This window comes from Jaculus jaculus, chromosome 12 (genome assembly GCF_020740685.1).
Source record: "Jaculus jaculus isolate mJacJac1 chromosome 12, mJacJac1.mat.Y.cur, whole genome shotgun sequence".
Classification (NCBI taxonomy): domain Eukaryota; kingdom Metazoa; phylum Chordata; class Mammalia; order Rodentia; family Dipodidae; genus Jaculus; species Jaculus jaculus.
This window is the reverse complement of record NC_059113.1, coordinates 25135947-25280125: the sequence shown is the minus strand read 5'-3', so window position 1 is coordinate 25280125 and position 144179 is coordinate 25135947. Positions and strand designations below refer to the sequence as shown.

At 44.8% G+C, this 144179-nt stretch overlaps 1 long non-coding RNA gene and 1 pseudogene across 2 annotated transcripts; both read right to left on the bottom strand.

The window, feature by feature from the left end:
* Positions 1-51798: 51798 nt before the first annotated feature.
* Positions 51799-120789, bottom strand: LOC123453763. Of its 2 annotated transcripts, none has more exons than XR_006632961.1 (5): positions 120739-120789; positions 120492-120620; positions 84358-84649; positions 68384-68467; positions 51799-51906 (listed from the first exon to the last, which is right to left on the bottom strand). It is a non-coding gene; the product is annotated as an uncharacterized LOC123453763 (long non-coding RNA). The 2 variants fall into 2 exon arrangements; XR_006632960.1 differs by lacking the exon at positions 51799-51906 and adding an exon at positions 65333-65367.
* Positions 120790-127737: 6948 nt separating this feature from the next.
* LOC101610507 lies at positions 127738-128359 on the bottom strand (annotated as a pseudogene).
* Between the last annotated feature and the right edge of the window lie 15820 nt (positions 128360-144179).

Genomic DNA, 144179 nt, shown 5'->3' with positions numbered 1-144179 from the left:
CATTCATAGAGTAAATTCTTAATGAAATAAAATATCTTCCATACTTATACATGGTTAGAATTATCTGGAAGATGTATCTCTTTAAACTCTTGAAAATATTAAGTTTTTGTGTTCTTTTTTTTTAATTTAGGGGATCATACTTAACCATCATGGGAAAATTTCTACAGGGAAAATACACTGCATAATTTTAGGTATATGGTAGACACAATACATTATTGCTCCATATGTACATTTAATTTAAACAAAATCATTTCAAAGGGAAGATAAATCTGACACACTATGGTACTGATTACATACCAGGACAAAGTATATAGATATGCAGTTCATTTTAGTTAAGAACAAAAACATCACTAACTAGTTAATAGCTATTGTGGAAGTCAGTATATTGGCATATGGGTATTATCACAGTAAGACACTGTGTCAAACATATGTTAATTATTCCATATTACAAAGCCTGTGTTATTTTAAACATCATTTATGCTGAACATTATTACATTTGAAACCAAAAGCACAGCACCAACCAATCTGTGACTCAGATCTGGGTCATTGCTTCTAGGCCTTTAGTTCCAACCTTTAGAGGAATGTGGCATTCATCTCTGGTTTTGTGCAACTGTGCTTTATACTTTTCATGTTAAGTTTTCAGAAAGCTCCGAGGTGTCATATGTCTATTCTCTGATTATTTCCTACTCTTATTCCACTCTGTACATCTTGGTTACGTGGGACCTGGAGAATCAAACCTAGATCCTTAAGCTTCACAGTCAAGTGCCTTAACTGCTAAGCCATCTCTCCAACCCAAGCTTACTGTTTTTTTAATGGCTATATATAAGTCCACGTTATACTAGTTTCCTTGTTACCTGCAAATGAGAATTAATCAGTGTTTCCATGTTTCTGTTACAATTATGCTTCAAGGCACATGAGGCATATGTTGTTTTCTTTGCTTTCCTTTTTCGATGTAGGGTCTCACTCTAGCCCGGGCTGACTTCGAATTCACTGTGTAGTCTCAGAGTTTCCTTGAACTCATGGGAATCCACCTACCTCTGCTTTCCAAGTGCTGGGATTAAAGGCTTGTGCCACCACACCTGACTATCATAAATTGTTGTCTATATTTAAAACTGTACAGTAGGGCTGGAGAAATGGCTTAGCGGTTAAGTCACCTGCCTGCTAAGCCAAAGGACTCGGGTTCAGTTCCCCAAAGCCCACATAAATCCAGCTGCACAAGGTGGTATGTGCGTCTGGAGTTCCTTTTCAGTAGCTAGAGGTCCCTTGCATGCCCATTCTCTTTCAAATAAGTTAAAAAAATATTAGCTGAATATTAGTATTTTATATTAATATTAGCTGAGGACATAGGACCTTTACAAGGCACCTTTAGTTGATATATACTGATTACTTTTAAGTTAGTTTATAGTAATTTGTTGGATCTAACACATTGTGATGGGATATTTAGAAGAGGGGAGAGAGAGAGGAAAGAGTGACTAAGAAGGGGAGGGGCTTTCATGTGACAGAGAGGGTAGGAAAGAAAATACAGGACGCATGCACCTGCGTTTATCCTTATTCAGATTATGCTACAGGAATATGAGAAGGACCCACACAATGTTTTTTCAAATATGAACAATGGTAGTCCTTAATTACTTAATTTTACCTTCACACCTGGTGTTACGTGAGTACTGGGAAAGCAAACTCAGTCCTTTAACCATGCAGCCTTCTCTCCAGTCCACTTATTTTCAATGCCAGAATCAACCAACAGTCTCATGCTACACAGGCATAGTACTGCTAAGTAAGGCCCTCATCTGTACATTAGTTCTTGACATGCATGAAACCTAAGGGAACTGACAACAAATTAATTAGTCAAATCATTTGATTTTTATAATAAAAACATACCTACTCAGAATATTCCTATTGTTGGCATGTGTATATTTTATTAGTAAGGTTTTACCTCAAAGGCATGCTCTACTTGTGTCTCTCCCAGTACAAAGCTCATGTTTTGTTTTGTTTTTTGTATTGTTTTGTTTTGTTTATCCAAAATAGGTTTTTGTTTTGGCCCAGGCTGACAGGCTAGCCTGGAATGCACCACGTGTTCTAAGGGTGGCCTCAAACTCAGGGCAGTCCTCCTACCTTTGCCTCCCAAGTGCTGGGATTAAAGGCATGTGTCACTACGCTCGACTCCATGCTATTTTTAACATCATTTATATTAAACATTGTTACATTCGAAAACAAAACCAAAAATACAGCACGAATCTCTGACTCTGTAGTCTCAGGGTGGCCTCGAACTCATGGCAATGCCCCTACCTCTACCTCCCAAGTGCTGGGATTAAAGGCGTTTGCCACTATGGCCGGCTCCTATAGTTTTTGTTTGTTTTGTTTTCTGTTTTTCTGAGGTAGGATCTCACTGTAACTCAGGCTGACCTGGAATTCACTGTGTAGTCTCAGGGTGGCCTCAAAACGGCAGTCCTCCTACCTGTACCTCCCAGTTGCTGGGAGTAAAGGCGTGCACCCCCATGCCCAGCTGGGGTTTTTTTGTTTGTTTGTTTGTTTTTTGTTTTGAGAGAGAGAAGGGGGAAAGAGTTGGCATGCCAGGACCTCAGCCACAGCAATCAAACTCCAGACACGTGTGCCACCTAGTGAGCTTGTGCGACTTTGCGCATCTGGCTGGCTGGCAGCTGTAACACGGGATCAGGCATGACATTGAAGTTTGGATGAGAAGGAAGACGTGAGGATGGGATCGTGCAGCTGGGCTTGTGTCACCAGTCAGCATCTTTGGGGTGGCATCCTTACCATGGGTGCCGCGGACTGACTCTCGGGGAGATCAGGACCGAGGGAGAACAAGGGCGAAGGCTCAAGGAGAACTCGGGATTCGGCGAGGAAATGACAGACAGACACACTCAAGTTGAATATGCTGCTGCAATTTACTGAAGGTTTCATGAAGATTTTATACAGATTACACAGGGAAACTTAGCAAGCCAACAAGTGATCTCAGAAATCATTAATCTAAACAATCTTAAGTATTGTTCTATTGTAAGCATACATGTAATGTTGATCAGGCAGGAACTGTACCCATTTTTTAAGAAGGGCGCCTTGTATCATTGACCACAACATTATACAAACAGAAACTAGGTGTAAGGTGAATAACAGGTTACTTATTTCTTATACCCCAAGGACTGTATAAACACCAAGGCTTACGCTTCCTTGTTAAGCGTTCCCATAAATGGAAGAGAATGCCATAGCCTCCTTTTTACTTCATAATTCACCCATCTATTACTGAATTCATCATATCCTCCCTCATAGGGGAATGGAACTAAGTAGATTCCAGCTCTAGGAGTCCACCATCTGCCCTTGATCAAGTACTGAACATATCCCCCAGGAAGTTTCCTGGTGGGAATGCCTAAGTTTTGTAACTCCTTTTCTGCAGAACTGTCATGTTTCTTATGAACACTACCGATCAACATTTCTACTTTCATATTCTCAGGCTCAGTATCGTTCTCAAACATCATAAGCTGTTTTTACTTTACACCATCTAAAAACTGTTCTAGAGTTAATTTTTTATTCCTAGTAGAGTTATACATTCTCTCCATTGCCCTAATCATAGGAGGGGCACATTCAATGCTTAGATTGTTTCTTGTACTCTGATTGCGTGCATGATTACTAATAAGTGTTGAATTAGCTGTTCTTAGACAAACAGCTAGAAGAAAGCAGGAAAGAAACAGCATTGGCGCCAGCAATTAGGTCGTCGTGACTTCATGGGCAGCAGGAACCTTTACAGTAACTGACTGCCAAGGGGTCACCGGGGGCATCCCTCCGAGGAGTGCTGGCCCTCTGTCCTCAGCTCTCTTCCAGTGCAGAAGCATTTCTGCTTGCTACACAGGCGAGGTCGCCGTGGACGTAGCACATGGGGGGTGCCCTCTCTACATATATATGTCCCCAAAGGCACAGGTGTGCATTGTACCAGTCCTATTTTATTATTTATTTCTTAACTTATTTGAGGAAGTGTTTTCTCTCCCTCCCTCTCTCTCTCTCTCTCTCTCACTCACTCTCTGTCACACACAGGTGTAATGAACATCAGATCCTACAACTTCCTCACTCAAAAGCATCCTGACTCAACTGAACCTGATTTTCTTTGCTTAAGAAATAGAACCAAATCTGAGATGGTTCTGGGCAAGAGTTCTCAGAATGCAGTGTGGAAGTTTTTCGTCTTTTCTCTTTATTTGTAACCCTTTTCTTTGCCATATGGGGAAAAAAAAAAAAAAAAAAACATGGGCTGGAGAGATTGGTTAAGGTGCTTGGCTGCAAGACCTTAGGACCCAGGTTCTAGTCCCCAGTACCCACAACCAAGCCAGATAGATGCACAAGGTGGCACAATGCATCTGGAGTTCCTTTGCAGTGCCTAGAGGCCTTACTATGCCCTTTCTGTCTGTGTGTCTCTAATAAATATGTTTTTAAATAGCAGAAGGACAGGTACAGTGGACAGTGGTGCCTTCTGATGCCCTATTAGAAAAACTGGGCCTTTTGCTTCATCTCTTTTTCTTTGTGTCTGTCTACAGTGGTTTGTAGGTAGTTTCTCTGGGCCATTTGAAATCACTGCAAAAACCCTAACATTTCTCTTGAAGTTTAGGCCACATGAAGACAATGGCATTCTCCTGTATGGCCACAATAATTATTTTCACATTTAAAAAAAAAAAAACCTTAGGATTGATAAACCCTTAGCAAATCTGACCAAAAGAAAGAGAGAAGAGACACAAATTAATAAAATCAGAGATGAACAAGGCAACATCACAACAGATTCCAGAGAAATTCAAAAAATCATAGGGACATACTACAAAAGCATATACTCCACAAAGTATGAAAATCTGAAAGAAATGGATGATTTCCTTGATCTATATGACCTACCTAAATTAAATCAAAATGAGATTAATCACTTAAATAGACCTATAACAAACATGGAGATCCGAACAGTTATCAATAATCTCCCAACTAAAAAAAGCCCAGGCCCGGATGGATTCACTGCTGAATTTTACCAGACTTTTAAGGAAGAGCTAACACCATTGCTTCTTAAGCTTTTCCAGGAAATAGAAAAAGAAGGAATTCTACCAAACTCCTTCTATGAGGCCAGCATCACCCTGATACCAAAACCAGGCAAAGATAGAACAAAAAAAGAAAATTACAGACCAATCTCCCTCATGAACATAGATGCAAAAATTCTCAACAAAATATTGGCAAACAGAATACAAGAGTATATCAAAAAGATCATTCACCCTGACCAAGTAGGCTTTATCCCAGAGATGCAGGGATGGTTCAACATACGCAAATCTATAAATGTAATACATTACATAAACGGGTTGAAGGACAAAAATCACATGATCATCTCATTAGATGCAGAGAAAGCATTTGACAAAATCCAACATCCCTTCATGATAAAAGTCCTACAGAGACTGGGAATAGAAGGAACATATCTCAATATAATAAAGGCTATTTATGACAAGCCTACAGCCAACATACTACTAAATGGGGAAAAACTGGAAGCTTTTCCACTAAAATCAGGAACAAGACAAGGGTGTCCACTGTCCCCACTTTTATTTAATATAGTTTTGGAAGTCTTAGCCATAGCAATAAGGCAAGAGACACACATAAAAGGGATACAAGTTGGAAAGGAAGAAATCAAGTTATCATTATTTGCAGATGACATGATTCTATACATAAAGGACCCTAGAGACTCTACTAGCAAGCTGTTAGAGCTGATCAAAACCTACAGCAATGTAGCAGGATACAAAATAAATACACAGAAATCAGTAGTCTTCATATATGCTAACAACAAACACACAGAGGATGAAATCAGAGAATCACTCCCATTCAAAATTGCATCAAAAAAAATAAAATACCTTGGAATAAACCTAACCAAGGAAGTAAAGAATCTATACAATGAGAACTTTAAAACACTCAAGCGAGAAATTGCAGAAGACACTAGAAAGTGGAGAAACATCCCTTGTTCCTGGATTGGAAGAATCAATATTGTGAAAATGGCAATCTTACCTAAAGCAATCTACACATTTAATGCAATCCCTATCAAAATTCCAAAGGCTTTCTTCATGGAAATAGAAAAAACAATCCAAAAATTCATTTGGAATCACAAAAAACCTCGAATATCTAAAATAATACTGAGCAACAAAAAAGAGGCTGGTGGTATCACCATACCTGATTTTAACCTATACTACAGAGCCATAGTAACAAAAACAGCATGGTACTGGCACAAAAACAGACATGTAGATCAGTGGAACAGAATAGAGGACCCAGATGTAAGCCCAAGTAGCTATAGCCACCTGATATTCGATAAAAATGCCAAAAATTCTCATTGGAGAAGAGACAGCCTCTTCAGCAAATGGTGTTTTGAAAACTGGATAAATATCTGCAGAAGGATGAAAATAGATTCTTCTCTCTCGCCATGCACAAGAATTAAGTCCAAATGGATTAAAGACCTTAACATCAGACCGGAAACTTTGAAACTGCTAGAGGAAAAAGAAGGGGAAACCCTTCAACATATTGGTCTTGGCAAAGACTTTCTGAATACAACCCCAATTGCTCAGGCAATAAAACCACAGATTAACCACTGGGACCTAATGAAATTACAAAGATTTTGCACCGCAAAGGACACAGTGAAAAAAGCAAAGAGGCAACCTACAGAATGGGAAAAAATCTTCGCCAGCTATATATCTGATAGAGGATTAATATCTAGGATATACAAAGAACTCAAAAAGTTAAATAATAAGGAATCAAACAAGCCAATCAAAAAATGGGCTATGGAGCTAAATAGAGAGTTCTCAAAGGAAGAAATACGAATGGCATATAAGCATCTAAAAAAATGTTCTACGTCACTAGTCATCAGGGAAATGCAGATTAAAACTACATTGAGATTCCATCTCACTCCTGTCAGATTGGCCACCATCATGAAAACAAATGATCATAAATGTTGGCGGGGATGTGGAAAAAAAGGAACCCTTCTTCACTGCTGGTGGGAATGCAATGTGGTCCAGCCATTGTGGAAAACAGTGTGGAGGTTCCTAAAACAGCTAGAGATTGATTTACCATATGACCCAGCTATAGCGCTCCTAGGCATATATCCAAAGGACTCATCTCATTTCCTTAGAAGTACATGCTCAACCATGTTTATTGCTGCTCAATTTATAATAGCTGGGAAATGGAACCAGCCTAGATGTCCCTCAACAGATGAGTGGATAATGAAGATGTGGTACATTTATACAATGGAGTTCTACTCAGCAGTAAGGAAAAATGAAGTTATGAAATTTGCAGAAAAATGGATGGACCTGGAAAGTATTATACTAAGTCAGGTAACCCAGGCCCAGAAAGCCAAGCGCCACATGTTCTCTCTCATATGTGGATCCTAGCTACAGATGACTGGGCTTCTGCGTGAGAATGAAAATACTTAGTAGCAGAGGCCAGTAAGTTGAAGAGGAGACATAAAGGGTGGAGAAAGGAAGGGAGGAGGATACTTAATAGGTTGATATTGTATATATGTAATTACAATGATTGTAATGGGGAGGTAATATGATGGAGAATGGAATTTCAAACGGGAAAGTGTGGGGGTGGGGAGGGAGGGAATTACCATGGGATATATTTTATAATCATGAAAAATGTTAATAAAAATTAAAAAAAAAAAACTTAGCCCAGGCGTGGTGGCACATGCCTTTAATCCCAGCACTCAGGAGGCAGAGGTAGAAGGATCGCCATAAGTTTGAGGCCACCCTAAGACTACATAGTGAATTCCAGGTCAGCCTGGGCTAGAGTGAAACCCTACCACGAAAAACAAAAATAAAACCTTAAAGATATTCAGTATCCAAGACACAGCTGGACAACAACCTGAAACCTGAGCCCATGCCCAGTTTTAGAACAGATTAGCAGCCTGTGACCAGAAGGGCAAGGCAGGCACACCCACTGCCTAATGTTCCTGAGTGTGCCAAGGAGCTAAACCATATTTCAGCATGCAGTCTCCTCACCATTGTTTCTCAGCTATGCCTTAAACAACTTGCAATTCATATTTTCAATCACTCAACCCGTTTCAAATTATGTTCATATCCCTCCCTTCTTAAGGAGAAGCAGGGACTCAGGTACCATAGCGGGAAGACGGGCTCGCACTCCTGACTCCCTGCCTCCACCTCCACAGTTCTTGACTGCACTGTCAAGGCCCCTGCCAGGTTCTTCAGTGCGGAGAATCGAGCCCAGGGCTTCGTGTGTGGACAGCCAAGCACTCTACCACCTGAGCTGCATCCAACCACAATAGCCTCCGTCTGCCAATGAATCATCTACTGAGTTTTTAGGCCGAGTTTCATGTTGTCCAAGTTGTCTTCAAACTTGCTATGCATGGCTGGAGCGACGGCTCAGTGGTAAAGGCCATTTCATGCAAAGCCTGATTGATGGTCTGAGCTTGGTTCCCCAGTACCCACATAAAGTCAGATACACAAAGTGGTGCATACACCTGTAGTTCATTTGCAGAGACAGAAGGCCCTGGCACATACCTCCGCCCCCCCCATTTCAAATTTCATTAAAAAATGTTTTATCACTCATAAGCAGAGAGATTGAGGGAGAGAATTGGCGCACCAAAGCCTTAGATACTGCAGAGGTGTGCCGCCTTGTGTGCATGCACAACCTGGGCATCTAGCTTATGTGTGTTCTGGGGAGTCAAACCTGGGTCCTTAGGCTTCACAGGCAAATGCCTTAACTGCCAAGCCATCTCTCCCGCCTGAACAACATCAGGTTTTCTTTTTGTTTGTGTGTTTTGGTTTTTCGAGGTAGGGTCTCACTCTAGCTCAGGCTGACCTGGAATTCACTGTGCAGTCTCAGGGTGGCCTCGAACTCATAACAATCCTCCTACCTCTGCCTCCCAAGTGCTGGGATTAAAGGTGTGTGCCACCATGCCCAGCTTAGAATATCAGTTTTTATGCTACAAATGAACCAGATTGCTAAGAGACTTAAACTCACCCATGGTTTTTGCAAGGTAAACATGAACCTAAAAGTAATTTTTAAAAAATAAGACATGGGATGTGAAGGCAGGTACTGCATTGCTGTCATGACAGAATGTGTACATCCTACTAGGCAGGTGACACACAGAGGAAGGTCACTTCCTATCATGGGGGTGGTATGGCCCAGGGACTTCCAGGAGACAGGAACCCTCTTTTCTCTTGGAAGTAGGAAAGAAGTGGTGTTTATGGGACATCTATATAACCCCCTCCAAGGCCCAGGGAACATCACGCAATAGAGGCAGAAAGAATGTTTAAAAATACAGAGGTGGAACTGGCCGTGGTGGCACATTGCCTTTAATCCCAGCACTAGGGAGGCAAAGGTAGGATTGCCGTGAGTTCAAGGCCACCCTGAAACTCCATAGTGAATTCTAGGTCAGCCTGGGCTAGAGTGAGACCCTATCATGAAAAACAAACAAACAAACAAAAATACAGAGGCTGGCTAGAGATAGCTTAGTGGTTAAGCGCTTGCTTGTGAAGCCTAAGAACTCTGGTTCGAGGCTCCATTTCCCAGAACCCACATTAGACAGATGCACAAGGAGGCACACGTGTCTGGAGTTCGTTTGCAGTAGCTGGAGGCCCTGGCTCACCCATTCTCTCCCTCTCCCTCTCTCTCTTTCTCTGTCTGTCACTCTCAAATAAATAAATAAATGAAATACAGAGGCTTATGGCCACTTGTATGCATCACATATGCACGCACTACCAGGATAGTATTCTCTTCAGTTTGAGCATACCTAGCCATAAACAGTAACTGCATTTTAACTAGGTTTTGTTTTACTTCAGCTCTTTGTTTAAGGATCATCTTTAACTGTCCTTTATATGCTATGGTAGAAACGACATGGTGCAGTGAAGATCGGACTCAGGTTCCTGAAGGTCTGAGAGCTGCCACTAAGCTTCACTCGGACCTTTATCCTGACTTGACACCATCAGGGTTGATCTGCTTTCCCTGCCCACTTTAGCTTGGAAGTGACAGATTCCAAGAAAGTGAAGGCAGATTTTGACAGAAAACAGTACTCACCCAGGGATGCATGCCCATGGGGCATGGGGGGGTGCACACTCAGTCCCAAGCTGTGCCCCCTCACCACCGCCACTGAGCTGCGCGCAGAGCGAGGAATGCTACTGTTGGGGTTGGGTTCATATCCAGAGAAACAGAAATCAGTCTCTTGAATCAGTGTATTGAAGAGGTATCTGTACCTCCATGTTCATGGAAGAACTATTCACAGTCACCAAAGTATAGAATGAATGAGCCAAGCAGAGGAAGACAGCTACTGAAAACTGTGTCACATACATGTGGAAGACAGTAAATTTGAACTAAAAAGAAAGGAATAGCCTCACGGTTATCAGAGGGTGGGGAGGGGAGAAACGGGGAGTTGATGAAAAGGTTCAGAGAGAAGAGAGGAATCGTTCTGAGAGCAGTTGCACAGCAGGGTGACTAAAGCAGTAACCATGTATATTTCAAAACAGTGGATTTCTAATGGCTGATCATAAGAGATGAGAACTAATTATTCCTCATTGCATATATGCATTTAAATATCACATTGTGAGGCTGGAGAGTTTGTTCAGCCTTTAAAGGTACTTGCTTACTTTAAAAAAAATATTTTATTTATTTGCAAGCAGAGAGAGACAGGGAGAGAATGGGCATGCTAGAACCTCTTGCCACTACAGACAAACTCGATGCATGTGCCACTTTGTGCATCTGGCTTGATGTGGGTGCTGGGGAATCTAACCCAAGTCATTAGGCAGTGCAAGCAATAAAGGCACTTGCTTACAAAGCTTGATAACCTGGATTTGATTTTCCAGTACTCATGTAAAGCCAGATGCACAAAGTGGTGCATGTGTCCTTAGTTTGCTTGCAGTGGCAAGAGACTCTAGTGTACCCATTCTCTCTCTCTCTCTCCCTCTTTCTTTTTGCAAATAAATATATTAAAATATTTTTTTAAAAAATCACATTAGTGGGCTGGAGAGATGGTTAGTGGTTAAGGTGCTTGCCTGCAAAACCTAAGGACCCAGGTTTAATTCCCCAGTACCCACGTGAAGACAGATACACATGCATCTGGAGTTCACTTGCAGTGGCTAAAGGCCCTGGTATACCCATTCCCTCTTCTCAATCTCTCTCTCCCCCTTCCCTCTTTCTCTCACTCTATCTATCAAATAAATAAAATAGTTTTTAAAAATCCCATTAGAGGGCTGGAGGGATGGCTTAGTGATTAAGGCATTTGCCTGCAAAGCCAAAGGGTCCAGGTTCCATTCCCCAGGACCCATGTTATCCAGATGCACAAGGGGGTGCACCCAACTGGAGTTCAATTGCAATGGCTGGAGACCCTGGCACACCCATTCTCTCTCTCCTTTTCTCTGACTCACTGTCTCTAATAAATAAAATAAAAATAAAAGGTTTTTTTAATCACATTAGCTGGGCATGGTGGCACATGCCTTTAATCCCAGCACTCGGGAGGCAGAGGTAGGAGGATCACCATAAGTTTGAGGCCACCCTGTGAATAGTGAATTCCAGGTTAGCCTGGGCTAGAGTGAAACCCTACCTCAAAAAAACAAAAACTAAATTAAAAACCACATTAGGGGCTCTGGGCTGTAGCACAGTTGCTAGGCTTCTTGTCTAGCATGCAAGAAGGCCTGGATTCAGTCCCCAGCTCTGCATATACTGGGTGTAGTGGAGCATGCCTATAATCTCAGCACTAGGGAGGTAGAGGCTGGACGATGTAGCAAAGCAAGTTCAAGGCCATCTGAGTCTCAAAAAGTCTCCCAAGATGACCATCTCCTATTATATGTAGATATGTGCAACTATGATTCACCAAAAGTTGTTTTGTTTGTGTGTGTGCTGGGAACAAACCCAGAGCCCCTGATAATGCTAGAGAAACACTCTTATCACTGAATTATACTCTCGCTTTTTGGGTTTTTGAGTCAAGATCTCATTGTGAAGCTTAGACTAGCCTTGAACTTGAGATCCCTTGCTTTGTTCTTCCCCCAGCTTCTGAGCTGGAGTTTCAGGCTGTGGTTATGGAGATGGGCCATCACTCCTGGCAATCAAGTACTTAGAAAAGCAAAATCCCTAGAGAAACAAAACATACCTATCTAGTTCCCTGTGAAGCTCAAACATGACTTTGCATATATATATATTAACTGATCTACTCAGTGGAACGAATCCCAAAGCTGGGCTGGGAATCAAGTCAGAACCATATCCAAAATGAGCCTGCTGTCCATTACCAAGCTCACACCAATTGCAGGCTACAGGGGGGCCTACACCTATTAAATTCTCTCTAAAATACAAAGGTTATCCCATTTATCTGGCACTAACTTCACTCTCTGTTGGAGAATTTACTTCTCTTTTTCAGGGATGCAGATTCCATGGAGAGAATCAGCCCATCAAACCTCAAAAGAGCCCGAGCTGAAAAGGAATATTTTTATTTATTTATTTATGTGGAGGGAGAGAGATTGAGAATAGACGTGCCAGGCAAAATCTAGACATATGCACCACTTTGTGTATCTGGCTTTATGTGGGTGCTGGGGAATCAGACTTTGTCCAGCAGGCATTGCGGGCAAGCGCCTTTAACTACTAAACTCAGCCCCTATTTTCTTTCCTTGTCCTCTCTTCTTCCATCCCATTTTCTTCCTTCCATCCTTCCTTCTTTTCTCCCCTTCCCCCTCCTTGTCTCTTTCCCTTCCTTCTTTCCTTTTAGATAAGGTCTCACTGGGTTACTCAGGCTGCTCTCAAACTTAATGAACCTCATTGTCTCTGCTTCCCAAGTACTGAGATTACAGGCCTATGCCATTACACTTGACCTGATTTCATTTCTACCTTGGCAAATGGCCTAATTTAAAATACATTGCAGAGGGCTGGAGAGATAGCTTAGTGGTTATGGTGCTTGACAGGAAAGCCAAACGATCCAGGTTTGATTCCCCAGTACCCACAGAAAGTCAGGTGCACAAGGGGCTGCATATCTGGAGTTCCTTTGAAGTGCCTGGAGGCCCTGGCATGTCCATTTTCTCTCTATCTGCCCCCCAAAACAATATTTGAGGAAATTATCTTTCAGTCCTTCTAGAAAAAGAAATTCGTTTCTTTTTTTTTTTAAATATTTTTTGTTTATTTTTATTTATTTATTTGAGAGTGACAGAGAAAGAGGGAGAGAGAGAGAAAGAGGAGGGGGGGAATGGGTACGCCAGGGCTTCCAGCCACTGCAAACGAACTCCAGACACGTGTGCCCCCTGCGCATCTGGCTAACGTGGGTCCTGGGGAATCAAGCCTTGAACCGGGGTCCTTAGACTTTACAGGCAAGCGCTTAACTGCTAAGCCATCTCTCCAGCCCGTTTGTTTCTTCTTTGACTGATGGCTATTATGGTTCAAGTAGGGCTGGTTCTTAGCTGTATTTTTGGTGAGTATCGTGACCATCAGAATGCAGCTAGAGTGATCTCAAGGAGCTCCATTAGATTGTTGAAATAAAATTACTTCTTCTAATAACTTAAGAAAGAATCCAAAAGGAACACATGATTTCCAGTAACAATATCTAACATACCCTCTTTAGTAAGGAATAGTTCCTGATTGGAAAGGCAGGTGAACAGATTAAAAAACAACCTTCAAAAGTAGAGAAGGTTTTCTCTCTTGAAGCAGAAATGAAAGCAGAGTTGTTTATAGTGGATATTGAAAGCTATTTAGATAAATTCTATTTCCCCATGAGGGTAAGGCCATACAATACTATAAAAATAGTAACTTCTGGGCTGGAGAGATGGCTTAAGGGTTAAGGCATTGGCCTGTAAAGCAAAGAACCCAGGTTCAATTCCCCAGAACCCATGTAAGCCAGATGCACAAGGTGGCACATGCATCTGGAGTTCAAGTTCTGTTACAGTGGCTGAAGGCCCTAGCACACCCATTCCCTCTCTTGCCTATCTCTCTTTCTCTCTACCTCTTCCTCTGTCTCTCTCTCTAATAAATAAATAAAATATTTAAAAAATATTAGCTTCTAGGGCAAAAGATTGTCAGATTTATCTTCTGTCTGTTTATTTGGAAGAGAAAGAGATTAAGAGTAAGGAAGACTTAGTCTGGAGGGCTGGAGAGATGACTCAGCAGTTAAGGTGCTTGCTTGCAAAGCCAAAGGAGCCAGGTTCAATGCTCCAGACCCACGTAAGCACTTACACAAAGTGACACATGCGTCTAGAATTTATTTGCAGCAGCTGAAGGCCCTAACGTCCCCGTTCTATCTCTTCTCTTTCTTCATATGCCTCTCTCTCTCATTCTCATAAAAATCTTAAAAAAAGAAAGTGAGTCTGGTGTACTAGAGCCACCCGTCTCTGCAAGTGACTTTAGACACATGTACTACTTTGTATGTCTGACTTTATGTGGGTAATGGGGAATTGAACCCAGGCTGTCAGGCTTTGCAAACAAGTGCCTTTAACCACTGAGCCATCTCCCCAGCCCTGATTTATCTTTTGTACTTAAGAATTAAAAGTGATCTTCACCATCATGGGCTTTTCTCATTTATGCAAGTCTCCATCTGATTCTACTCATATTTACAAGAAATGCATATACTGTTTAGGTACTGGCTACATGTAGTAGTGGTATGCTGAGTTGAATTTGGTGGTGGAAGGGTTGCAGAATTTCTTTTTTAATATGTATTTATTTGAGAGAGAGAGAAAGAGGCAGATAGAGAAAGAGAGAATGGATGTGCCAGGGCCTCTGGCCACTGGAAACAAACTCCAGACAAATGTATCACCCTGGACATTTGGCTTAGGTGGGTAGTGGGGAATCAAACTTCATTCCTTATGTTTTGCAGGCAAGAGCCTTAACCACTAAGCCATCTCTCCAGCCCAGAATTTCTTTAGTATATGTTAGCTTTGAAACTTTGTTACTTGTGGCTTTGTCTAAAGACCAGAACAATCAAGATATTCAACAGTGGGCAGAGAGCATAGTTTAATAGTAGGGTGCTTGCCTAGCTGGAGTGTAGGGAGTTTGATCCCCAGTACTGCAAAGTAAAATAATAAAATAAAAATAAAGGGCTAGGGAGATGGCTCGGAGGTTAAAGGTGCTTGCTTGCAAGGCCTGTCAACCAGAGTTGGATTCCCCAGTAGCCACAGAAAGCCGGATGCAAAAGGCAGCGCATGCATGTGGTGTTGGTTCTCACAGCAAGAGGCCCTGCAGCGCTCATCCACGTGCACTTTCCCTCTCCGCTCACACATCAATGAAAAGAAAAGAGAACAAAGTGATGCCCAGCAGGACCATCAACATGACATGGCTCTTATAGTATTTCCCCTTTATGGTCACATCTATCCCTTTCCCCTACCAAAAGCTCAGTTGTTTGGTTTTATCATTTTGACTCATTTACAAACCTAGTTTGATTAGTTTGTTTCTGAGTTGGAAGGATTGTAAAATAATCTAATAGTAACTGACAAATGGTTAAAAGCTACTTCATGTGGAGTTCATAAAAGCTATGAAGAAAGGCCCAGGGTACCTTGGCCCTATTCCAGATAAATCTGAAAATCCATGTTTACTATAAAAGTTGCAAAAGAATATAGAGTATGGTACCATCATGCAAAAATTACATTGATATAACAATTTCAAATACACATTTGTAACAAAAGTATGTTCACATGGAAAGTATACATAACTACTTTAAGGAACTAGTTAACCTGTGGGAGTAAAGAGAAATAGTATTTTCAACTACACCTGTGACATGGTAGTTTTTAAAAAAAATAAATTGAAATAGGTATGGAAAACTTGAACATTTTACAACTCCATGGTATCTGTGTGTTTGTATTTCCCATACCACTTTGTATACAATATATTTTAAACTATTTTGTTTAGGCACTGGGTAGGTAAGAACTCTTGCTGCATAAGCATGAGGACCTGAGGCTGATCTCCAGGACCCATGTAGGAAGCCGCGTGACCACGCACGCCTGCGCCCTCAGCGCCGAGAGGGATGGAGACAGTGGCACTGGCAGCTCCAGGCTCACTGAGAAAACCTGCCTCAAGGAAGTAAAGCAGAAGAGCACACCAGTCTTTCCCAGCTCGTAATATTAGGACAGAAGGAGCTGTGAACTATGGTCTCTGGGTTTCCTCAAGGTTTCTGTGTTTAAAGTCCTCCTCTTTTTATATTTCAATTGAAAAAGTAAAAATTGTCAGCCTCACTAATGAAGACATAGGGATTCACACTGCCCAGTTTGAGGACTTAGAAAAGAAAGGGAAAAACTATTAAAAAAAAAAAAAAAACAATGGTAGAGGAAGTCTGGAACCCCTTCCCCACCAGTGCTGCACGTAAAGGACAGAAGACGGACAAGAAAAGTGCCCCAGATGTAGGATTGTGAGAGAAGCCAGATGCTCTGTAAATGATCTATAAAGGCTCACCACAGTGGTAGCCAGAGGCCATTAGAGCATCTAACTTTTCATGGGTCTCTGGCTCACTTCTATTCTTAGGAGTGTCTTCTTCTTTTCTTTTACTTTGTAAATGAAAGCAGGCTTTTTGACATCAAGTATTAAATATATAGAAGATACAAACAATTGCCATTTTCTTTTTTCTTCTTTTTCTTTTCTTTCTTCCTTTTTTTTTTTTTTTTTTTTTGTGTTTTTGTATGGCAGGGTCTCACTCCAGCCCAGGCTGACCTGGAATTCACTCTGTAGCTCCAGGCTGGCCTCGAACTCACAGAGCAATCCCTCTACCTCTGCCTCCAGAGTGCTATGATTAAAAGCCATTACCACCACACTGAGCCAACTGACAATTTCTTCCAGTGAGCTAAAATTAAAATCTATAGACAGTCTTAGTATGAATACTATGGGAATACTTGTTAAGTTGGTTGTTTTTTACTCTGTAGTGCAAATGCTTATGTAAAAAAGCTCAGTGATGCGGTGTCTGCACTATATGGCAAGTGGGCCTGCTACATAGTCAACCGCACTGTCGGTATGCACTCAAAGGGGTTTATGAAAAGGAGAAAATCAATTTGGGTGATGAAGATATATCCCAAAAAAGATTAAAGGCTGAGGAGATGGCTCGGTGATTAAGTGTGCTTCCTGTGCAGGCATGAATGTCTGAGGCTCCTACTGCTCAGGCCCGGTCTCCACATTCCATGTAAATCAGCCAGGCATGGCCACACAACCCAGTAACCCCAGTCCCACTGTGGACCAAAGATCCAAGAATCTTCAGGGCTCCACAAGCTCCAGAATTAGTAGATAAAAAGGAGAGCCCTGCTCAAATAAAATTTTAATAGCCTAAAGTTATAAAACAGAAGACTAGTAGTAGTTGAGGATTTGAGGGCAAACAACAGTTTGTCGTAAAGTGACTTCACATGCCTATTTTAAATCAGTGTAAAGAAGCCCATCTGGGTCATTCCTAATACTTAAAATGCAAATCACAATTGCAAACTCTCTTCCCAATCTTTGAGAGTATAGTTTTAGAGCTTAGTGAAGAATGGGAGAGAAGAAACTAAACTGTTTCCATTTTGCAAGCAGGAAGCTCAGTGCTTAGGCCCTGAGGAGAAGACTGGGATCTGGCTTTGCACTCCCTCTCCTGAGCTTGTCCTTGAGTGAGAATAAAGGTTCCCTGCAATCACCTCAGGCCTTTGCGGCTCCTGCAAACGTGGATCTGCTCTTTCCCCCCTCTCTTCAGTGATGGCCAGCAGCTGAGCATGTTTGCACAGGAACATGGCTGCTCCCAGTTCCCTGGATATAGCCTGGTGATGGTGGCTAAGCGCCCCAGCCAGCCTTTGTGAGGTTAAGTTCAGCTTCTCAGTAGAGCTGAGTGGGGCACCGAGTGTCCCACATCCCCAGTGAACGACCCAAAGCCTGGCACTGACAGATAGCTGGCCCTCACCCCAACATCGCCACAGTGCATCCTGCACATGGTGTTGTGTGCAAGGACAACAGCAGATTTTGAGACCATCCAGTGGGTCCAAGGTCAGGGTTTCTAAAATTGTATACTGAGAGGCTACCTATAAGCTAGTCCTGCTGTCCTTTGACCCCAGTGAGCAAAAAGCAATGACAGCTCTGGGCTCAGAATCATCCCATGACTGAGGAGTTCTTCCAGTAAAGGGAAGACAAGTAATAACTGGTCACCAGTGACGATATTGCAACCATATGCAGTAGAGAAAAAGACTATTTTTGGTGTCCTGTGATGGTGCCAAGTTGTGGCTGAAGCAAGAGCACAGAGGAAGGAGGCAGCCCTCACTTCACAGTCTCTGAGTGAGTAGACTGCTGAGCATGGCGGCCAGTTGTGGCCAAGGAGGACATGCAGCCTATGACGGTGTTCATGCCCAGTATTAAATCTCCTATTTGTGCTTGTAATTCTGTCAATGAGGTACTTTTTAAACATTGAAAAAATAGTAACGAAATAAAAGGAACTTTAGCCCAAGATTGGCCCTAAGATTGCAAAACACATACTTCCTTGTCAAGCCTGGTCCCTGAGGGCTACCTACACCCTGCAGGGATGCATGGCCCCTACCTGCACCCCATGGGAGGGATGCCCTAACTTTTATTGGTCACCAGGGACTGTACTTAATGGTACTTCTCTAGATCTCATGACATGAGGAAGTCGCAGCAAGTCCCACTGTCAGACCCTGCTAACATGACAGCTCTCTGTCAAATAAATAAATAAATAAAACCTGGGTCCTTTGGCTTTGCAGGCAAGTGTCTTGAACACTAAGCCATCTCTCCAGTCCTCATTTCTCCATTTTTGCACCCTGGCATTGTTTTCAGAGTCAGAACCTGCTTATAGCTCAAACACCCTGATTGGAAAGTGTCTTCTTGGACTATTAAACATGAGCACTTTTGTAGGCCTCATGTAAGTTTGCTTTGCGCTCTGCCGCAACATCGGCTCCAACCTCACTTACTTGGTCCAGAGGGTGAGAGGGTCAAGAGTTGATCCACCAGGACTTGATTTCCACTCACTAATGCAGCACGTTCTGACTTGGCCATTCCATTGACATAATAGAGCAGATAAGAAACCCAGAAAATTGGCAAGAATCCAGAGGGTCTGGGTTCAAGGAAGTTCTTCAACATCAGGTTTAATTACAATCACTCTGCATGGTCCATTATATTAAAACAGCAGCATGGATTTTTTTAATTTTTATTTTATTTATTTATTAATATATGAATATGAACATTAAGAAGTGTAGTGCTGGGCTGGAGGGATGGCTTAGCAGTTAAGGCATTTTCCTGCAAAGCCAACGGGCTCAGGTTCAATTCCCCAGGACCTATGTAAGCCAGATGCACAAGGGGGTGCACGCATCTGGAGTTCGTTTGCAGTGGCTGGAGGCCCTGGCGTGCCCATTCTCTCTCTCTCTCTCTCTCTCTCTCCCTCTCTGTCAAATAAATAAATAAATAAAAATTTTAAATTAAAAAAATAAAGAAGTGTAGTGCTTTCAGGGCAGTTTGGTGAGAATAATATATGCACTTCGCCAGACAAGAGCAGGCTTTATACCCCTAAGGCTCATGACCTCCCCTGTCATAGGCTCTTGATTAGGTTTTCAGTACCAGGCATGCATTTCCTCCCATAGAGCAGGCCTTATATCCCATTAGAGAGCAGTTGGTTTCCCTCAGAGCAGACATGCCACTATTACACTTGTTCACTCATTTTGCCTGTCTGACCAAACTTGAGGCTTCCAGTGTCCACTGTTTTCACCGTGGATGACTTCTGTCTCCCATAGGGCTGCATGAAGTGCAGCTTTTTCCAGCTTTCAGTTGGCTATCTACAGGGAGAAAGTTTTCAGCTAACCAGCAGCTTGAATTTTCAGTGACTTTACTGCTCAAGCATGTGAAGTCTTCAGCAACAGGGTCTTACCATCTCTCTCTTGTGGGAAACCAAGGGCCTTGGCAATGGCCTGTAATGTTTTGGAGGCAACAGGGACCTCCCTGGCCAACAAATCACTGGAAGGTATCCCATCCCTGGCACTGAAAATTTTCTGGTAACAATCTATGGCTTCTGAATGAGTCATTATTCAAAAAAGTAGGTTTTCATATGTCTTACTCAGAACATCTTGAATTTTGACCGACCCTCCCTCCTCACCTTCTGTTACACAATCTCTTTCCTTGTCCTATCTTAGGCCTTTCCCCTCCCTGTAATCTGTTCTACTTACATATATCATTCCCTTATCATGCCCTCATTCCTCCCTTATAGCTTTTTTCTAGCTTACTGGCCTCTGCTACTGATTCTTGGTTCCAAATCACACACAGGTCTATACATTGGTAGCTAGGATCCACATATGAGAGAGAACATGCAACATTTGGCTTTCTGGGCCTGAGTCACCTTACTTAGTAGAATCCTTTCCAAATCCATCCATTTCCCTGAAAATTTCATAATTCCATTTTTCTTTACTGATGAATAGAACTCCATTGTGTAAATGTACCACATCTTTATTATACATTCATCTGTGGAGGGACATCTAGGCTGGTTCCATTTCCTAGCTATTGTGAATGGAGCAGCAATAAACATGGTGGTGCAAGTATCTCGAAGGTAGTAAGTCGAGACATTAGGATATATGCCTAGGAGTGCTATAGCTGGATCATATGGTAAATCTATTTTTAGCTGTCTCAAGAACCTCCACACTGATTTCCACAATGGCTATACCAGACTACATTCCCACCAACAGTGTAGAAGGGTTCCTCCTTTACCACACCCTTGCCAACATTTATTGTCATTTGTTTTCTTGATAGTAGCCATTCTGACGGGAGATGGAATCTCAAGGTAGTTTTAATTTGCATTTTCCTGATGGCAAAGGATGTAGAACACATTTTTAGATGTTTATATGCCATCTGTATTTCTTCTGGTGAGAACTCCCTATTTAGTTCCATAGCCCATTTTTAAATGGGTTGTTTGATTTCTTATTGTTTTGGGTTTTTTTTCAGATCTTTGTATATTCTGGATATTAATCTTCTGTCAGATGTGCATCTGGCAAGGACTTTCTCCCATTCTGTCAGCTGTCTCTTTGCTCTATTCACAGTGTCCATTGCTGTACAAATGCTCTGTAATTTCATGAAGTCCCATTGGTTGATTAGTGGGTTTTTTTCCTGAGCAATTGGGGTATATTCAGAAAGTCATTGCCCATGCCAATATGTTAAGGGGTTTGCCCTGCCTTTTCCTCTAGTAATTTCAGAGTTTCAGGTCTGATATTAAGGTCCCTGATCCACATGGACTGGATTCCTGTGCATGAACAAAGACAAGGATCTATTTTCATCCTTCTACATATAGATATCCAATTTCCCCAGCACCACTTGTTGAAGAGGCTATCTTTTCTCCAATGAATATTTTTGGTATTTTTGTCAAAAATCAGATGGCTGTAGCTGCTTGTATTAACATCTGGGTCCCCTATTCTGTTTCATGGGTCTATGTGTCTGTCTTTGTGCCAGTACCATGCTGTTTTTGTTATTATGACTTTGTAATATAGCTCAAAATTGGGTATGGTGATACCACCAGCCTTATTTTTGTTGCTCAAAATTGTTTTGGCTATTCAATATTTTGGGGGTTTTTTGTGTGTGTGTGCTTCCAAATGAATTTTAGGATTTTTTTTCTGTGAAGAATGCCATTGAAATTTTACTGGGGATTGCATTAAATGTGTAGACTGCTTTTGGTAAGATTGACATTTTCACAATATTGATTCTTCCAATCCAAGAACATGGGATGTCTTTCCATTTCCTTGTGTCTTCTGCAATTTCTTGTTTGAATGTCTTAAATCTCACTGTAGAGATCCTTCACTTCCTTGGTTAAGTTTATTCCAAGATACTTTACTTATTTAATTTTTTTTTTTTGAGGCCATTGTGAGTGGGAGAGATTCCCCAATTTCATCCTCTGCATGTTTGCTGTCTTTTGTAATTCATTGATCCATATTGCTACAGATCCCATAGCCATTTTCTTGAACATTGGAGATCGAAAGATAGTGTAGGCAGCCCCAAGGTTAGGGAGAGCCATAGGCAGATGCCTTTCAAGCATTCTTGTCCTGCCACTATAGGACAGAGCCGGAAGATCAGAAGCTTGAGCATGGCAGTCTGACTGTGAGAAACAGAACATCTGAATCACCTGGACCGACATGGGAGCAAGGACGGCAGCAGACCCAAGAGAGAACCATGCGGCCCTACGTCCCGCTCATGCAGGAAGCCTCTGCTCAAGATCCTCAACTTGGATCATCAAAGATGCTTCTGGCCAATGCATGTATGATGCTAAGGTCTCTTTCCAGTAAAGGGCTTAGCACCCCAGCCTTACAGAAGGAGGTTGACTGAGCACCTCTACCTGTTAGCGCCTTCGGAGTCTGTCTCGGCTTTGGAGCTGAGCTCAGTTGTGGTGGTTAGAGTCAGGTGATCCCCATGAACTTAGGTGTTCTGGATGCTAGGTTCCTCCACTGACAGCTATTGGAAATTAAAACCTCCTGGAGGCAGTATATTGTTGAGGATAGGCTTATGGGTGTTATAGCCAGTTTCCCTATGGCAGTGTTTGGCACACTGTCCTGTTGCTATGGTCCACGTTATGTGGGCCAGGGGGTGATGTTCACCCTCTGCTCATGCCATCATTTTTTCTGCTACTGTGGATCCTCCCCTTGAGCCTGTAAGCCAAAATAAACCTCTTTTTTCCCTCACAAGCTACTCTTGATTGGGTGATTTCTACCAGCAATGCAAACCTGACTGCAACACTGGTCTTCTGGGCAGTCCGTGGTCAATGGCAGAGCAGGCAGGAGTATAAAGACATGGCAATTTCTGCCTGACATTGGGATTCTCTCAGGGAAGGTCTTTACCTTAGAGGTCCTTGGAAGGCTGGAAGAGACCTTGTCAGACCTGCATCATAGCCTGAAGGCTGTCCTAATGATCTTCCTTTCTGTCCTGCTCTGGTTTGGCTCTGAACCATCTCCCCATGAGCTATGTTACTGACAGTGTTATCCTCATCCCATGGCCCCCTTGAAAGGTAATGAGACCTGTAAGAGACAGGGCCCAGTGGAAGGAAGTGAAGTCCTTTGGAAGGGATTTTTGCGATTCAGCCCTGCCTCTGTTTTGGTTTATCTTATAGTTCCCAGGAGCCACATGTGAACAATGTTTTTTGCCATGTGCCCTGTTGCGATTACATGCCTCGCCACCCGCCCAAACAGGGAAAGTGACCATAGACTGAAACCTATGAGACCAGGAACTGAAACAAGCCTTGCCTCCTTTAAGATGGCCCGTCTGAGGTATTTTTGTCAAGGCGTGGAGAGCTGACACATGTCTCCTTTTGTTTTCCTCAGTTTCACTCATCAAAAAGCATTAATAGTAGAATCGCAAGGGAATTTTTGAAGATGCCAGTATTCTGTATGGTAGAATCATGACCCTGTGCATTTGTGAAAACCCATAGAATTTTACTGCAGAAAAAGTGAATCTGAATAGATACAAATTAAAGAAAAATGGTTTAGGAGTTTAGAGGCTCCCAGGATAGGTGCAGAACATGACTAAACAATTTAACTCTATTGCACATAAAGGAAAACCTTCACTGAGAGGGGAGGGGGATGTGGGCCTGAGTAACTCTGGGTATGAGGGGAGCCTATGAAGATTGAAGGCAAAAGAAAACTATGCATATGCACCGTGATGGCCCTGATAACCATGTCGACCAGCCCAATCCCACTGCACAGTTGTAACTGCTACTGAACTACCGTGGAAATGGACAGCAGGGATGGAAACCAGTTTCTGACTCTGGGAATAGAAGATTACAGACAGGTCAGTGGAGCTTTTACTGGAGATTGATACATCAACATGGATATTCTTTTTTTTTATTTATTAATTTTTTTTATTTATGAGAGAGAGAATGGGCACACCAGGGCCTCTAGCCACTGCAAACAAGCTCCAGCTACATGCACCACTTTGTGCAACTCTCTTACGTGGGTTCTGGGGAGTTGAACCTGGGTCCTTAGGCTTTGTAGGCAAGCACCTTAACCATTAAGCCATCTCTCCAGCTCCCCTTCCTCTTCTTTTTAGAAGGTTGTAGGCTCTGAATTTGCCAAATGACCTTAAAGCAAGCACTGCCCAGTGTGGGTGTGTTTATAATAGAATCAAGTTGTTTTACTGGAAACCATATCATAGTGGAATTTAGCAATAAGCAATTTGGGAAGAGTTTTTAAGGATTTGGGAATATAGGTCCTCAGGCCTCCTTTTCCCCTCTAAATCACACGCTATATTTTCCTTTTTTGCTTTTAAAATTTTGTTTGAGGCAGGATCTCTCGAGTTCAGACTAACCTGGAACTTACTATGCATCCCAGGCTGGCCTGGAACGCACAGTGATCTCCCTACCTTGGCCTCTGGAGTGCTGGGATTATAGGTGTGAGCCACTGCTCCCAGCTCCAAATCACATCCTGTTTGCTAGTATTTTGGGGTCCTTCAGTGATAATGGAATGTCTTAATGACTGGATGTAGGTAGGAGGAAGGAAGGAAATTCTCATTTACCCTAGGTCGCCCAAGATACATAGAGGTGGGAACAAATGTTTCTGTATGTCTGCATTTTCAGTCCTAGATGTCCCCAAGAATCCTCTCCTCCTTAGCTGGGCCCTTTAGTCTTAAAAGAAGGCTCCAAGAAACACAGTGACACAGAACAAAAGCCCCGAGGCAGGAAGGGAGGGTTAAGTAAGTTTATTGTTCAACACAGGGCTCCCTTGCATCCTTGGAATTTACCAAGTTTGACTTTCTGGTTAATCATTTCCATTACATGGTTGCTGGCAGCTGAACCTTTGCTAGGCCAGCCACGACTGCCATTCGACTTGCTGGCCAGCTACTGAGCCCCGCCCCAGGATCTTCTTCAGGAACAAGTGGGCATGTCCACTGCTTGCCCACTCAGCTGATGGGTGAGTGGTTGACATTACTGCCTGTTTCCAGGGCTCTTGGCACCCATGAGCTCGCTGCTCCTCTCTGCAGTGGCTCAGTACCCAGCATGCACTGCACATGGTGGCTCAGATACCGAGCTGCACAGGAAGGAGGACAAGCCTGAACGTACTGTAGTACATAAGCAGCTTTCAGGGTCCCAGGCTCTTATCAGCCTAGTCTAGGAAGACATTTAGTCCGCTCCTATGATCACATGCATTAGTGACTCATTTCTAAACCCTTCATTTCTGATGAGGGCTTGGGAGACCACAGGGAGGTGCAGGGCAGAAGGGACGTAAGAGTATAACCCAACGGGAATGTGAGCAGTTTGTCATATGTTCATATATTAAGGTTCTCTACTAAAAAGGGGGGAAGAGGGCCAGGTGTGGTGACGCATGCTTGTCATCCAGCATCAGGGAGGTGGAGAGAAATAACGCTATTGAGATGCGTCCCCCAGACCTGCAGACCTGTAGGCCGCCTCCGTGTCCTTTTGCTGGACCCCTACCTTTGTGAGTTCTAGTCTTGTTTGTTTCTTGAGCATTTTGTTGTTGTTTTGAGGTAGGATCTCCCTCTAGGCCAGGCTGACCTGGAATTCACTATGTGGTCTCAGGGTGGCCTTGAACTCAAGGTGATCCTCCTACCTCTGCCTCCCGAGTGCTGGGATTAAAGGTGTGCACCACCACACCCAGCCTTGAGCATTTTTTTTTTTAACCACAAGATATACTTGGTATTAAAAGATGCTCCAAGCTTATCTTGTTATTTCCTTCCCCTGTCTTAGAATGAGCTATTTCTCTAAATAACCCTGCTTCCTGTATTGGAGAATGATGTTGGAAACTATGACCTTGGTGCCATTTGAGCTTGTAGATAACAGGTCCTCTTATCTGACAGAGCAGGATTTGTGTGTGTGTGTGTTAACCTTTGTATATGTACACATTTACAAATATGTCCATGTGTGACCATGTGTGTCTGTATGTGTGCCTGTGTGTCTATATTATGCCACATATGAATATCCAGGGGCTGGGGTGATGGCTTAGCACTTACGGTGTTGGCCTGTGAAGTCTAAGGACCTAGGTTTGATTCCTCAGTACCCATGTAAGCCAGATGTACAAAGTGGATCTGGAGTTTGTTTGCAGTAGCAAGAGGCCCCGGTGTACCTATTCTCTCTCTTATAAATAAACAAGTAAATAAATAAAAAGAATATCCATGGGCTGGAGAGATAGTTTAGCTGTTAAAGTGCTTGTCTGTGAAGCCTAAGAACCCCTGTTGGAGGCTCAATTCCCCAGGACTCACATAAGCCTGATGCACAAGGTTGCACATGCGTCTGGAGTTCGTTTGCAGTGGCTGGAGGGAGGCCCTGGCTCATGCATTCTATCTGCCGCTTTCTCTCTCTACCATGTCCAGCAATAAAAATTAAAAAAATAAAAGAATATCCATGTTGATGTATCAATCTCCAACAAGATCTCCACGGACCTATCTGTAATCTTCTATTCCCAGAGTCAGGACCTGGTTTCCATCCCTGCTGTCCATTTCCATGGTTGTTCAATGGCAGTTACATCTGTGCAGTGGGATCAGGCTGGTTGACATGGTTTATCAAGGGCATCACTAGGGGAAAAAAAAAAAATGGGAGCAGGGTGCTCTGGACACCAAGAAACTGCATCGTGCACCTTATACTGCAGCTTGGACTGGCCCTGCTGAGCTGGTGCGGCCAGGGTTCTGAAATGGTGAGCAGCATGACCGGGGAGGGACACACTTAACGCCTGCAGTCTGGAGCCTTAGTCTGTCAAGTGGGGACTTGCCTTTCCAGCCACAGAGCAGGCAACAACTGTAGAATGTGGTCAGAGGGTGTAAAAGAAATCTCCTGGTTCTAAATCTCCTCCTGTTCACAGTCAAAGCGCAGCTTAAAATTGTCCCTACTGCCGCACCCTACATGAAAGCACTTATTACAGGAATCCCTCCTTACTCAATGTTTCTCTTTCCATGGCTTGAGTAGCCTATTACCATCAGCTATGATCTGAAAATATTAATTGTATGGGGGCTATGCATGTGGCTCAGTTGGTAGTGTGGGTCTAGGATACACAAGGCCCAGGGTTCCAGCCCAAGAATGCATACCTAGGCAAGGTGGCTCATACCTGTAATCCCAGCGCCTGAGGGGTAGAGGAAGGACAATCAGAAGTTCAAGGTCATCCTTAACTACATAGGGAGTTCAAGGCCAGCCTGGGCTACATGTGATCCTGTCAAAAAAAAAAAGGGGGGGCTGCTGGAGAGATGGCTCAGCAATTAAGGTGCTTGGCTGCAAAACCTAAGGACCTGGGTTTGATTCCCCAGCACCCATGTAAAGCCAGATGTACAAATTGGCTCATACATCTGGAGTTCGTTTGCTGCGACTAGAGGCTCTGGCTTGTCCATTCTCTCTGTGTGTCTCACTATGTCTCTCTGCTTGCAAATGAATAAATAAAAATAGGGATATTTTGGAGAGATAGCTTAGGGGTTAAGGCACTTGCCTATGAAGCCTAAGGACCCAGGTTTGATTCTCCAGGTCCCAAGTAAGCCAGATGCACAAGGTGGCATATGTGTCTGAAATTTGTTTGCAGTGGCTAGAGGCCTTGGTGCACCCATTCTCTCTCTCTCTCTCTTTTCCTCTCTCTCTTTAATAAATAAATAAAATTTTTAAAATAAAAATATTTTTATAAAAAGGAAAGGAGAGCCAGGCTTAGTGGCACACACCTTTAATCCCAGCACTTGAGAGGAAGAGGTAGAAGGATCACTGCAAGTTCAAGGCCACCCTGAGATTACATAAGTGAATTCCAGGTCAGCCTGAGCTAGAGTAAAACTGTGCCTTGAAAAAAAACTTCCAGTGACTTGTTGGCCAGGGAGGTCCCTGTTGCCTCCAAAAACATTACAGGCTATTGTCACGGCCCTTGGTGTTCCATGAGAAACAGATGGTAATACTCTATTACTGAAGACCTGGGCCCCAAGGTCACTGAGAAATCAAGCTGGTACAGAGTTGAAAACCTTCTCCCTGTACACCAGCCAACTGAAAGCTAGAAAAAGCTATACTGTATGCAGCCCTATGGGAGAAAGAAGTCATCAATGGTGAAAACAGCGAACACTAGAAACATCAAGTTTGGCCAGACAGGCCAAATGACTGAACAGGGGCAATAGTGGCATGTCTGTCTATGGGGAAACCAACTGCTCTCTACTTGGACTGGAGGCCCGCTCTATGGGAGGGAATACATGCATGGTACTGAAAACCTAACCAAAAGCCTGTAGCAGGGGAGGTGATAAGCCTTAGGGGTATAAAGCCTGCTCTTGTCTGTCTAAATATACATATATTATTCCCACCAAACTGCCCTGAAAGCACTACACTTAATGTTCATATTCATATATTAATGCTACTCTCACTTCTGGTTAGAGAAGCTTCTCTTTTCAAATGGTGATGACCACTGGGATGACCCAACAGGCAACACTGTGCTGAGAAGAAGGGACAGAGGAGTGTCCAGCACTGAAACATCCCTATCACACCCTCCAAGGCTCAGGATTCATTGTGGAAGAGGTGGCAGAAAGAATGTAAGAGTCAAAGGAAGGGTACCGCTCCTTACAATGCAACTGTCCAGACAAAAATTGTCCTGGATATCCACGACCTCGCAGTGCCTAGCAGTACCTGCACAAGACCCTGATAACAGGAGAAAAAGATGATGACATCAACATGAAAGAGAGACTAATGCAGAGAGGGAGGGAATATGATGGAGAGCAGAGTTGTGAAGGGGAAAGTGGGGGAGGGGGGGAAATATCATGGTTTATTGTCTGTAAGTATAGAAGTTGTCAATAATTATTTTTTTAAAAAAAAAGGGAAGGGAGGGAAAAAGAGAAGGAAAGGAGGGTCAGAGAAGGAGGGAAGAAAATATCTAGTATATATTTTCAGAAATAAGCCATTCAGAAGTTTTAAACTGCACACTCCCCTGTCGGGTGGCGACCTATTTTGCAATCCCATTCTGGCCCATCCAGGATGCGACTCATCCCTTCAGTGAACGTATCCGTGTGTGTGCTGTCAGCGCGATGGCTGCTTTGTGGCAGGCTCCATACCCGACAGACTGTCACAGTATCTCGGTGCTCATGCCCAAGTAACCCTGACTGACCTGTAGTAGACCTACGGTGCGCAATTAAGGAAACGGGCATTCAGATGAGCCAGAGATACCATCAAGCCCTTCCTTGGAGTGAAAAAGGTGAAGGATTTTAACTTAATGAGGAAAGGAAAAATATATATGCTGAGGCTACTAAGATCTGTGATAAGAATGAATCCTTTAACTTCTGAAATTTGGAAAAGCAAAGAGAAATGCGGACTACTTTGCCGTCACACAACGATCTTCAATGTAACAGCCACAGGGCATCATGTCAGTCATGATGAGTTAAAGGGGGGAAAAGTTAAATTCATGTACATATAAACAGCAAAAACAGGATTTTACATTAGTTTTTGGTACTGTTGGAAGCTTCAGGCAAAGGGCAGGGGCTTGTGACATAATTCCCTGTAGATAAGGAGGAAGCTATTATAACCCCTTTCAAGCACTATTTAAAAGGAGGGGTTTTTTTGTTTTGTTTTGTTTTGATTTTCTCAGTACAGAGGGTCAAACCCAGGGCTTGTGGGCAATTGCTCACTGTGGATCCACATCTCTAGTCATAAGGGCAGTGTTAATGGGAAGCAGCACCAGGGATGTGCCTCAGTAATACAGCATTTGCTTAGCATGCACAAGGCCCTGAGTTTTATCTCTAGCACCACAAAAGCAAACAAACAACAACAAAAATGTGTCATGTTCCATGCCAGCACAGGAGGGAGGAAAGGAGAGGAAAGGGGGAATTTTGATGAACCAAAAAAAAAAAGACTAATTTTGGATATTCTGAGGGTTTAAGGTGTGCAGTAGGGCTCAGTGGGAAGCCTCAGCTGAAACCTTTTTGTTTTTTGCTTTTGTTGTTGTTTGTTTGTTTGTTCGTTGTTGTTATTGTTGGTGGTGGTGGGGTGTGTGTGTGTGTGTGTGTGTGTGTGTGTGTGTGATTTTTTGAGGTAGGGTCTCACTGTAGTCCAGGCTGACCTGGAATTCACTATGGAGTCTCAGGGTGTCCTCGAACTCATGGTGATTCTCCTACCTCTGCCTCCCGAGTACTGGGATTAAAGGCGTGCACCACCACACCCAGCTCATCTTCTTCATTTTTAACAACCCTGAAAAAATGGGAGGGAGGGTCCCTGAAGCCTTAGAGGGATTGAGAGTTCATGGAGAAAGGTAAGCAGACAACTGGCCTCAGTGTTACCCACGCTGTCCATCCCTGCCTGGCACAGTATTCTTCTTTAGATGCAGTGACATCATGAGTCTTCTGTCAGGTACCCTTGGCATTTTCTGATGCCTGTTCATCAAAATGCCTGAAATGGCTTCGCTCAGGTCTGGCAGTTTAAGAGAAGTGTTCCCTCCATCAGTTGACATGTTCCCTGGGCCTCACAGATGGAAATGGCTTCACTCGTAGCAGGCTAAATTTAACCAGAATGATGTCTGATTTCAGCACCATGCCCATGTTAGACATTCCTGAGGTAAAAATGCCACCATCATTTGCAAACTGGAGACTTAACACTACTCACCTGATGAGTTAAGGACAGCCTTATACAGGAAATGTTCACCAAGGCACCATGGAATTATTTCTGCCCAATTTGTACTTCTAGTAAAAGTTTGCAGGGCCGGAGAGATGATTTACTGGTTAAGCGCTTGCCTGTGAAGCCTAAGGACCCTGGTTCGAGACTTGATTCCCCAGGATCCACATTAGCCAGATGCACAAGGGGGCACACGCATCTGGAGTTCGTTTGCAGTGGCTGGAGGCCCTGGAGTGCCCATTCTCTGTCTCTCTCTATCTGCCTCTTTCTCTCTCTGTCTGTCACTCTCAAATAAATAAATAAAAGTAAACAAAAATAATAACAAAAAGTTTGCAAACTGGTGCATACTTGTTTCACGATTATTATGAATTTTACCGAGAAGTAGGAGGTGATCACAAATTTACTTTTTGAAAAGACAATCACAAATTCTTTCACAAATCATACTCCTTATCATTTCTTTAAAGTAAGTAGCTACATTGAGTTCTTAAAATTTTGTCAGCTTGAAAGCCTAAAGCTGCCCTTATAAAAATACAAATGATTCGGCCAATGGCAGTTACTGACTAAAAGAACAAACAAGCGGGCATGATTTGTTGTATGTTGTGCCCAAGTTGACCTGGCCAATCATGTGCAAAGCTGAGAGGGGGACAGTCTGGCTGCAAGGTTCAAGTCTCCATCATTAAGTGACACCATCTTGGGCTGGGGGCAGAGCTGAGTGGTTGAACACTTGCTGAGGATATGTAAGATCCTAAGTTCCGTCCTTAACACAAAGTAAGAAGAAAAAGAGAGAGAGAGAAAGAAAGGAAGGAAGGAAGGAAGGAACCCACAAAACCTAAACTCTACAGCATCTTGTAGATAAATGTTGATCAGGGACGCAACATAGATGAAAGCCCTAACTCACCAGGCGTGGTGCTGCACACTTGTAATCTCAGCACCTGGTAGGCTAAGGCAGCAAGATCACAAGTTCAAGGCCAGCCTGGCCTATATAGCGAGACCTTGTCAAAAACAAACACAAAACTTTCTTAAGTCCATTTATTCACAGAGCATTCCTCCTTCCTATGGAAGTCTGTCCCAGCACTGTGACTTCCCAGTCTATTCTCAGAAGCATCACATTAAAACCATGGTGACTATAGTCTCCTTCTTACCTCTGTCAAAGAAGGCTGCAGAAGCTTTAAGACCATGTGCCTGGCTCAGACCCTGTAGAACGGAGCTCCAGTCTCAAAAGCACTGTGTGTGGATCTCAAGCTAATTCATAACAGGGCAACATTTGCCCGAGCTGAGGTGAGGACATAGAAGGCTGCGCACCTTCGGTGGAACATCTTGAAGGCAGGAACTCACAGTTTCTCCAAAGATTTCCTGATGTAACAAACATAAACAGCTCATGATCTGATCTGATGCAAACTGCTGATCTGTCCTATGCTCAGACTCCCTGTAGCTTTGACTGCCTGAAACTGAATAAAAGCTGCGATTGCAGTAAGTTCAGGGAGACTCAAATGCCTTCCCTAACCCTCCTTTAAATCATATGTTGCATGCTGTGTGTTCATGTGGTGTTCATCCAAACACCACGGGATGACGTGTACAACTATGAACTGGCTGGGTGTTCTTTTTTTTTTTTTAATTTTTATTTATTTGAGAGCGACAGACACAGAGAGAAAGACAGATAGAGGGAGAGAGAGAGAATGGGCGCGCCAGGGCTTCCAGCCTCTGCAAACGAACTCCAGACGCGTGCGCCCCCTTGTGCATCTGGCTAACGTGGCACCTAGGGAACCGAGCCTCAAACCAGGGTCCTTAGGCTTCACAGGCAAGCGCTTAACTGCTAAGCCATCTCTCCAGCCCCTGGGTGTTCTTTTTGTTCACACTTTTTCTCAATTTTTATTAACATCTTCTGTGATCATAAAAAAAAATCCCATGGTAAATACCCTCCCCCCGACTTTCCCCTTTGAAATTCCATTCTCCATCATATCCCCTCCCCACCTCAATCAGTCTCTCTTTTATTTTGATGTCATGGTCTTTTCCTCCTCTTATGATGGTCTTGTGTAGGTAGTGTCAGCACTGTGAGGTCATGGATATACAGGCCATTTTATGTCTGGAGGGAGCACCTTCCTTTGGCTCTTACATTCTTTCCGCCACCTCTTCCGCATTAGACCCTGAGCCTTGAAAGGTGTGATTGAGATGTTACTCAGCACTCCAGTTACTTCTTTCCAGCACCATGATACCTTCTGAGTCATCCCAAGGTCACTGCCATCTGAAAAGAGAAGATTCTCTACCCAAAGTGAGAGCAGCATTAATATAAGGGTATAAATATTAAGAGAAGTGCTTACTGGGCAGTTTGATAAGCATAGTATATACATTTATCCAGACATCAGCAGACGTTACACCCCAGGGCTCATGACTACCCCTGTTTTAAGTTTTCAGTAGCAGGGATGTATTCCCTCCCATGGAGTGGGCCTCCAGTCCAATTGGAGGGCAGTTGGTTTCCACCATGACAGACGTGCCACTATTGCACCCATTGGCTCATTTGGCCTGGCTGGCCAATTATAAGGCTTGCAGTGTCCACTGTTGAGTATCTTCACTGGTGGTGTCTCTTTCTCCCATTGAACTGCATGCAGAATGGCTTCTTCCAGCTTCTGGCTGGCTGGGTGCTCTTGAACCCCTCACTTGAGGTCCCATCCTTTCGCTCTCAGCAGCAGAGGCAGCACAAAACTCTCAGCCTTCAGTGAGGACTATATTGAGAACTTGTGGTGTGTTCAGTACAATCTTTGGCTCAGTAAACGAGCAGGTATCATTTTAGAAGGATCAACAATCATCTGTTAAAACCATCGATCACATGGTGCACCACCGGGAGCGTGATGAAAAGGTACCTTCAGAGGCTGGGGAGATGGCTCAGTGGCTAAAGGCACTTGCTTGCGAAGGCTGACAGCCTGGGTTTAATACCCCAGTCCCTACCTAAAGCCAGATGCACCAAGTGCTACATACATCTGGAGTTTATTTTCAGGAGGCCCTGAGACCATTCTCTCTCTGTCACTCTCACAAATAAATATTTTAAAAGATTAAAGGGGGCTGGATGCAGTGGTGCACACAGTTGGAGCGGGACTGCTGTGAGTTTGAGGCCAGCCTGAGACTAGAGAGTGAATTCCAGGTCAGCCTGGGCTAGAGCAAGATTTTATCTCAAAAATAATAATAATAATAATTAAAAGGGGCCAGGTGTGGTGATGCATGCCTTTAATCAGGAAGCAGAGGTAGGGGGAATCACTATGAGTTTGAGGCCAGCCTGAGACTACATATTGAATTCCAGGTCAGCCTGGGCTACAGCAAGACCCTAGCTTGAAAACCCAAAAGAAAAAAATGGAAAAAGGGATCCTTCTCAAAAAAAAGAGGGTACCCTCAGAAAGATTCAGGGAGATCAGATTGATTGTCATACATGCTTTCCGGGGTGATGCCCCTTGCCCTCCCCTGGTAGTGGCAAGACAAGCTGCCTGAGAGAGGCCTTGCCTCCCTAAAGGCAGGGCAGGGCAGTTTCTTCAGTGGGCTCAGGACAAGAGATGGTCATTAGAGAAGGGATGAGAGGACCAAATGGACATTTAAACAAGATGAGCTAGAAACACCTCTGTCAACCATCTCTTCAGGAGCAGTCATTTGCAGTCTAGGTCATGTGCCAGGCAGCAGTAAAGCAAACAGCTCTACAACTGGACACCTTACCTTCAAACCAGGTAAGGATATAGCTAGCTACTTAGCTGGAAGTGAAAAGAGAAGGTATCTGGAGTACCAGCTGCCACCCATCATTTTGAACTTCTTCCAAGAGAACCCACCTCTTGATGATCTCCTTCTGTCACGGTGAATAAGCATTTTCTGAGAGACACAAATGAGTGTATGGTGTGATTCTCTCTGAATCTATTCAGAGCTGAAGGTATCCATGTTAGGCACTCAGAGAAAGAAAGGAAGAAATAAAGAACACGAGAGAAAGAAAGAGAGAGAGAGAGAGAGAAAGAAAGAAAGGGAAAGGAAGGAAGAAAGAAAAAAGAAAGAAAGAAAGAGAGATAAAGAGATAGGAAGGAAGAAAGGAAGGAGAAGAAGGATGAGGGAGGGAGGAAGAGAAAGAAAGGAAAAGAGAAGAGGAGAGGTGAGGAGAGGGGAGGGGAGGGGAGGGAGGGATGGAGGGGAGGGGAGGGAATGGAATGAGGGGATCTATATTCCTGCCATTTGCTTCTCATGGTTCTACCACTAATGCTGCCCTCTGCTAACAGTGGAAGGGAGAGGGAAGGGACCCTCACACGTGCCCATTTCCCTCCACCCATTCTTTGCACACCCCTGAAGCTGAGTTCAATAAAAGTGAACCGACCACGCCCACCTCACCAGCGCTTGGGGATAAGGAAAATGACGTTTTGTAACTTTGGGCTGGAACTTCCAGAAGCCGAAAAGGAACTGTCCACTGGGGCGGGGAGCTCGTTTGAGACATCAAGGGGCTCCTGGGGTGGGGGGGACTTTCCCAGAGCTCCTGACTGCCCTGTCTGGAATTTAAGCCTGTCTCCTGTCTGGCGCTTGCCCCCTCACTGCTTCCTCCAGGCACAAGCAATCTCTCCCTCCCTCCCTCCCCTCTCCCTCTTCTTCTTTCTCCCTCTTTCCCTCTCTGCCCCCTCCTCTTTCTCCCTCCCTCCCTCCCTCCCTCCCTCCCTCCCTCCCTCCCTCCCTCCCTCCCTCCCTTCCTTCCTTCCTCCCTTCTGATAGAAGGAAAAACAACAATGACAGCACAAGATGACAGTGAAGATGTCCTTAACCCGTGGGCACTAAGGCCCCACCCACCCTGAGCCTTCTTTATGCAGCTGTCTCCCCTGCGGCCTGTGTAGGGTTAAGTAAAGGGCATGGTAAGGGTGGTCTTCAGGGACCTCTCCTAGTTCCAGGCTTTTCTCGGATGAACGCGTGCAAATTGGCTGTCTTTCTCAAGTTACACTATCTCCTCGAGCACCCAGGAATGGGGCTGCAGATGCATCGGCCCATCAGAAGATTCAGTTATTAGTAAACACCCAGAGATGACATGTCTGTGAACTATCACATGTCACCAAAAAAACTGGAAACTTTTAGAGTTCTTGACCGCTGCAATAAAAGTCAGCAGTGCTGACTGGGGATTTGTTTGCAAATAGGAAATGAGTATGTCTTTGGTCTGCATATTAAGACAAGGTGAATCATCAGTAGTGTAAGAAAAACTAAGAAAAGTTGTTTTGTTTTGTTTTTTTAACTATTAGGTTTGAACATTTCTTTAGAAAACATTTTATTAAGTTTATTTTTTTCAAGATAGGGTCTCACTCTAGCTAAGGCTGACCTTGCACTTACTCTGTAGTTCCAGGTTGGCCTCAAACACACAGTGATCCACCTGTCTCTGCCTCCCAAGTGCTGGGATTAAAGGTGTGCGTCACCACGCCAGGCTTTATTAAATTTATTTTTAACTGATCCATAAAACCATGAAGACTGTATGTATCAGGAGACTGGGGCTCAGTGAAATAAGCACTTACCACACAGCCTGTGTTCCTGGGTTCGGATCCCAAGGACCCACATAAAGCCAGACGCTGGAGAACCAGTGGTTTTGATCCCAGCGCCTCTTCCACCAGAAGGGAGGTGGAGCCAGGAGGATTCCCTGCGAGTTCATGGGCCAAAATAGTCTGGTGAACTGAGCGATAAACAAGAGACTCTTCCTCAGGTGAGGTGGACAGCAAGGACCAACACCTGAAAGTTAGCCTGTGACCTACTCATGTGCCATGCATGTGCCACACTCACACGACTCACGTACATGAACACGCATGAAAACAACACTTACATACACATCACAAGTGCACACCATGGGGTGCCATGTGACGTTTCAGTGCATGCACACGTTGTGTGATGTTTGAATCCATCTCTTCAAACATTGCTTATTTCTCTTTCACCTTCTGTTCAGTGATATGCATCATCATTGTTATCTGTTCTCACCCCCTGCACAGTAGCACCCACGCTTCTTGTTCCTATCTGCCACCTACTACCGCTGATCACCCCTTCTCCATCCCTCGCTCTCCACTGCTCTCCTGAACCCATGACAATGACTGCTGCCAACTCTGTGAGCCCAACTTTCTAGAGTCCAAGTGTGAATGAGGTTGTGCAGTTGTCGTCTTTCTGGAGGTTAGAATGTTCCAGATGCTCTACAAGTGCCCTTCATTTGCATCACTCACACCTCACGCCTGAGGGACTAGACTCCTACTTCAGGCTGCGGCTGACATGTGGACCACACGTCATCTTCAAGGCTGGCTTATACGACAAAGTTGTGTTGTTCTGGCTTATTGTGGTTTCCTTCTCATGGCTGGGACAAAACACAGGACCATTTTCATACATATATATCATCATACCTTGTTTTTTTTTTTTTTTTTTTTTTTTGCTCCCCCATCATACTTCCATTTCTGGTTCCCTTCTTCCCCTTTCCAAATAGTCCCTTTTTTTGTTTTAATGTCACATTTGTGTGTATATACAGTTGACTCTAGATTTCACATATGAGAAAAAACATGATTTTATAATGAGAAAAAAACATGATTTTTTCCCATTAACTTCTCTTGTTCCCCACTCTTCCCTCCCTTTCTACTTCATAATTCTATTCTTCTACATTCATGCCACATATACATGTGAATTTGAGTGTGTGTGTGTGTGTGTGTGTGTGTGTTCAAATCTAGTTTCTGTATACGAGGGAGGATGTAGTGGTTCAAATGTCGAATGCCCCTCATAATCTTATATGTTTAGGATGAAGCCTCATACTTAGTGCCCCCAGCTGGTGGATCCTTTGGGAGATGGAGCCTTGCCGGAGGACTTGTGTCACTGGAGTGGGCCTTGGGGTGTTAAAGCCCAGCGCTTCTTGCACACTCAGCACAAGCTCTACTTCCTCCCCTGATGTGAAGATGCAACTCCTTGCTGTCTGCTGGTGCCATGCTTTCCCCACCACGACGGGACTGACCCTGGAGACTGTGAACTGGAAATAAACTCTTTTCTGCCATAAACTGCTCCTGGTTGGGTGCTTTGTCCTAGCAACAAGAAAGTAAGGGCTACAGAGGGGAAACACGTGAGAGGTATTTGTATTACTGAATCTGGCCTATTTCAGTTGGCACGAGGGTCCTCACCGCCACTCATTTTCCTGAAAATGATACAATTTCATTTACAGCTGGATAAAACACACACACGTAGCTCACATTTTCTTAAGCCATTCATCTGTTCATGGCCAGCTAAGCTGCTTCTATCTCTTGGCTGTTGTGAATGGAGCAGCAGAAAATATGGATGTGTAACTCTCTGCTGATTGAGGCCCTTTGACCATATGCCCAGGAGTAGCACTGGTACAGCTGCGTCACACACGACGTCTCTTTTTAGATTTTGTTTTGTTTTGTTTTTTGGTTTTCTGAAGTGGGGTTTTGCTCTAGTCCAGACTGACCTAGAATTCACTATGTTGTCTCAGGGTGGCCTTGAATTCCCAGTGATCTTCCTACCTCTGACCACCCCCCTCCTGGAATTAAAGGCATATACCATCATACCCTACTTATCTTTAGTTTTTTGAGGCATCTCTATACTGATTTCCATTGTAGTTGCATCAGTTTACATTACCACTAGCAGAGAATAAAAGACTTCCTTTCCTCACCTCAGCATTCTCACCAGCATTTATTGTTTGTTTTCTTGATGCTAGCCATCTGCCTGGAGGGAGATGGAATTCCAATGCGGTTTTAATCTGCCTTCCTCTGATGGGTAAGAATGTTGAACATTTTCTTCACATTTTTTTCTTCACGTTTTTATTAGCTATTTGAATTTCTTCTTTTGAGAACTGTCTGTTAAGTTTATTGGATATTTGTTATTTAATTTTTAGGTTGCTTTTATTTTTGGAGTTATTTATTGGTACTAGATATTAATCTTGTGTCAGATATATAGTTAAAAAGATTTTCTCCCATTCTGTACTTTGTCTATTCACTCTGCTAAATATTCCTTTTTCAGAAGCTTTTTAAATTCATACAATCCCACTTGTTGATTCTTGTTATTTTCTGTGTTATTGTAGATTGTTTCAGAAAGTCCTTGCCTATGTCTATATCTTGAAGTGTTTAACCTACATTTTCTTCCAGCAATTTTAAAGTTTCAGATCTTACATTAAGGTCTTCAATCTATTTTGTACAGGTTAAGAAATATAGATCTAGTTTCATTGTTCCATATGTGGATATCCAGTTTTCCCAGCACCATTTGTTGAAGGGGCTGTCTTTTCTTTAATGTACCTTTCTTTGTCAGAACTTAGGTGGAGGCTGGGCATGGTGGCATGCCTTTTAATTCTAGCACTCTGGAGGCAGAGGTAGGAAGATCACAGTGAACTTGAGGCTATCCTGAGACTACATAGTGAATTTCAGGTCAGCCTGGGCTAGTAAGACCACCTACATCAAAAAAACAAAAAACAAAAACAAATCCCAAACAAAAACAAGTGGCTGATCAGAGAAAGGACTCAGTTCTGCACCCTTGGGAGATGCGCACCTTCCTGACCAGGTTGTCTCCCTAGTGCTGCTACATCCTTTGAAGAACTCCCTTTGCTACAGAAATGAGATTCCCAAGCTCATTCTGTCCTGTCCTCTGCTAAAACACAGATGGTGCCCAGGTGAGAGGTGCCTGTAATCCCAGCACTGGGGAAACTGAGGCAGGATCAGGTGGCATTCAAGGCCAATCTGGGCTACGGAATAGGTCCCAGGCCAGCTTGAGCTACATGATACCTGGCCTCAAAATGATAGGAAGGTAGGTAAGCAGGTAGGTATATAGATGACAGACAGAACGATACTCAAAGAAAAAGAATTTTAAAAGTATAAGAACAGGGCTGGAGAGATGGCTTAGCGGTTAAGCGCTTGCCTGTGAAGCCTAAGGACCCTGGTTTGAGGCTTGGTTCCCCAGGTCCCACGTTAGCCAGACGCACAAGGGGGCGCACGCGTCTGGAGTTCGTTTGCAGAGGCTGGAAGCCCTGGCGCGCCCATTCTCTCTCTCTCCCTCTATCTGTCTTTCTCCCTATGTCTGTCGCTCTCAAATAAAAAAATAAATAATTTTTTAAAAAGTATAAGAACAATGAGATTTAGAAACGTGGTGATCACTACTTTTTTTTTTTTTTTTTGGTTTTTCGAGGTAGGGTCTCACTCTAGCCCAGGCTGACTTGGAATTCACTATGGAGTCTCAGGGTGGCCTCGAACTCACAGCGATCCTCCTACCTCTGCCTCCTGAGTGCTGGGATTAAAGGCGTGCACCACCACGCCCGGCTACTACATTTGTTTTTCACTAATGAATAAAGTTTTGCTGTTTTACGTAGATTAAATAAATTCACTCTGATTTTTAATTTGTCACTGTGCAAAGTGTGGGAACTGAGTCTGGAAATCAAGCAATGCTGAAAGCGGCTCTGGGTGTGATATGAGGATATGCAGATAAAATAGGGCCTGTGGGCAACGCTGATGTGGAGGAGACCTCTGTGTCCCACAGGGCTGCCGGGTTTGAAGCAGGAGGACATTTTTCAAGACCCGATCTACAGTCGCTTTCCCCGTCTACTTTCTGGCAAGACGTCTTGTTATCCCTGTTGATGTTCTTATTGTTGTGACTGTTAACATTTTCATGTATAGATGACGTAGGAGAGATTTACCATCTGCTCCCTAGACCCTGAGGTATCTTTTGCACAAGCAGGAAGGAAAGAAGTCTCAATCAACCTTTTCTTGGTGGCTAGAAGTCACTGCCAAGACATTCCAGTAGATGGCACTGTTGTTCCAGAAAAAACCTTCGCCGTCCAGTCTTCCTGTTCAGTGCTGCTCAGCTCCATGGGGTGGGCCATGTAACAGGCAGTAGAATCGCCGGGTTTTTTCTGGCAGGGGGAACCTCTGAAACAGTATATCCTAACCTGGTCTTTTATCCTCAGCAGCACGACCATGACTTCTCTAGACTTAATTCATGGGCCCCTCAGTCATTTATCCATAGTTCCAGACCACCCCACTTTGCCAAGTGTGGTGGATCACACTTATAGTACCAGCATTTTATTGTTGCTGTTGTTTTTTTGAGGCAGGATCTCACTTCAGCCAGCCCAGGCTGACCAGGAGACCACTCCGTAGCTCCAGATTGACCTCGAACTCATGGCCATCCTCCTACCTCAGCCTCTGGGGAGCGCTGGCTTTAAAGGTGTGGGCCAACACACCCAGCTTAGTCCCAGCATTTTAGCGGCCCAGACAGGAGCTTAAGGCCAGCCTTGGCTACTTTGCATGTTCAAGACCAGCCTAAGTAACATGTCTCTTTCAAACACACCCATACACGTGTACACACACAGGTACACGCACATGCACTCACACATGCACACGTACATGCACACACACATATATGCACATACACTGGCAGGCTGTGTAAGAAAAGGACCTACGTCTTTCCTCTCAGCAACTTCTGGGTCCTACTTTTCCTCTACCTTGTCCATCTCTGGCCTCCTGCTAGCCTGAAAACTATGAAGCCCCTTAACTTATCCCTTTAAGTGACACAGGTTCAGCCAGGCCCTGTAAGGTGAAGGAAAGGAGAGCTCCAGAAGGCCAGCATCTGAGACCTTCAAGCAAGTCACGGCACATCTTTCAAAATGCCCTTGGCACTGTTTCAGACCCAAAGGCTAAGTGTGCTTTGGGTTCTCATTATAGCCAGCTTCCTCTTGCCAGTGTTCAGCACACTCTCCTGTTGCTGTGTCCACCTGGCGTTGGTAAGGTGGTGATGTCCACCCTCTGCTCATGCCATAATTTTCCCCTGCCGTCATGGAGCTTCCCCTTGAGTCTATAAGCCAAAATAAACCCTTTTTCCCACAAGCTGATCTTGGTCAGGTGTTTTCTGCCAGCAATGGGAACCTGACTGCAATAGTAAAGTTGGTACCAGGGGAATAGGGTTGTTACTGCTAGAAACCTGACTGTGTGGCTTTGGCCTTTTGGAGCTGATTTTCAAGAGGAATGTGGAAGGATTTGAAATCTTAGCCTAGGAGATGTCTTGCAGTGCTATAAGTACAGCTTGATAGACTATTCTGGTCAGAGTTGGAAAACCTGAATGCAGTAAGAACTATGGACTGTGAGGTTTGGCTTGTGAGAGTGAGAAAAAGGAACTGGGATAGAAGCAGTTGTGGGAGAGGCTTGCTGTTATGCCCATGTCCTGAGAACTTGTGAAGGGTTGCAGTATGTAGAAATGGACTGGTGTGAACAGAGGGATATAGCACAGAAAGAAACCTTTGGGGATGAAACTTCTGCCTGTTCAGCTGCAATTATATGAGAGATTACAAACATTGAGATTGGGCCAGCTGATCTGCATTGGGACAACAGAAAGAAAGCAGTCTTTTGAAGGGGCCTGAATGCTGAAGGAGTGTCCTGTTCTTCAAAGTCTACTTTATCCTCCCCCCTACCTGGATTAACAAATTGGCACCCCACCTGGTATTGTGGGGTATAAGAAATGTAGGAAAGAGAGGGTCATTGAATTGGCAACATGGTCTTGTGTTTTGGAAATGGCCATGGGCATTTTGAAGCAGGCTTGTTGGATTACCTGCATGGAGACCCGGTGGAGCCATGAGATCAACCATGGGTTGCTGTGGAGATGCCAGGAATATGGGATGTTTGCCAAGGAGAGCTGCCAGCACCAGATGAAGTTTTCTGGGACCATGAGTAGCCCAGCTGGAGGGATGGAATTGGAACTCCAGAAACTTGTTGCTGGTTAGAACTATTGGACTTGGAGACTTGTAACTGAGTAGAGCTTTTGGACTTGGAGCTAGAGTTTGAAGTTTGCCCTGTCTAAATCTTGTATTGGTTGAATATCTCTTTGTCATGTCCAATGCCATCTTTTGCAGTATGAGTGTTTACTATGTGCTATTATGGGTTTGGGGGGGATTTGTTTTTTAATTTAATTTTTTCCCAATTTTTAAAAAATTTTCCATGATTATAAAAAATATCCCATGGTAATACCCTCCCTCCCCCCCTTTTCCCCTTTGAAATTCCATTCTCCATCGTATCCCCTCTGGTGGGGGGGGGGGGGATTGTTTGGTATTATGGCTTTGTTAAAAGACTTCAGACTATGGAAATGTTTGAACAGCATTAGGCTCGACAAAAACTATGGGGACTTTTTAAGTTGAACTGAAATACATTGCATTGTGTTATGGATTGTTATCAGTTTATGGGGGACAGGGGCAGAATGTGGTGGTTTGATTCAGGTGTCCCCCATAAACTTAGGTGTTCTGAATGCTAGGTTCCCAGTTGATGAAGATTTGGGAATTAATGCCTCCTGGAGGCAGTGTATAGTTGGGGGTGGGCTTATGGGTGTTATAGCCAGTCTCCCCCTTGCCAGTGTCTGGCACACCCTCCTATTTCTGTTGTTCACCTGATGTTAGTCAGGAGATGATGTCTGCCCTCTGCTCATGCCATTATTTCCCCTGCCATTATGGAGCCTCCCCTCGAGTCTATAAGCCAAAATAAACCCTTTTCCCATAAGCCGCTCTTGGTCAGGTGTTTTCTGACAGCAATGCGAACCTGACTGCAACAAGGTGTGACTGCAATGCCCCTCATACCAGCCATCTCCTGACCCTTGGGAACAAGCAGATGGAGCCTGAAGCCTCTGATGTTGCCTTGATGCAACTTCGGTATAAGAAATGTAGTGTGACTGGCCTCACGCACCCCAGCTTCCTGGGTCTCTCTTCCACCCGTGTTCCAGTCACGGGCAAGGTCTTGAAACATTCCAGATGTCCCAGATCCTTTGTTTTTGCATACGCTGTTCCCGAAACTGCCTTGATCTCTGGGTTTCTTTCGTCATGTTTAATTCCAGTTAGTGCTTCTGGTCGGCGCAGGGTTCAACTATTCTGAAGGCCTCCCCTCCCCTTCCTTTCCTGCCAGTGCCGCGTCATCCCACGTGACCCTGTGCACACTTCCATGCCAGTGCCAAACACACAGCAATAGTAGTGCCACCGAGGGACCGAGGAGAGACTTCCATCGGTAAAGCACTTCCCTTAAAAGCACAAGGTGAGTTCAATCCCCAGAATCCACAAAATGAATTGTCACCATCTGTGTCCCAACCCCACTTGAGCACTGGGAATAACTCCAATTATTATCAAGGCAGACTCTCGATACATACTGGTGGATGGAATGAACAGTGATGGAGATCGATATTATTATTCTTATGAAAGATCTTTGAGCCCTTGAGAGGTCAAAAAGATACTACCGAGCCTGCCATGGTTGCAAGAAGAATCTGAAATCTAGTTCACCTTCACCTGACCCAGTGGACTGGGATGGCACCCAGGCGAGTACATTGAACTACTCAGCCTGGGCTCCCATCAGTACCTGTCACTAGCCAGCAGTGTGGTCAGGCAAGGTCACAATTCATTTTAGCCCTCAAATTCCTTAGTAGGGCCGCAAAGCATCAGAGCCATTGAACTCTCAGGTTCCGATCATGCAGGGGGCAGTATTGTCAAGTACATACTCCTGAGCCTCAGGCCCAGCCCTTGAAGTTCCTCCCCTGTCTGGCATTCTGGGCTTTGTTTTAAGCACACATAGAGCTGTGAGTCCACAGGGATACTCCTTCCAAAAGTAGAGCATGCAGAGAAGTGTGCGCCAGAGTTTGCACAAAGATTGTGGATAATGACACAGCAATGCCCGGCAGTGTGAGTGGTGCAGCTGGAAGACAGTGCCAGCTAACACTTCTCCTGACTGTTTCACCAAGAAATCCTACAAGCTCGGAGTTGTGGCGCATACCTTCAGCTCCAGCTCTGAGGAGGCTGAGCTAGGAGGGTCATCTTGAATTTGAGGCCAACCTGGGCTGGAGTGAAACCCTTCCTTGAAAAAATAAATAAATAGGGCTGGAGAGATGGCTTAGCAGTTAAGCGCTTGCCTGTGAAGCCTAAGGACCCCGGTTCAAGGCTCGGTTCCCCAGGTCCCACGTTAGCCAGATGCACAAGGGGGCGCACGCGTCTGGAGTTCGTTTGCAGAGGCTGGAAGCCCTGGCGCGCCCATTCTCTCTCTCTCCGTCTCTCTGTCTTTCTCTCTGTGTCTATCGCTCTCAAATAAATAAATAAAAATTTAAAAATAAATAAATAAATAAGGGGGCTGGAGAGATGGCTTAGTGGTTAAGGCGCATGCCTGTGAAGCGTAAGGACCCAGGTTCGATTTTCCAGGTCCTGTGTAAGCCAGATGTACAAGGCGGCACAGGCATCTGGAGTTCGTTTACAGAGGCTGGGGGCCCTGGCGCACCCATTCTCTCTCTCTCTCTCTCTCTCTCTCTCTCCCTCTCTCTGTCTCAAATAAATAAATAAAAAATTTTTAAATAAACAAGAAGAAAATCCTTTTGAGGGCTGGGTATATGTGGCTCAGTTGGTACAGAGTGTGCCTTGGGTGACCCCCAGCACTGCCTGCAGGGTGGCGCATGCCTGCAACCCTGGCACCTGGGAGAAATAAGGGGAGGTGCGTCTGAAGAGGCATACTCTCCTGCATCCCATTTTGTTGCCTGACGACTTCAGGACTTGAAGGCCAGAAGAGTTTAGCAAGGAGGCCGTCAGTTATTTTGTGAGAAGCTTTTTAGCAATAACTGACAAATTCCAGCTGGGCATGGCGGCACACGCCTTTAACCCCAGCATCGGTAGGCAGATCGCTGTGAGTCCAAGGCCGGCCCAGGACTACAGAGTGAGTTCCAGGTCAGCCTGGGCTGCAGTGAGAACCTGTCTCAAAATGAACAAACACAAGCCACTCACTGAACTCGGCTGCAGGAACACTCCTCCTGCTTTCCTTGTTTCTCCTGTAGCCATTATCAGCAACTCACCCAGCTTATGAGAGTGGGACTCGGATTTCTAACATAGTTGGCCCTCATATCTTCCCCTTCACATGGAGTCAACCAAACAAGGATAGAAAACATTCAAAAACGATTTGCATCTCTACCAAAGTGTGCCGTCATGTGTCGTAATTCCCTAACCATACAGAATAACGCGTATAGCCACACACCTGCATTGCGTCAGCCACCCGAGGGACTCTAGAGATGACGTGCAGCCCATCCGAGGAAGCGCATGGCTTCACTATGAACACTAAATGGACTTCATCTGCTGGTTTTGGTATCTGTAGATTTTGAACTTCCACACCTTCACTCCGGGTTGCCCACCACCCTTCATTTGGTCACACAAGCGGGTGGCCTAGCGATCATCCCCTCCTCTCCCCACTGCCCACACGCAGCCCATCGGTAAGTCCCGTCACCTCTTCCCTCAACTATCTTCCACGTGAGCCTGTTTGAGCCATGGTCACTGCCAAAACGAACGTGAATGTCATTGCGTCTTGTCAGACCTAATGCAACACGTGCTTCTGCCCGTGCTCCCCTAGATGTCGCTCTCTACACAGCGCCTGTCTGCCTTGAACCCCAGGGACAGCCCAGCGCTGGCTAGTATAGAAGGTTGCCAACTCCTCATCATGATGGCCCGCCCTGGGCATCTCCCCGGCCAGCCTCCTGCCACTCCAGCTTCCTGTTCTTCAAGCATGTCCAGGACTTTGTGACACCAGGACCTTCAAATGCTCTCTTGCCTCTTCTCCCAGGTCTTCATAGGGGTCCACACATATATGCAAGGACAAGCTCAACAGTACACCTGGTCGGTCCCATGTACCGTGTCACCAAGAACTTTGTGGTGGTTAAGTTTTGTGTCAACTTGTTCTGTTTAGGAATCCACAGACAGTCCTCCTAAGTGGGTCTCTGAGGCTACTTCCAGGAAGGATTAACTAAAGGAGGAATTCTTCCTCCAGAGTGAGCCCTTCCCCCAGAATGGACGGCCCCTCTCAGAGGGGGGATTTATCTAAGGAAGCTCTGGGAAGGAAAGGATCCCCACACACACACACACCTGGCTGCCGGTGCTGCTTGCTGCTTTCCAGTGTGGACTGAAGACCAGCAGCTCTCCAGGATGCCTCCAGGCCTTCAGTGCCGGATTAGGACTGCTGAGGCATCCGGCCCCATGGACAGAGCAGCTACCGGGCTCCTTGACTCTCAGGCCTACAAACTGCTATTGTTGGACTGCCATAAGCGAATCCAATAAATTCCCTTTTAATACCATTCATTCTATCGGTTCTGTTCCTCTAGAGAACACTAACATGTACTTCGAACTTAAAATTCACACTGAAGTCAGTTACATAAGATATAGAATGTTCTCTCTTTCTACCATGACAAATCCTTCATGACAACAGTGAAAAGTATGTGTTAAATGTATGGTTTTTATAACTTTAAGTTAATAAAATAGAAAGAATAATTGAATCCAATTATTACTGTGCATATTTGAGTGTTCTGGTTTTTGTTACTGAATTTGAATGAGTAATAAGATGGAGACGTGCGTAGTTCATAGCACTTCATGTGTTTATTGCACAGAGCTTACTCTTTGTTTCCATTTAGGTGAAATCAGAATCTGATCATTCTCGAGTCATTTGTGTTCTGCTCAGAAGTGTGCGAACCTGAGGAAGTGAGTCCCCCAAACCCGCATAAAGCCGAGGGGAGTAGCGTGCATCTCTGGGCCCGGTGCTCCAGGCTGACGAGAGGGGGGGAACACGAGTGTCCCCAGAAGCTTCTCAGCCAGCTAGCCCGGCATCCACGGAGGAGAAAGAACAAAGACAGCCTGTCTCCAACAAAGGGCAAGGCGAGGACTGACAGCCAAGCTAGTTTTCTGACCTCCTCACTGCACCCTGGCACATGGATGTGGGCACACACATACACATGACACACACAGACATCATACACATACAAAATAAAAGATGTGAATAGAAAAGTTTATGAATGTTATCATCTAAAGTGTCCAGAATTTAAACACTTTACCATTCGAAATATAACTGAAGGTAAATATAAAATTAGAAATTAAAATGATCTTAAATCTAAGTGTGGCAGCTCATGACTATAACCCCAGCATTCGGGAAGTGAGGCAAGTGTGTCACTGTGAGTTCGAGGCCAACTTGGTCTACATAGTGAATTCAGAACAGCTTGGGCTACCGAGTGAGACTCTGTCTCAAAATAAATAAATAAAATGATCTTCATGTAAAAAATTCTTTTTCTAGCCGGGTGTGGTGACACATGTCTTTAATCCCAGCATTTGGGAGGCAGAGGTAGGAGGATCTCCATGAGTTTGAGGCCACCCTGAGAATTCATAGTGAATTCCAGGTCAGTCTGGGCTAGAGTGAGACCCTACCTCAAAAAAAACTTATTTTTCTGGGGGCTGCAGAGATGGTTTGGTAGGTAAAGCCTGAGGGCCCAAGTTCAAAGCTGGAAGCCGTGATGCACTTTGTTAATCCCAGCACTCTGAGATGGGGGATGTAGACAGAAGAATTTCCCGGCAGCTCTAGACAGTACAGCAAGGAACACAGCAGAGTCACATCAAGAGAAACCCCTCCCCAAACAAGGTGGAATGGCACAAGCCTACCTGAAAGTTAGCCTCTGACTTCCATACGTGTGCAGTGGCACCCACATATTCACAGCCACACAAAGTAATTCAATTACTTTCTAAAGTATTCAGAATCATTTGTAATTAGACAATTGCCTAGTCAAATGAGCAAGAATAAAAATTTGCAATTAGAATCATTTATTTTTTGACTTTTTGTTGACAGCTTCAATAATTATAGACAAATAAACCATGATAATTCCATCCCCACCTGACTTTCCCCTCACAAATCTACCCTCCATCATATCCTCTTCCCCTTTCAATTAGCCTCCCTTTTATTTTGACATCATCATCTTTTCCTCCTGTTGCGAAGGTCTTGACTGTGCAGAGAGTGCCAGTCACTTCAAGGCCATGGGTATCCAGGCCATTTTGTGTCTGGAAGATTGCATTGTAAACAGTCCGACACTTCCTTTGGCTTTTACATTCTTTCTTCCACCTCTTTTGCAATGGACTGTGAGCCTTGGAAGGTATGATAGAGATATTTCAGTGCTGAGCACTCCTCTATCACTTCTCAGCACTATGGTGCCTTCTGATTCAACCCAGTGGCCACTGCCTTCTGAAAAGAGAAGCTTTTCTAACCAAAAGTGAGATTGGCATTAATATATGAGTATCGACATTAAGAAAAGTGCTTACAGGGCAGTTTGGTGAGCATACTATATGCATTTATCCAGACACCAGCTGTCATCGCTTGGAATTATTTATTTTAAAAATATTTTTACTTATTTATTTGCAAGCTGGGAGAAAGAATGGGTGCGCCAGAGCCTTTTGGCACTGCAAATAGATTCCAGCTGTATGCACCGCTTTGTGGGTCTGCCTTTACGTGGGTCCTGGGAAATCGAACGCTGGCTGACAGGTTTTGCAAGCAAGCACCTTTAACTGCTGAGCCATCTGGTCAGCTCAGAATTATTTAAATAAAGTTGAAAAGCTTTTTTTTGGAAAATTTAACTAGATCATATAAAAAATTCTTTTAGAGCTGGAGAGATTTCTTAGTGGTTTAGGGGCTTGCCTGCAAAACCAAAGAACCCAGGTTCAACTACTCAGGATCCATGTGAGCCAGATGCACAAGGGGACGCCCGCATCTGAAGTTCCTCTGCAGTGGCTGGAGGCCCTGGTGTGTGCCCATTCTCCCTCTCTCTCATTCTCCCTACCTATTTCTGTATCTCTCTCTCTCTCTCTCTCTCTCAAATAAATAAATAAAATAAAATATTTATTAAAAATTCTTCTATTTATTTATGTTTTTGTGTGCATGCTAGGAGTTGGGCCTGAGCCCCCTGCATGCTAAGTGCATTCTAAGATGAGCTAAGTCTCTGGCTCCTTAACTGTTCTATTTTCATGTTCAATGGCCATCTGGTTGTCAAGGTAAAGAATTGATGTGCTTCAGGTGTCTTACAGTTAACCCAACATGCATATGCACTTAAGAGAAATATGAATTATTTAACACCGCAAAACGTCCCTTAAGTACTATGCATACATGTTGCAAATACTGCTTTGACCCACAGCATCTTCAAAGCACAAAGAAGAAAGAGAAAGGTGCTCAGAACACTCTAGGACACAATTCTTTGTGCAATCCATTGCACTGATGCTAGCTGAGAAGAAGGGAGGGCACACTAACTGACTTGTCCATTCTCTTGCCTAAGTCGTCCAGCTCCGTGATTGCAGGCTTGCCTTGGGCTTTGGCGGTGCCAGCCTCTCCTGGCAGGGTCCCTATTGCCTTGGCCAAAGGCAACTCTGTTCAGAAGGTCACCTCATTTTTTTTATGTCTCACTTGAACCCTCCTCATAGAAGGGCCTTCCCTGTTCACTCTGAATACCTGGAAGTGGTATCCATCTGCCCGTCCCTATCAATTTGTACCCTGTTGTTTTATATGCTGTTTTTCATTGTGAATAACCCTACCTGAAATTACTTTCCATTCCATTTTTTTTTTGTTTGTTTTGAGAAAAGGTTTCACTATACAGTGATCCTAGGCTGTCCTCAAACTTGTGATGCACCTGCCTCAGTCTCCTGAGGGCTGGACTCATAGGTGTGCCTGACCATACAAAACTTGAAGTTGCATTATTTGTGCATTGTCTATTACCATCTCTACCCATCACGGGCTCTGTCATGTCCACAGGCCATTAGGAGCCATTTGGTAATTATCTGACACCTCTGACCATAAAATCCCAAGGGTGTGACAACAATATGCATTTGTTCTCTTGGTGCCTTTGGGCTTACACACTGCCAGCTCACCCCTAGGAGTGCCACAACCTGCAGGGCAGGAGGGCACACCCATGTGAAAAGAGATGACGCTGATCATGGGAGGCCAGAGGTAGAGCCGGAACTTGAAGCCCCACTCTTAACCATCAAGCCTGCACTGGGGTGTGGAATGCGCCCCTGGGGCCTAGCTCTGTTCCGCACCCAGCTCCATAGGCAGGCCTGTGTTTCTTGCCCTAGAGGGCGCTGATGGCTCGCACACTGGCATATGTCCACATAGGGGCTAGCACTGGACACCAAGGCCCTCAGGGAGCTGCTCTGACCACATCAAGACTAGACGGTTACGTCTGTAGATCTGATGGGCTCCGTGTCTTTTCAGAGAATCATGAACTTCCAGAATGAACTTTATAACCTGGTTTTCTTCCAAGCGGGAAGTTACAACTTAAAGCCCGTAAGATGCTGTGCCTTTCTGCCTTGAGACACCCAGACACTCCTCCTTTCATCCTGGACACTACTACGCCTTGCACAAGAAGGACGGTCTGTGTGGGGGAGCTGAGTGCGCCCTCTACCTCTGGGTGGGTTACCCACAGTCCTCACCCCTGCAGCTGTGACAGCCAAGTGCGTGCACACATCAGCCAGTGTTGACAGGGGATGACAAGAGGTCAAGCTGTCCAGGTTTGAAAACCAGCGCCGTGTGCGGTGAGGGAGCCACCCTCAGAGTCCAGGCCTGAGACCCTCTGCACACAGTTCGCGGGTGTGTTCCTGCAAGAGATGTTGCGATTTCTGTTCTGTAAACTTTCCATCTAGGGATATTTAAATTTTTTTTTAATCATCTCCAAATGGTAATCGTTTGTAAATTAAGTGGTGTTTAGCCTCCTGGCTAAGAACCCTAAATGAGTACAGAGGATTTTTTTTTTTTTTTCCTGTTCTACAACAGCTCTTATTCCCTGGGAGCCATTTATCTCCCTTTTAATGTTGTTTTCTTCGCTGGCTTCCCCCTCCACCAGACAGACTTAATAACTGACAGTCATCGCATGGCAGGGCCAAGCCGTAGCAGCCACCCCCGCCACGGGGACAACAGACAGTCCAAGGCCTTGTTTGTTTGCTCAGGCCGACTCCAGTTCTGGATTCTGAAAGGAGAAAAATCTTAAACCACCATCATGTGGCTGCGAATGTTTTTGTGTAGGAAGAAACAGTAAACAGGAAGTCGCCCACAAAAAAATAAAAGTGATCAGTCAATTAGGCTTCTAGAATGACATAACCCCCACTTACCAGGCATCTTTGGGGAAAGCTGGGCTGCATTAATCAGGCCTGGGCAGAGCTGCGGGGAGGCCTGCAGGCAGCCAGCAAGGGGTGTGAGTGCCAACCAACTCTGAGAGCCAGAGATCTGCCAGGGGAGGCAGATCAATGTGGCCAACAGGCGTGCGTGGAAACCGTCTCAGCCAAGTTGCTAAGCACATGTGATCATCTTTTATCCTGTCCTAGAGTGGGATGAGGGCCCGCTGGGAGACCCAAGCACAGTTGCCTGGCATTGCAGCCTGGCACTTGGCTGCTCCTGCGGGGCTCTGGGCTGTCACATTCAGAGACCGTCCGCGGTACTTAAGAGTCCCACCGTGCCTCAGTGCCAGCTTCCGAGAAACTTGCCCTCCTTCTCAGCCAACCAGCCTCTCCTCTGGCTTGTGAGCCAGGGTATCCTGGCCAGCATTTCTTAACCACATGGGGTCAGACTCTGGTCTTTCAGGCCTAGACGTCTTTGCTGAAATCAGTATCACAGTAAACTTGGGGAACAGATGCTGGGGTGCAGTTGAATGGTAGAACCTATGCTTAGCATACTCCAGTCCTGGGTGAGAGACAGAGAGAACAATTATTTTCTTTGATGTTATCTTAAGGAGAAAAGAGTGCACTTGGAGAAGGTCAGCCAGGGGTTTTTTCAAAGAACAAAAGGATGTAGGAGGCAGTGAACTAACTTGAGGTCAGAAGAGGACAATTTCTCAGGCCAATTGGAGAGGCTACATGTAGAAGAATCCTGAGACCAAGTATAGCGACCTCTCTGATCCCAATTCCTCTGGTCCTCTGGGCCCAGGATACAGTCAACGAGCACTTAGACGTGGCTGGGCAATGTCGTCATAGCAGAGGTTCAGCTCTGAAGAGTGGGAGCAATTTCAAGGCGCTGCTGCACGCGGCATTAAGTGTGGTGACGCAGCTCTGCCCTGACCTCTGTGCCCCTTAGCTAGAGAGGGTGCTGAGCAAGTGGTGCTCCAACAGATGGCACCTTTGTGACCAGATGGAAGAGTTACAGGCCACATAGGCAAAGGCAACAGGCCTTAGGTTTTTGTTCAAGCCAACGCCTACCTTCTAGAAACATCCTTGCTATCTACGCTCTGAGCTCCTGTGATAGCAAACGGAAGGAGCGTGTGCTGTCCTCCATTGCACAATAACTCCTACCCAGACACAGATGTCTAGTTTTTTCAGCCTCCAAGTGACTTTTTTCCATCAGCACCAAATGTTTCAGCAGGAGTTCAACAATCGTGAGCATACGACTTTGGACAACGAGGTCATTTATACGGTGAGGATGGGTGCACATTCCACTGCAGTGGAGACCACGTTTCAGTCAAATTTCACGTCATAATAATAATAAACTAATAATAAACTCATGGCTCCCAGTGGATCCTGCCAGTTGCTCTGGGGGGCATGTGAACCCATCACTGGGAACCTCTTTGGTGTGTCTGGGCTACAAGTGGCCCAGTGTGTCACACTGAAGAAACCAAGGCAGGGTCTTGCCTTCTGTGTAGCTGTGCAATAAAAAAAGACTCATGAGGCTGAAATCTTGACGGCAGGCGTGAAGCCACGCTGGCTTTAGTGAGCATTCATAGAAAGCTATGGCTCTTGGTTCAATGGTACCTCATATGGCTACATAAATTGCCACTTACATACGCTCGTTTATTTGATGCAGAGAATTGAACCCACGGCCTTACATGTCCTAAGATAGGCTTTGCCCCTAGGATATACCCATGGTTTCTTTCTTTTTGTCTTTTATAATCCATTAGGTTATAATCTTTCCTTTATTTGGGGTTGCGGTGTGGCTTTCTAGGTAAGGTCTTGCTGTAGTCCAGGCCGACCTGGAATTCACTATGTAGTCTCAGGCTGGCCTGAGACTCACAACGATCCCCCTATCTTGGCCTCCCAAGTGCTAGGATTAAAGACTTGTGCCACCATGTCTGGCAAGCTATAAACATTTTTAGAGAGAAACAGGACTTATTCTTCTTAGGGTCCTATTCTCTCTCTCTCTTTCTCTCGCTTTCTCTCACACACATATGCTCATTATGCTACTACAGAATGCTTCATTAAGGGTGATTGTGTGGAAGAGAATATAGCTGCGATTTGCAAAAGGAGTTTGTGTGGGAAGCAGTCTGGGTGGGCTAGGGTAGTTGGAGGAGGGAGGCTTCCACAGAGATGTAAGAAGCAATCAGCAGTCAAAATACCGTGGTTCTCACTTTCTACCCCTTTTGAAGGTAGTAATTAAAGATGCAATTTTAAGCATTATAAAAAAGTATACATATTATGGAAAATGTACAAAATAAAACATAATATAATCTGGGTGTAGTGAGGCAGAGCCATAATCCCAGTATTTGGAAGGTGGAGGCAGGAATGTGAATTTGAGGCCAGTATGAGCTTTATGAAGACAGTGTCTCAAAAGATCCAAAAAGGAAGCTGGGGAGATGGCTCAGCAATTAAGGGCACCAGAGTGCAAAGCCTTCTGGTTCCGGTTCTATTTCCCTATACCCGTAATTTGTAAAGCCAGATTTACAAAGTAGTGCATGCATCTGGAGTTCATTTGCAGTGGCAAGAGGCTCAAGCTTTCCCATACTCACATTCTCTCTCTCTCTCTCTCTCTCCTCACAAATAAATATTTTTAAAAAGATCCAAAAGGGGCACTAGAGAGATGGCTCAGCAGTTAAGGCACTTGCCCACAAACCCTAACGACTTGAATTCAGTTCCTCAGTTTCCAAGTAAACCACAAAGTGGTACATGCATCTGGAGTTCATTTGCTTTGGCTAGAGACCCGGGCATGTCCATTTGCATTCTCTCTCTCTCTCTCTTCTCTGCTTGCAAATAAACAAATTTTATTTTAAAAAGATCCAACAAGGAAGAGAGCAGGAAAGGAAAAATATAAAGAAGAAAATCTTACATTTACATCATAGGCAATTTGACACCTTGACATTAGTGAACAAACAGAAAACAAACTATGACCAAGGGTTCTGGAACAGACCAATAAGAGAGGAAGTCAAGGAGGACTTGATGAAGACTTGAGGTGCCTTCTCTGCGGATGTGCCATTTGAGCTGAGACCTGAAGTGGAAACAGGGATTGGATGTGTGAAGAGAGGGAGAAAGAGCACAATAGGCAGGTTTGATGTGTTGAAGGATATATTACTTATTTTTATGTATTTATTTATTATCTACCTATGTGTCATCTAACTTGGTGTGGGGGGTGGAGTGTAACATGCTAACCAAGTGCTCTACTGCAGAGCTATACTCTCAGGCCACAGGACATATTTTTTAAAAAGATTACTCATGATTCTCATACAAATGGAAGAGGAACATCTGTCAAAGGGCTCACTCAGCTCATGAATTAAAGAAGAAACATAGAATGTGACAAGTGACTCAACGGAGAGGTTTAAAGTGCCGCATATCGTTGGGTACATGAGGAAGAGGTGGATAAAGGCCAGCTGTCCCTCACTGGACAGAACTGGCAGGTGGAAAACAATTATTTGTGGTCTTTCTTCTCAGTTATCGGCAGCATTCAGCACTGAGTATCAGCTCAGAGGAAGGGAGAGGCGGAGATGGACAGGCTAGAGCCCTTCCTCAGCTCGCCTTCCTCCTCCATTTCTGAGCCTGCCGCAGTTTTCCTGACACGCAGTGTCCCAGGAGGGAAAGAGCTGGATGGGACTGTGTGATTCACAGTGTGCTGAGATGCCAAAAAGAGTGGCTTGAGATAGGGAGACATTTATTCACATTTATAGGTTTGTTTTTTGTACCTTTCCTTTCCTTTCTCTCTCTTCCTCCCTCTTTTCCTCCCTCCTTCCCTCCCTTCCTCCTTCTTTTCCTCCTCAATCCTTCCTTTAACTTGTTAAAAAAAAGATTTTAGGACTGGAGGGATAGCTTAGCGGTTAAGTCATTTGCCTGCAAAGTCAAAGGACCCAGGTTTGATTCCCCAGGACCCACATTAGCCAGATGCACAAGGGGGCGCATGCATCTGGAGTTTGTTTGCAGTGACTGGAGGCCCTGGCGTGCTTTCTCTCTCTCTCTCTCTCTCTCTCTCTCTCAAATAAATGAATAAATAAAATATTTTTAAAAAGATTTTATTTATTTATTTGAGAGAAGACACAGAGAGAGAGAGAGAATGGGCATGCCAGAGCCTCCAGCTGCTGCAAGCCTCCAGCTGCTGCAAACGAACTTCAGAGGCATGTTCCACTTTATGTATCTATCTGGCTTTATGTGGATCCTGGGGAATCAAACCCAGGTCTTTTGGCTTTGCAGGCAATTGCCTTAACTGCTGAGCCATCTTTCCAGCCCAAACATGAATATATATATATACTTTTTTATTTTTTAATTTTTATTAGCATTTTCCATGATTATAAAAAAATCCCATGTTAATTCCCTCCCTCTCCCCACCCACACTTTCTCCTTTGATGAATATATTTTTTAAACTTTTTATTTTCCCCTCACATTTGCATAGCCTCCCCTGTGACCCCCACCAGAGTGACAGGCTTGTTACAACTAATGAAGCCACATTCACAATATAAATACCCCAAAGTCTGTGGTTCATGTTAGAGTTCTCTCTTGGACTTGTAACTTATATGGCTTTGGACAGAGGCATGATGACACATGTCAGCCATTTCAGCATCCTACACAGACTATTTCCTCAGCCCTAAGGCTTTCTCTGTGCTCTGCCCGCTCATCTCTCCCTCCCTTGTCTTTTGCATTTAATGGTGTAGAAAGAGCATGTCCCCCATACCGTCACACATCTTCTCTTGAAGCGTGCCTTAATTCTCAGCATTGTACCTTTGCAGCAACCACACCATGGTGTTCTAATTCCTCATTCTTATCCACTTTAGTTGCTCCCACTTAGGATTCTGGTATATGAGTCTTTGACTTACATCTGCCTCTACTTATTTATGATGAATTTCTAAAAGTGGAATGTCCAGATCAAAGATCATTCTAAAGATACGGATTGGGAAATTTTGCTTTCAAGTGAAGCATTCTGGAGACAAACTTGGAGCGTTGAGAGATGGAGCTGAGATGAATGAGCAGGCCTTGGGCGTCAGTAAGGGTTGAGCTGGGGGAAAGCAGTAATGAGAGCAGCTTGGGGTCTGGCTGTAGCTAGCGAGGCTCCAGGCTTGCATTTTCTTTAGACTCTTGGAAACGTGTACCCTCTTGGAAGAGGAACTAAACTGAAGGAAGACGGCACTTTTGTTTGGAGGCCTGCAGGCTGTGTGGTGACCACAGCATTCAGGGGCACAGAGGCAGTCTGAGCTGGGTGGTAGATTTGGGAGCCACAGCAGAGACAGGGTAGTCACAGGGGCCGTGGCGGTCACGGTGTGTCACAGAACACTTACACTCAGGACACGCATGGAGAGCCCAGCCTGTAGAAAGCAGCGGAAGGGAAAAACTGGGGAGCGAATCCAGATGATGGGGTAATTAACAAGGTCCAGTACTGCCATGGAGTTAGAAAGGATGAGAGTGGAGGGGGGAAAAAGATCACCTATTGTCTTTGGCCAGAGCAAAGTCATGGTGACCTTGTGGAGAGCATTCCAATTAGAATTATGGGGGTGGAAGTCGGCGGTTAAAGAAATGGGAGAGGGAAACATTGAGTGTCCACCGCAGTATAGAGGATTTTGGCAGCAAAATGAAGAGACGAGCCTGGAATTGAGCTACAAAGGAAGAGAGCAGGACATTGTTCATACTCCAACCCAGCAGCTTCTGTCTGTCTCTCCATGTCCCCAACCACAGCTTCCTCAGCTTATTTTTCAACCTTAAATTATTTTTTTAACCTCAGAAGAAATTATGCAACTTCATGGGACAAAATACAAAAGCATCAAATACAAAACCTGGCATGTAGTAAGTGCTCATTGAGTCTTTGCTATCATTACTATTTTTTTTTAAAAAATTGTATTTATTTATTTTAATATTTGTTTATTTTTATTTATGTGAGAGTGACAGAGAGAGAGAGAGAATATGTGTGCGCCAGGGCCTCCAGCCACTGCAAACAAACTCCAGATGCGTGCGCCCCCTTGTGCATCTGGCTAATGTGGGTCCTGGGGAATTGAGCCTCGAACCGGGATCCTTAGGCTTCACAGGCAAGCGCTCAACCACTAAGCCATCTCTCCAGCCCAATTTTTATTTATTTGTTCATGTGTATGCATGTGTGGGTGTGGGTATGTCAGGGTCTCTTGCTACTGCAAACAGTTGCCACATGTTAGCACCACTTTGTCTCTGGCTTTACATGGGTGCTGGAGAATTGAACCCAGGCTGGCAGGCTTTGCAATCAAGTGCCTGTAACTATTGAGTCACCTTCCCAGCCCCACTTGTTATTTTCTAATGAATTAAATGTCCCTAGGAAAAGAACATATAAACGAAAAGGACCAGTCAGCAGGGAAGGGTACAATAGGCCATTTTATATTTTTGGGGGGGTCTGACTTCTAGATCTGGGTTTACTGTTGCTGATTGAGACCCATTAAAGAGGCCTGCATTTTTGTGTCTTTGAGATTTTTTGTCACGCATTCTCATTCATGGTTGCTAGGTCAGTCTGAGTGTTAGGTCTAGTCTCATTCCTTGGGACACAGAAGAAAATAGAATTCCCAGGAAGTTCAAAATCTGGAAAGAGGGCTTGGGCAGGGGAAGAGCATCGGTGAGATAAGCAAACACCAAACACAGAAACCACTAATGACAGAGGACGTGCAGGAAGGAGGAGCTAAAGCCACGTCCTCAGAAACGGATGGTGAGGGGAGCCCTAGCCAGTCCTCAGTGCAACATCTGAGCCGAAGAAAGAGCCGCAAGAGTTCCGTTCACACTGCAAGAACTGACAAGAATGTATGCTGAGAAACTGGGGTTCTGTCACCCCTGTAGCAAGGACATGGAGCATCCTGATCTCTCCCACATACACACACACACACCCCTTCCAGCTGTGCAGAGACATGTAATATGCTAATGTTGTCTCTAGCTGCTGGCCTTTCTCAACACTCATCAGGAGGTAAAACAGCAGCTAACTGCCCAGCCTAGCTTAAAGGCTCCAATTTTTATCTATCATTTGTTTATGCGTGTACATATGAATGTATGTATTTTCGTTTTTTTAAGACAGGATCTCATTTATGTACTCCAGGCTGGCCTCAAACTTAGCATGTACCTCCTGCCCCACTTAGCCTCCAAATGCCGGGGTGTCAGGCATGTGCCGCCACACGCAGTGGGCTTCCATGATGGAAACAGTTCCTTCGGCAGAGTTCAGGCTGTGATGGAGAGCAGCCCTCCTCACAGCTGTCCTTCTCACCCCTACATCACATCTCTGTCAGGAGAAGAGGAGGAGGAATGCAGAAGTCAGGTTTGCATTGCTGGCAGAAATTACCCGACCAAAAGCAGCTTTGGGGAAAAAAAGGGGGAGGTTTATTTTGGCTTACAGACTTGAGGGAAAGCTCCACGATGGCAGGGGAAAACCATGGGATGAGCAGAGGGTACACAACACTTCCTGGCCAACATCAGGTGGACAGCAGGAACAGGAGAGTGTGCCCACCATTGGCAAGGGGAAACTGGCTATAACACCCATAAGCCCACCCCCATCAATACACTGCCTCCAGGAGGTGTTAATTCCCAAATCTCCATCAGCTGGGAACCTAGCATGCAGAACATCTAAGTTTATGGGGGACACCTGAACCAAACCACCACAAGGAAAAACTATGGCTCACTGTAGAGAGGGCCTCTGGTGCACATATTTGGGATGTTCAGGCTCTTTCCTACATCTGTCTGGTGGCTATTAGCTGATGGCATTCTCAGGTAAAGTTAGAGGCTATTTCACATGTGACTGGCCTCTCTTGACTGGCCCAGGTCTCAAAGCTCCACCAAATAGGCTGGCTGGGCCACTGTTGCTGCAGGTCCTGGGAGGGCTGTCCGCCTGCCATTTGGTCCCATTTAGACTCCACTCTACAGCCAGCTTTCTTTCCTTCTGCAAAACCATTCTCCTCCTCCTCCATCTGTGCCTGCATTACTTCAGCAGGAGCCCTGACCACCTCATTGCTTAGTCTTCTCACTGGGCTAAATGTAGCATATACTGAGACACCAGCCCCTCGAGTTCCTCCACATTCTGATCGTCTAAAGTGACCCATTGTTCTGACATCCAGTGGAGATGACTGTTATATGGCCAGACCTGGGAAGTTGAGAGGTCTTACGTTTCAAACCTTCCAACTCTGAGCTCAGTGAACACGGAAAGTGTTGCGTGTGGAAACTGCCAGGGTGAGTGGGGGTCAACAGTGCCAAAAGGGAAACTTTCCAGTTCTTTGCTTTCACATGGTGCCATATTGATGAGGTCATATTGCATCTGAATGGGGACGCCACAGCCAGTGGAAGCAGTGACTTAATAGGCAGCAAACACCATCCTGGCGAGTCATTCTAGGCAAAAGAAGTTACCGAGAAGAAACAAAAGATAGCTAAGAACCCAGACAGCCCCAAATAGAGGGAAGCTGCCTTCAGGCCCTGAACTCTTTTGTTTAGAAAATAAGCTTGTCCATCGTCCTGAAGCCACAGCATTGCCGTGCACACATACCATCTGGAAGTCAAGAAAACTCAGATTTTGTTTTTAACAGATTGATACTGAAAGCCATATCCAGCCAGGGGGGCTCCAATGTCAGAAGTCTTCAAGAGGGCACTAAGAAGTAAACAATCAGCAAGATCTGCTGCCAAAGTGACAGGTGAAGGCTGCTGTCTGCCCTGTTTAAATCGAGAGATGAGGTCAGGTGTGACGGCGATTCATTGGGATGCATTTTAAGTGCGCATTCACATAGGCCATTCTCAGGAACGGGCAAAAAGTAACTTCAAGTCTCCTTGTTCCCCTCAAGTACCAACTGTCCTCACTCGGGACCCCCGTTTAATCCCACTATCTATACTGGACCTCCTGCAAATGGGGTGGGGGTAAGGATCAATGGGAGGTGATGCGTTTGCTAGCCCTTTCCCACACCTGCCCTTCCTTCTCTCCATATTTGCATGTCAGCAAGGCTTTCTGGTAATAATTCCTGCAAAGAATTGTTTGGATGGTGAGACTCTAACTAAAGGGATGGGAAAGATGGGTAGAGAATTGCACTTTGGGAACTGGTCACCTCTCAGAACCCCAGTCTGCAGACAGACACCCACACAGAAGCATCTCTGGCCTTGAGGCAGGCTGGTGGGATTTCCTCTGCTCAGCCTCTTATCATCTGCCATATCCTGGCAGACATGAGCAGGGACATGCACAAATGCTAAAAAAATAAATAAATAAAAAATAAATAAATTAGCGCAGGTTTCAATGGGCAACCAGGAAAAAACAAACAAACAAACAAAAAACCCAACCAAAAAAAAAAAAAAAAAACCCAACCAAGTCCATATATAATCATCTGTACTTGGTCCCTGCCTGCATGTGGCTATTTCCAAACAAATTCCCCAGCCAAAAGACCTCTGCCTCCCACCCAGAGAGATCCATGTCCCACTTCTTCCTCTTGCCCTCCCCTGAGCTGAGCTCAACAGGATTCAGTTCCACAGGCTTCTTTCCTGCTTCCCGTGGACAGTGGTTCAACACGGCTTTGAGCTTGATCAAAGTGAACTGATTTCAGGCTGGGGAGATGGCTTAGTGGTTAAAGGCGCTCCTGGCCCAGGTCCAATTCCCTAATACCTACCGAAGTCCAGATGTACAAGGTGGTGCATGTGCCTAGAGATTTTTTGCAGTGACAAGAGCCCCTAGTGTGCCCACACTCTCCCTTGTCTCTCTCTGCTCACAAATAAGTAAGTAAAGAAATATTTTTTAAAAGTGAACTGACTTCAGTAGAATTGAGAGGAGAGTGTGGCCTCAGAGCTGACCCACTGACTGTTCATTTATTTCTCAGGGAGACTTTCATGGAATATGGCAATTTTGCACACACATAATTTTCTACTTTTATTTTTATTTATATGCAATGCACATTTGTGTGATACTTTATCTTAACGAACATTTTTTTTTTTTTGCATTCTCAATCTTATTGAAGTCTTACCAGAATCGTCTGAAGTGGACAAGGTGGCTGTGATTCTCATTGATGAGTGAATTCTCTTGAACTTATTGAGTCACTGCACTTAGCGGTGACAGGACCTAGACCTTGCTTCTGTTACATCAAGTCCACCATTATTCCAGACCCAGAAAGAACAGTGGGATGGTCAAAACCTGTCACATCTGCTCAAATTGATGTATCCTTTAAAAAAATTATTAATTAATTAATTTGCACAGAGAGGAACGGGAGTACCAGGGCCTCCAGTCACTGCAAACCAACTCCAGATGCATGCACCACCATGCGCATCTAGTTTATGTGGGTACTGGGGAATCAAACCCGGGTCCTTAAGCCCTGCAGGCAAGTACCTTAACTGCTGAGCCATCTCTTCAGTCCCCCTCCTTTTTTGTTTTATAAATTCTGTCAACATCCCTTGCTCTGATCATCCAGCCCTCACTCCTATAAGACTCATTTAGTTTGGCTGTGGTAAAATTCATCATGTCCCTAAAACCAGAAAGAACCAAGGTCTAGCCAATCAGAGTATTCCATAATTCTGGCCGCCGAATCCAGCTCTTGGAAAGACACTGTCTCTTTCCCTAGACTTATGCAAGAGTCATCCTGTGAATAAAGGTAAGTGGAGGAAACTGAGAGCGGAGAATTGGGGAATGCTGAAGTTATTGTTCGAACCATTAAGTCCGGCTGTGCCCAGTAAATTCCTTTTTGATTAGGCCAATTGGTGTTGTCTTTATACTTACAAACGAGGAGGTAATGACTAATAAAACTGCCATTTCCATCCCTCTCAGAATTAGGAAATACCTCTCTAAAGTGGCTCATTTACAGCATGCTTTATTCCTTCCTACAAAAAAGGGACAGCTTATAAAAATAAATAGGAAGGAGAGGCAGAAAGGAAAATTCAAAGTGTAAATTTAATATACAATATACATGTCATATGTCTATGTATAGCACAAACTTTTTTATTAAATTGGCAAAATGGTTTTTGAATTATAATAGCAAGTATTGTTGAGGGCGCTGGGAAATGGACACATGGAAATATTTTTTAAATTTTTATTTATTTATTTTAAGAGAGAGATAGGAAGAGACAGAAAGAGAGAGAGAATGTGCTTGCCAGGACCTCCAGCTAGTGCAGTGAACTCCAGATGCATGTGCCACCTTGTGCATCTAGCTTTCATGGGTCCTGGGGAATAGAAACTAGGTCCTTAGGCTTCACAGGCAAGTGCCCTAACTGCTAAGCCATCTCTCCAGCCCAACATGTGAAAAATTATTAATTGATGGAAACTTCTGGAAAGAAACTTGACAATGCTTTCTCGTCTCTGTGTTTTTCGATAACCAACCATTCTGCTGGCAGGCACGCATCTTTAGAAAATAACAAAACCTGTAAGGATGCATGCAGAGACTTAGCTATGGGAATGACTGTTATAGTCACAGGCTAGAATTGAGCATGAAGATTCAATGGTAAATTATAGGTTTAAAAAATGCTACACCCTCCCATGATGATATGTGTTTTGTTGTTGTTGTTGTTGTTTTGGTTTTTCAAGGTAGGGTCTCATTCTAGCTCTGGCTGACCTAGAATTAACTCTGTATTCTCAGGGTGGCCTTGAACTCACAGCAATCCTACTACCTCTGCCTCCCAAGTGCCAGGATTAAAGGCGTCTGCCACCACTCCTGGTTTGACTGTATTTTTTTTTAAAATAATGATATGGGCTTTAGTGGTATTAAATAGCATTCATATGTTATGGGATGGCTTTGGACCAGCATGTTTAAGTTCTTTCTACAGCATAGCAAGATTCTAATGAATTGTCCACTCTTGGTCCTATGCTATTAATAAATACAAACAAATGCCGTAATTTACTGGTTGTGCTTTTATTTTTTTACTTATTAATAATTAATTGATTAATCAATTTAAGGGAGAGAGAGATAGAGAGAGAATGGGCAAGGCAGAGGCTCTAGCCACTGTAAATGAACTCCAGACACATTTGCCACCTTGTGCTTATGTGGATACTGGGGAATCAAACCTGGGTCCTTAGCCTTAACTGCTAAGCCATCTCTCCAGCCCCTGGCTATAATTTTAAAAATGAGAGTGTAGAAATAGTGAAAATGCTTTCTCTGTCTTTATAGCTTGGGTGTTCTTGTCCAGGTCAAATTTGGATGCTATGGGTGTGAAGTTCATTGTGTCCTGTTGGAACCTGTGCTATGTGGACACTCTGCACTTTTTAAACATCTGACAGAAATGGGGTTATCTGACATTGTGTTGGGTTTCAAAGTATCCCCCATTCTAGAACAATGGTTATTAGAATGAGTATACAATTTACAACAAACCACTGTTCCATGAGAAATAATTTTATGATTTTTATTTAAAGTTAACCCCTTTTTGGGCTGGAGAGATGGCTTAGCAGTTAAGCTCTTGCCTGTGAAGCCTAAGGACCCCAGATTGAGGCTTGATTTCCCAAGACCCACATTAGCCAGACGCACAAGGGGGCACATGCATCTGGAGTTCGTTTGCAGTGGCTGGAGGCCCTGGTGCGCCCATTCTCTCTCTCTCTCTATCTGCCTTTTTCTCTCTCTGTCTGTCACTCTCAAATAAATAAACAAAAAAATTTAAAGTTAACCCCTTTTTACTTTCTTTTTTTATATTTTATAATATACATAATATAACAAGATGGTACGTAACATATCTATACCCCACAATGAGAACTGAAATGTTTCTGAGGGAAAGGCTGCTCTGATTTTCTGTAACTGTATAACTTAGGATGAACTCTGTTTATCTCGTGGACCAGGGCCATGTGAAGAATTCACTGGGCAGATGTCTTCATGCGGAGCAGCTCATTAGGCATCCCAGCCTCCACAAAGGATTACTGGCCTGGCCTCAGATTGGTACTGGCCACTAGTTGATTTATAATTCAATACTTGGTACTGAATTTTAATACTAAGTATTGTTGATGCTGTCACTTGGGAGCTCAGCCCTGGCTTATTGGTAAGGGGAGTCTTATCTCTTCCACGTGGTTTTCCTGTGAGCTGCTGAATTCCTCACAGAACAGTGGTTGCTTACATGAAGGAGTGTTCCAAAAGACGGAAAGTGAGAACTGCCAGTCTCTTGGACTAGAGGAGAAAAATGCCACCACACCAAGTCTCTCATAGCCCCTTGGTCAGTCCCAGAGCTCATCTAAGACTCCAGGGGCAGAGGCAAAGGCTCAGATGTCTCAGTTGGTAGCTTGTCAAAGCATTTGTGGCCATCTTTAATCTACCACACAATATGTGACCACAAAGGAAAAGTCACTATCTGAGTACTAGCAGCTCTCTGGCTCCCTGGACGGGACTCAGTGCCCTCCCAGGAGAAGACATCAGAAGCTGGTCTGCTCTCACTAACTGCATCAGGGGTGAGCCCCAGGGTCTCCCCCATGTCAGATTTCCTCTAGTCAGAAGACCATGTGGGATGGGAAATGGTCTAACTAGCATTGGCTGTATCGTACTTAATAAAATAAGTTTGACTAATGGTAGAAAGCAAACACTGAGCTATCCAGGTCTGACTAACCTGTACACAGTTTTCTCTTTTACACAGTATACTCTAAGTGAAAACATATTGAATACTAACTTAAATGTTGTTACAATGACTCAGAAAAATATGATTGAAATTGTGTTCTGCCAGAGACCTCCAGTGCACAGGGACATCTGCTTTTTCTTTCTCATCAATCTAGTAAAATAGCCACAGAGCTTCCATCTCACAAAATAATACTCTTGAGGAAAATAAAGGTGGTTAATAAACAGTATAAACTCATTTATGTAAAGAAACTTGTGTGAGAGAAACAAGAGTAAATTTATTCATTTTTATGATTCCGACTACTGACATTAAGAAGAGAAGATCTGGGGCTGGCGTGATGGCTTAGCAGTTAAGGCACTTGCTGGCAAAGCCAAAGGCTCCAGGTTCGATTCCTCATTGCCAATGTAAAGCCAGATGCACAAGGCGGTGCATACTCCATAATTTGTTTGTAGTGGCTAGGAGACCGGGCATGCCCATTCATTCTCTGTTTCTAGAAAAAAATAAAAAAGAATAGATCTGGAAGCTTGTTTTCCAGAGAGCAATGGTGGGTGAGGGTGAAAATTAGAAAAAGTGTCACGGGGCTAGAGAGATAGCTTAGTGGTTAAGGCACTTGCCTACAAAGCCTAAGGACCTATATTTGACTCTCCAGATCCCATGTAAGCCAGACGCACAAAGGCAAACACAAGGTCGCACATGCCCACTAAGTTGCGCAAGTATCTCCAGTTCAATTTCAGCAGCAGAGCCCTGGCACGCCAATTCTCTCTCTCTCTCTCTCTCTCTCTCTTTCTCGTCTCTAAAATAAAAAAATAAATAAAAAAGAAAAAGTGTCATGGTGTAAAATTGTTTTCTGTGAGAAAAGAAGGAGACAAATGGCAGAGGATAAACAGTTTGAAAGGGGCGTGTGAGGCTGAGAGCAATTTTGCTATAGGCCATAGATCACGATCAACCCATCAGGAAATCCTACATCCTTTGGCAATTCTCACAAGCACTGAACTGTGTTCTTTTCAGAATGATTCTGGAGGAGGCTGACCCACCCCAAAGGTAGACAAGAGCCAAGGAGAAGGAAGTCCAATCACTGGTTGGTTACATCTGAATGAAAAATGGCCAAACTGAGACAGTCATCACCTCTGGTATATGATAAGTACTTTGCTGTTGTTTTCAGGCAGGGTCTCACTGTAGCCCAGACTGACCTGGTACGCACTCTGTAGCCAAGGCTGGCTTCAAACTCACAGTGATCCTCCTACCTCAGCTGACAAGTGCTGAGGTTAAAGGTATGTGCCACCATGCCCAGCCCTATAAATGGTTTTTATTTTATGCCTTCATTTTATCACGTACTTATTTTTTTTTAATTTTTTGTTTATTTTTATTTATTTATTTGAGAGTAACAGACAGAGAGAGAAAGAGGTAGAGAGACAACGGGCATGCCAGGACTTCCAGCCACTGCAAATGAACTCCAGATGTATGTGTCTCCTTATGCATCTGGCTAACATGGGTCCTGGGGAATTGAGCCTCAAACCAGGGTTTTTAGGCTTCACAGGCAAGCGCTTAACCACTAAGTCATCTCTCCAGCCCTCATGTACTTATTTTGTTTTGAGGCATGTTCTCACTATATAGCTCAGGCTGCCTTCAAACACACCATTTCCTGCCTCAGTCTCCTGAATGCTGGGATTACAAATTAAAACAACAAAAAAGGCCCAGCCATTAAAAAAAAAAAAAATTTTGGCCAGGCGTGGTAGTGCATGCCTTTAATCCCAGCACTCAGGAGGCAGAGGTAGGAGGATCACCGTGAGTTCCAGGCTACCCTGAGACTACATAGTAAATTCCAGGTCAGCCTGAGCTAGAGTGAGACCATACCTTGAAAAACCAAAAAAAAAAAAAAAAGTTCTACTTATTGACTTATTCAAAGGACATAATTTTAAATATACATGAATTTGTAATCAGACAACAGGCCTGTGTTAGAATTTAGCTTGCTACTTTTTTTTTTTTTTTTTTTTTGAGGCAAGTCCAACACTGGCCTTTTTCTTTTCTTCTTTCTTTTTCTTTTGTTATTTGTGAGAAAGAGCAAGATGGAGGGAGAGAGAGAATTGGTGTGCTAGGGACTCCAGCCACAATAATTAAACTCCAGACGTGTGCCAACTTGTGTGCATGTATAATCTTGTACTTTTGCCACCTTGTGTGTCTGGCTTATATAGGATTTGAGGAGTCAAACATGGGTCCTTAGGCTTTGCAGACAAGTACCTTAACCATTAATCTCTCTAGCCTAGCTTACTACCTCCCTCTCTTTCTCTCTCTCTCTCTCTCTCTCTCTCTCTGTGTGTGTGTGTGTGTGTGTGTGTGTGTGTGTGTGTGTGTGTGTGTATGTGTGTGTGTGTGTGTATCTGTGTACATGTGCATGTGCGTGTGGAGACCAGAGGTTGATGTCAGGTGTCTTCCTCAATTGCTACACCTTACTTATTGAGACAAGGTCTCTCCCTGAACCCAGAGCTCACTGATTTGTCTTCATCTCTGGAGACTGGGATTACAGGTCCAGTTAGCCACACCACATGAGTGTCCTCTGGTTTGCATGGTGTGACGTCATCTCTGGTTGTTAATGTGACAGGATTGAGAAACACCATGGAAGCAGATCTTATGGCCTGTGTGTGTTGGAGAATGTCTAAGTTACATGACTTGCGGTTGGATGACCCGCTCTACCTGTGGGCTGGGGAACCTGGACGGCATGAGGAGAAAGCTAACTGGCTATTAGCGTTCCTCACTCTGCTTCCTCACTGTGGACTGAATGTGACAAGCTACTTCTGATTCCTGCCACCATGCCTTCCCAGCCAGGTGAGCCCTAGCCTGGAACTGTAAGCTAGAATGAAACCTTTCTCCTTGAATTGCTTTGGTCAGATGTTTTGCTGCAGTGACAAGAACTGTGACTAATACACGTAGCAATGTTTTGTCAACTAAGCCATCACCCCCAGCCACACTCTGTCCCTTCTTAAACTTGTGATTTTTGAACAAATTTCTTAAGCTTCTTTGTAAAATTTTATGTATACATAAAACATAAACAAATAGGATGCCATGAACTGTTTCAATACATACATGTGTAAGTGTCTTAAGCTTATAAGCCTCCTTTCCACATATGGATAATAATGAACTTACTGAAAGGTATTTGTGAGGATTAAATGAAATAAACTGTGCAAAAGTTCTCTGAACAATGCCTTCAATCTGAGGAGATACTGGCAGGGTGTGGCTTTAGTATAGAGCCTGGGTCTAGCATGTGAACCCTGGGTTCCACCCCCTGCACAGGAAAGCAAAAGCAAAATGAAGCATAGAATCAATGACCAAAAAACTCCACTTTATTAATAACTCAGGATCAGTTTTTTCTGCTCACTGCCAAGAAGTTCAGTAACCCCTGGCTGTTCCCGCCAAAGAAACAACGGAGAAAATCCAACTGAATTTTATTCCTAGCGCCATAAATCACACCACATATAATCATCATAGGGAAACCCTTTTCAAATACCTACTGTATGGAGGTCACTTAAGTCCTCTGAAAGTTGGATGTTGTAGTTGGGTCAGTTCTGGTCCCTGAAGCCCAAGGCTCTCAGTACCTAATTGAAAACATGCAAAGGGTGGGTTATAATTAGGACTGAACCACATGTTCTTAATTCCCCGTGAAGAACACACATTGGATTTCAGTACTTCTCATGGGCCAAAGCGTTCTGATGTGGGGTTTGGGTTCCTCAGCGCAGCCATGTGACAGGGGTTTTGATGTGGTTTTCTGTTCCAGTAAGTCAAACTCTGGCATCTCGGAGCAAGCCCAGCCTGCCATGCTGAAGATGAGCCCTAAGTGCGGATGAAGGTTGAGCCTGCGGGCAGATGAGGCCCTGAGCTACAAGGGCCAGCTCGCCAGAGGCTGTTTCACTGTGGCATGGTCCCACCAATCAGGACTCCCTAGCTGCCGCCACCCACCTCCATTATCTAAAACTGTGCTTTTCAATATGTTCTTTAAAAAAAAAAAATAGTTATTTGCAAGAAGAGAAAGGGAGAGAGAGAAGGGACACACCAGGGTCCCTGCCATTGCAAACAAACTCCAGATGTGTGCCCCACTTTGTGCATCTGGCTTTACGTGGGTACTAGGGAATTGAACTTGGGCCTCCAGGCTTCGCAAGCAGGCACCTTCAACTGCTGAGCCATCTCTCCAGCCCCAAGATGTTCTTTTGATCTTTGATCTTTTCAGTGGGAAAAGGAGAAGCAACGACGAGAAAGAAGAGGGGGAGGCAAGGACAAGGGAGGGGTGGAGAGGCCCTGGCATGTTCCTGCCAGGAGGAACAGGGACAACGTGAGCAGAGTCATGAACTGTCTGCACTGCTCTGGGTAAGAGCGTGCCTGGGGCCCTGGTGTTTATTCATTCTATTGTAAATAAATAATTCATGGCTGGAGTGAAAGCGCGGGCATGATGGCAGATGCCATCATGATGCCAGTGCTTACCAACATGTGGTATTACTCTCTTTCCAGAAACATGAACGACTAGCTAATGTGGGTTGTGTGTGGCTTGTGCCCTAAAGGTTCATGTGGTCGAGGCTTGGTCTCCAATGGGAAGTGTTGAGAAATTGCAGAACCTTCGAGAGATGGGACTCAGTGAAAGGTGATTAGGTAACAGGAGCACCACTCTTTAAAGGACTAACACCCATCTTGTGGAAGTGTATAAGGTCTCCTGGGACTAGATTAGTCACTACCAAACAGGCGGTTCTAAGGTGAGGACACCCCACATACTTAAACTTTTCGCACCTGTTTCTTCTACTTCTCTCCCACTTTATAATATTGCCTTCTTAGATAGACGTCAGCACCTGCTGTCTGGGTTTTCCAGACACCATAATCACGAACTAAATTAGCATGTTTTCTTTGTAACAAAAATTTCAGCCTCTTTTTTTGTTTGTTTGTTTTTTTATAGCAACACAGAAAGTACTAAGGCAATAGCTTTCCCACTCTTATTGCAGTTAGGTGGGGCCTGAAGACCGCATAGCAATGGGACATGAAACAAGCGCCATTTGTCTCTTAGGCTGAAGACACTAAAATACCACTGAGAGTTCTAGTCTCTCTCTCTTTCTTTCCTTTTGAGGAGACCCAAGGATCCGTGTGTTCTAGATGCTGCAGGTATAGATGGACTGGACCCATGAAAGACTAAGGGAGCAGAAGTTCCTCAACACACGTGTCCACCCTTGACTTGCAATGGCTATATAAACAGGCAGGAAATAAGTCTTTGTTGTGTGTTCAACTTTGGGCCCTACCACTAACATGCTACCACAGGATAACTAGATTATTCTAGCGCACACTTCATGTATATTGCTAACATAGATATGAGTCTGTGAGTCATCTGGAGGATTTGTCACTGGGAGTAGGCCAGAGCTGACTAGGAAAGGAGAATGGTATGGTCATCTTCAGAAGAAGAAGCAAGCCAAATTACCAATTCCACGTGTCTAGAATATGGGACTTTACCCAGGGATTATTGCAGGCAGAATAAAACTTCCAGGTGATTCAGTTCCTGCAGGTGCTCATCTCAAACACACCACACTTTAGACTCCAGCTAACAAAACAGGTCAACTCAAACCCCAAGGGGAGACATCACCCCCAGTGCGCTGTTCATCCTGACCACATTGGTTTTGGTCCCCGAGTCCTCCAGTGGGTCTAAGAGCACAGGAAATAAAAGAAGTTTCATAGGCCACTTCAAAAAATGCACAGGATGAAGCTGGGCATGGCAGAGCACGCCTTTAATGCCAGAACTTGTGAGACAGAGGTAGGAGGATCACCATGAGTTCAAGGCCATCTTGAGACTACATAGTAAATTCCAGGTCACCCTGGGCTAGAGTGAGACCCTACCTCCAACAATAAATAAATAAATAAAGTGCACAGGATGTTGGACAGTGATGAGATCTTATTTCTTGTTGTTGCTTTTTAAAAATACAATCTTTATAAAGAACATTTTATTTATTTGAGAGAGAGAGAGAGACAGTGGGCACACCAGGGCCTCCAGCCATTGCAACCGAACTCCAGATGCATGCATCACCTTGTACATCTGGCTTACATGGGCCCTGGGGATCAAACCTGGGACCTTAGACTTCGGAGGCAAACATCTTAACCACTAAGCCATCTCTCCAGCTCTTTGCTTTTTGTTTTGTTTTAAAATATTTTATTTATTTTCAAGGACAGAGAGAGAGAGAGAGAATAGCCATTAACCACTGCAAACTCCAGATGTATACACTACTTTGTGCATCCAGCTTTACCTGGGTCCTAGGAAATCAAACCCTGCTCATTAGGCTTTGCAGGCAACAGCTGCAAATGCTGAGTCAGCCCTCCAGTCCCCAAGATCTTATTTCTTGTCTTTGCATTACCTTCACAGTGCCAATCATCTGAATGGGAGTGGATATCTATTCAGGATGTTTGAATGAATGACAGGTAATAAACAAGCAGCTGCAGGGAGGGAAACAGGAATATTCTTCCTATTTCTGAACCATGAAACCATGCAGCTACCCCATTTGAACTTGCCAGCCCAGGTTCAATTATCTAGCACACATGTAAAGCCAGATGCACAAAGTGGCACGTGTCTGGAATTCGTTTTCAGTGGCTGGAGGCCCTGGCATGCCAATTCTCTCTCTCTCTCTCATAAAAAAAAATAAATTAAAATAAATTTTAGAAAATGGGCAAAGAACATGAAAGGGAAAAAAAGGGGAAGCTCACCCTCTTGCCATTACTGGTGACTCTGTGCAATGACAGAAAGGCTTTCCATTCTCTTTTCCATGGCTAGCACGCAGTCAGACAGGATTTGGCTGATAGAATGATGCACATAACACGTTCTTCATGGAGACACTGCCTTTTTATTAGAGGCAGAAGGAAGAAAGAATGATGGAAGAACCTTCCATGTGACTCCCTGAGCTAGGCTTGCTAAAGGCTTTGTTTATTTATTTATTATATAGATAGAATTGGCACACCAGGGCCTCAGCCACTGCAATCAAACTCCAGACACTTGTGCCACCTAATAGGCATGTGCGACCTTGCGCTTGCCTCACTTTTGTGCATCTGGCTTTTGTGTGATCCGGAGAGTTGAACTTGGGTCCTTAGGCTTCGGAGGCAAATGCCTTAACTGCCAAGTCATCTCTCCAGCCCTTGCTAAAGGATTTGTATGTAAACATAAACCTGTCTGCAGAAATTTACTTCCCTAAACTAGTTAGTAATGCAGAGTGTACAATATGCCAAAAATCATATGAAAGAGTTCACTGGGACCAGATTGCATTTTGTTGTTTTGAGAACATTTATACTAAAGTTTCCCAGGGTTTTTAATACTTAAAAGTCAAAAGTAGGACTTAAGAGATTGCTCAATGGTTTAGGCACTTGCCTGCAAAGCCAAAAGACCCAGGTTCACTTGCCTAGTACCCATGTAAGGCCAGATGCATTATGTGACACATGCATGTGGAGTTTGTTTGCAGTGGCTAGAGGCCCTAGGATGCCCATTCTCACTCCCCCTGCCTCTTTCTCTCTCTCAAATAAAGAAAAATAAGATATTTTAAAAGTGGATAATTATTTGAAAAAAAGTTTAAAAATGTCCCTTTTTCCTGACTGAAAACCTGACACATGGTATCATATTAAAAATAAATCACACTCATTTCTGTGCCAGACTAGCAGGGTGATGGACAGACATAGCTCTGCTCCTACATGGAGGAGAGACAACAGCCCTGTTCCCACGTACAGGTGACTCAGCCCTGTTCCTATGTGCAGGAGAGACATAGTTCTGTTCCTGCATATAATGGTATAAAACTTGAAATCAGGTATCAATATAGGGAGGCCACTTATATGGAGCTCAATTCAAAATGCAAATATATTTTTATTTTGATTACAGTGCACTTACAAAAGGAAATCACTGCACTTTTAAAGCAGTGGTAGAAGATTTCTAGCTCTGTCTTCTTTAGTGACTCTTAATTAAGGTAAAGTATTACTAGTTGCAAATTTATATTAAGAAGTAACCTTCAATTTCTTATCTTCTGTATCCATATGAATACTACTAAAAGTATGCTTCAATTATGCTTTTCAAAAATTACCTTGATATTCTACTTATAAGAAAATGAATGCAATCTCAAAACAAAAAAAAAAAACTCAACTAAAACTGCACACATAAATAATGAAAGGAAGGGAAAAGGATTTGGGACCCAAGGGCCATCCTTCCCTGCCAGTTGATGGAGATGTTGATTTAAAGTGTTTATTCCATTCTGACCCAAGGTCATGATAGAACTATGTTCTGTAAAGAAAACGGCAGAGGAGAAAGAAAGACGTTCTTAATAAACTCACATCCTTCTCTGCACGTCCTTGCTGCCTGCAACGTTACATCTGATTGAAGGACACTGTGACCTCTGCTCCCAGCCTGACAACCCCCCCCCCCACAAGGATGTGAGGTGGAAAAGCCACCCCTGAGCTTCAGGTGTAGTCTGAGGTCATCAGAATATGTTTCTGTCCAACTTTCCAAGCTTTGTTTTCTTATAAACCACCCATACTAATGACTCCGTCCTCCTGCTGGGAGGGGGAAGCTGAGATGTAGCTCTCAGAATATCCCTTAGAAATGAGGGGTGCTGCGCTCTCTCCTCAAGGGACTGACCAGAGCTGGAGACACATGGGTTTAAAGACGACTGGCTCCCTCTACCTCCACCCCCACCAAACCCTACTCCCGGCCCACTGACTGACCTAACCAAAATAAATACTAAATGCAGAAGCTCCGTGGAGAGTCCATTCGGAGTGCGCCGCCCATCTCAAGGCTCAGGCCAATGCCAAGGATCTCACTGCTTGCCTTCTTTTCACAGCATCCATTTGGCAATTAAACCACAGAACGTGTAAGGGTTAGTCGCTGCCACTATAGCAAAACACTTGAGATGATTAACTTATAAGGGGAAAGGTTTATTTTGGATCATGGTTTCAGTGACTTCAGTTCATGACCGGGTGGGTACATTGCTTTTAGGACTCTGGTGGGGTACCTGATGGTGACAGAGGGGGAAAATGCTCAGCCCATGCTCAGAAACAAAAGAGAAAGAAGAAGAGAGCCTGAAGTCCCACAATCGATTCCCTTCAAGTGCGTATCTCCAATGACCTAAGGGCTTCCTAAAGGTTCTGCTACTTCGCAAAGCCCACCCCCACAAAGACCAAACCGTTAATACATGGGAGACATTCGACATCCAAACAGCAGCACTGTACAAACGGACATTATCTGGGTGCTATTTAAACGAGTATTCATTCTGACCATCACACATCAATAAAGTCTGCGGTCTTAATATGTTAATAATGATAATGACTAGTTAACATCTTTACTTTGATATCATTCATAGTTTACAACATCGCTTCATTTGAGACCTTTTTCTGTTTTTTTCATTCAGACTCCCACACGGCTCTGCACTGGGTGACCATGCACAACTATTTACACTAATTACATGAGGGAAAGTTAGACTTCTTGTCCTGACTAAATGGTATCAGACGTAAGTTTAGAACCAGGTCTGCCAAAGGCAAATCTTTTCCCACTCTACTCTGCTGCCCAGACACAAAAAGTAACTTTTGCTGAGAGCTTTACAATTTATAAGATATTTCAGTACTTATTTTATTTGATAGAAGTAATACGTAGCAACAGTTGTTGAGTTATTAATAAGTTGAACCATTGTGTTGAATATGAAGTACTCAATACAAATTTCCTTATTTATGAAGTAAGTATAACTAGTGCTATCTCTGAGGATGAGAAAAATCAGTCACAGAGAGGTTTCATAACTCATATAAATCACACAGCTAATAATAAGTAGTAGAGGAGAGATTTGAAACCAGTCAGAATGACTCAAGTGCTATGGAGCCTCCCATTTCTCTTTAAATATTTTTGTTGTTGTTGTTGTTGTTGTTGTTGTTTTTGTTTTTGTTTTCCAAAGTGGGGTCTTACTCTAGCCCAGGCTGACCTGGAATTCACTCTGTAGTCTCAGGGTGGCCTTGAACTCACGGCAATCCTCTTACCTCTGCCTACCAAGTGCTGGGATTAAAGGCGTTCACTGCCACACCCAGCTTATGAAATTTTTTGAAATATTCTACTTTTGTCTATTGATTTAAGAGAAAAAGAGGCAGAGAGAGAGAGTGCACCAGGGCCTCTAGCCACTTCAAACAAACTCCAGACGCATGCATTACCATGTGCATCTGGCTTGTGTGGGTACTGAGGAATTGAACCTGGTACCTTAGGCTTCACAGGCAAGCGTCTTAACCACTAAGTCATCTCTCCAATCCTTTAAGTATTTTTTATTAAATTAAATCCATGATCAGCATCCCCTTTGTACTTCCACCCAATGAATTAGCAAGTTCATGACCTTGCTGTTTTTGTTTGTTTGTTTGAAGCAGGGTCTCATTCTAACCCAGGCTGACCAGGAGATTACTATGTAGCTGGTCTTGAACTCATGGCGACACTCCTACCTCAGTGCTAAGATTAAAGGCATGAACCACTATGCTTGGCTTAGTTCATGAATTTTTTAAATTGGTGACTGAAGAACCACAGGTCCAACTTCTAATACATATTACAAAGTACATTTGCTTGCATCCATGTTGACTGGACCACAGAAGAAATTCCAATTACTGAGAAAATGAATTACTCTTTCTTCTAGAAAGGATTCTTCTGTTAACCCCATTATCATAGCCCTGGTTTTCAGACAACTGATTGTCTTAGTTTTACATGTGAATGTGTGTATGAATGTGCATGTGTGTGTTGTGATGTGTAGCTATGCATGTGTGTGTACAGAGAACCCCATGTACAAGCAAGCAGAGACCAGAGGAGAATGTTGGGGTCCCATTATCACTCACTGTGCACTGCTCGAGAAGGGCCACTCCTCAACCCAGAGCTGCTGTCCATCAAGGAGCCTCACTGATTTCCCAATTTCTGCATCTTTCCATGAGGAGAGGAGCGGTTACCGAAGTGTGTGTCCACACCCATCTTTTTACTTGAATGCTGGACAGTCAATCTTGGTTGTTTCTAGCCCAAGGGGTCTTCATGATTAAGTGGCAAGAACACTAAACTATTCAGCCATCTCCCCATTCTAATACCAAAAACTACAAAGTTCCTTCTCCTTCATTTTCCATACTCATTTATCAAAAATTCCTATTTTTGTGGTATATACCTATAGGACTTGCATTAGTCTCATCTGCCACCACCATGGTATAGTCAAATAATCAAACAATGGCCTATCAAACTTTAGACAATTTTGGTATCTTGTCCATGCTCATTCTAAAAAAAACCTCCCCAGGCTGCATGCCGTGACCTACTATGGCTGACACAAGAAGACCTCCTCAAGCTGCATGCTGTGATCTACTGTAGCTGACACAAGAAGACCTCCTCAGGCTGCATGCTGTGATCTACTGTGGCTGACACAAGAAGACCTCCTCAGGCTGCATGCTGTGATCCACTGTAGCTGAAACAAGAAGACCTCCTCAGGCTGCATGCAGTGATCTACTGTAGCTGACACAAGAAGACCTCCTCAGGCTGCATGCTGTGATCTACTGCAGCTGACACAAGAAGACCTCCTCAGGCTGCATGCTATGATCTACTATAGATGACACAAGAAGACCTCCTCAGGCTGCATGCTGTGATCTACTGCAGCTGACACAAGAAGATCTCATCAGGCTGCATGTGTGATCTACTGTAGCTGACACAAGAAGACCTCCTCAGGCTGCATGCTGTGATCCACTGTAGCTGAAACAAGAAGACCTCCTCAGGCTGCATGCAGTGATCTACTGTAGCTGACACAAGAAGATCTCCTCAGACTGCATGCTGTGATCTACTGCAGCTGACACAAGAAGACCTCCTCAGACTGCATGCTGTGATCCACTGTAGCTGACACAAGAAGACCTCCTCAGACTGCATGCTGTGATCTACTGTAGCTGACACAAGAAGACCTCCTCAGACTGCATGCTGTGATCTACTGCAGCTGACACAAGAAGACCTCCTCAGACTGCATGCTGTGATCTACTGCAGCTGACACAAGAAGACCTCCTCAGGCTGCATGCAGTGATCTACTGTAGCTGACACAAGAAGATCTCCTCAGACTGCATGCTGTGATCTACTGTAGCTGACACAAGAAGACCTCCTCAGACTACATGCTGTGATCTACTGTAGCTGACACAAGAAGACATCCTCAGGCTGCATGCTATGATCTACTGCAGCTGACAAAGAAGACCTCCTCAGGCTGCATGCTATGATCTACTGTAGCTGACACAAGAAGACCTCCTCAGACTGCATGCTGTGATCTACTGCAGCTGACACAAGAAGACCTCCTCAGGCTGCATGCTGTGATCTACTGTAGCTGACACAAGAAGACCTCCTCAGACTGCATGCTGTGATCTACTGTAGCTGACACAAGAAGACCTCCTCAGACTGCATGCTGTGATCTACTGTAGCTGACACAAGAAGACCTCCTCAGGCTGCATGCTGTGATCTACTGTAGCTGACACAAGAAGACCTCCTCAGACTGCATGCTGTGATCTACTGCAGCTGACACAAGAAGACCTCCTCAGGCTGCATGCTGTGATCTACTGCAGCTGACACAAGAAGACCTCCTCAGGCTGCATGCTGTGATCTACTGCAGCTGACACAAGAAGACCTCCTCAGGCTGCATGCTGTGATCTACTGCAGCTGACACAAGAAGACCTCCTCAGGCTGCATGCAGTGATCTACTGTAGCTGACACAAGAAGACCTCCTCAGGCTGCATGCTGTGATCTACTGTAGGTGACACAAGAAGACCTCCTCAGGCTGCATGCTGTGATCTACTGTAGCTGACACAAGAAGACCTCCTCAGGCTGCATGCTGTGATCTACTGTAGGTGACACAAGAAGATCTCCTCAGGCTGCATGCTATGATCTACTGCAGCTGACACAAGAAGACCTCCTCAGACTGCATGCTGTGATCTACTGTAGCTGACACAGAAGATCTCCTCAGACTGCATGCTGTGACCTACTGTAGCTGACACAAGAAGACCTCCTCAGGCTGCATGCTATGATCTACTGCAGCTGACACAAGAAGGCCTCCTCAGGCTGCATGCTATGATCTACTGCAGCTGACACAAGAAGACCTCGTCAGGCTGCATGCTATGATCTACTGTAGCTGACACAAGAAGACCTCGTCAGACTGCATGCTGTGACCTACTGTAGCTGACACAAGAAGACCTCCTCAGGCTGCATGCTATGATCTACTGCAGCTGACACAAGATCTCCTTAGGCTGCATGCAGTGATCTACTGTAGCTGACACAAGAAGACCTCCTCAGGCTGCATGCTATGATCTACTGCAGCTGACACAGAAGACCTCCTCAGGCTGCATGCTATGATCTACTGTAGCTGACACAAGAAGACCTCCTCAGGCTGCATGCTATGATCTACTGCAGCTGACACAGAAGACCTCCTCAGGCTGCATGCTATGATCTACTGTAGCTGACACAAGAAGACCTCCTCAGGCTGCATGCTATGATCTACTGTAGCTGACACAAGAAGATCTCCTCAGGCTGCATGCTATGATCTACTGTAGCTGACACAAGAAGACCTCCTCAGGCTGCATGCTATGATCTACTGCAGCTGACACAAGAAGACCTCCTCAGGCTGCATGCTATGATCTACTGTAGCTGACACAAGAAGACCTCCTCAGGCTGCATGCTGTGATCTACTGTAGCTGACACAAGAAGACCTCCTCAGGCTGCATGCTGTGATCTACTGTAGCTGACACAAGAAGATCTCCTCAGGCTGCATGCTGTGATCTACTGTAGCTGACACAAGAAGACCTCCTCAGGCTGCATGCTATGATCTACTGCAGCTGACACAAGAAGACCTCCTCAGGCTGCATGCTGTGATCTACTGTAGCTGACACAAGAAGACCTCCTCAGGCTGCATGCTGTGATCTACTGTAGCTGACACAAGAAGACCTCCTCAGGCTGCATGCTGTGATCTACTGTAGCTGACACAAGAAGACCTCCTCAGACTGCATGCTGTGATCTACTGTAGCTGACACAAGAAGACCTCCTCAGGCTGCATGCAGTGATCTACTGCAGCTGACACAAGAAGACCTCCTCAGGCTGCATGCTATGATCTACTGCAGCTGACACAAGAAGACCTCCTCAGGCTGCATGCTATGATCTACTGTAGCTGACACAAGAAGACCTCCTCAGACTGCATGCTGTGATCTACTGTAGCTGACACAAGAAGACCTCCTCAGGCTGCATGCAGTGATCTACTGTAGCTGACACAAGAAGACCTCCTCAGGCTGCATGCTGTGATCTACTGTAGCTGACACAAGAATATCTCCTCAGACTGCATGCTGTGATCTACTGTAGCTGACACAAGAAGACCTCCTCAGACTGCATGCTGTGATCTACTGCAGCTGACACAAGAAGACCTCCTCAGGCTGTATGCTATGATCTACTGTAGCTGACACAAGAAGACCTCCTCAGGCTGTATGCTGTGATCTACTGTAGCTGACACAAGAAGACCTCCTCAGGCTGCATGCTGTGACCTACTGTAGCTGACACAACAGACCTCCTCAGACTGCATGCTGTGATCTACTGTAGCTGACACAAGAAGACCTCCTCAGGCTGCATGCAGTGATCTACTGTAGCTGACACAAGAAGACCTCCGCAGACTGCATGCTGTGATCTACTGTAGCTGACACAAGAAGACCTCCTCAGGCTGCATGCTGTGATCTACTGTAGCTGACACAAGAAGACCTCCTCAGACCGCATGCTGTGATCTACTGTAGCTGACACAAGAAGACCTCCTCAGGCTGCATGCTATGATCTACTGTAGCTGACACAGAAGATCTCCTCTGGCTGCATGCAGTGATCTACTGTAGCTGACACAGAAGACCTCCTCAGACTGCATGCTGTGATCTACTGTAGCTGACACAAGAAGACCTCCTCAGACTGCATGCTATGATCTACTGTAGCTGACACAGAAGATCTCCTCCGGCTGCATGCAGTGATCTACTGTAGCTGACACAGAAGACCTCCTCAGACTGCATGCTGTGATCTACTGTAGCTGACACAGAAGACCTCCTCAGACTGCATGCTGTGATCTACTGCTGCTGACACAGAAGACCTCCTCAGACTGCATGCTGTGATCTACTGTAGCTGACACAAGAAGACCTCCTCAGACCGCATGCTGTGATCTACTGTAGCTGACACAAGACCTCCTCAGGCTGCATGCTATGATCTACTGTAGCTGACACAGAAGATCTCCTCTGGCTGCATGCTATGATCTACTGTAGCTGACACAGAAGATCTCCTCTGGCTGCATGCAGTGATCTACTGTAGCTGACACAGAAGATCTCCTCCGGCTGCATGCTGTGAACTACTGTAGCTGACACAAGAAGACCTCCTCAGGCTGCATGCTGTGATCTACTGCAGCTGACACAAGAAGACCTCCTCAGGCTGCATGCTGTGATCTACTGCAGCTGACACAAGAAGACCTCCTCAGGCTGCATGCTATGATCTACTGTAGCTGACACAAGAAGACCTCCTCAGGCTGCATGCTATGATCTACTGTAGCTGACACAAGAAGACCTCCTCAGGCTGCATGCAGTGATCTACTGTAGCTGACACAAGAAGACCTCCTCAGACTGCATGCTGTGATCTACTGTAGCTGACACAAGAATACCTCCTCAGACTGCATGCTGTGATCTACTGTAGCTGACACAAGAAGACCTCCTCAGGCTGCATGCTGTGATCTACTGTAGCTGACACTAGAAGATCTCCTCAGACTGCATGCTGTGATCTACTGTAGCTGACACAGAAGATCACCTCCGGCTGCATGCTGTGAACTACTGTAGCTGACACTAGAAGATCTCCTCAGACTGTATGCTGTGATCTACTGTAGCTGACACAGAAGATCTCCTCCAGCTGCATGCTGTGAACTACTTTTGCTGACACAAGATCTCCTCAGACCACATGCTGTGAAGTACTGTAGCTGACACAAGAAGGGCTCTCCAGACTGCATGCTATGAACTATTGTTGCTAGCACATGAAGCCCTGCTTCTTAGATTCTCCCCTTTCTGTTTCCTGGTAACTAAGTCTCCTCACAATCCTGAAAACATGCCCATGCTTTCCTTGTTATATGTCCTTTTAAGCCATTTCTCTTATGCTCAATCCAACCCAGAAATCCTTCCAGTCTGCTGGGAAATGTCTGAGTAGTCTTTTGTACTGTTCATCTTTATGTCACTGTGACACAATATCCAAGATAAACAACTTCAATGAGCAAAGGTTGTTTTGGCTCATGATTTCTGAGGTTTAGGTTGATGGACACCTGTTCCATTGTCTTCTTTTTCTTTTCATTTTTTGTTTTGTTTTGTTTTGAGGCAAGCCCAACAGACTGGCCTTTTTTATGTGAGAGAGTGAGAGTGGAAGTGAGAAAGATAGAGAGAGAGAATCAGCACACCAGGACCTCCAGCCACTGTAATCGAACTCCTGATGTATGCACCACCTAGTGGGCATGTACAACCTTGTGGTTGCCTCACCTTCATGTGTCTGGCTTACCTGGGACCTGGAGAGTCAAACATAGGTCCTTAGGCTTCACAGGCAAGTGCCTTAACCACAAAGCCATCTCCCCAGCCTCCCTTCCATTGCTTCTTAACATGATGTAGCACAGTACAGCCAAGCAGGAGAACAAAGTGGAGAGAACCTTTCACCTCATGGCTGCTGGGAAGCAAAGAAACAGAAAGGGAGGAGCTAAAGTCCCAGCATTCCCTGTAAGTGTACACTCCTCACTTCCTTTTTTTTTTAGCAAGACAGAGAGAGATAGAGAGGAAATTGTTGAGCCTGGGCTTCAACCACTACAATCAAACTCCAGATACTTGCACCACCTAGTGGTCATGTGCAACCTTTCACTTGCCTTACCTTTGTGTTTCTGGCTAACATGGGATCTGGACAGTCAAACACGGGCCCTTAGGCTTCGCCGGCAAGAGCCTTAACCGCTAAGCCATCTCTCCAGCCCCCTTGCTTCCTCATTTTAGACTTTCTAAAGGTTCCACCACCTTCCAAATGCTACTATCAGCTGGAAAACCAAGTCTATAGACATGTGAGTCTTTGGGAGACATTTCAGATCCAAACAATCATGCCTTTCATATTTGATTCTGATTGCTTCTACAGCAGGTGTCATAAAGCTTAGTTTAATTGTGTTTTATAATTGTCTCAATATTAATCTTATCTCCTTAGTAAAAAGACCAAGTCCATTTTCTGCATAGGGATGTTTGCCTGCCCATCACCTTGAGCAGCCCAGGAACCTATTCCTCAGACTTCTTTCCATGTCGTGGTGGGCTGATTTTTCTCAGGAGGCATAATGACAAGGGGCTTAGGAATACCAGCAGAGAAGCTGCTGGATGCTCTGGCATCCTTCAGAATCATCACACTGAGCAGCCATTCATCAAAGGAGAAGCTGCCCTGGGACAATTTCTGAGAGAGTAGGACTTTATAATGATAATAATAAAGTTAGCATGTAAGTGCACATTTGAAAAGTGTGTCAGATTTTCCAAAGTGCACTCTCCAGAATTGTTTTAGGAATGCAGTTCTTGTAGATGGAAAGAGTTCTGAAAGTTATCTGGTTGGCAAAGGGACAACATTTTCTAAATATACTCTGTTGCATTTCACCAACTGACCCATCCCTTCATCCTTCCTATTCTTCCAAAGACGTGTTACCTTTGGATTTCTAGAACATGAATTAAAAAAAAAAATGCTAAATTGAGGTTCTCCCAACCAATGGGCTTCTGTAGACATAATAGTGTGACAATTAATCTTTGTTGAGTAATAAACAGGATTTTCTAAATTTCTTTAGCTCCCATGTAGCATAACAATAAACAGGCCTATAGGGAAGATTCGGGCCACAGAGTGATTTCCATGCCAGCAAGTCCTGGTTCCGCCCGTGACAACTGAGCCAGGAGGCTAGATGCTTTAGGGTCAGAGGAGAGTAATAAATTGTAGAGACAGGAAACTGGCTCATTTCTGGTGGCAAAGGACCATTAAAAGGTAGCTGGGGAGACCAACATTGGAGTGATCTTGGTCTTTTGTCTCTGGGCTGCCTCAGAGGGGAAAGTGCATAAGAGAACTTAGCCTCAATACACTGTCCTTTCCCCTCATTTCATATTTAAGGCTGTTCATGGAAACATAAGCTCCCTGTAGTACCCATCTGGGCATGGCCACATCAGAGTAAACTCAGCAGTACAGTGTGGTTAGGCAGTGGAAGGGCTTGAGTTTAGCTTTCCCAAGCTATCCCCAGTTCCTGTGCGGTGTGGAACTTTTGTCTCCTGCATTCCTCTGGAGGGCAGGGCACAGATGTTGGTAGAGTCTGACTGTAGAACTCACCAAGGAGGGATGTCTGTGGTAGGGACAAGATGGTACTGGGGCCAAGGGCTACAAAAGGAATATCCAGGGCCCTGGCCTCATTACAGTTCCTGCCTGACCCAAAGGCCCACAACACCATGGGGAAGCTAGAGGGAGGGAGGGCAAGAAAATGGAGGCTTGGCTGTGACTTGGGAGAGAAAATAAACCACAAACTACTCAAAAAAAAAAATAGTCTTCAGCAGCAAACACTGACTGAGTGCCAAGGAATGGGACACACTATACACTCATAGTCACCAGTTGCAGCTCAGATTAGCCACATTCTAACAGACGTGGTATATCAGTTACTTTCTCCTTGCTGTGAACAAATACCCAACCAGAGGCAGATTATGGAAGGAAAAGAATTTAATTTGGTATTACAGTTCCAGATAGTAGGCCCATCATGGCGGGGAAAGCATGGCAGGAGGTGCTATATCATCACAGCATCAGAGCAGTCGAGAGAACAGTATGTGGAGCCAGGCTGTAGTAACTCAAGGCCCACCCCCAGTGGCATGCTTCTTCCTGCAAGTTTCTACCTTCTTGTCTTCAAATATGTGAGCCTACGGGGGACATGGTTACACTCAAACCACCGTATACGGTGAGTATTCAGAAAATGCCACCCGGAATCAAGCCTGCCTCCTCTCCTAGTCTTAGGTCCAGGTGGCATGTTAGTCAGAGAAGGCAAGTTTGAAAGAGACATGGGAAACTCTGGCATTTCTCCAGAGGAAATGGAGCTATCTAAAGGAATCTGCTTCAGAGCAATGGGATTGGACTGAGGTAGGAGTTCCGTTTCCCATGTAGTGGGATAGGCTGAGTCACAGCCTCCCCGCAGGTCCTTTGCACTCTACTCACAATAGGATGCCTGCTTTGCTGACCCTACGCCACCACCCAGCCTCCTTGTTAAGCACAGGAAAGAACTGATTGGGACCACAGGGCCAGTGCGGGAGACAGGTGAGGTGGATGTGAAGCCAAGCTGCAGGTCTGAGTTGACATCGTCAAAGGCAACAGGGCAGCAAGATCACACCAGGAGTGGAATCTCCTCATTTCCACTCCACAGTCCCTCAGGGCTGTGTCTCCAGTGAATGACTCTGTGGGAGATACCTGAGGAAACGAGTGACAGCTCTTCATGCTTAGAAGCACACCTTCCTGTTTCCTGTGTGCAGCAGCCGCAGTCATTTCTCCCAGCCTTCCTCCAGGAGAAGCCCGTGGCTGAAGATGTGCTTCCTGCATGGTCCTTCCTGGGGGTGGCAAGACACGACGTTCCTTTTCGGCCAAATGGTCTCAATAGCATGGAGCTGATAAGCACAGCGATTGAACAGTGTGGCTTTTCCTTTCTTTTTCTCCTGAGTATCACCTAAAACTGAGATCTTTATTGGCCGTTGTGGTCATCCATCTGCAAAAGGCACACGAGAAAGAGAACGAGGTTGGCAGCCAACCTCATGCTTCTCCCCAGTGTCGCTTACCTGGCTTTCACCAGAGCCCAGGCTTCAGCGTGCCTCTCCCCTCCGTGCTCGATTATTAAAGACACAAGCACCAGAGGGGATCCTTGGGGGGCTGTGGATTTTCTCCCCCTTGCCTTCTCTTCTTCTTTTTTTTTCTCTCCCTCTCCTCCTCCCCAACCCCACTTCTTTTCATCCCAGGACCGGATGTACAAGTTCCAGAAGAGGAATACACATCCCCAGAGTCTGAAATCAAATCTGGAATTCATAATCTCTATAAATGCACTTTATTAAAAGCAGGAATCAAGGACAATTTTAGAATATTGGAGAGGTTGGTTGTACAGAGAGGACTTGGAATTAGGGATAATTTTAGACATGTAACTAATTTTTGCAGGCAGCTAACTGTGGGTGAATGGAAAAATGGGGCCCGCTGGCATCTGTCCTATCCCAAAGATTTTACAACCAGTCTTTGAACTGAAGACAGTCTCTGCATACTTTTTCAAAAGGAAAACAGAACACTGTGGTGGGGCCCATTCATCTATAATTATCACAACCAGGTGAAGCACAGCTTTACAGAAGCACATAGGAAGTAAGAGTCCCAGCCATAACACCACCAACATAAGGCTAATCTCCATAAAAATCTGTGTGCTGGTGCCTATGATGCTTAGTGCAATTTTTGACTGCTACCAAAAGTGGATCGGGGCCTGGAGAGATGGCTCAGTGGTTAAATGCACTTCCTGGGCAAGCATGAGGGCCCGGGGAGAGGGGGCCGAGACTTCCTGAGTTCAAATCTCCAGATCTCACATGAACAGCTAGGTATGGCCACACACGCCTGTAACACCAGCCCATAGGCAATCAGAGACCAGAGAATCTTTGAAGTCCTGCAAGCTTCAGAGTTAGTCAAGAGAGATCCGGCTCAAAATAAGACCAGGCAGAAGAGCAATGGAGAGAGACTTCTCTTCCAGCCACCACAGGCAAGTGCATGGGGTACTGGAAGGGGACACACATACACTCACAAGCAAAAAATCTTTAAAAAAGTTTTAGAGTTTGGAAAAAAAGAGTGGATGGGTATGCATGTGTGTGTCTATGTGCATATCCTTGTGTGTGCATGTGTGTGAAGTGAAAGAAATATCGGTTGAAGGAAGAATTGGAATCAGGGCTGGAAAGGTGGCTTAGTGGTTAAGGCTCTTGCCTGCAAAATATAAGGACTCATGTTTGACTTTTTTTACGTGGTTTCCCACATAAACCAGATGCACAAAGTGACACAAGCACGTGAGGTCACACATGCACACAAGGGGGTGCTCACGTCTGGAGTTTGACTGCAGTGCCTGGAGGCCCTGGTGCACCATTTCTCTTTCTCTCTCTCTCCTACTCTTGCTCTCTCACATAAAAAAAAGGGGGCTGGAGAGATGGCTTAATGGTTAAGGCGCTTGCCTGTGAAGCCAAAGGACTCAGGTTCAATGGCCCAGTACCCTCGTAAGCCAGATGCACAAGGGGCATCTGGAATTCATCTGCAGTGTCTAGAGGCCCTGGTGAGCCCATTCTCCTTCTCTTTCTCTCTCTCTCCTTGCAAATAAAATTTTTTTTAAGTTTAAATAAAATAAAAACCAATCTGTGGGACTTGCCTCAAAAAACAAAAAAAGAATTGGAATCACTTGAACACGTAGGCAGAGAGAGAGAGAGAGAGAGAGAGAGAGAGAGAGGAAGGGAGAGGCAGGAAAGGTCACAACAACTACATGAGAACAAGCTTGTAGCCTTTACCATCGGAGGGGGTTCCCTGGATGGGGAGCTAGGATACAATCCATTATTCCCTCAAGGCCCATATGATTTTATGTCAGTAAAGTATCTCTGAGCAATTTTCCCCCTCGGTTTGGCATCACAGCATTCTGAATAGCATTGTGTGGCTCACGGTAGTTCTCTGATGAAACCATCATTTCAGGGGTCAGCCAACTCCACAGAGGGAACGAAGTGATTATGAGATTCACATTCTGATAATAAAAGAAGAGCTAAGCCCCTTCGACCTGTCAAGAGCAAGACAGGAATCCTGTGACCCAGAAGAAGGGAGGGAGTCAGTGTTTCTGAGCTCATCTAAAGGGGAGCCATTGCGGTTGCTAGAGGCTCAGAGGAAAACTTGAGAGCGCTGATGCTCCTGGAGGGGCCATGGGCTGGCTTCCTGCCACTATTGAACTCACCTCCAGTCATCCTCTGCTGCTTGCTGTATCTGAAAGGGTCCCTTTTGCAGAACATATGGAAGGAACTGAACTCCCGGGAGGCAGGGGCCCTTGACTTTTCACGCTGGCTGCTTTTCTCAAACTTGTGAGTTATTGCCTTCATTATAGTCGCCATAAAGGGAAAGTTGAAATGAGCCCTACAGTGGCTCTCAGGAGAGCCAGCAACAGGATCAGGTTCGTGTTACTGTCTTTTGGAGCAAGCTGGACTCTCCCCTGGCTTTCCTTCTCCCTGTGGAGTCAGAGGCCCAGAGCTGAGGTGGGCCACCCTCTCTGCCTCAGGTTCTCTGGAGGAAGGATGGAGGACGTGGCTCAGGGTCCAGCTTCCTGTCGGGCTAGCCAGAGGCTTGCCTGTTTTCCCAAGGTGGTCCGGCCTGTTCTCCAGAGGGGGCAGAGCAAGCTGAAGGGAGGATGTGTTTTCTGTGGGCCGTGAGGTCAGTGGACATGGCCAGGCACACAGACAGAACCCTCTCCACAGCGCTGCCCAGGGATGCCCAGGGCTTGACCCTCGCAGCCCGCGGCCTGGGCCAGCCCTGAGGCGTCAGGGAGCCACGCGGCCGGGGAAGGCTCCGCAGACCCTCCGCGCTCTGCCTGTGCCTCGTTTTTTATGATTTCCCCAGCAGTGGCTCTGAGTCTGCTCTGCTCTTGGGTCCTGTTTGTTTCCAAAAGCCAAAAATGTCCCCCAAATGCATTGCAAAGCTGCAGAGTCTGAAGGACTAGAAAGAACTCTGTGGAATATGAACTTAAATATATAACATGGAAGTCAAAAGAATCTATTTCGGGGGAGGAGGAAGGGAACCAATAAAAGTGGGGAGAGGAAACAGGAGAGGGAAGTGGGGGACTCGTATGAGCAAAGTATGTGGCATGCATGTGTGAAGATGTCATAATGAAACACATGATTTTGTATTAGTGTAAGGCTGAGAGACTATGATACCCATCAGGAACCAGTATGGGCTTAGAACTCCCTAAGCCAGTGGCTTTATCTACAAATACAAAGAACTGAGAACCATAGACATGAAGAAGGGATCAATTGGGAGAGTTATTTTAAGAGAGGAGATAGTAGAAGCAGAGAAGCTCTTCAACTGAGGGGTGCGTTCTCTCTCCCCCAGCTGGGAGTGGTCCCAAGAAGGAAGCCCAGGCTCCTTCAAGTAGCATGTGAGTCTCCTGTGGCTGACTCCCTTGTACCTCTGGGTTTCTCCTCTATCCAGCTTCCCAAAAAAAACACCCTCTCCTGTCACCATTTGCCAGCTGTAGCCTCACCTTCATGATTGCAAGCTCTACTTGTCCTTCCTAGAAAAGCTCTATGCTTGGGTCTATCTAGCCAGTGCCTTCTAATTAAGGACTCTCCAGGAAACAGATCGCCCTCTCCCTGCAAAGCTGAAGGGCTTTTTTTTTTTCTCCTAAGCAAACCAACAGCCATGAATCTATTCTTTGATACAGAGTGCCCCTCTTGTCTGAATAATGTAATGTCATGGGTTTCACAAAGCTCTTTTAAAAACAAGAAATATTTGTACCTACTCATTTAAGAGAGACAGAGATAGAAAGAGAGAGAGAGGAGAGAGAGAACATGGGTACACCAGGGCCCCTTGCCACTGCAAATGAACTCTAGACACATACGCCACCTTGTACATGTGGATACTGGAGAATTGAACTCAGGCCAATGGGCTTTGTAAGCAAGTGCTCTTAACCCCTGAGCCAGCTCCCCAGCCCTCACATAGGTCTTTGTGTAACTCTTCTGGTCCCCCTTTCTCTCTCCTTTGTCTCCCCCTCTCCTTGCACTCCTTCCTTTCCCTTGAACCCCCTCCCCCGTCCATCCCCATCCTTCAGTGCTAGAGATGGAGCGAGCCCAGGGCCTCAGACTTGTGAGGTAAGTGTTGTACCATTAAGCTACACCCTCAGCTTGTAATATAACTTTTTTTTTTAGGTAGGGTCTCACTGTAGCTTAGGCTTTGGCCTCAAACTCAGGGAGATCATCCTACTTTAACCTCCTGAGTGCTGGGATTACAGGCATGAGCCATTATGCCCCAATTCAATGTAATTGATTTATTTTTAAATTTTGTTTATTAGCATACAAGAATTGGGTTTAATAATGGTATTTTCATGCAGTTTTTGTTTTTGCTTTCCTTCCCCTCTTTCTCCTCCCCGCTTGCCCCTCCTACCACCGAGTTAGCCTCCTTTCTGCTTTCATGATACATGTTTCTTTCCCATCCTTTGCTTCACCTCTTATTCTCTCCCTTGTAGTCTGTTAGCTCAAATCATAGCTCATATTTTGATCTCAGAGCAGGTGGGAATCAAGGACAGTCAGCTCTCAGATCTGAGGGACCCATGTCTACAGCTGGCAAGCTGTATGTGGACATCTCAGATTCATTCCTTTGAATGGGATTCTTTTTCATAACCTTTTATTATTTTAAAAAATGTTTTTATTCATTTATTTATTTGACAGAGAAAGAGGGAGAGAGAGAGAAAGAATGGGCCACCAAGGCCTCCAACCACTGCAGACGAACTCCAGATGCATGCACCCCCTTGTGCATCTGGCTAATGTGGGTCTTGGGGAATTGAACCTGTGTCCTTTGGCTTTGCAGGCAAACACCTTAACCGCTAAGTCATCTCTCCAGCCCAGTTTTTTTTTTAAATGAGAGAAAGAGCGAATGAGTGAGAGAGAAAGAGAGAAAATTGGCATGCCAGGGCTTCCAGCCACTGCAGTAGAACTCTAGATGTATGTGCCACCTTGTGTGGCTTAGAACACGTGTCACCTGTGTATCTGACTTTTGTGAGATCTGGGGAGTCAAACATGGGTTCTTAGACCTCACAGGCAAGCAACTTAACTACTAAGCAATCTCTCCAGGCCTATTTTTATTTTCTTGAGGTAGGGTCTTGCTGTTTCCCAGGCTGACCTGGAATTCACTATGTAGTCTCAAACTCCCAACAATCTTCCTATCTGAGCCTCCCAAGTGCTGGGATTAAAGACCACCATGCCTGGCTCATAGTTTATTTTTGTATGGAACTTTTAAAATGGTAATTGAGTTGCAAGAGGAGTGACATTTTTGTTAATCTCATATACATTATATCTGAAAATGTAAATTAAAGTTGATGGGATAAAATTATTTCAGATAAACAAATGATTAGCTTTTACATTTATTTTCAAATCCTCTCAGGATTGCATCTGTTCCTCTCTGGGCATTTAAGTACCATGGAGAAGACAGCCACATCCGCCAGCAGAGGATTCAGCCTTCCTAGATTTATGATGCAGAACAGAATAGTGGTGTTTCAGTACAGAAAGGAAAGACCAGCAACTGACTTTCAGACTCCCACTGGTCCCTGGAATGCGCTGACATTTCTCAGGAGACAGTCAGCTTAAAGCCACCAAAATGTACTTCTTGATTCATTAATCTCTGAGTCAGGTAGGAGTGGAGACAAGGGAATTTGCTCAAAACAGGCATGAAGTACAATATGACTTTGCTTTCTTATACACAGCCATCATTCACACAAACTGAGCCTTTAACCTTTCAGAAGATTAAATGCTGTAAAGACAGACAGTGTCTAGTTCAAGCAGCAGCAAATCAAAGTAGGTAACAATACACCATATGGTGAGTAACAGGGAGGCTCTGGTATCCAGGGGAAGCCAACAGCTGATGGGGGGAAAAAAAAAACCTGTGGGAGGCACAGCAAGGAAGGACACCCCTGTAGATGTGCCAGGGTAGATATGGGGGACTACCAGGGAATAAAGACATTCATCTAAGGTGAACCAGGTAGGAAGCTACCCTCATTCAGAGGGTGCAACTCAACTCTCCTTGATCCAGAGGCCAGCAAAAAAGAGTAAGAGACAGATATTCTCCCTTCTGAAAAGCCACTACCACCTAGCCAGAGCCATTATTTAATGGGCAGATTCAAAACTGGCTTCTGAATGGATTTCTTAAGAGGACAAAACAGAGAGGCTGTTTGTCTGGAATTATATTAAAAATAGTTTGTGCCAGGTGTGGTGGCACATGCCCTTAATCCAGGTGTGGTGGTGCATGCCCTTAATCCAGGTGTGGTGGCGCATGCCCTTAATCCCAGCACTAGGGAGGTAGAAGGAGGAGGATCAGTAAGAGTTTGAGGCTGCCCTGAGACTACATAGTAAATTCTAGGTCAGTCTGAGCTAAGCTGGTCAGAAAACCAAAATAAATAAATAAAATAAAGGTAGTTTGTCCTTCTTTAAACCAACTCTTCCCTATCTTTTCCTCCCTTCAGTCCCCATCTCATGACCTCTGCCCTTTGGCCTTTCTATGGAAAGATCATATGCACATCATTCACACCTCTGTAAACTCAGTCCTCCGGGGGTCTGCTTGGTGGCTCTTCTCTTGTCAAGGAATTTTACATTGACCAGGAGGTGGGTTTTCCTTCCACATGAGTGTTTTATTAAAGCTTGTAAGTTGGGTTAATGTGTGTGTGTTTGTTTTTGTGGGTTTTATTTTAATTGTTATTGTTTTGTTTTTGGTGACTAAAGTCAAATTTTTTTAAAGGTTTAAAAATATTTTTTTATTTACTTAGTTATATAAGAGAGAGAAAGAGGCAGAGAAAGAGAGAGAGAGAGAATGGATACACCAGGGCTTCCAGCCACTGCAAATGAACTCCAGATGCATGTGCCACCTGTGCATCTGGCTCATATGGGTCCTGGAGAATTGATTCTGGTCCTTAGGCTTTACAGATAAGCACCGTAATTGCTAAACCATCTCTCCAGCCCTAAAATCAAATTTGAAGGTTTTGAGAGGGGCTTCCATAAACATTTAAGAGCACTCTCTTTAACCTCCCTTGGGACTATTTATTAATAAATGGATAGAGGGCCCAGAACTAGCCTGTGTGCCTTATTTATATGTGAATCTCTTCTAAAATTGAACTTAATTTATCTTAAAGTTGTTTTAAAAAATATTTTTGTTTTATTTGTTAGTTATTTGAGAGCCAGGGCCTCTAGCCACTGCAAATGATCTCCAGAAGCATGCACTTTATGCATCCGGCTTATGTGGATACTGGAGAATCAAACACGGGTCCCCAGGCTTCACAGGCAAGTGCCTTAACTGCTAAGCCATCACTCCAGCCCTTAACGTTGTTCTTCAACATGACTAGCATTTACATTAATCTGGGGAGAAAGAGTTTAAAATCCGGAAGTTTAGACTTCGCAGCAGACAACGAGTAAGACCCTGTTGGAGGTATGGCCCCAATACTGCCACTTCCAAGGACCCTCAGGATTCTGCAACAGGGGGCCTGAAGAAGATGGCTTATAAGCCTATAAGCTTGTAGAACCGTATATTTATTGCAGTGCTGGGGAAGAAAACAGATGCATTTCCACTGAGGAAAAAAAAAAAAGCTGCTAGAATATTTAGCCATTAATGCCTCTCCCACTGTGGTGGATGGGTGAATGTATCCCCCACTGACTTGAGTGTTTTATTAAAGCTTGTAAGTTGGGTCTGCAGCCACATGGCTGGAGGAAGTGTCACTAGGGGCAGATCCTGGGATTCAGCCCACAGGTGTGGAGAGAGATGTGTATGCTCCGGAGGGGTTGCTGTTTGCTGGCTATGTAGTTGTTTCTCTCTGCTTAGATCTGTGAAAGGGGGCCAGCTTCTTCCACCATTGATGAAACTTCCCCTGAATCTGTAAGCTTGACATAAATCCCTTCCTCCCATAAACTGTATCTGGTTTGGATGTTCATCCCAACAACATTGGAACTGACTATGATACCCACCTAGCCTCAGGATGAATGACTCCACCAACTGGCACATTCCTTCCACATCACTTCCACTGCAGAGTACTTGTCACTAAGTATCAAGCACTGGGTTTGGATTGGCCACCCCAGGAGAATAGATTTCAATGTTTAGATCTTCAAGTCTGCCCTATGAGGCCATTGAGGGTGATAAGGTGAATGCTTCAGGGCCACTCCAAATATACATTCTTCTAGATAACTCTCCCCCAGAGATGAGGGCCCCACAACCTGAGACAACCATCCCCTGGTATGTTAGGTGCAAGGAGGCAAAAGTTCTTTCTCAGCCATCAGTGCTCAAATTCTTTCTTTAAGAACTTCAGGCCTAGCCAGCCAGGCGTGGTGGTGCACACCTTTAATCCCAGCATGCTGGAGGCAGAGATAGGAGGATCACTGTGAGTTCAAGGCCATCCTGAGATTACATAGTGAATTCCAGGTCAGCCTGGGTCACCGTGAGACCTCAAAAAAAAAAAAAAACCTACAAAACACATTGATATTAAAATATGAAATATCCAATATTATTGATTATTAAATTTATTTATTAAAATATTAAATAAAATAAAATAAATTAAATATTAAAATATGAAATGCCCAAGAACCATGTTCTGTGGCTGCCAATAAATGGCTTACACATCAGCCCACGTCACCCTTTGTTAGACAGCCACAGCAGCCCCCTGCAAGGCTGCAAACAAGATGACATGGTCATCATGGTCTAACAGTCACATCTGAAGAAAACCAACCAGTCAGCCCCATGCCTAGAAGCCCAGCACTGGGGAGGCTGAGGCAGGATTGCCATGAGTTTGAGGCCAACCTGGGCTACTTAGTGAGATCCTATCTCAAAAAGTAACCAACCAATCCATCCATTAAGCCCAGCAGAATTTCTGTGAGGACTCCAGCCCTGTGAACATGGTGCCGTTCTGTGGACATGTCTCCTAAGAGTCAGTGATGTATTGGGCTGCGCTTTGTCTGAAGGTTAAGAATCTACTGCGGTTCCTTGCCTTCAGAACACCCCTCCAGATTTGAGGTTAGAGCCTTGGGCTCTTCAGCAGTCTCTGGGCAAAAGTTGGCCAAAAAGGACAATTCAAACTTACCTGGCTTCTTCTGGAGAAGTGAGCTATGGACACTGGCAATGGTCTTTTTGTAATTAATTAATTAATTAATTAGGTTGTTTATGAGAGACATAATGACACATGAGGACTGCTTGCTATAGCAAATGAACTCCAGACACATGTGCCCCATTGTACATGTGGCTTGACATGGGTATTGGGGAAGTGAACCAGGAGCCAGCAGGCTTTGCAAGAAAGTGTTATCTTTAACCCCTAAGCTATCTCCTCAGCCTAGTCTTTGTTTTTAAAACAACTGAAGCAGGCTTGTTGTGTAAAGTTTTCATGAGGACCTCCAAGAGACCCTGTTCCTCCTCTGTACTCTCGCTCTTTTCTTTTGGCACTGCAGAAGCATCTGAGCTTCCACCGGGCTGTGCCCTGGCTTCCCAACTGTTTCAAACTGTTTGGAAAGGTGAACTCCTAAGTGTCTCCTATGTCACCAGCCCACTGATTGCTGGGGCCTGGGCCATTGCTACACTGCAAACCTCCGCAGGCACTACAGAAGAAAGCTCTTGTAAGATTCATGGTCAACACAACACCACACGCACACACACACACACATTTTAAAAATGGGCAGAAGAATTAAATAGAGATTTCTCCAAGGAAGATAAATAAACAGCCAACAGTGCATGAAAAGAAACTGAACTAGTCATTAGAGAAATGCAAACCAAAGCCACACAAAACACTATTCCATTTCCATTAAGACAGCCACTATCTAAACAAAAGAAAACCAAAAAAAAAAAAAAAAAAGCTATAGAAAATAAGTCCTGGCAAGGATATGGAAAGACTGGGACATTTATGTATTATTGGAGTAGAAAATGGTAGATTTCTATGGAAACATTTTGATAGATCTTCAAAAAATTAAAAATGGATCTTGAGAGATGGCTTGGCAGTTAAGACACTTGCCTGCAAAGCCAAAGGACCCAGGTTCTATTCCCTAAGACCCACATAAGCAGATGCACAAGGTGGCACATGCATCTGGAGTTTGTTTGCAGTGGCTGAAGGCCTTGATATGCCCATTTTCTCTCTCTCTCTCTCTCTCTCTCTCTCTCTCTCTCTCTAACTGCCTCTTTCTCACTCTCTCAAATAAATAATAGTAATAAAATCTTTTAAAAAATTAAAAATGGAGGGCTGGAGAGATGGCTTAGCGGTTAAGCGCTTGCCTGTGAAGCCTAAGGACCCCAGTTCGAGGCTCGGTTCCCCAGGTCCCACGTTAGCCAGATGCACAAGGGGGCGCACGCGTCTGGAGTTCGTTTGCAGAGGCTGGAAGCCCTGGCGCGCCCATTCTCTCTCTCTCCCTCTATCTGTCTTTCTCTCTGTGTCTGTAGCTCTCAAATAAATAAATAAATAATTTTAAAAAATTAAAAATGGAGGCTGGGGAGATATCTCAGTAGTTAAAGGCACTTGCCCATAAAACCTGCTGACCTGGGTTCAAGTCCCTGGTCACCCATGCAAAAACTTGATGGGCATTGGTTTGCAGTAGCAAGAGACCCCAGTATGCATTCGTGCATGCATGTACATACACACATACATGCAAACAAACATTTTAAGATATGAAGTAATAGATGATGCATCAATTCTGCTTCTGGATATACATGGAAACATTTAAATCAGGGATGCAAAGAGCTGTATGTATGCCATTTTGAACACGGAGCATTATTTACAACAAGCCACAAGTTCAGGTGCCCCAACTGTCTATCAACAGATGGATGGCTGAACAAACTATGGCATCCACACATACATGTATTATCCACACACAATGGATTATTTTTTAGCTTTAAAAAAAAGGAAAAGTTTACCACAGAGATAACTCCTGAGGATATTTTGTTGAGATAAGCCAGCAATGAAAGGGCAGATACTGTAGGGTTCTATACAGACAAGATGGATAGAGTAGACAGGTCTACAGAGATACAAAGTAAAAAGGTGGTTGCCAGGGGCTGGTGAGGAGGAAATTGTGACTTAGTGTTTAATGAGAAAATAGTTTCAGTTTTGCAAGATGAATCAAGTTCTGTGGATGATGGTGATGACGGTTGGTTAACATTGTGAATGTGCTTAATATCACCCAATTTAAAAGTAGTTAAGGTATTGCTGAAGACGCCACATACATGGGCTGCAAGGCCACTGAGAAATCCTGCTGGAACTAAGCAGATAACCTCCTCCATGTAGACCAGCTGACAGAAAGCCAGAAGAAGCCATTCTACATGCAGTTCAATGGGAGAAAGAGATACCACCCTTAAAGATACGCAACAGTGGACACTGCAAGCCTTATAATTGGCCAGACAGGCTAAATGAGCCAATGGGTGCCATAGTGGCATGGCTATCATGTTGGAAACCAACTGCCCTCCAATTGGACTGGAGGCCCACTCCATGGGAGGAAATACAACCCTGATACTGAAAACTTAAAACAGGGGTAGTCATGAGCTCTAGGGGTGTAACATCTGCTGATGTCTGATAAATGTATATACTATGCTTATCAAACTGCCCAGTAAGCACTTCTCTTAATATTCATACCCTTATACTAATGCTACTCTCACTTTGGGTAGAGAATCTTCTCTTTTCAGATGGCAGTAATCTTGGGACAATTCAGAAGGCATCATGGTGCTGGAAAGAAGTGACTAGAGTACCAAGTAACATCTCAATCACACCTTCCAAGGCTCAGGGTCTAGTGTGGAAGAGGTGACAGAAAGAATTTGTAAGAGCCAAAGGAAGGGCAAGACTCCTTACAACGTGCTCCCTCCAGACATAAAATGGCCTGGATATCCATGACCTCATAGTGCCTGACACTACCTACACAAGACCATCATAAGAGGAGGAAAAGATCATGACATCAAAATAAGAGAGAGACTGATTGAGATGGGGAGGGGATATGATGGAGAATGGAATATCAAAGGGGAAAATGGGGGGAGGGAGGGTATTACCATGGTATATTTTTTATCATCATGGAAAATGTTAATAAAACTTGAGGAAAAAAAAGTAGTTAAGGGCTGTAGAGATGGCTCAGTGGTTAAAAGCTCTTGCTTACAAAGCCTATTGGTCTGGGTTCATTTCCCCAGCACCCATGTAAAGCCAGACACAAAAAGGGACACATGCATCTAGCGTTTGCTTGCAGTGGCAAGAGGCCCTGGTGTGACCATACACATACACACATGAACAAAGAAGCAAATAATAAATAAATATCAAAACGGTTAACATCATCAATTTTATGCTCTATGGATTTTGCCACAATTTAAAACATAATTTTCAGCTGGTAAGTAATACACAGTTAAGCTTTTGTGACGAAAAAGAAAATGCCTAGGTGTCAAGATGCAAAAGAGGCAGAGCACTAGGGGAAGGGCTCTGGGGTTTGTGCTTTGGTGGCCCTGGAGAGATGAGTGAAGTCAGTAATGACCAAAGGCCTGGGATGTTAGCAGCCCTGTGGCCACAGGAGGTGAGCCTCTATGCTGGGTGAAGTGAGGGTCCCACCGACATAGCCCAGCTCTTCTCCCAGGCAGCAGCCCAGGACGACAGCAAAGAGGTTTGCTTCTGTCCAGCTCTACATGGGACACAGACCCACATGAAAAAAATCAATGTCCCCATCTGGGCCTGGCAAGTTGAGGAGTCAAGTACCTATTACTTCGATTGCATCAGAAGGGAAGCCCAAGTTGAGAAAGTAACATACAATGGGTCCTTAGTCACGGACATCCCTAGGACACCAACAGAAGAAAATATACAACTGCCCTTCATGCAAGCTTCAATGCTGAATTCCCATAGGAAAAGATAAAGCCTAGCTTACAATGAGAAGCCACAAACACAGAGAGCTATAATCCACCATATACAAGTCAGCAGCCAGAATAAACAGCAGGATCAAGATCAAACTCTCCAAAACGTCCCACAGTAAAAGAACTATTGGAAACTATCAAGTTGGTTTTTGAAAACGATTACATAAATCAAAGAGAAATATTCTAAGAATGGTATAACATATTATTTTTAAAAGAATAGGAGGATCTAAACTGACACAAAAATAACTTCCAGAAATGAAAAATATGGTTCCTGGTATTAAAGGCCCAATGGGTTAGGTAGCAGATTCAACATACAAATAACAGAATTAGTGAAATGGAAGAGAGATGAGGAAATATTCCAGAATGTTCCCTAAAAGGACGAAGAGATTTAATGTATGAAATACAGACAAAATGTCAACATATGTCTCAGGGGAAAATACAGGGGAAAATATTAAAAATCTAGCATCTGGATTCAAAGCTGGCCTAACCATTTAATAAAGAAGGAAATAGAAATTGACTTGGCAGTTTAGGGTATCAAGACCCCAAAGTTAACAGGGTTTTTTTTGTATTTTTCCCCCTTTGGTGAAAAGTGGAGCATGTCTTTGAGCCTGTAAGCAGGGATCTGATTTTTCCTTATTCCCTTTTCTCTAAAGGAGTCCTGAGCAGCCTGGACCTTGCTGGAGGCCAGGAATACCAAAAAGGAGCTCAGTTTTGTCCTTACCTCTTTTTACCTAAAGGAGCTCCCCTTTCCTGGAAATCAGATGTGAGGGTATGACCAAAGCTGCAAGAGGTCTGGACACTGGGCAAGGACACTCGTCTAACCAGCTCAGCCCCCAAGGTGTCCTGTTTTGGGAAATGCCTCCTACTATACAGAAGCCCTGTCATCTTTGCTTCTCTTAAGCACTATAATAAAATCTCTCAATAAAATCTTTCTAGACCTCACCCTCTGTGGTCCATGAACTTCACTGATTGAATTCACAGGACAACAATCTGGAGGCCCCTGACTCCATGGAAGTTTTGTGTGACCATGAACCTCTGGCATCCTAATTCCTGAGTCATTCTTTTTTGTTTGTTTGTTTTTCAAGGTAGGGCCTCACCCTAGCCCAGGCTAACCCAGAATTCACTAGTCTCAGTGTGGCCTTGAACTCACAGCCATCCTCCTACCTCTGCCTCTCAAGTGCTGGGATTAAAGGCGTGCGCCACCACACCCTGCTAACTGCTGAGTTAAATGCTGAGCTAAAGCCAAGAAAGGCTATTGCTGTCAAAGACACCCATATTCCTATATCACAATTACCATGTGATCTTGGGCAAATGATAGCTCCTCTGTGACAGTTTCCTTACTTCCAAAATAGGCCTATGCCTCTTGGGAGAACAAAATTATATTACAAAGGTGTAGCCTAACACATTAGAAACATGTGACACATCTCGCCAGCCGTTGCAGTCAGGTTCCCATTGCTGGCATAAATCATCCAACCCAGAGCAGCTTGTGGGAAAAAGGATTTATTTTGGTTTACAGACTCAAGGGGAAGCTCCATGATGGCAGGGGAAAACGAAGGCATGGGCAGAGGATAGCATCACCTCCGGGCCAACATAAGGTGGACAATAGCAACAGGAGAGTGTGCCAGACACTGGCAAGGGGAAACTGGTTGTAACACCCATAAGCCTCCAAGAGGCGTTAATTCCCAAATCTCCATCAGCTGAGAACCTAGCATTCAGAATACCTAAATTTATGGGGACACATGAATCAAACTACCACAGATGGGAATGGGCCTGAGGGACAGACAACCAGATAAGCTTTTGTTGTGGGGAGTCAAGAATCAGAGGGGGTGCTGGAGAAATGGCTTAGTGGTTAAGGCGCTTGCCAGCAAAGCCAAAGATCCCAAATTTGATTCCCCAGGACCTATGTCTGGAGATCGTTTGCAGTGGCTAGAGGCCCTAGAGTGCCCAATCTCTCTCTCTCTCTCTCTCTCTCTCTCTTTCTCTCTCTTTCTCTCTCTTTCTCTCTCTCCCCCTGCCTATTTCTCTACTTCTCAAATAAAGAAAAAGGAGGAGGAGGAGGAGGAAGAATCAGAGGAGACAGAGGTAAGCATGACAGGCTTATGGAGGAGAGATGTTCACAAGAGTGAAGGAGCTTTGAGAAACTGATTAGAATTTCAATGCAAGGACATTTGCTGCCCTTCCCTGGGGTCTTTAAGGAACTTAGCTTTCTGGGCCTTGATGTTAGCTGTGCTGTAGGGCTGGATTGAATGATCTGTGAGGTCCTTTCCGGTGCAGTGCTCCCCAGTGCTGGATATGAGAACAAAGCTCTTGAGAGCAGCTGCACTGAATATGTGGAGACTTCCAAAACCTTGAATAACCAGCTTAGTCCATTAGCTGAAGTTGCTACAAGAAGGGGATGTGCTTCTGAGGTCACTGGAATCTAGAATGGGCCTGAGCACGAGCCATTCAGACACGAGAAAGGCAAATGACAGAGGAAAGTCCCGGGAAGCCACATCCTGCGTTCTAAAGGGCTTTCCAAAGGATGTTTGATAAAAATCCAAACATGTCTTGTCTCGAGCACTTTTCCCTTTAATTTTCAAATTGATGTATACTTTTAGAGAAATGTAATCCCTGAGGCTCTGAATCATGTTCAACAAACTTGTCGCTAGTTATTCCTGAAGCTGGAACAACTTATTACAAGATGCTCTCTTAGGTTAAAAAAAAAAAACAACAAAAAACGGATTTTGTTTTCTGTTTCTATTTCTCTATCCAAGTTTGGGCAGATGCTAGGAGCCTGTAGAAGGAGACCTCTGTACTCTTCTTTGGCACCCACAGGAAGCCTGCCTGAGGTACATGGTGCAGGGTTCGGCTCCGTCAAAGGAACAATGCAGTCCTTTATGCTGGCTCCTTGAGGGCCTTAATTCCGTCCTCTAGCACAATGGCTGTTTTGAGGTAGGGTTGGCAAACGGGACTGCAATTTCCAATTCCTGTTTCCTTAGGTGGCAAGAAGTGCGCAACCCAGCCTCCTCCTACAGTAGCAAATCTCACAGCAGAGTGTTGGTGGTTCGTCTGTGAACCAGAACTTGTCCCCAGAAGACTTCAGGAGAGGAAGAGACGCAGCCAGTGTGCACCGCACTGTATTTTCCTACAGTGGTTCTCAAGTTCTGCTGGCTGAGAGAGCCTGGGCCTGCCGGCCAGACTGCTTTAGCAATCCGTGGCTGATCTCATTTCCAGGAATCTCACCCAGCCCCGGCAGGAGCTCCATCCCATATTTGCCCACGGCTGCCTTCCCGGATGTAGAACCACTGGGAAGAATGTCCAGGCTGTTTGTTCCTACATTTCCTTCAACTACTGGTTATAAAAAAAAAAAAAAAAAAAAAAAAAAGGTGTCCTGGGCTACAGAGATGGCTTAGAGGTTAAGGTGCTTGCCTGCAAATCCGAAGGACCCAGGTTCAATTCCGCTGGACCCACGTAAGTCAGATGCACAAGGGGGGGCATGCATCTGGAGTTCATTCACAGCCACTGGAGGCCCTGGTGTACCTGTTCTCTCTCTCTCTCTCTCTCTCTCTCTCTCTCTCTCTCCTTTTTCTTTCTCTCAAATAAATAAAAATAAAACCTTAAAAAAAAAAAGGTGTCCCTTCCAAGCTTGTCTTCTTTCATTCATTCACATTCTCATTTAATTTTTAAGTTGATTTTGCATTGGGGCTGCAGAGGCCAGTAAAAAAGGGCCAAAACTTGCACACAGAGCATCATGGGAGTCAGAGACAGCCTCCTGGTTGGTGGATTTATACATTGCCTTTTCTCTTTTCAGGGCAAGAATGACTCAAAGTAACTGGCTTTGTGGCCCAAGTTTAGGGGTAACTTTCCCTCAGTAATACCTCCCAGCGACACTTGATGTTATTTCAAGGCCATTATTGGAAGTTTCTCCTATGTGAAGATCATCAAGGAGGAAAGGAGAGAAGGTTAGAATCCTTTCAGATACTAAAGTACACCAAGTCCAGAAAAATGTGATGTCAATGAACTGTCTAAAGCACCCGGCAGGACAGTGGTTCTTAGCAGAAAGCATTCTGGCCTTGGACTCCAAGGAGCAGGGATTGAAGTCTGGATCTACCATCTGCCTCTGTGTGAAGGTGAAATTCGATTATCAACTTGACCAGATTAGGAGTCAAGTAAGAGAAATGTCTCCTAGATGAGTCTATGGGCTATTTCCAAGAGGGATTGATGGAGGGAGAAAGTTCTTTCCCCAGAGTGAGTGGCCTTTCTGGTGGTGGACTATTAAAAAAATAAATAAATAATGGGGCTGGAGAGATGGCTTAGCAGGTAAGCGCTTGCCTGTGAAGCCTAAGGACCCCGGTTCGAGGCTCGGTTCCCCAGGTCCCACGTTAGCCAGATGCACAAGGGGGGCGCATGCGTCTGGAGTTCATTTGCAGAGGCTGGAAGCCCTGGCGCGCCCATTCTCTCTCTCTCCTCTATCTGTCTTTCTCTCTGTGTCTGTCGCTCCCAAATAAAAAAAAAATTAAAAAAAAAAATAAATAAATAAATAACTCCAAGTAGCTGGGAGGTGGCTCAGCAGCTAAAAGTGCTTGCTTATACCCTAGGGAGGAAGCTACTCCTGTTATTTTGCTAAATGGATGCAGTATACCCACCAAATTGCCTTCTAAATATGTATGTTTCTGCCCATATCTCAGTACTGCTCTCACTGTTGGTTAGAGAAGCTTCTCTTTTCAGATGGTGGTATAACTACTGGGGAGGTTCAAAAATGCAACAAAGCGCTGAGAAGAAGTGACAGTTAATTGTTCATTAAATGAGTCATCTCTATCGCCTCTCCAAAGCTCAGGGAACACTGCGGAAGAGGTGGCAGAAAGAATGTGAGAGCCAAAGGACTGGGGAACGTGCTTTGGAATGCTGTCTTCCAGACACAAAGCTCTGGTTGCATTCAAGACCTCACAGCAGTTCCAAGAGAACACAGGGCCTTTTGCCTGGCTGCCCTGCTCACTGGACAGTGGAATTTAGTTTCAAGAACCTTCCAATGTGGACTGGAGGTAAGCGGTTCTCTGGGAATCCTCCAGGCCTTTTGTACCAGATTGGGACTGCTGAATTATCAGCCCTGACGACAGAGCAGCTACTGACTTCTCACGCTCTCCTCCCTGCAGGCAGCTACCGTTGGACTGCCCAGTCTATATCCTGGAAGCCAATCTAATAAATCTCCTTTACAACGCACATTCTCTTGTTTTTGCCCTGCTAGAGAACCGTAACTGATACGCTCTTAGTTTCTTCATCTATAGCTTGGGACACCAATCTTGGTTCCACTATAGGGCTGTGATTAAGAGTTAGACATGTTTCCAGAAGCAGAGGTTGCCAAGGCTCTGTGAGTGTCAAGACATCATGAGAATGGGAATGATCTGCCCAAACGGAATGTTATGGGAGCTGTCAGTGAACACCCAAGGGCCAGCTCCTCTGACCAGACAAGGCAGCTTGATGCCAGTCCTGGTCCCATTTCAACACACTCCAGACCTTGCTGGAGCTCCCAGTTCCCTCTGCTGGCATGGCAACCACCCGCAGTTAGATGATGCCTCTCATCTTGTTTGTTTGTCTTGGTAGCAGTCACAGGCTGGCCTGGAGCTCACAGTCCTTCTGCCTCAGCCTCGCGAGGAGCCGAGTATGCCAGCACACCCAGCTCCTGGTGCTATTTTAGTGAAGTCAGTTAGACTTCAGGTGTCCTTTTAAACCAAATCCTAGGTGAGAAAGCTTATCCATGTGAGCTTGGGGCACCTTACCTCTAGCATCATAAAATGTCATTTATAAGATCAGGCTCAGATAAAGTACAAACCTTACAGTCAAGTGCTGATGAGCTATAGGCGCAGATCCTTGGTAGCCTTGTGTCTGTCAAGCTACTGGGTTCCCTCATGAATGACTTTTCTCGTCATTTCCTCAGGCCATATTCAAAGCAGACTTGGGAACTCCCAGACCTAGGATCAAGGTGAGCCACAATGTGGCCGTGTGAGCCCCCCAGCTCTAGCAATAGGGGATTTGTTCCACCTCTGGGCTTGGAACAGCAGCCTAACTTTTGGGAAGGAGCCTAATTGATTCGACGGGTGGCAGCGCTGCGGTGGCGACCCCTGGAAAGAATGATGTTTGAGGCCAGGGTGCGGGGGCCCAAGGCACACACACTTCCTTTCATTAACACCAGTGTGGTGCCAGCAAACACTTGGCAGATGGGAAATAAGGGTGACTGGGAGCCAGGCTTCTGGATTTCCTCAGGGCTGCTCTGCCAGCCAGGATTACTGTGTTCTTGTTTCCTCACAAACGGCCCTGCGCTTGGTTGAGAAGCTGCCTGAGCTTGTCTGCCTGCCCCGCCGAGTAGCTGTTTTAAAGACTTCAGAAAAGCCAGGGCCGTGTCTGGGGATTTCCTGGACTTACATGGTCACCGGCTACCCCCCTTTCTATCTTTTTTGGTGTTTCAGGAGTTGGGTTATTTCTGTGGATAAATTTTATCTCCTTCTCTTCCCCAAACTCCCACAACCACCAGCCACCTTCATCCAGCAAGTTCTGAGGGTCTCCAGTACTCTCTAAACCCAACCAGACCCAACCTGGGCACGCCTTCCATTTCAATGTGGCACGTTCACTTGTAGATAATCAGAACAGTGTACAAACCATTGGAAATCATGCCTGTGAGATGGAAAATCACTTAATAAGTACACATGTGAAGTGCCTTATGTACACACATGGTGCTGTATGAGGACATCAAGCACCTGAGGTGTAACCTTTCCCAGGTACAAAGCCAGAGGCCAGAGGATATGGTAAGGGCCTAACAGAAATATTCTATGATTCTGTGGCTTATGGGTTCATAGGAGATGGACCATCTTGACTGTGCATGGACCTAATAAAAATACTTTAAAAAAATTGAAGGGGCTGGAGAGTTGAATTAGCAGCTATCAATTCCCCAGGACCCATGTAAGGCCAGATGCACAAAGGGACATACACATCTGGAGTTCATTTGCAGTGGATGGAAGCCCTGGTGTGCCCATTAATTTTTTTTTCTCTCTCTCTCCCTATTTATTGCTCTCTCTCAAATAAATAAATATAAAACTATTTTTAAAATGTAGATTCTGGCCTGGAGTGATTTCTCAGTGGTTAACGCACTTACCCACAGAGCCTCATGACCAGAGTTCAGTTCCCTAGAACCCATGTAAAGCCAGATGCATAAAGTGGTACATGTGTTTGGAGTTTATTTTCAGTGGCTGGTGGCATTAGTGTGCCCATTCTCTCTGTCTGCCACTCCTCTCTCTCTCTCTGCTTGCAAATAAATAAATACAATTTTTTAAAAAAGATTCCTTTAACAAAACAACAAAAAATGTAGATTCCACGGCATCACCAGGAACTGACAGTCAGAATCTCAGTGAACAAGGCCCAGGAAGATACACTTTAAGTTTTTTGGATGACTATTATCAACACCAAAATTTGAAAATCATTTTCCTGGGAAGAGCACACAAAAGTGATGACACCTGAATGGGTTTGGCTTTTGTGTTTCGTTTTGGTTGGATTTAGGGGGAGGGAGACAGGTTCTTACTATGTAGGCCAAAAAGTCGGCCTTGAACTCAAAATCCTCCTTATTCAGCATCCTAAGTGTTAAAATTACAAATGTGCACTACCATACCTGACTAGTCTGTTGTTAAGCATTAGCCTACTTTTGATTCTCTATTCTTTTTTCGTTTTTTAGTTTTTTAAGGTAGGGTCTTGCTATAGCCCAGGCTGACCTGGAATTCACTATGTAGTCTGAGGGTGGCCTTGAACTCATGGTGATCCTCCTACCTCTGCCTCTCAAGTGCTGGGATTAAAGGCATGCTCTACCATGCCTAGCTTTCCTTGAAAAAAAATCATGAGATACTTTATTACTTATCATAGATACAGGAGTATATCCCATTTTCATGGAGCAGTAGCTAATACATGTTGGGTGACCTTTTATAACTGGGTAGAAGTCACCTCCTCATTGCTGGGAGAAAATGCCTACCAGAAGCAGATTACAGAAGAAAAGGGTTTAGTTCCATTTTAAGTCTCAAGGGGAAGTTTCATTATGGCAGGAGGAGCATGGCAGGAGCAGACAGCCGGACATCACACCTCCACATAGGCATAGAGGAAACAGAGTGCACTCAGTGCAGCAAGCAGGGCTGAGCTATAACACCCAAAACCCACTTCCAGTGACATACCTCACCTGGTAAGCCTACTTCCCAAAGGCTCCACAACCCTTTTAAAGAGTACCACCAGTTGCGGAGCAAGCATTCAAGCGCATGAGGCCATGGGGGGCATTCCATATTTAAACCACCAGCATATGTACATTTATATTCATTTATTTTCTGATAAATATAATCAGGCCCTGACAGCCACTCTTCTATTTTCTTTTATTTTTTAACTTTTTATTGACAACTTCCATTCATATACACAATGTACCCTAAAAGTAAGACAGTTAACTTTGAATCCAGACACATTCATAAACACAAAAACTTACAAGGGCAAGGCACTACATGAGCTACCAGGGAAAAGTGGCCAACATCTATCCAAGCAACTCAAAGTCTAAGCAACTCAGAAGCAAACAAATTGGCATGATACTCACACAAGTGCAACAGTGGCACACAGCCAGGGTGAATAACCAACAGTTAGCAGATCCACTCAGTGGAAAGGAAACCATATCTGGAACTGGGAAACAAGTCAGAATCATATCCAGATAATGATGCCACTTTCCATTGTCAAGCTCCTACTAACCTTAGACTATAAGAGGGTCTGTACCCTTTTAATTCTTTCTAAATTAATAATGGTTATCCCACTTAATTGGTGCTGACTTCACTCTCCATTGGAGAATCTACTTTTCTTTTCAAGATGGGAGCTGGACCCGAGAAGTTAAACAACCCAGTGCGAGCCAGGCGTGGTGGCGCACGCCTTTAATCCCAGCACTCGGGAGGCAGAGGTAGGAGGATTGCCATGAGTTCAAGGCCACCCTGAAACGACAGAGTTAATTCCAGGTCAGCCTGGACCAGAGTGAGACCCTACCTCAAAAAAACAAAACAAACAAACAAACAACAACAACAAAAACCCAGTGCACTCCACTCTAGCTCCAGAGGAATTGGGGAAATGAGCAAGAATGCTGCTTTCTCAGTGAATCTGATATCAGCACAAGAGTGATGGAGAAAGATACTGAGGACACGCAACACCTGCCAAACCAGAGATATAGATGTTCCTAAGCGCCCATCACTGAAGTGGACTTAAAATGCTCCCAGCATGGCTCAGTGAATTTTGCAGAAGAGGGGGTGGAAAGATTGTTAGAGCCACAAGTCGGGACATTTTGCACAGAGACATTGCCTCTCCCCCCTCTTATAATAATGCATGACCCACAATTCCCATGGGGTTGACCTACATCCCCAACAAGGAAGGCCTCTTCAGAAAAGGGGCAGGGAGGAGAGACAGGATGGTATCAACATGTGCTGTTTACATACTATATCTAATGTGTTCCACGGGTGTTAAGGGTCACATATTGTTATACAGGAGAATATCCTTATGCAGAAATTATACACTGCAATATTGAAGGGAGGGGAAAGGCTGTCATGACACAACTTCCACTCAAACACTTCAAATTAGCCGGGCATGGTGGCACACACCTTTAATCCCAGCACTCGGGACACAGAGGTAGGAGGATCACAGTGAGTTCAAGGCCACCCTGAGAATACAGAGTGAATTCTAGGTCAGCCTGGGCTAGAGTGAGACCCTACCTTGAAAAAACAAAAACAAAAAAATAACGTCAAAAAAAGCAGGTATTATACTAGGATTGGAAGTATTTTTTAACTTTGAAAATATTTCAGAAAAATGACATAATCAAACAGAAAAAAACAAACTTCCAAGTGCATTCATTCCAGCATAGTACCTGGCCAAAATCTTTATAATTAACTAGCTTTTTGTTTTAGCTATACTTTTTTTTTTTTTTTTTTTTTTTTTTGCAAGAGAGAGTGAGCCAGCAAGCGAGCGAGCGAGTAAGAGGGAGAATTGGTGCGCTAGGGCCTCCAGCCACTGCAATTGACCTCCAGACGTTTGTGGCTCATTGTGCGCATGTGCAACACTGCATGCTTGTGACACTGTGCGTCTGGCTTATGTGGGACCTGGAGAGTAGACATGAGTCCTTAGGCTTTGCAGGCAAGCACCTTAACTGCTAAGTCATCTCTCCAGTCCTATACTTGGTTTTTATTGTTTGCAATCAGAAAACCTCCCCTGACATGAATATGAAGGTAATCAAAGAGGAGTCCTTTGTTCTTATACCTTAATTTCTTCACACTTTCTGCTTTTGCAAACAGAAAAATTAATTTAATAGATGGGGTTATATCTTCCAAAATTAATCATTTTCTCTACTATAGGTCTTGGGCTTTCTAGAATCAGAGAGGGAAAAATACCATTCTTCGCTAAATTGCTTGGCCCGGCTTATGATGGAGGAAGGGTGTGGAAGACTTCCTTGTTATAGACTTACCTTGTATCTAGAAGAACCCCTCAGGCTGCTAGCTGCAGTTCTGGGCTGGCTCTCGCTGCATTGCGCTAACACTCTCCTTCCGGCGAGGCAGAAGAGACGCCTTTACCAGCTATGTCCTGCGTTGCAGGGGAGGCGCAGAGCTGCAGTTGTCACAAGGGCTGAGGGCCTGTGATACTGAGGCATTGCTCTTTTCTCTCCACCATGGTACACTGGGTTTCCCTGCCTGCGTCTTTGCTGCCCTCTCAGATTATCAAGCCCCGACACAGTCCACCATTCTGAGAACATCATCAGCACTCAGTTTCAGCCAGAGGAAAACTACGTCCAGCAAGTTCTGCTAATGGCCGGATTTCCCTGTACTGCGTGTGGACACCTTCAAGACTCCAATCCAAACCATTGTCTCAGCTTCAAATGCTATGGAAAGGCCTGTGGATGAGCACCTTGTGCTCCTGCGTCCCCAACTGTGAGAAAGGTGGAGTCACTGTTCCTTTGCAAATGTTTTATTTATCCAGCTGGCTTTCACAAACCACATCAAAGCAACGGGCTGAAGACTCAAGCTTGTATGTTCTCAGTGACACTGTTTGGAGCCACCCACAGCCAGGATAAATCTCTTAACTGTTGAAAACCCAGCACTTGAAAGTGCTACAATGGGGGAAAAAGGGGTAAGACATGCCCACTGGTACATGATTGTTATGGGGTAACCAACTGCTCTCTGATTGGATTTGATGCCTGCCCCACAAGAAGGAAGTTGCCCTGTTACCGAAAACATAATCAAAAGCCAATGGCTGGGGAGGTCATAGGTCCTAGAGGGGATGTTGCCACTGTTGTTTGGCTAAATTGATAAATGGTGCCCATCAAGTTGCCTTCTAAATAGTTATGTTTGTGCTCATGTCAGAGAAGCTTCCTTTGGCAGAAGGTGGTGAATACTGGGGAGACTTGAAACTGATCAGTGCTAGGAAGAACTGACTGTAGAGTGCTCAGCACTCCACAAGGCATCTCGATCACGTCCTGCAAGGAAAGAGGAAGTGGAGAGAATGGTCAGAGTACAGAGAGCAGTGCTTTGAGATGCTGTCTTTTGGACATAAGGTGACCATTGCATTTATGATTTCATGGTGACTGTCATTACCTGCACAAGACCTGCGCAATATTGGGCCCATCGACATATTATCATGGAAGCTGGAGAAGGGCAACAACAAGACATGAGAGGGGATGGGGAACTAGTTGGAAAAAAGGATGGATTCAGTGGAAGGGGAATGAGTACATGGGGAGGGGAAAAGTAAGGTAATGGGAGGGGATTATAATACAAATACATTCTATACATATATGAAACTTGTCCAAAAAGAAAAAAAGGAAAGGAAGGAAGGAAGGAAGGAAAGAACTGGCATGACTTTGATCCCAAGCAGAAGTGCTTTTCAGGAAGATGTCCTGACTATTAATCCTCGGGGAGCAGAGCATAGCCTGAGCACGAGATGGAAGCCGAGGCAGGTCTGGTCCACAAGAGAGCAGCAGACCAGTGACAGTGGCTTCAAACTACTGGCAGGAATTATGTCATATGACATAATCCTTTTTTGAGGATTTTTTAAGAATGCAGGGACGGCTTTGTCCAGAGGTTCTAGCTCAGGGTATCTGTGAAGTGGCAATCAAGCTGTTGGCCAGGGCTTCATTCATCTGAAGGCTTTGGCTGAACTGGAGGAGCCACTTCAAAACCGAAAGCAGTTGATGGGAGGTGTGGTGGTTTGGCCCAGGTGTCCCCCATAAACTCAGGTGGCTTGAATGCTAGGTTCCCAGCTGATGGAGATTTGGGGATTAACCGCTCCTGGAGGAAGTGTATTGTTGGAGGCGGCCTTATGGGTGTCATAGCCAGTTTCCCCATGCCAGTGTTTGGCACACTCTCCTGTTGCTATTGTTCACCTTATGTTGGCCAAAGGGCGATGTCCACCCTCTGCTCATGAAATCGTTTTCCCTGACATCATGGAGCTTCCCCTCAAATCTGTAAGCCAAAATAAATCCTTTTTCCCACAAGCTGCTCTTGATCAGGTGACTTCTGCCAGCATTGCGAACCTCACTGCAACAGGAGGAAAGGATTCATTTTTACTTACAGGCTTGGAGGGAAGCTTCATGTTTGCAGGGAAAGTTGATCGAGCAGAGGCTGGGCATCCCTTTTGCCACAACAGATGGAAAGTAGCAGCGAGAGAGTGACTGACACTGGCAAGCTGGGGCACAATAAACCTCAAGGTCCACCTCCTATGACAGACCACCCCCATCAAGGCTCCACCTCCCAAATTGCCACCAACTGGGCACCAAGCATTCAAAACCCATGCTTATGGGGGCCATCCAATTCAAACTAGCACAATAACCTATTCTCAGAGATGGCATATCATCCAACTCTGGCATGATGTAAGAGCCATACAAGAGTGACTACCAGAAGGAAAGTGTCCTGGGCCATTCTGAAGAATGGCTAAGCACACGACAAAACTTCTGGTGAGCATGCCGTTCTATACACTTTCATTAGATAGCCAGAAGGAAAGACAATTCAAGCCATGAGTTTCTCCGCACTTGTTTTTCCAAATGTATCACAATGTAGGAAACTATAAATTCATAATGCCTGTCTTTGACCTCCAGAGGACCCAGCAACTTCAGCCGCACTGGGACACAGCCCTGTGCAGTTCAGCACTGGACCATTTGCTTTATTACATGGGCTTATATGACTTCTCCAAGTAGACTTTTGAGAATGGACCATATGTCTTCTTTTTATTTGTAAGGGACCGCAGGATCAAGCCTGATGCTAGACACATGGTGGTTGTTTAATCAAGAGTTATTCACTGACTGATTGACTTAGAAGCCCTCCTCAAATACTCCTTTTTATAGTCTGGGAATTTGAGGAGTCAGCAAGGAGAAAATAAAAAAAAACGATCAGATGAATCACCCCTCAAGTTTGGAGCAAAACTCCATAGGCAGCTGCTTATCCCAGCTGGAAAATGAAGATGGGGATTATTTGCAAAACCAACTGGCTCAGTCCGGGTTCAATTCCAAAGCAGGATGCAAAAAGTGGTGTAAGCACCTGGCATCCACTGTAGCCCCAGAGGCCCTGTGGTCTTTTACCACACAAGTACAAGGAAAGGAACTTTTTTAAAAACGTTATCACTTTAAACAAAGTAGGAAGCTGTACTGTGCGGCACTGTCCTCCCAGCATGGACAGACCGATTTAGAACCCCACGGGGATACCACTGCCCCACTGAGAAGGGTCCTCAGTGCAATGGGGGCAGTAGAAAGGGGGCAAAAGAGGATAAGCATAGGGGAATATGACCAATTAATAGTATGTTCATACATTAAAGTACCTAATGAAATTACTTTTTTAGAAAGTTGGAGCCCAGGCGTGGTGATGCACGCCTTTAATCCCAGCACTTGGGAGGCAGAGGTAGGAGGATCTCTGTGAGTTCAAGGCCAGCCCTGGGACTAAACAGTGTCCAGGTCAGCCTGGACTAGAGTGAGACCCTACCTTGAAATAAAAAGGAGTTTTTAAAATAGTTGGAAGCTTAGAGGCCAACTACTGCCCCTTGCAGGGCTAAGGAGCACGCCTCCCTTGCATGGAGCTACCCAGCCATTCAGGAGGCCATGAGAAGCCTCGTTCCTGTGTGTCTGCTACCAGGCAGCCAGCTACTCCTTTAGCTAACGGTTCCTGACAAGCAGAACTTCCTTCAAAAATCTCTCCATGGTTTGAAAACCAACTCTAAAATGGAAATGTGGGCTGGAGAGATGGCTTAGTGGTTAAGCACTTGCCTGTGAAGCTTAAAGGCCCCAGTTCGAGGCTCCATTCCCCAGGACCCACATTAGCCAGATGCACAAGGGGGTGCACACATCTGGAGTTCGTTTGCAGTGGCTGGAAGCCCTGGCGTGCCTATTCTCTCTCCCTCTGTCTCTCTCTCTCTCTTTCTTTCTCTTCCTCCTCCCCCCCTCTGTCACTCTCAAATAAATAAATAAAAATGAACAAAAAGTTGTTTCAAGGGCTGGAGAGATGGCGCTTGCCTGTGAAGCCTAAGGACCCCGGTTCGAGGCTCGGTTCCCCAGGTCCCACATTAGCCAGATGCACAAGGGGGCGCACGCGTCTGGAGTTCGTTTGCAGAGGCTGGAAGCCCTGGCGCGCCCATTCTCTCTCTCTCCTCTATCTGTCTTTCTCTCTGTGTCTGTCGCTCTCAAATAAATAAATAAATAATTTTTTAAAATATTTTTTAAAAAAAAGTTGTTTCAAAATGGGAAATGTGTTTGCCCTGCAGAGGGAAAAGGCCATGTGCCTTGCACAATACCACCAGTAAACATCAGTGAGCCACATCGATCTATAATTGCGGTCTGCTCCATAGTGCTGGATTATAGGAGTCATCTGTGAAGCTGTATTGAGCCCAGTGCTGGTGGAAGACAGTAGTACCAACTAAATGCTGTGTATAGTTGATATGGCTAAGTGATACCACCAGTGTCTCACGTGAGAATCTCAGAGAGGAGGGCCCCACTGCACCCCTGCCTGCTTTCCACAGTGGTCTCGGGTTCTCTCGTGGGGTTAGTAGGCCTCCCTGTCTGGTTATTCAAAATGACCTTTAGAAAGCTGTGCCTTCCGTTCTTTCAGCGAGCCCACCCTGGGCCCTGCATCATCAGCACCTCGGTGTTTCCAATCAGTGCTTCTGCATTTGTGAAAGTTCCGGAGCCTCCAGATTCCCTGTGAAAAAATGCTTCGTTATATTACATTGCCCCCTGGCTCCAATGAATTGCTCTGTAAATCATGTGATTATTAAAGTGTCCTAGGAAAACTAAACCACTTTCTGAGGCTCAGAGAACACAAGGATATTAATCAAAGACAATGATTGCAGAAAGAACATTAAGGAGAAAAAAAGTAAAGAAATAAAAAAAAAAACAGTTTTTAATGTGTGGAGCTTAGCAAAGGAGGATTGGGGCCAAACCAGACTATCTTGACTCGTTTCATAAATACCCTGCCTCACAAATACATTATCTCTGAGGGCCATAAGCCCATTTAGTTTTATAGCAAAACAATATCAAACACCTGCTTCACCGTAGTGATGGAGCTCAGGCAGCACAGGGTGAAGCTGGGGTGGGTGTTGGGGAGACTATAAATCAAGAAGGACCTTTAATTAGATTCTGCTGGGACCCACATCAGTTGTTGAGAAGATGATGGGTACAGATACCTCTGAGGCTCATAGCCTGCCTTTGACTGCAGCATGAGAGACAATAAACCTAGTTCCACAAGGTTCCAGAACCAACTTTTAGGGATGTTCCTCAGATTATTTCTGGGAGAACTCATAAACCGCTCTGCACTGGGTATAATGGAAAAGTATGGGCAACAAAAGAAGTGGAGGAAGGCCACATTCTACTATAAGAAACTCTACATTCTGGATCTTTAATCAACGGATTTTTATTCGAAAGATGTTGGCCTTGGGCTGGGAAGATGGCTCAGCAGTTAAAGAACTCTTTTTGATGCTCTGACTTTTCATCACAGGGTTTGGTTTCTAATGAAATCTGACTTAAGAGGAGAGAGCTTGTGCCCTCCACTGACTTATCATCTAATGGTCTGTGATAAGTGCAGAAGCTGTATTGTTCTGCTCCAGGTGCATGCATTCCTTTCTTTTCTCCTCTCTTTTCTCTCTGTATACTTTTCCCTCCCTCTTTCTCCCCCTTCCCCTCCTCACCTTCTCCCTTTTTCCCTGTTATAAAATCTTAGATCCAAGACATTGTCTGAGTTCTCTGATCCAGAACTTCCCTCTGAGGTGGAGAGATGGCCTGGCAGTTAAGGCACTTGCTTGCAAAGCCTGATACCCTGGGTTTGATTCCTCAGTACCCATGTAAAGCCAGTTGCACAAAGTGTCACTTGTGTCTGAAGTTCATTTGCAGTGGCAGAAGGTCCTGGCATACCTATTCTCATCCTATCTCTCTCACTCCCTGCAAATAAATAGATTTAAAAAAAAAAAAAAAAGGCTTCCCTCCCTTTTTGGATCACACTAGTCTATCCTTATGTTAAATCAGACCTTGTGACTAAGAAACTGTTCTCTCTTGTGAACCTTGATATGGGGTACCATGACTCAGATTGAGGTATCACCAAGACTGACTGCCCTCTTGGCCTCCACTTCTCTTTTTGTCTTTCTTTCTGCCTTTGCCAGGGCTTCTCCTAAATTCAACACTAACTCCATTTTGAATCAGATGGCTGGGACACCTGTGGTTGGGGAAATCTCAATGTTGAGTCAGGTGAGTCCCTCTTGAAGAAGTCCAGGACCTCTTGCTCTGAACCCAATAGAGATGCAAAGACACTTGATCTCTAATAGGTGGTTGTTTTCCATGTGACTTTGACTCACACTTGCAGGATCGAAAAGAGACACAATGACCCTACTTCTCTCTTCCTGATTCATTTCTAGAGCTTAGGGCTTACAACATTCCCCCTCCCGGACTTTCCTCTCATGCTCTCCCTACTGTACAGAAGTCTGGGGCCTCCTTGGCCCCAAACCTGCTCGAGACCCTCCTGGAGCTGGGCAGCCCCAGAGTTAGGACCCGTAGAATGGGTCTCTTGCTACAGCAATCTTTCATGATGGCAAATGGTGACCTCTCCCTCTCTCTCTCTCTCTCTCTCTCTCTCTCTCTCTCTCTCTCTCTCACTTCTAAACTGTGGCCAGGTTGGCTTAATTCCCATTCCACTGGGCCTCTCCTTCAGGACTCTTTTTTAAAAAAATTATTTTTTGAGAGAAATAAGAGAGAGAATGGGTGCACCAGGGCCTCCAGCCACTGCAAACAAACTCCAGATGCTTGCACCCCCTTATGCATCTGGCTAACGTGGGTCCTGGGGAATCAAGCCTCAAACTGGAGTCCTTAGGCTTCACAGGCAAGCGCTTAACTGCTCAGCCATCTCTCCAGCCCCTCCTTCAGGACTCTTAAGCACCACCTTCACAACTTCCTTTCCCAGAGAAATCTGTCGGTGATGAGTAACACATGATCGCACATGCTACGATGGGAACTGGGTGCTCCCCCTGGGTGGGTCCACATTTACTGGCTGTGATGGCAAAAGCTATGTGGATGATCCTTTATGGCCACAGAGGAAGTTACTCCATGGAACACTTTCCCCAAACATGCAGGCCCCTTCCACATTGCCATCATGATGGAGTCTTCAGAGAGGCAAAGAAAAGCAATGTTCACTTTTTCTTTTCTTTTCCTCTTTTTTTTTTTTTTGTTTTGTTTTTTGATTTTTTTTTTTTTTTTTCGAGGTAGGGTCTTGCACTGGCCCAGGCTGACCTGGAATTTACTATGTCCTCTTAGGCTGGCCTTGAACTCACAGCAATCCTACATCTGCCTCTCGAGTGCTGGGATTAAAGGCATGGGTCTCCACACCCAGATAAAGTGTCACTTTTAAATCCAAACTGTGAGCAGCTACCCTGTCTTTAAGATGAAAGCTTTCTAATAGTTACACCTTTGAAAATAATGATTTTGGATTAAAGATTACTTAGTGCTACAGAGGAAATAGTTAATCAAAATGGGAGTTAAAAGCTAACAGATGATAAATCTAGAAGCCACAAAATCACTGAGATTTTAGAGCTGAGAGAATACACATTGTCTATATCATTGAGATGATAATATCAGCCTATAACTATTCATATAAATTAAAAATAACAATTTAACTCAAGCCCTTCAGTTTATACTATAAACTTTCAAAGAAGTGAGGCATAGTTTTACTTGAAATAGCTGTTTAACTGCCTGTTCTTTGTTGTATATGTAAGGCTGGCCAGCCACTGTCATATGTTCATGTGTCCAAAACGACACAACTAAGTCTATAGCCATTAACCATTTTTAAAAATATTTTATTTTTAATGTATTTGAGAGAGAGAAAGCAAGAGGCAGATAGAATGAGAGAGAGAGAGAAAGGGAGCAACAGGGTCTCCTGCTACTGCAAATGAACTTCAAATGCGTGTACCACCTTGTCCCTCTGGCTTACGTGGGTCCTGAGATACCGAACCTGGGTCACTTGGCTTTACAGGCAAGCACCTAAACTGCTAAGTCATCTCTTCAGCCCATCATTAAGTATTTTGATTTTATAATTTTATTTTTATTTATTTATTTGAGGGGGGAACAGATAGAGAATGGGCTCACCAAGGCCTCTAGCCACTGCAAACTAACTCCAGACGCATGCGCCACCTTGTGCATCTGACTTACGTGGATTCTGGGGAATCAAACCTGGGTCCTTTGGCTTTGCAGGAAAGTGCCTTAACTGCTAAACGATCTCTCCAGCCCAAGAATTTTATTTTAAAATGTTCATATACATATACATGGATATAATTTAAGAGGAGATTAAATTACTAAAAACAAGTTTATATATATTATATATTCATATCCGTGCTTTTGGCTTTAAAAGAAAAATGCTTGTTCATGCTTACTGCAACAATAAGCAAATGTTACTAATGGTAAACAAAAATGCAAATTTTAATTTGGCTTTTAAAAATCACCTTAGAGATTCAATTAATCATCAAGATTTTAGGGCTGGAGAGATGGCTTAGTGGTTAAGGCATTTGCCACCTATACTAAAGACTATTATAAAGAACTTTTAAACCTAAAAACTAAAGCTTTCAAAATTGGTTGATTTCTTAAAATTTTTTCATGTTTTAATAATTTTAAATGCCCAATATATTTCAAATGTTGCTTGATATATAAAATGGCTCTAATTTCCATTTCAATTAAGGTGTCATTGATAATTAATCTTGTTATACTTCCTACCTTGCCTAAACCAAATATTTATATGTACAAAACTTTTCATTTATTTTTTTGGTGGGGGGAGTTTCAAGGCAGAGTCCCACTCTAGCCCAAGCTGGCCTAGAATTCACTACATAGTCTGAGGGTGGCCTCAAATTCACAGTGATCTTCCTACCTCTGCCTCCCAAGTGTTGGGATTAAAGGCATGAGCCAGCATGCTTGATTACTTATGTTAACTCTTCTTACCAAAGTAGAAATGCCCTCTTCCTTACTTCTACAGACAACACTTCTTGCTTCCTCACCTACTAGCTGTTAGTTATTATTTTCAAACTGAAATATAGTCCTATGATATGTCACCTATAAATTCCCATTATATGTAGAAAGCGTGTATGTGTGTGTGTGTGTGTGTGTGTGTGTGTGTGTTATATGTGTGTGTATAATGGCTAATAGATTAATATGATCCAAGAGCTTCTTTCCTAATAGCTCTGTTAATTATCTCTCTCCTGATGAGCTGCCTCCCTGCCTATCCAGCATCATCTGCTACAGACCCTAGGAGTAGGCTTCTAGCAACATGATAGAACAGCTTGCCATGAGCACAAAGGGTGGCATAATGTATGGCTAAAAAGGGATCAAAACCTGAGGCTCCCACAAACCACACCTGTGTTACCAGAACTTCAACAATGGATTCCAGCAATTTTGGAGAGTTAAATATTACAGATCCAAAGCCTAAATTATTTTGAGCTATATCATCCTTTTTTTATATATTTGACAGAGAGAAAGAGGAAGAAAGAGATGGAGAGAGGGGAAGAGAGAATGGGTGTGCAAGGGCTCCAGCCACTGCAAACAAACTCGAGACGCATGCACCACCTTGTACATCTGGCTAACGTGGGTCCTGGGGAATTGAACCTGGGTCCTTTGGCTTTGCAGACAAATGCCTTAACTGATAAGCTGTCCTTTCAGCTCTATATTATTCTTTTAAAATAGCCAGGTTATTATCTTTTTGGTGTATAGCTTGACACCTCTGTGAGGAGCTGAGATACCCCTTGTTTTAGCTCTTTTGATATATTCCTTTTAAGCTAGACCTATACAAGAGTCCTTGTTCATTTCCTCTGAGATAAAGTCATTCCTTTGTATTCCAGGGCTCACGTTTGCTGAAATTTTTCTGTTTTCCAATGCCATGAGTCAATCTTTTATTTGTCTACTTCACTTACACAATTCATTCTGGCAGATCCAATTCCAAAATGGTTTCAGAAATAGCTGTTGTTACTTCCTCAATAATCATTTCTATTCTTATCTTCATAGGCCTTTCTCTAGCCATCTGCTAACTTGATGAACCAGACCACCACAGCATGCACATGGTCTTCCTCATCCTCCTGACACAATCATGCAGATTTGGGTCTCTGGCTCAGACACTCTGAAATGGGGAAGCCTCTATCTCAGCATAATGGCCCATTTCAGCTCAAAGCAGTTAGAGATACAGTCATACCACTTTCACCTCATGAGACCTCCCTCCATCATTTTTTCCTATGAAATTGTCTCTCTGTTCTTTTTAGAAGTATGTTTACTTACTTGTTTATTTGAGAAGAGAGAGAGAGAGAAAGAAAGAATGAGTGTGCTAGGACCTCCTGACACTGCAAACTCCAGATGCATTAACCACTTTGTGCATCTGGCTTTACATGAGCACTGGGAATCAAACTAAAGTCGTTAGGCTCTGCAGGCGAATGCCTGTAACCACTGAGTCATCTCTCCAGCCCATCTGCTCATTTTCATATGAACAAAAGTTATGGAATGGTAGAGTCCCAGAGCTCTCTATCCACCCCCACCACCACCACCTGAATATGCTAGGTCTGGGACTCGGTGACAGCCTTCTGGTATGGTGATTGAGGACACCTCTGGGCTAAGAGAACAGAAGGCTACCCACCCAGCCAACCTCCGCGTACCACCAGAGGCCCTTCTCCTCTCCCCATGAAACTCTCTCAGGTGCATGCAGCCCCCTTTCTCCCCTTTTTTTCCTTCTCTCTCCCTCCTCTCTCTTTCTCTCCCTCTTTCTCCTTCTCCTTCATTACAATAAAATCTTGGATCAAAAAAAAAGCACTACTGTCCCTAAGCATGTATTATACACAGATTGTTTATAACTCAGATGATCAAAACAAAACCACACTAATGTGGAGAGTGGCAGTGTTTCACTGATTAATTGCAAAGAAAACATTATAGCAAAGGTCAACCTTTCTGTATTCTATTTCTTCACTCCCCAAACACACAGAGAAAGTAAATAAAGGTCACTCAAAATACCACCAACTTTTTAATATGTTGGACTATAATAATTATGGTTAAATAAATGGAGATCAGCAGACTTGAGTGTGAGTCACTGTTCTGTGTGTTCTTGGGCAAGTACATGAATTCTCCAAGCTACCATTGCTTCATCTGTAAAAACTGTCATAGTAAGCTGGGTGTGATGGTACATGCTTCTAATCCCAACCCTCGGTTGGCTGAGGTAGGAGGATCACTGTGAGTTAAAGGCCAGCCTGGGGCTACAGAGTGAATTCTAGGTCACCCTGGGCTAGAGTGAGACCCCACCTCAAAAAAAACTCATCATAAGTTCTACAGAAGAGGCCCCAATCACTACCAGGCAAGTACTCAATAATGTTAGTATGCTAATCATAATACAGCATAAATCATTTCCATATGATTTATCATACATGCAACATGTATGTACATATGAATACACACTTAAAGGGTCATACTTCTTTTTTTTCTTTTTGGTTTTTCGAGGTAGGGTCTCACTCTGGCCCAGACTGACCTGGAATTCACTATAGAGTCTCAGGGTGGCCTTGAACTCATGGCGATCCTCCTACCTCTGCCTCCCGAGTGCTGGGATTAAAGGTATGCACCACCACACCCAGCAAGGGTCATACTTTTTATACTGCTTTAGTAATAGTCTTTAAACTTACCACATTTTAGGAACATTTCACACATCATTAATCAGTTCCAATGTTCCAGAGGACACCACTACATGAATAGTGTAATGCATTTAACAGCCTTCCTATTGTTAGGTAATTTGGTTGTTTTCAGTGGTTAATAGTATAAATGCCTGTGAGGTACTGCCTTGAGGAGGTTTCCTGCAAGAATCATTGGCTGCATCAAAAAATAATTAGGGGCTGGAGAGATGGCTTAGCAGTTAAGGCATTTGCCTGCAAAGCCAAAGGACCTCATATCAATTCCCCAGGGCCCATGAAAACCAGATGCATAAAGGGGCACATGAATCTGGAGTTCATTCGCAGTGGCTGGAGGTCCTGGCGCACTCATTCTCTCTCTCCCTCTCTCTGTCAATCTCCCTTCCTCTCTCTCTCTCTCTCTCTCTCTCTCTCTCTCTCTCTCTCTCTCAAATAAATAAATAAAAATAAAGATTTTTAAAGTTAAATAATGCAAAACCAACAAATACATTACAGAAAATAGAGAAAAGAAACAAATACAATTCTGCCACACGAATGCAATTACTAAGGTAATTTGGGTACCTTAGACATTTCACTGTTTTCATTTTTACTTAAAAGAGATAGAAACTTGAAGTTAAAGATGGGCAGATACTTATTCTTTTTCCCTTTTGAAACTCACTAAAGAAGCATAAAGTCACAATATTAATGAGAATCTAATAGGAGATAGCAGCAGAAAGATGTGAACAAAAGTTTGAGAGTTGCAAAGCAAGCCCATGAGTGGTAGCTGACTTAGTGGGTCAGGGGAAGCCATCCGGGCCGTGGCTTACCATCTTCAGCATACTTGAACAGCAGCGGCTAGGTTCTCCAGACCCTCTGCTCCACGGCCCCCAAAGACAAGTTGCTCTCTGGAGAGGCGGACCAGCAGCCTCCACATCAAGAGCGTGAGGCACTCACCACTGGGACAGGAGGAGCATCATGGAAGGAGATTTAAATGACAGATTATATATCTCCTTAGAAGGTAGGACTCCAGGCCCAGTTCCCAGAAAGCAAACAGCCAGGCCCACACACACTTACCTCTGCATCTCTCCTTGCTCCTAGACAGGAAGTTAACTGTCTCTTCTATGAGAATCTGAAAGGTCTAAGGAAAAATATCAGGGAATACCCCCACACACACTCAAAGAAATATCCTCCACATTAGTTATGGTGACATCCAACAGCTGACAGACTGTCCCTTGTTCCACAGAGAGAAAGATCACTAGACATTTATGAGAAGTCCCTAACATTAAACAATAAAACAAATCAAAAAGCACCAGAAATTTGGCAAAAGTCTACAAAAAAGAAAAGAGATTATATCTCTAAAACAAGAATAGGCTATAAAAAATTCAACAAAATACTCTGAATACTTAAGTATAAAAGAAGTTAACAAAAAAGCCTCAATCTTTAAAAGATGGCTGAGAACTCTCCTAGAAAGTAAGACAAACATAAATTAGAGAAATAAAATCTGTAGAGCAAGTATATGGTTCTTGTTTGTCGAGAATAAGAAAATTTGAAAATGTCAGAAAGACACAACCAAGGAACCAGGCAAGAAGAGACTGTGAGACGCTCGGGCTGTGGCTCAGTGATAGAGCTCTGGCCGGCACTCAAAGCCCCACGTTCAATCCCCAGACTGCATCTGGGTGGAAGAGGGTGAAAGTATTTGGGTCAGGTATGGTGGCTCACATCTGTAATCCCAGTGTTTCAAAGGTGGAGGCAGAGAACTACCATGAGTTTGAGGCCAGTTGAGGCTATATAATGAGACCCTGTCTCAAAAAAATAAGTAATTAAATATCATTAAAGATTACTAAATAGGGGTTGTAGAGATGGCTTAGTGGTTAAGACACTTGCCTGAAAAGCCAAAGGACCCAGGTTTGTTTTCCCAGAACCCATATAAACCAGATGCACAAGGGGGGCACATATGTCTGGAGTTTGTTTGCAGCGGCTGGAGACCCTGGCACGCCCATTTTCTCCCTCCCTCTCTCCCTCTCTGTCTCTCTCTCTCAAATAAAAAAAAATTTAAAAAACTAAACATTTCTTTAAAAAGATTACAGAATAGGAGCTGGAGAGATGGCTAAGTGGTTAAGGCACTTGCCTGCAAATCCTAATGACCCTGATTCAATTCTCTAGTACCCACATAAAGCCAAATGCACAAAAAGTGGCCCATGTATCTAGAGTTCATTTGCAGTGGCTGGAGGCCCTGATCACCCATTCTTTCTATCTCTATCTTATCTCTGTCTCTCTGCTTATAAATAAATAAATAAAAGTATTTTTTAAAAATTACTAAATAATACTGGGTCTAAAGAGAAGTAGGTTGACACATAGCACAGTGAGTGAGAAAGGGCATAGCCCCAAAACATTCTATAATTTCTTATCACTAGAAGTAAAAAGATCTAAGCTTCTAAGGAAGAAACTTAAAAACAAAAATACCAGCCAGATGTGGTGGCACACACCTTTAATCCCAGCACTTGGGAGGCCAAGGTGGGAGGATTACCATGAGTTTGAGGCTGCCCTGAAACTATATAGTGAATTCCAGGTCAACCTGGGCTAGAATGAGACCCTACTTTTAAAAACCAAAAATAATAATAATAAAAAATAAAAATACAGTTCTCTGATAGAAGACAGAGAATCCTGACAATGAAGGAAATGATTGTAACCCAGAATTTCACACTTAGCCTAACTGTCAATCAAGTGAACTAATAGAAGAGACAGTGTCAGACATTTAAAGTCTGAGGAAACCTATTTTCTTTTCTCAGGAAGCTATTGGCAGAGCCAGAAAATAAGAGGAAATTGTGATGATGGTGTGTGTTCCTGTCATTTAGAAAGCTCCAAACAATTTAGTGACTAATGAAGATATAAGCTATATTTTTGTTCATATAACTGTGCAAGATATGTGTTCCAGGAACCAGGCAAACTTGGCTCCATGTCGTCATTCGTGGAACTTTAGGTGACCTTTATCCTGTTTTGCTGCCACTCCTTAGGACAGCGGTTCTCAAAAGTCTATCTTTAGACCAGTGCCATCAGCTTCCCTTGGGAGATTGTTAGCAGAGGGTATCGTCAGATGGCAATGCTAGACCCAATCAGTCAGAACGGGGAGGGTGGGTGAAGTGTGAGCCCAGAAGTCTGTTTTGCCACAACTTCTACATCATTTTGATATTTGTTAAAATTCGAGAATACTTGTCTTAGGGCATAACCCTTTTCTGCACCATCCAAGTTGGATTGCAGCCACTTCTATGTCCTGGCTCACCAGAGGGAGTAAGTGTGGAGTTTTTATGGAGCTGGCCAGGAATTAATGTACATTGTGTCCCCTTGCATCCACTTGGCAAAGCCTACTCATGTGGTAACTTTAGCTTCGAGGGTAAGTTGGGAAATGTAGTCTTCAGCTGAGCCGCCACATATTAAGCACCATCCTATCACAAGGAAAGAATAGATTTGGGAAGATAACCTGTAATTTTCACATGTTCATCTAGGGATCGGGAGCTCCAAGAGAAGACAGTAACTTAGATAGATCCTGAGATGATTTTGTTCATTTTATTTATTTATTTATTTATTTATTTAAGAGTGACAGACACAGAGAGAAAGACAGATAGAGGGAGAGAGAATGGGCAAGCCAGGGCTTCCAGCCACTGCAAACAAACTCCAGATGTGTGCGCCCCCTTGTGCATCTGGCTAACGTGGGACCTGGGGAACTGAGCCTCGAACCGGGGTCCTTAGGCTTCACAGGCAAGCACTTAACCGCTAAGCCATCTCTCCAGCCCCCGAGATGATTTTGAAGGGACCCTCAGGGGCCTACTCAACTGGCTGTCTTAGGCATTAGTCCCAGGACGGCCAGTGCTGATGGAAACAGGAAAGCTGAAAAACTCCAGAAAATTTTGCCAGGGAAAATAACAAAACCAAGAGAATACCTGCATTTGAAGGCATTGGCAGGCGATTTTGTGGATGAATTAACAAGAGGCAATACCTAGTAAGCTGAACGAAATACAAAAACAGAAAAGTATTAATTCCAGGGAAAACAAAAGGAAACATAATTATAGGTTCCTAGGTGGGGAAAATATTTATATAGTCATAATGTAAATACATAATATTAATTCAACCAAAAATGGTTATATCACTATTTTGGGAATATGAGCATAGCCTGTGTGGATGCAGGTCAGCTTAATGATTATAATAGACAGTGTTTGTGTAGTACTTACTGTGTACCTGTAATTATCCTTAGCTTATTATATATTTAACTTCTTTTAATCTTCATAATCAGTGTGTGAGGTAGATACCGTTAACATCCATGTACACATGAGGCAAAACTGAACTCAGAAGAATGAAGCACACAGCAAAATTACAGCTAGTTCATAGCAGAAAATGAATTCTAGACTTGCACTTAGTTCACTTTGTAAATATCCTTCTAATTATTTGTCAGAGAGCCCTGTGAAGTAAAACTATATTACACCAATTTTTTTTTTTTTTTTTTGAGGTAGGGTCTCACTCTAGCCCCGGCTGACCTGGAATTCACTATGGAGTCTCAGGCTGGCCTCAAACTCACGGCGATCCTCCTACCCCTGCTTCATGAGGGCTTGGATGAAAGGCATGCACCACCATGCCTGGCTTTATTACACCAACTTATATTGAAGGAAACCAAGAAAATACACGCCATACCTCTCCTCTGAGCTTCTTAGCAGACCGAAGCCCTAGATCTAGTCCTCTGGTGCTAAATTAAGGGCTATTTCAAATGTACAACATCTGTTGTGAGTTCTGGAGACAACGCAGATAGCGGGAAGCAACAGCGCACACAGTAAATAGAGGGCCAGCCCTTCCTGACCTGCTACGGACAAACAAACGCGGGCAAGTTTCCCATCCTTCACAGGGAGCCCAGGTTTTCACAATGCTCATTTGTCTGATTAATTTACTTAGAAAATATGAACATAAGGGGTGAGGAGAGGGCTCAGTAGGTGAACTGTTTACTGTGCAAGCCTGAAAGCTGACATTCTGATCCCTGGAACCCACGTAATACCAGCCTCTTAGTGAGAACGCCTGCAATCCCACGGGAGAAGAAAGGTGTAGGAAGGAGAGTCCAGAAGCTCGGTGTGCCAGCTTCCCTGGCAAATGTCACAGCTGAAGAGGACAGACTCTGCCTCAAAAACAAGGTGGAAGGCGACACCAACCCTCAAAGTTGTCCTCTAGCTTTTATACAGCTAGTACGTATGATCAAACACAGCACACCTACATACATAGAAACACGATTAAAAAAAAAAAAAGAGGGCTGGAGAGATGGCTTAGCGGTTAAGTGCTTGCCTGTGAAGCCTAAGGACCCTGGTACGAGGCTCGATTCCCCAGGACCCACATTACCCAGGTGCACAAGGGGACGCACGCATCTGGAATTCATCTACAGTGGCTGGAAGCCCTGGTGCGCCCATTCTCTCTCTCTGTCTGTCTCTCTCTCTCTCTCTGTCTGTTTCTTTCTCTCTCTCTCTCTCTCTCTCTCTGCCTCTTTCTCTGTCGCTCTCAAATAAATAAATAAAAATAAACCAAAAAAACATTAAAAAAAAAAAGAAAAAAGAAACATAGGAAAAACAGCTTACATTGACTCCTGTGCCATTCGCTGTAAGAACTCCTGTTTAGATGCATGAAGGAGAGCTGGGGGGCGGGGCGGGTAGCTCAGTGCCTAACATGCCCAGAGGCCTTGGGCTGGATCATCAATAACACCAAGGGAACAAACATAATGAGGAGAGGGAGGCTAGGAGAGACCCCGCTGAGCAAACCCAGTAGGGCCCCTGGTGTCAAGTCCTGCATAGACCCTTCACCATAGCTCCCTGGCCATCAGGTGCTCCCCAGTGCTGTCCCCCCTCTTGGCAAGTTACCGAGACACCACTCTCCCCCCCCCACACACACACACACAAAGCTTGAGGCCCAGTTCTGCCTGCTTTGGGTGTCTTTAAGCTGAAGGATTGTCCTCAGACACCTCCCTTCAGTGCCTCCTTCTGTCCTCAGTCCCAGGGCAATTAATTATTCCACTAGCGAAAAGCCACCACTACAACCTCAGGCCGCCCAAGAGCTGGAACCAGAGAAGACATTGCCCAGAGCAGTTAGCGTGCCCGACTCCGGACCAAGGGGTCACTTCAGGGGAAGAGTCTCCTCAGAGAAGGGCATTTCATCAGGTGAAGGGTCTCCTTGGTGGAGGGAATCTCTTCGGGAGTGAGGCACCTCTCTTCAGAAGTGGGGAGACGTAGTATGCAATGTGGCTTCTATAGGGCCAGCAAGAGTCTGCAGGGCTGGGCAGCTGGCTTCCCTGAGGCAGCCAGAGTTTCCCTTAGGGAACTGGAGAGAACTCTGCCTGCCTACCAGCTTCTTAAGGGGACTCAGACTGAGGCCTAGGCCAGCCTGGGACACTATTGGCCCAGGCTCGTGGAGGCACTGTCCCTCCCCAGTCCACCCTGCCACACTGGTCACTCTTATAGCCCTGATCCACCCTCGCCCCCCCCCCCCCCCCCGCCCTTAAACAGGGACTGCTGACAAGTTGAATACAGTGGGAATAACAGACATTTGTTCTGGTTATCGCTGCTGGTATTGAAGCCAGATGTGTGTGTTGCTGACATTGACATGGTACATCTGGCTAGGTTTTTGGTTTCCATCGCGGAGTTTACCACATCCACCCCAGCCTGCTAGAAGACAGGAGACAAACATCTGGAACTCATTGCAGCTGTCACGCTTCAAGGGGATCCTGTACCACAGAGACGAGAATTCAATACGTAACGGAGCAAAATCGTCCAACTCCCCTGGTCCAGATTTCAAACACATGCAGGAAAATGGCAGCCACACTACGTGGCTCTACCTCCTGTCCTCTGTGGTGCCAGTGGGTGCCAAGACCGGAATCCAAGGCTCCCCTTCCCTGCCCCTGTCCCCTCGCTAGTCTCTGTAAAGCCACTCTGGAAGAAGGTCATCTTTGCCACTGAGTTTCAGAATCTTTTGTTGATCCTGGGTAGGCATTTTAAAGCCCCTTCTTTCTCCTTTTGTTTGTTTGGTTTTTTTTTTTGTTTTTGAGGTAGGGTTTCACTCTAGCCCAGGTAGACCTGGAATTCAGGGTGGCCTTGAACTCATGGCAATCCTCCTACCTCTGCCTCCCAAGTGCTGGGATTAAAGGCATGCACCACCACGCCCGGCTTCCCTTCTTTCTCCTTTTGATCTCAGCTTGCTGGAAGTTTTAAATTAAACATTACTTAGTCTTCTACTTCTGTCCACACCCCTTCCTTTTCTCATGGTAGCCAATACTCTAGCCCTACCCTACCCGCTAAATCCTATCTCCCATTTCTTTTCCTAAGGCAAATATTAGTCCTTATCAAAGGTAAAATAAATCATGCTAATGCCTCTATGAACCCTTACCTTTCCTCTTGTCGGGAATTCTCTGTGCCCTTCATATCAAGCCAAATCTTTTCATCCTTTCACGGTCTACGTCAAGTTTGTTTTCACCCACGAAGCCCTTCCTGACCTCACAAACCTCCACTGATCTTTCTTCTGTGTGTTTCCATAATTAAATACAAACTCATGAAGAGGAAATGCTGTTTTACATTTTCCTATCTTCTTCAACAGCCAGCATTGTATGAGGAGGTACAGTAAGTCCTCCATAAACCTTTGTTGAATACAAACACATGAATTAATGCTTTAAAAACATTTTATTTTTATTTATTTATTTATTTGAGAGAGAGAGAGAGGGAGAGAATGGGCATGCCAGGGCCTCCAGCCACTGCATACAAACTCTAGATGCATGCACCACCATGTGCATCTGGCTTATGTGGGTTCTGGGGAATAGAACCTGGCTCCTTTGGCTTCACAGCCAAGTGCCTTAATCACTAAGCCATCTCTCCAGCCCCTGAATTAATGCTTTTCTACTGTTTCAGCAGCTATGCAGCTTAGCATAAAATTTCTACAAAAAATGAAGATCCTAGCTTTGTGTATTGCAAACACATCAGCAGTTCTCTCACTGAAGCAGGGATGCAACTATCTCAAAGGACATTAGGGTGAGGATGCTACCACTGCTGTTTAGCTCTGTTCCTACCCTTTATTGCCCAATTCATAAGAAACCCATTGACAAAATGTTAACTGCTCTTGAAATTTTGCACTGAAATTCGCCTCTAAGAAGAATCTGAGGGCTGAACCTGAACTGCATCTTGCAGGCACAACGGCCCCTACCACAAAACCAATGGGGTCCCTACTTGGCATCCATTCTTGCACATCACTGACTCTTGGGATGGACAAGGAAGTACCAGTGTCCATGCAGGCAGCCGGGAAGTGATCTGAGACTGGATTTAGTCACCTTCAAAGCTTCTGGGGCCGTCAGCCACTCACACGCCTAGTCTGTGTAAAAGCTGAATCATGAGGCCACAAAAGCGGTCAAAGGTTCTGGGAAATTCGCATCCCGGGTTTCACTTCAATCAACATATTTTTCTCTGTGTGGATAAAAACCTGTTAGCAAGCCAGCTCTGTTCAGGGGACTGTCCATTAGCATCAGGAAGCTCTGTGGGCGATGTCTGGGACCCATTCTTCAGCAACACAGACTTGTGCCTGTTCCAGCTGTAAGTCTTCCCTGCTTGACTGCTCCCTGCCTGGCCCCCTCCAGCGCCACAGTCAACCTACGGCCTCCACTCTCGCTTCCTACTCCAAGGAACTGCAACATACCTGTACTGTGCCTGCCCCCCAAAGTACCCTGATGCTTCTTGTTGTTGTTGTTTGGGGTGTTTTGAGGCAGAGTCTTGCCCCAATCCAGACCGGCCTGCTACTCACTCTGTAGCCCAGGCTGGTCTGAAACTCAAAGGGATCCTCCTACCTCAACCTCTTGAGTCCTGGAATTAAAGGTACCGGCTACCATGCCTAACTTCCTAATGCTGGATTTAATCACTTGTTCTTTCCATGTAATTTTCTTTTAAAAAATTATTTATTTGTAAGCAGAAAAATAGAAGAGAGGGAGAATGGGTGTGCCAGGGTCTGCAGCCACTGAAAATAAACTCCAGAAGCATGTGCCACTGAGCATCTAGCTTCATGTGGGTCCTGGGGAATCGAATCCAGGTTGTTAGGCTTTGCAGGCAAGCACCTTAACCACCGATCCATCTCTCCAGCCCCCATATAACTTTCTTGGTACCCACTTCAACTTTCATGACAATACTCAAAGTGTCTATTTATATTGTTTCTTCAACTTTTGGAAAGATAGCTCCAAACCATTTAGTAAATGAAAACTAATACTTCAAGAATATATCACTGTGAGTTTGAGGCTAGCCGAGGTTACATAGTAAATTCCAGGCCATCTTGGGCTAGAGCAAGACCATGCCTCAAAAAAATAAAAAAAATAAAAAAAGTAAGAATGAGGGGAAAGAATCATCCAGAAATACAGGAAGGGAATAGGCAAAAGGAGAACAATAAAGTATGCCTTCCTTCTGGGACTGCCCAGCCAGTGAGGATGTCTGCATGTAATAAGGGAAGAAGGGGGAAGGAGTCAGTAGACCTGAGGTTCTTGGGGGCTCTGCTCTTCTGCTCTGTGGGTAGACAGGGACCTTTTCCTCTGTAACCAGAGTCTATAACATGAAATGATTTCTAAGATCTATAAGCTCTTACATTCTGTAATATGTTTAGAGTCTACTTTGGAACCCAAATTGGTACATCATTTCTGACTAGACTCCAAATCCCAAACCTAGCTGTCCTAAGCTCATGAGGTTCTAAGACATACAGGAGGGAAGGTCAGGAACTAAATCCCTGAAATCTCTTTGTGTTACCATTTCAGATGAAGAATTGTTCTTCTCTTCTCCCAGAGGGGAATCAATTGCAATAGGAAGACTGCAGATTGATGACCTAGAAAATTATTCTTGAATGGGAATTATACTTAATTAAACTCCATTAACTCATAACTCCTGGCTTCTGGTTTTGGCCATTTTGCTGCTGTGTCCAGAACTGACTAATTCCTCCATCCCTGGGGCTTTGAATCAGAAGTGTGTGAACTCTAGGGAATATCTGTCTGCTCACCTCCACAGTCTTGGTCTTGGCAGCCAGCTTCCTTCTGGAACACCTCCACAAGATGATCACTGAGTATGTCAGACTCCTAAAGGGAGGACAGTCATTTCTACTTTGTTTTGGTTCATGAGCAACTTGACAATTTGACTAACTAATAAAGAGCCAGGACTATATCATCCTTTCATAAAAAGCTAATAAGAAAAGGCTATTAATGCACCCCATTAGTCGGCTGAAAATGAGAAGTTATGCAACCATCACCTTAGCTGAAGACAGAAATGCTCTAACAGCCGCTCCATTCTTGCTCAGAGACACATGGAGAGCAAAGCGTGTCTCTCTACTCCCGTTCACAGGACTTGGGTACCTAAGCATCTCGTGTCTTCCTGTCCTCCTGGAGCCATCTTGTGTGTCTCTTACTCTGTCTGTAAGATGCCTCCCTCGCTGCCTTGCCCTAGATCTCTCCACTCTCCTGGGAAGCAAAGTGCGCAGGACTGCAGGCTCAGAACAGCCTTCTACACAGTCAAGCAATTCGAGGTGCCCTCAGGGGGGTCCTCTTTTCCCAAATATGCCCCCCCAACACACACCTTGTACCAGGAAAAGCTGGTTAGGCCCCAGCACACACTGCACTGTGCCTGAAAAGACACGGAACATGCAGCATACTTTACTTGCGATTCCATCTCTGACGTATTAGGGCCAAATCACCTATAGGTGCAGTGATCAAAGCTGATCATTTCTCCTGTCCCTCCATGTATGGACTGAGACAGTGATATAAAGACAGCGTCTTGCTTTAAGTGCCACCTACTTCTAGCATTATCCAGAACATGAACACAGATTTAACTCTGTGCTTATCTTATTTTCATTCTGACTTGAGATGCCTCTAAGGAAAGGTACAAGAGCCAGGTGGGATGGCATAGGTCTACCTTCCCAACATTTGACAAGACTAAGGAAGGAGAATAACAGGTTCAATACCAGCCTGAGCTGCATAGTGAGTTCCAGACCACCTGAGACATGTAACAGGACCCTGTATTATGGGGAAAAAAAAATATATATATATACATACATATATATATACATATATATATATATAGTTGGTATAGTGCAGAAGTTCTGAATCCATCTGTTTAAACAACATAGTCCATCTGAAGGAATCAGAAGAAATTAGAAGTTGGTGTTTTTAGCAACAAAACTGGCCTTTATTTATTTATTTATTTTCATCAGGACACTGCTTCTTCAGCAAATAGTGGGCTCAATAAATATTCTGGCACTCAGTCACCCAAAGGTAGGGGAAGGCAAAACACCAACAGAGAAGTCCCTGAATGGGGATCAGGGTAATTTGCATACATGCTTTAAACTTCTCCGCTTTGACTCTGGCTGAGGCCAAACCATTCCAAGAATCGCCAAAATGCCGCTAGCCCGGCTGGCTCCGGATGGGGGGCAAGTTCGTGTCTCCCTGGGCTCACGGGCGAGTGCTCAGGGGCTCCATTCAGCAGCTCTTCCCAGAAAGGCAGCTCCATCTTAATATGTAAGGCAGACATTTAAAAAACAAAAATGTAATATTTTCTATTTTCTCTTTCATCCAGTCACATACCCTTAAAAGAAAAATAAAGCAATTCTCTGTGTGTGGATCCTTCAGCCTGAGCACCAGCCAACTCCAATGCTCGCCTTCAGCTCCCCTTGTTAGGTAAAGCTTGGTGGTAGAGTACTTGCCAGCAAATACAAAGACCCTGCATTCTATCCCTAGCACTGAAAAAGAAAGAAAGAAAGAAAGAAAGAAAGAAAGAAAGAAAGAAAGAAAGAAAGAAAGAAAGAAAGAAAGGAAGGAAGGAAGGAAGGAAGGAAGGAAGGAAGGAAGGAAGGAAGGAAGGATGGGAAGAAGGGAAGAAAGAAAGGAAGGAAGGAAGGAAGGAAGGAAGGAAGGAAGGAAGGAAGGAAGGAAGGAAGGAAGGGAGAAAGAAAGGGAGAAGATAAAGTTGCTAATGACTTGAAGATGAAAACAATTCCCACCATCTTCCAGTAGCTCCAAGCTCTCAATTCGTACACCATGCAGCTGGGATCCATGCAGTCAGACCCATGATCAACTCCAATTACCCTTGGATATTATCAGCTTTTTGTTTGTGTAACAAAATACCTGAGGTAATTAACTTATGAAGAGAAAAGGTTTTAGCTCCATTGCAGGGACTTCAGTCCTGTTACTTTGAGCCTCTGATAAGACAGCAAATCATAACAGCAGCACAAGGCAGGTCAAAGCCACTCACTTTGTGGCCAGAAAGCAAAAGAAAAAGGAGCCAAATCTCATGACCCCCTTTGAAGACGTGCCCCCACTAAACTCAAGACCGCTCACTAGGCCCAACCTGTTTTTGTAATTGTAATTATTTATTTATTTTTAATTATGTATTTGAGAGAGAGACAGAGAATGGGCATGACAGGGCCTCTAGCCACTGCAAATGAACTCCAGACACATGTGCCGCCTTGTGCATCTGGCTTATATGGCTTCTGGGGAATCTAATCTGGGTCCTTAGGCTTTGCAGACAAGTGCCTTAACCACTAAGCAATCTCTCCAGCCCCGATTTTATTTATTTTAATGCTGCATCAGAAATAAAAATAAACCCAAGAAGCTGCTTTGTGAAGATGGGAAGCAAGGGGAGGTGCAGGTTCCAGGGTAAAGTTGGCTGACCCTGCCGCAGGGGAGGACCGAGTGCACCCAGGCCAACAAAGGCGACATGGTCCTCAGCATCTGTCCTCTGGAGCTGACACAGCAGCGGAAAGGAACACTGGCTACGGCTGACCTCTTAGCCAGTGGGCACAAGTGAGCAGCCACCACTAGACGCCTCAAATCTCTACAAACACATAGGTTGACTGAACCAAGCTTAGAACCCACACCCTCACACAATACTGAAGCTGGCTCTTGGGAGATCCTCATTTTATGCTGCTCAGACACACTCCTGAGGGACAGTTTTCTTTGACAGAAGACAATTTGTTTCTTCAGTTACAAGTCTTCTTCCAGTTTGATTTGTCAAACCTCTCCACTTCCTGCGAGCCGAGCTCATCACTCCCCGTGACTGGCTGCTCGAGGGCTCGTGGAAGACCACGGCCCCCTGTGACCCACCGATGCACTCTGGAGACCAGTTCTAGGCCCCTTTTAATGGTTCCACACACACCCCCGCATATTACCACCCTTGGAGCCCACCCTTTAATACACGGGCCTCTGGGGGACTTTTAGGATTCTAACACTACCATCTTGATTAAAGATAACTCACCTTGACCTCCAAAATTCTCCCAGTTTCTAGTAAAAAAAAAAAAAAAAAGCCTTCTCCCTTCTTGTTTCCTTGGCTTCCACATCCCCTCTCTGTTGTCACCTTACAAAACATTTTCTCTGCTGCTCCTGTGTTCCCAGGGCCAGGCTTGCCATGCTTTGGGATCCTGTCGTGTGTATTCCCCTAGGGAGGAGAGGCAGAAAGGCCTCAGGACCCAAGCCACGCCGCCGCCTCTGGATCCATTTGCGCTTGGAAACCTAACTTGCCTTGCTCTAGGCTGCCCTGACCATCTCTTTGCATCAAACAGCAGTGGGAAGTGACTTCATGAGGCCCAGCCGCCCTGCTTCTAGACTGGATCTGCAACTTCAGATAACCCTCTCCTGTGAGCACCATTCAAGTGATGAATCCTCTTAGATCAAGCCTGCCCTCCTTCAGGCCCTCTCGTCTCACCCTGTGTGCCCATGACAAATGACCCGTGTTTTCTTTTTGTCCTCAGCCTTCAGCAGAGAAAGTTTCCCCAGAAATAAGACTCTTGAGCTCTCACTTCCATCCTCCCACTTGCCTCCAACTAAGCACCCTCTAAATCAGACCCCAGGCTCCAGAGGGAGCAATATCCTTTCTTTGGCAGCTGGTCTGAGTTTTGTCGTCTAGGAGACTGGGCTTAGAACAGCTTGACGTTAGAAGTGAGGCGAATGAAGCTTTAAATCTCCAGCACTTAACAGCTCTGCCGAAGCCTCAGAGGTAACCGCTCTTGCTAGCTGGCTTCCCCTCAGCTCTCTGTGTATCTATGTGATCTCTGCCCGTGCAGCCTGACTCCTGTCTGCTCTGTGAAAGAGGGAAGGTTGGGGAAGAAAAATTAATAGACCGACCCATAAAAATAACAGGCTCTGGGTCTCACATGACGAAATAATTAAACAGATTAAAGCAGAGGGGAGGAAGAAAGGAGCAGCGAGTTTAGCAAACTGAGACAGCTGCCTCTCTTTTCCCTTCCAGAGGGGCTGTGGCTGAGTGGAGGGAGATTTTTGTGTGTTTTCCTTCTTTCTGGTAGATGGGGCTCATAGCTGAACACTGTCAAGTCGCTAAGCAATTTAAGGGATGAGATTAAATACCTTATATTTCCTTGCCTTCCCCAATGAATCCTCGAGCCGTTCAGCACACTCGTGAGAAAAGGAGATTTGATATTTATTGCGGGGCTTAATGATGTGATCAGTATATGGGTAGGTACTTCACATCCTGGCAGATTGTGGGTTCAGTGTTCTGCAAACTTCAGAAAAGAATGCAGGCTTTTTCCTTATGGCCCAGGATAACCATGGCCCACAGAGCTTGTGAAGGTTACAGCATAGCTTTTCACACTCAACCCTCTTTTTTTTGATATCATTAAAATAGCCAAAAAAAAAAAAAAGTCTAGAACTGCAAGTTTCCAGTGAGCCTGAAAACAGAGGACGGAGCTTCTAGTGAAGAGTGTCACTGTCTAGGGCATCCTCCAGCCACATTTCTTTGAATTTCCAATGGCAAGTGCCCTCCGTGGGAACAGCGCCTGGCGGCTGTGGCTCTTCACCAACACGACTATTCCTTTCTGATTTCCAACACTGGGAGTACAGACATTAGAAGCGAGGGTACAGCAGGCAGGTGCCTTGACTTGGAAAGGCAGGCTGGGTGAGCATCCCAGAGCAGTGGCCAGCTGTGTGATGACACAGAGCATGGGAACAGACGGACTGGATTCACCACCCCATCCTGCCCCGCTGAAACACAGGGAGGGACAGCTAAGCAACCTGGGACGCCACGTGGCTTGAGTTGTGCACATATACCACTTTCCTAACAGTGCACTTAGCTCCCTGGGATCTCCACCTAGGAAGGGCTGCACATACTCCTTCCCCCAAAACAGTAAGTAATGCAATAGGTTGCTCTTCCCTAGCAGCCCCTCAGTAACTTCCCCCCTCTTTGTGGTTAGTTTTCATTCAAACACATTCCAGAAACACATTCTGGAAATAGAAGCAGGAGGCAGATCCAGCCTGGACTGGCTTCTGGTGCTTGCACAGTAAGGCAAAATTGAGGGGGAACTCTTCTGTTTATCACCTTATATCTATGCATGACTGGACAGGCATGTGATTAAAATCAGATACATCATGGGGAAAGACATGTGTAGTGAACAAAGGCTTATATAACCCAAACCTGCCAATCAAAATGGAAAATTATCCATACCTCCCCATAACAACCAACTCCTCTTCCTCCTGAACCCCATAAAAGGAAGCCCTAGGCAGTAACTCACTGTTCCTGAGGAGAGGCGCCTGTTGCTCCCTTGCAATGTATCCAACTTGAACTTTTGCTTTACTCTCTAATAAAACTTCCTCCCAATTTGCTATTTGCGTGCGCTTTTTCATTCCTGGAAAATGACGCCAAGAACCCGGAAACACTTGGTCCAGACAACACCACCAGCAGTGCCTTCCTATTGTGAGAGGAGGGTATGGTCCCTGAACATGGATATGTTGACCCCCTCTTTAATGTCTCTCAGTTTTGTAATTTTTAGTAAAGAGAACTTCACCTCTTCTGTCAGATTGATTCCTCTCAGTACGTGATTTTCTGTTACAGCAATGGGATCCAATCCAATGCCTTGCGCAAGCTAGTCAAGCACTCTTACTTAACACTAGGCCATGTCCTCAGCTCTTTTGATTTTATTGCACTGTTAAAAATGGCATAATTTTTTTTTTGTTTAATGTTGGCAACTAAAATTAAGGTCTCATACATGTTATGTAAACACAGTATCATTGAGCAAATGCTCCACCTATATATGTGGCATAATTTTAAATTTATTTATTTGTTTATTTGACAGAGAAAGAGGGAGAGAGAGAGAGAATGGGCATGCCAGGGCCTCCAGCCACTGCAAACGGACTCCAGATGTGTGCACCCCCTTGTGTATCTGGCTAACGTGGGTCCGGGGAAATCAAACCTGGGTCCTTTGGCTTTGCAAGCAAGCACCTTACCTGCTAAGCCATCCTTCCATCCCATAATTTTAATTGTTTAATTGTTTCATTAGTGTGTGTACTATATATGTGTACATGGGCACAGATACCATACTTGTGGAGGTCAGACGACAACCTCGGGATGTTTGTCCTCCCCTTCGACCTTTGAGACAGGTTCTTTCTTGTTTTCTTCTGCATGTGTACCAGTCTAGCCAGTCAGGCTTGCAAGAAAGTACCTTTAACCACCAACCTATCTCCTCAGCCCCGAAAAATGTTAATTTGTTATTTTTTTTCTAGAACATACAAACACATTTCTTATATCTAGTGACATTGGTAAACTCATATATTAATTCTAAGTTTATCTGAGGATTCTTTCAGAGTTCCCATGTAATCTGTAAGCAATGCCAGTTTCATCTCTTTCTTTACGACTTCTTTGGTTTATATTTCACTTTGTATCCTTTGAAATTGACAATTAAAAGCTGGAGAGATGGCTCAGCAGTTAAGGCTGCTTGCTCTCAAAACCTGATGGCAGGGGTTTGATTCCCCAGTACCTACATAAAGCCAGATGCATAAAGTGACCCTGACATACCCATTCTCTCTCTCTCTCTCTCTCTCTCTCTCTCTCTCTCTCTCTCTCGATCTCTCTCTCTCTGTTTCTCTTTCTCTTCCTCTCTCCTTTTCTATCTCCCTCCCTTTCTCTCTCTCAAATATATAGATACATTTTTTAATTAAATGACAAAAGAAGTATCTGTTGAATACCTAATATTGAACTATTTATCCTTGGGTGAAAAAATTATCAGTATATAATTCATTCATTTCTTATGTATTCCTATGCTTAGTATAGATGGCCCAAATATTTTTTGAAAAGAGGCATTGAGAACATGAGGAAGAGAGATTAGTAGGGTACTTGCCTAACTAGCAGGAAGCCCTGAGTTTAAGCACTACAGAAACTGGGTGTTAGTAATCCCAGCACTCAGGAGGTGGAGACAGGAATATTAGAGCCCAAGGTCATCTTTGAGTTCATGGTACATGGCAAGTTTAATGCCAGCTTGGGACATAGGAGACTCTGTCTCAAAAGAAGAAGGAGGAGGAGAAGAAGGAGGAGAAAAAGAAGAAGACAACGACTGGGAGATTGCTCAGTGGATAAAGTTCTAGCCTCACAAGCATGCTGCCCTGAGCTTGAATCCCCAGAACCCACCTAAAAGCTGCATGCAATAGTAGGCTGTAATCCCCATCCTCCTACAGGGAGGGGAAATAGGAGTCCCTGGAGATCATAGACCAGCTAACCTGGTGTTCATAGCACTGAGCAAGAGACCCTGCCTCCAGCAAGGTGGAAGGTGAGAACTGACCTCATCTCTTCTGACCTCCACACGCATGCTGTGGCATGCACACAACTATATTCACACACACCAACACACACATCATATGTCCAAGAAAATAAACAAAACTTTAGAGAGAAAGAAGCCTATACTATTTGTTCACTTACTCATTCATTTAAATGAACATCAATGGAGAGCATACTCGGTGCCGGGTACCGTTCTTGGGTGGAACCTCTCTCTCACCGTTTTACATGTTATCAAGTAAGAAATGCAGACCAAAATAATTTTACTTTTTAAAATAGATTTTAGGGCTGGAGAGATGGCTCAAAGTTAAGGTGGTTGCCTGCAAAACCTAAGGACCTGAGGTTGATTCCCTGGACCCAGGTAAAGCCAATGCACAAAGTGGTTCATCATCTGGAGTTCATTAGCAGCAGCTAGAGGCCCTGGTGGACCCATTCTCTCTCTCTCTCTCTCTCTCTCTCTCTCTCTCTCTCTCTCTCTCTCTCTCCTTGCAAATAAAAAATAAATTTATTTTATTATTTATTTGCAAGCAGAGTGAGCGAAAGCAAGAGAAGAGGAGGAGGAAGAGGGAGAAGGAGGAGGAGGAGAAGAGAGAATGGGCATGCCAGAGCCTCTTTGCCACTGCGAATGAACTCCAGGTAGATGTACCACTTTGTGCAAATGGCTTTATGTGGGTACTGGGGATTTGAATCTGGGCCATCAGGCTGTGCAAGCAAATACCTTAAACTGCTGAGCCATCTCTTCAGCCCAGAATAAGGTTATTTTCTCACTCATCTTTGAAGGAAATGGAAGCCTCAGGTCTTGGACAGTGCAGCAGGGTTTGACTATCTTATGACTCAATGGGACAGTGGCTCGTGGCTTTCAGCTGCATCTGACCTGGAGGAGGGTTATCCAGCCTCATAGGCTTTTTTTGAAACTCTGCCTCTTCGGAATTTGGTGGGATTTCAGTGAGAGCTGACCCCATTTCTAGATGGGAGATCTCTTTCTGCACCAAAGACAACTCCCAGGGTGGTTGGCAAAGGATGACAGGCAGCAGAGCCCAGATGCACACCCCCTGGGAAGGAACCTGTGGCCCAAGGGCAGATCTGAAGGCTGGGGCTCAAGATTGGCCCAATCAGAACCAACCCGCAATGCTCTGGCCAGTATCCTCCCCAGGAAGACTGGGGCGCGGAGCTCTGGAACGGAGGGAATTTACTGAAGAAGTCCTAGATGGTCTTCTTCTACTCTGGGTAGACCCCCTGACATCTGGCACTCACCAGCTGGGACCACCACACAGCTCCACAGACATCTTTACTTATGTCTTGAGGACCTAGAGAGACCCAACACAAGCCAGACCAACAGGCCTGGTTTTATGAACACCCCCCCCTCCCCGCTTCATTAACAATACTCACTTTGAGCTCTGCCCCCAACATATATGTGTCCTCATTTATAAGGCCCTTTCACTCACATAATCTCATCAAGTCATAACAATCCCAAAAAAGAAATGGGGCAACTAGGGCTCAGAAAGGCCAGTTGGCTTTCCCAAGGTCATTCTTATGGTAAGTAGGCTAGATAAAATCTATTTAAAGCAAAATCTTCCAGGAGAAATCCTCTGACTCTAAATGCCAATGATTCTTCAGCATGGGGAGTCCGGACAAAAATGAGTATCAGGGGCTGGAGAGATGGCTTAGCGGTTAAGCGCTTGCCTGTGAAGCCTAAGGACCCCGGTTCGAGGCTCGGTTCCCCAGGTCCCACGTTAGCCAGATGCACAAGGGGGCGCACGCGTCTGGAGTTCGTTTGCAGAGGCTGGAAGCCCTGGCGCGCCCATTCTCTCTCCCTCTCCCTCTATCTGTCTTTCTCTCTGTGTCTGTCACTGTCAAATAAACAAAAAAATAAAAAAAATGAGTATCAGGCAGCCTTGTTTGCAATGGCAAGATTCCCCCCACCCACCTTCCCTTCTTGGAGATCCTTCTCCAACTGTGAGGAAAGCTTTTCTAAGGCTCTTGTTCATGTCCAAGGGGACAGAATGGCGGCTTCCCGCCAGGTCTCCTCCCCTCTCCGCTTAGGCCTCTAAGTAGCTGGAAGCTGAGAAAGTGAAAACTGGAACATTTCAGAGCCTGCCTAAGGTGTCTGCTGTTCCCCCTTAATAACTGTCTCTGGTCTCTGAGGCTCAACAAGTAACTCACTGCCAAACAAGCGGGTCTGCAGTCACCCCTTCCTGTCTGGCAGCAAAATATGGGACCCCCTTGCCCAGGGTGCTAGGCTGTCTGTCTTCATGGAAGCAACCAGCTTGAGCTAATGAGTTGTTGGCATGGATAGGCAATTAATTCAGCTCTTTAAAACCTGCCAAACTTGTTTTTATAGCCATGGCATTTCCTTAATGACTCTAGCCACAGGCAGTGGCTCTGCCTAAGGATGCTCCCACCTCTGTTTCAAGCTCTGGGTTCAAGGTTAAGACATGTCGAACTCAGAGAAGTCTTAGCCATCTCCACCCCTGGGTCTCAGGAAGCAGAAAGAGTTGAAGAGGCTTCCTGGTCCAGGAAATCCCAGTTATTCTGGACCAAAGGCCATGACCCTCTACCTGGGCAGGAGGTGCGCTGAGTGCACTGTTTGCCCAGCATCCACAGGACCGGCTCTATGGGCCCTGGAGGCCTTCCAGATGGGTGCATTCTGGAGGCAAAGCACAGTTCTGACCCAGCCCGGCTCCACCAGACCCCGCATTTCTAGTCTCCCTGCCCCTATAGCTTGGTGCCATGGTGGCCCTTTCCCCAGCTATGAGCTGCCCTCAAAAGAGGACCTGGAGGGGCTGGAAAGATGGCTTAGTGGTTAAGGAGTTTGCCTGCAAAGCCAAAGGAGCCCGGTTCAATTCTCCAGGACCCACATAAGCCAGATGCACAAGGGGACGTATGCATCTGGAGCCCCTGGTGTGCCCATTCTCTGTCTCTCTCACTCCCCCTCTCCCTCATCCTCTTTCTCTCTCTCAAATAAATAAATATAAAAAATTTTAAAAGAAGAAGACCTGGAAAACCCATGTCCTTAGATTATTTTATCAAAAGCAACACGGGTCCTTGGAGTACAATGCCAGGGAGATTATTCCACATGGACACATTCTGCAAGATGGTGGTGCCTTTTCACAAGTGTCCAAGGTGACCACTCTGACATGAAGCTGTCATGACTATGTTGAGCACATATCCCATGAGGCAGTCTGAAAGCAAAGCTGTGGGAGACAGAGAAACATTTGCCCAAGCTTGCCCTCTACTTGAGCTGGCTCACCACAGCCACAGGCCCAGGTTCCACTCTCTGCCTGGCTTCTCCCAGCATCTCAGCCTGTGCTCAAGTGCCATAGCACATTGGATGGAGAAGGCCCCTTCCTGCTTCCCAGGAAAAGTCCTCATGTCCCTTTCTTTTGGAGCAGAGAAGCCGAGTCGTCTGGCATCTTACTGACCATGGCTAAAGTCATTTCACCATGTGTCACACCTTCAAATGGTCCCTGCATTTGTCTGTCCCCTTTCCCCCACTGACATTATTCATTTTGTGATGCTGGAGATGGAAGCCAGGGTCTCTCATCTGCTAGACAAGTGATATTCCACTGAGCCATACCACGCCTCTCCAGGCACTGTGGTACTCCACTTTCTGTTGCTATAACTGAGTACCACAGATGGGGAAATTTATAGAAAATGGAGGTTTAGGGTTGGGGGATGCTCAGTGGATAAAGCGATGGCTGTGCAAGCATGAGTACCTGAACCCAGATCCCCAGAACTCATGTGAAAAAAAAAAAAAAGCCAGATGAGCTGGAGAAATGGCTTAGCAGTTAAGGCACTTGCCTGGGAAGCCTAAGGACCCAGGTTCAATTCCCCAGTACACACATAAGCCAGATGCACAGGGTGGCGCATGCGTCCGGAGTTCATTTGCAGTGGCTGAAAGTGCTGGCAAACCCATTCTCCCTCTATTCCTATCTGCCTCTTTCTCTCTCTCAAATAAATTAATCATATATTTTTTAAAGCCAGATGCTTTATCTAGCAAGTGTCAATAATCCCAGCATATCTATGGCAAGAAGGGAGGCTGAGACAAGAGAATCTACCAGAAGCTCTAAGGCCAGCCCAGCTAACCTGGAAAATAGAGCAGGGAACAGTAAGAGGTCCTGCCTCAAACCAGGCAGAAGGTGAGGGCTAGCATTCAAAAGTTGTCCTCTGACCTCACGGAAGTCCGAGAGTATTTCAGTGACATGGGCTCACCATCTTCCTATGGTGCAGGGCATCCCATGAAGAGACAGACAGTGACTGAAGCTATTCTAATGGCCCACCTTCATGATCTATCTCATCTGCTCCTCATTGCCTCTCAAAGGTCCTACCTCCAAATATCATTAAAATTTGACTTTGGGGATTAAGTTTCCAGTGTGTAAACTTTTGGGGTAACACATTCCAACCACAACACCAACTTTGTCCTTCCTGCATCCCTCTCCAATTATTTCTCCAGTTTTCTTAGTTTTCCTAGTCTTTTCCACTTTTTCTTCTTTCCATCCTCCTCTTTCTTCTCTTTATCTATCTGCAAAGAGAGAGAGAGAGAGAGAGAGAGAGAATGGGCCTCTAGCCTTGGCAAATAAACTCCAGATGCATGCATCACTATGCACCTGGCTTGACATGGGCACTGGAGAATTGAACTTGGGTCATTAGGCTTTTCAGGCAAATACCTTAGCCACTGAGCCATCTCTCCATCCCCTTTCTTCTCTTATTCCCATTCTTTCCCTTCATAATTCTACTTTCATTTTCTCTCCTTTTCTGCAGGGACCCTCTGTTCTTCATTGTGAAAATCTTCAAGCTGGAAGCAAGGCCCCCAGGGGTGTCTCCCACTTTTCCCCACTGGTTTTGTGCAGCCTACAGCTGGCTCCCAGCAAGGCCTTGGGGCCACACTTACAGCAGGCCTGGCAACAATGGCTTACTTCGGCCCTGCTTACAAGAAGAGGCTGAAGAGCTGGGTGGTGGTGGCCCATGACTATAATCCCTTGGCAAGTGGAGGCAGGAAGATCAGGAGTTCAAGACCAGCCTCAGCGACCTAGTGAATTCAAGGCCTACATGAACCCCTGTGGAAGGAGGAGGAGTTGAAATGACAGCTGGGGTGATTTTCATGTGTGGAACTGTTCATCCTGGGTCGATTTCATTCTCTACATACGACTGTATGTTGAGCATGGCTCCCTGGGAAGCCCTGAGCATCAGGAATAACCCTGATGAGCAGAGAGGTGTTCTGGGTGCTGCATACGCTGATGGAGATTTGGGAATTAACGCCTCCAGGAGGCAGTGTATTGTTGGGGGTTCCCCTTGCCAGTGTTTGGCACACTCTCCTGTTCCTGTTGTCCAGCTTATGTGGGCCAGGGGATGATGTCCACCCTCTGCTCATGCCATCCTTTTCCCCTGCCATTGTGGAGCTTCCCCTCGAGCGTGTAAGCCAAAATAAACCTTTTTTTTAAAAAATATTTTATTTATTTATTTGAGAGCGACAGAGACAGAGAGAAAGACAGAGGGAGAGAGAGAGAATGGGCGCGCCAGGGCTTCCAGCCTCTGCTAAACGAACTCCAGACATGTGCGCCCCCTTGTGCATCTGGCTAACGTGGGACCTGGGGAACCGAGCCTCCAACTGGGGTCCGTAGGCTTCACGGGTGAGCGCTTAACCGCTAAGCCATCTCTCCAGCCCAAAATAAACATTTTTTTCCCACAAGCTGCTCTTGGTTGAGTGATTTCTGCCAGCACTGGAACGTGACTGCAGCAGTGAGGAAGGACCTTCCTGGAGGACGAGGCTCTGTAAGCAAAGGTCTAGACACACAAAGTTGGCAGCCTGCAGAGCAGATGTGAGTGTCTGACTGTGAGCAACACGGAGAAGGGACTCGGCGCTCAGTGTGACTGAAATCTTTGGGTCCCGTTAGAGTCAGATTGGCCCGCATTCGTGGGATAGACTGCATCCTTCTTGCCTACTCAAAGACATCGCTCTGGCCGTCTGTCCTTCTTCTCCTGCATCATTAATGTTTCCCTTCCCTTGACAGCCCTGTCAACATACACACGAGCTGTTATTTCAGCAATCTGCAGATACAAGGTTGAAGAGCTCTGTTCACTTCAGAACTATTTTCTACCCTTCGTTTCCAGACACCACTGTCTCCCAGTTTTCTGTCTATGCCATCTGTCTTTGCTGCTTCTTCCAGCTCTCAGACCCCTTCCTCTGGGGGCACCACCGGGCTCTGTTTCACCTTTTTGTAGTTTTCATTTTTGTTTATTTTTATTTGCATGTGTATGTGGTGTGTGCATGCATTGACACGCGTGTGCCACGGCATGCTTGTCTATCATCTATCTGGCCTTTGAACTTCAGGATTCTCCTACCTCTGCCTCTTATTGGCACAGGCATCTTGAGATTGCAGACACATGTGCCACTTTTTGTCCAGCTTTACATGGTGTTAGGGATCTGAACCCCACTTGCCAGACTGGCAGAGCAAGCACCTTCAGCCACTGAACCATCTCTTGTGTTTGATCCATAGTACCTCAAATAAATGAATGAGTAAATAAATAAAAACATTTAAGTCAATCTTTTTAAAGCACAAAGATCAGTAGTGTTAAGTACATTGACATTGTGTTTATTTTGTTTTGTTGTGTTTTGTTTTGTTTTGAGACAAGGTCTCCTTATGCAGCCCAGGTGACTGTGAACTTCTTTTTATTATTATGATTGTTTATTTTTAGAAGGAGAGAGAGAGAGAATGGGCATGCTAGGGCTTTCAGACACTGTAACGAACCCCAGATGCTTGTGCGTGTATGCCCGCTTGTGCGTGTGTGCGACACTGCATGCCTGCGTCATGTGTGTATGGCTACATGGGAGCTGGAGATTCGAACATGTGTTCTTAGGCTTTTCAGGCAAGTGGCTTAAGTGCTAAACCATCTCTCCAGCCGGACCTTGAGCCTCTTGATCCTCAGACTTCCAGGTGCTAG